Here is a 107,986-nt window from a genome sequence, read left to right on the forward strand (position 1 = left end):
GTAGAACATGTTTGATCAGTCTGTATAAGACCATCTTCAGCGCCCGTTACTCCAGCCATTTGTTCAGCCAAAACAACATGACCAGTAAGATACCTGCTTAGGTTTCGGCATACAAAAACACCACGCTACCAAAAAGCTAGGGTGACCATATTTTGATTTTCAAAAAAGAGGACACTAGAGTTAAACATCTCTAAAAGTCATGCAGCCACGTTAATGAACATGAATGCATAAACATTTACCCACCAAGAACAAAAAATAACCTTAATAGCCAATAGTGTTTAATCATCGTGCTTAATCATTGTATCATTGTATCCTTTTACATAACTTGCTTTTTTCCATGCCAATATAAAATAAATACTAATAAATACATTAATAAAATAAAAAGACAGGAGAAGCCCAACTGATTTTTGTTTATTTACAGTTGCATTTAGACATTTTTTGGGCTTTGACCAATCGGCAGCGGCTGGGAACAGTTTGACCAATGGTTGATGTAGAAGCAGGTACATGTAGACCAATAATGGTGGTGAGAAGGCGGAACTTAAATGGATGTGTTTAAAGCTGTGTAAATCCGCAGTATGTGATGACCATAGAAACAAACGCAGACAAATTACAAATCCTGGCAGGATGCATTTTTCACATTTCAAGAGGTAACATTGGAAGTTACTCCCCAAAATGGAGTTACACATGAAGAGGGCGACGTTGCAGGTATGTAAACGCTGTAAATCTGTATAATGCACTGAACTGTTTGAGTGACAGATTTTACATAATAAATGCAGTAGATACGATTTTATCACCTAGAGACCTGAGTAAAGCCAAGCTTTGGTTGAACCTCATTCAGAGAAATATAAGTAATACTGGTCAGCTGCAGCTAATGATGCCTATCTGTCTAACACAGGTAGTGACTGATACAGTCTCATTACAGTCCAAATTCTACATGTCTGTTTATAATTTCATTATTTAAAAGTGAAATGTTGTAGTGAGCAACAATCACATATCTTTGATGCCTGGACTTTGATGCCTGCTCTGGTCAAACACCCTTGCTGAAAAATCTGGTAGATGGTTTCAGATGGTCTAATGCTTGCAGATGCTTGTAGACCAACTAAACCCTCAAACTCAAACTAAAACATACCATATGCTAGTCAAGAGCTAAGGTGGTCAACCAGCTTGATCTGGCCAGGCTGTTTGTTTCAGCAGTAATAACTAGAACAATCTGTATAGCCTGAAGAGTACATGTGTGCCTTTTAAAATGTGTCGTGTTTGTGGCCAGGAAAAAATGCATCCACTGTTGTTGTGTTCACCAACTTACCCAACTTGATCAATGATGTCTTAAATACTTGATTCAGATGTGTGCTGAATTCCCACAAAAATTAAATATATTCCAGTAAAAACACTGAATTGTGTTGATAACGATATTCATATGAAAATATATCATCTGCACATCTGATTCCAGTAAATTCAATGCCTCACTTTCCTTCACTCCACCAGAGCAGTAAAGAGGAGCGGAGGAGCATGAAACATAAGGTTTCCAGAAGACGAAGAAGGAAGAATAGAAAGCTGTGTCTGAGAGTGAGGGTAGGGAGGAGTGAAGTAGTGTGTGTGTGTGTGTGTGTGTGTGTGTGTGTGTGTGTGGGTGTGCATGTGTGAGAGAGAGTCAGAGGGAGAGAGAGGGGGGAAAAGGAGAGAGACAGGGGAGGGAGAGAGCTTGTCATTGTGAAACAGGGCTGGCTGGAATACACGTGTGTGCTGCAGTTGCTCTGTGCGGAGTTGAATAGGGGCCAGGAGCGAGCTGGGAGCGGACAGGAGGGGGGAGGACTGACCAGTATGGAGCTCCAGTCACCCCGAAAGAGCTGAGCAAACAGCCCAGCACAGCTCAACTCAGCTCGGGTGGGGGGGCAGACAGACAGAGACGGAGAGAAAGAGGGACAAAAGCAGAAAAGAAGAGAAGGGAAGGGAAGATCCCCCCAGAGTGTGTTGTATGTAAGTATTTGTGTGTGTGTGTGTGTGTGTGTGTGTGTGTGTGTGTGTGCATGTGTGTGTGCGCAGTTGCAATGTCAATGTCAATGTGTTTATTCACTATTTAAACTGCAGATTAGGTTAGTAATGTTAAGGCTTGTATTAATAGCCTTCAGTGTTTGCTAGGTATGTAGTTTAAGTGAAAGGGAACTGAGGTGAACTTAGGTGTTTAAGAATGGACGTGTCTGGAGATTGGTGTGGTTGTCAATGGGGGGGTATTTGCAGGAGCCTTGTTTCCCTGGGGGTCTGTTCAGGGGTGTATTGCTTATTCTGTCAGCTCCTAGGCATTTTTCTGCTTGTGCAAAGTGCACAGCGGTGGTTTGCAGCCACACTGGGTGAGTGGCCACACTCTCTAAAAGCAGCATCCCTTCTCTGGGCTTGAGAATGGAACAGTGAGAGAGTTTTGCCACTGGCACCAGCCTGCGAAAAGCAAAGCGCTGGTGGGCGAGCCAGACTGCGCTAGAAGTTTTCTCCTGCGTACTTCTGTCAGGGTGAAGGAGAGAGGGGGGCTTTACTCTCTGGGCTTTTGCATAAAGTCCTTGCTTCCTTCTTCGCTCCTTAGTAGGAAGGCATTTTCCTGTTAGAGAGGGGGGCTGCATTTGCACCTGATTACTGGCAAGTAACAAGTAGCACCAGGACCTAATACCACCTATGTGTTGAGAAAAATACATTGGCATCCACCTGGGGGAGGGGGGGGGATTATCTGAGGCAGATGCACTTCAGGACCTCTGAACTTGATGTGTTTGCTCTTTTGGCACTTAGCTAGGCACTAGTTAAATATTCATCTCATCTTCATCTCATCCATACTTTTTTTCCCCACAGGTGAGGACACTGCAGTAAGGGAGACGGGGCGTCATCAGCCTGAACATGTCCAGGAGTAGCTCCATGGGAGACCTGGTGCCCAGGGACATCACTGAGGTTCTGGCCCTGCAAAGTAAGGTCAACAAGGGCAAGAAGAAGCGTGGCTCTTCCCTGGGACGGGCGTTCAGCTGGTTTAAGGGCAATAAGCAAAAAAGGAGTGTCAGTAATGGTCAGAGTCGATCCGCAAGTCTGGCAGGACGGACTGGAGAGTGTGCCACCATCAGACAGGGTCAAACCAATCATGAGTCCTCCAAAGGTAAATAAACCATTGAACCCTCTCAGTCTCAGCTATATAGTATGTGTTTATGATGTGGTTGGAAGGCAAGTGGTGCTTTTAATAAGCGTATAGCTGATGTACCACTGAAGCCCCTCATTTTGGCCCTTTCTTGGAACTGTTTACTTTTTTCTTTCACTCTCAGATGCCCTCCTGCCTGGGCATTTTGAAAGCGGAATTCTTTGGTTTATTATGTGCCTGGTTATCACTCGGTCATCTCGGCATTATTGAGCAGGATTACACGGCTAGTGTAGGAACATGTCTTCTCTGGAATGGCTAATCTGCTTAGCATTGCGCTTTCTTTTGGCTCTCTTTCTTTAGTTCTTTCTGGCTCGCTCTTGAACTCCAGCATTGAATACACCTGCAGTGCCAACAAGGAGGAGAAGTGGTTGAACAGTGTGCCTGGCCTGTTCTTGAATGAGCAGAAATGTTTCATCTAATTACTGGTAGATATGGGAAGTTATGCAGTGGTGATGGGGGATGGTTCGTCTAGATGTTAAAACGGTGGTTTAGAGGTATACATTTTATACTGGTTTTACAGGTGTCACTCTCGTCAGTCATCTTTACGTACTTATTCTTTGGTACTGGGTTGGCAGTGTCTGAGGGAGTAAACACATGCGAGTCATGTGCTCACATGGTGTAGTCTATTAGTCTTGTACTAAGTATTTACATCACGTCATGCCTCTAGGAAGTATTGTTATGGGAAATGCAAGGCCACCCATTTTTCAGCCTAAGATAACACACTGTGATCAGCCATAGAGTATGTCCTGGGGACTCACTCTTGAAAACCTGCTGGGTAACTTGAGGTTGGTGGTCCAACCAGACGAGCAGACAACTCTTTATAAAGAGAGAGCCGGCATTCTTTTCTTTTTTTTATGTCTGTAACAGCATAATATCTTGCATCTGAAAAGGAACACACGCACATGTACTGTAGCACAGTAGTAGTGGTATTCCAGACATATGCAGGAAGTGCTTGTGAGTTTACCTGGATGGAAGGCCAGCCTAATGCTATAAGATACCTTAGGCAAGATTTTCATTTGGAACCTAGTCGGGGAGGGAGGACCTGATCAACTAATTTCAGCATTTGTTTATTTAAAATTTGGTTATTGAAAATTATAAATCTCTAGTTATTCAAACTAAAAGGTACATTTAACCTGCTGCAATGTCGAGCACATCTCTGATCTGACCTGTAACTGATTCACATAAGCTGTTCGATTGCTAGTTTACACATACTTGTTACAGTTACAACTATAATACTTGATAATATAATACTATAATGATTTGAACTGCAGGTTTACAGAAAACTACCACTGCAGATGATGCAAAACATAATAAGGGAATGAAACCACACTGAGTAATGTGACTAATGCAGAGCATAACTGCTTTATTTTTATTGGTCTGTTTCAGTGGGTGTTTTGCAGCTCATCATTAATGCTCCTTGGGTTGCACATTACAGGGAGGGTTCTGGGGGGGCTATCAGATGTCTTTATACATTAAGTAGGCCTATCACATTTCCTTATGCATACAACAGAGTGAGCAGCAAGAACCAACCAACATATTGTCACTGTCATGCAAAATTGACAGTGACAATATGTTGAAAAATGGTAATTTTACAGTAGAGGGAAGACTTTTCTAACTTTCAATGAAAGTTGATGTAAAAAAAGTTTTGGGGCATTTCTATTGGTCCATTTATTCTGAAAGTTTGACACAACTGCTAAATTAAAATTATGTCCAAAATGAAAAATGAAAGAACATGTGCAGTTTAGCTTGACAGTCTTGATATGGAAATAATTCATACTCTTTTAGTCTGTAGTTGTTACACATTGGTCTGTAGGCCATTTCAGAGGCATTAGGCAGTTGCCTATTTCACCTATAGCTGGCTGCAGCCTTGTCCATATGCTCTGCATGTGATGTAACTTCTGTGATATTTAGGCCTTTTAAAAGGAATTCAGATCCTCATCATTTCAAGCTGAAAACTCTGATCCAAAGGCATGCAGGAGAGAGCAGGCACTGCTGAGCCAGAGCCAGAATGTGGACAGGGCTGTGTGGCAGAAGAGGGAGATTAGAGATACAATGCTGTATTGAGCTGGAGAGATGACAGAGGAGGGATTCTTTATTAAATGCTTTTTTAATTAGAACACCCCCCTCCTGCACATTCTCACAGTCTCTGCAACTGCAGTCCTCCACTGTAGAACTACACAGCGAGCTGGAATTACACACACACATCTATTCGTGCTTTATTATGTACCGTATACTGCACAGTATTATATTCTTTGAACCCTCATGTGGTGATTAAAGGTAAAGGTAAAGGTGATTATGGTGAAAGTGCTCATAAGGTTCGTATGCTTATGTGATGTTGGTATACAAAGAAAGTCACAAAAGTGAAAACTGATTAAAGTAAAAATGAAAAGTGATACTCTGTGACTTGCCTAGTCATTTGACTGAGTTCAAGAGCTTTCTCTGGGAGCGGACTTTCCCCTTCACATCTGATCTTTGCTGTTTCGTCCTGATTCTGGCTGATAGAAGCACATCTCTGGGCTTAGGGGTCGATAGTGCAGCACCAAAGCATTACGTCACCCTTGTTTAGTTGTGCTTCGCCACCTCCCTCCCCCCAGGGGTGCTCTATCCGGTCTGGAGGCTGTTTTAGGGGTGAGATCACTATGTGTGGGATTCCCTGAGTCTCTGTCCAGGTTAAGACATGCTACATGCACACCCACGGACATTAGTCGTCTGTACTGGTTACCGTGGGGATTGGAGTAAGGAATATGATACTAAAACCTAAAGTCTGCTTTTTAGTTTACCCCCAGACAAAATTCTGCATGTGGGCCCACACTTCAGTTTCTCACCTCTATAACTATATACCTTTAAATTATGATATCATGACATATTTAAACACATATTTAAAGACATAGACTAAACCACAATAATCATATATATTACACATAATCACATAAGAAGACACGTGAAAAACTATGGGATGACATCCATTCATGGCTTATTATACAGTTTATGTAGTTATTATAAACTAGTTTTGTTGTTTACAGGCTCTGTATAATAGGTCTAATTCTGTTTTTACAATGCATGCAGGTGTGTAATGTTGTAAATGTACTAACAATACCTAAAAAAGCCACAATTTTAAATGATAATGATAACGTATCATGTTGACTATATGGCTGATTAATAACATATGAACCTCATAGCGGTTTTGGATAAAGCTTTAGCACTCACTGAATAAGTCTTAAAATAAACTAGAAAACTGCATTTCTAGAAGGAAACCCAAAATGGTTGCACAAATTAAATGGTTTCCACTTCCATGCAGTTACTATGCTGTTGTTATGTGGTCAAGTAGAGTAATTTTAGAGTAAAATTCCTTTTGCTAGGTGGTTGCTATGGTGTTGCTAAGTACTTGCTAGATAAGTACTATACTAGTGTTTCAAGGTGAATGCTATGGTATTTCCAGTGGTTATTGTGGTGTTGCAAAGTGGTTGCTTTGGGATTTTAAGTGGTTGTTATGGTGTTCCTGTGTGGTTGCTAGGTGGTTGCTGTGGTGTTGCTAAGTACTTGCTAGATAAGTACTATACTAGTGTTTCAAGGTGAATGCTATGGTATTTCCAGTGGTTATTGTGGTGTTGCAAAGTGGTTGCTAGGGTGTTGTGAGGTGGTTGCTAGACATGTGCTATGGTATCCCAGGTATATGCTGTGGTACCTCTTTGGTCCGGATTGGTCCCGATATTAACAAAATTAGCTGGATCGGGTTTTTAATAATTAGGTCAATCCATGGAACCGATCCTTTCCCTTTACTTTTATGATGTAAGACTGCACTAAATGTGCAAGTCAATAAATGACAAATTTACACTTACATGTCCATTTATATCTATGTGCTATGTGCATGGATATATCTATATATCTATGTGATTTGTTATATTAAGTATTGTTGAAGTCAATCCTGATGCATCAAGCCTCCCACATGGTGAGGTATATGGTTTATTAATTTAGCAATGGTATCAGACTGGTAATGGGTATTGACCGATATGAAAAGTTTATGTATTTGTATTAGTATTGGAACTGAAAAAGCCAGATCGGTGCATCCCTAGTACCTCATGTGGTTGGTTGTGTGTTACTACTGTGGTTATATAATTTCCCCATCACATAAGAAAGGATAGAAGTCTGTATAAATCTTTTGCTATATGGAAATGCCTATACGCCCATTTAAAAGCTGTAAGCAAGCCTGAATCATACAGTCAGACCAAACAATCTGGAGTTGGAACAATGTTGATATCTTGGGAACTGCAGGACACAAGAAAAACTGGACAGAAGATAAAGATAAATCGGATAACAGTATAGTTGTGACCATAATAACTGAATACTAAAGCAGTTTGAAGGGTTAAATTAAATGTTAGATTTTGGTGCTGGACTTTACTGAAACTTTTACAGGACATCTTTAGACATCTTGTATATCTAAGTGCTGCAACAATGTGTGCAAAGCTGATACTCTCGCAAGGAAAACGATGTTAACACTGGCTACCAAAAAAAGCTTTGCTTATCAACAGTGTGGTGGAAATGTCAACTCTAGCCAAATGAAAGGTTTAGCTCACTGCTGCTAATGACTATTGTCACCAGCAAATGCAATGTCCATTTGTTATCAGCTATTAGAACGTCACTATAGAGAACAGATCTGTGACCAACAGCAAGAGCAGGGGTGAAATGAGACCGCTCAGTAATTACATTGGAAAAAAGAGCTGAATGTTTAATGATGTCTTCAGACAGTGATATACACGCTCTCCACACGTCAGAGAATCAATCATGTGACTAAAGAGATAAGACGAGACCTTGATGAAACCGACAGAGAGCTCTTCCTCAGTTACAGAATATCATAGTTAGTTTGCTCAAGATTACAGTACATTAGTAATGGATGCAGTGTTAAGGTTGTGAAAGTGTTGTGAAAGAATTGCTTGAGTATTTCCCTATGCTATTAATATTGATTTTAGACATGCAGGAAACTGTAGTAATAATTATAATAATAACAGGTTTAATTTATATAGTTTAATTTATACAGCATTTAATATACTTTCTTAAACTCAAGGACACCTTTTATTACCAATAAAACAACTCACAACTAATAATAATAATAATAATAATAATAATAATAATAATAATAATAATATAAGAAGAAGAATTCTAATAATAATATTAATAATATAATAATAAGAAGAAGATTTCTAATAATAGCAAATGTAAGTAAATATAATTGATTTACAGATTATACTTCTAATTATGTATTATTGTTGTCATATAATAATAATAATTATGTTTTTTTGTATTATTATTATTATTATTATTATTATTATTATTATTATTATACATTTAATACTTGTATGTTGTTGTTTTTTTAAGTTGAATGTATATGTAATTTATAGTATTATTTTTACTTAATTAAACTAGAGGACACTAGAGGACACATACACACATTCCCTAGACCAAGACGTAAAGTTGTTTATTTGGCCTAGATACCACTACTTAAGAGTCCTTAAGAGTCTGGGGAAAAGATACGACGTAGAGTCTCTCCGGCGGTGAGCCTGAACTGTTTATGTCTGAACTGTCTTCAAGCACGTCATATTTAGCACATTGATTACATACAATTATATACAGACTGGAGAAAGCACTGGGTAGTACTGATCGAATTCAGTAGTACTGTATTGTCCCTACATATCACATTATCAGACAGGGTTTAACTTTGCTTTAAAGTTAATGGATCTGTTCTTCCTGAGAACTTCATCTCCATGCCAAGTGAATGTACTAAAATGCTGACATTGCTTGTTTGGATTGGACTGTTTTGCTTGGTTTTTACCAAAGGGAAGCCTGTATTTGTATCAGTATGAAAGCTGGGACCCTGTTATTTTTGGAGGAGAATTTTGTCATGGATAGAATTCTTGTTGTCTGTCCATACTGCTTAAACTTCAGTAATGCTGTGAGACACCAGTGCAGGGGTGGGTATAGACAATGTAGTTTCAGACCAGCACTGATTGAAAGGCCTGCTGACCTCTTACATCCCCACACTTTTCCTCATCAAGTCTGAGGGAGTGGAAGAGAAAGCAACAGAGGTGTAATAAAGGGGAAAGATGGAGACAATGAGTGATGCTCTGAGTAACTCGCACATTTTCCCTCTTTTTGTTGTTCCTGGGCTTGTGCTGGAGGGCAGGCTTTAGTTAATTGAATGTTTCAGAGATGGAAACTTCTGTATTTTCTGTGTATCCCTACAGTGTGCCCATTCAAATCTGCCTGGCCATCTCATATGTCTCAGCATGTGGGGTTTGTTATGTAATCCTCAGTAATGAATATACCTGGTGACATATGCACTCTTACTGTTTGCTTCACCTAAACCCTGCCCTCTCTCTCTCACACACACACTCACTCTCTTCGCCACCTGCTTGGCAAATCAATTTGACTGATGCTGCTTACACTGGAAGTGGCATGATTCACTCTGCAATTACATAAGAAGCCATTAAGACTTCTTGTTACTATAAACCCTTCATGGAAACTCTCGCACACCTCCTCTAATGTCAGATTTGGATAAAACCTTGCAGCTAATTCTTTTGTAGTTAGATTTTATGTGGCTCAAATGCACCTCTTGAACGTGGGCCTGTGGTCTGGCCTGGGCGGCCTTTCCATTTGATGTAGACTGACTGCAAGCTGTGATGTTAGTCCAGTGATCCAGAGGAGGTAACAGTGTGAATGGACTCAAACTGAGTTCAGAACTCCAGGGTATGATCAGCGTGTTGTGGAACATGTATTACAGCAGGCACTCAAGGTCACAGTCACAGGCAAAGCTCTGTGACCTCACACAGGGTCATGGTGGTTACACCCATAACTGTATGAGAGACACACACACACACACACAGACCAGACTACCATAATAGACTCTGGTGACCAGCAAAAACAAGAGCCATCCCCATAGACCGAGATTAAACTCTCTTCCTATTGTCATAGCAGCTGACCTGTAACCCCAAAACCTTGCTCCATCACACACACTCTTTATCTCTCTCTCTCTCTCTCTCTCTCTTTAATTTTCCTTTCAGTAACGCTCTCTTACTCTGCTGCCTGCTTTAGTCATTTGACACACAGAAGTTGTTAATGAAATGGGCATGGGGCCAGAAAGCTCTGGATACAGCAGTGTTCTTATATCTTGCAGGGAACATTCTATTCAGTTTGGTGGTTATACAGTAAATGGCAACACCTAGGGATAAGGGATTCATTAAAGCATTTAAACCCCATATCTGAGCCTTTATGAACAGCTTGGGCCTCTATTCGAGATGATATTGAATGTTTTATGAAGTGAATAACATTGTATGGACATTTATTTGAGGGTTTGCAACAAAAATAAATTGTACTATAAAGGGATATCACAACACCATATGCCAGTAATCATAGGATTATAGAAGATTTATAAAGTCTATAAAGTAACTATACAAGGTTATTATAAAGTGAAAGGGAAATGATGCTTCGTAACAGTGTTATATTGAAACCACAGTTTAAGTCCCATTATACCAATCATGCACTTCTTTACTGTTCCTGAAACTCAGGTACTGCCTGATGAATACATTGTTCAGTGCTTATGCATGTGTTATGGAGTCCCTGTATAGTATATGTTGCCTATATGAAGCCTTTAAAAAGTGCTTCCCACTATATAGTTATCTTAACACTATATAGTTAACTTTCACAATATGTCATGCTGCTGACGTTTTTAGGGGTGTTAAATGTGCCAAAAAATGCAACATTGAGTATTTTAAGCTGGTGTTTGATGTATAAACAGTAAATATGTGACTTTGGTTAGGGTGAAAAATGCTCAGACCCAATGTTACAAGCCTATTTACAACCCTGTTATTTTGCCCCAGAATGTAACCTTTTACAGAGTGTTTGGGGGCTCACATGCTCTGCTGTTATTGTCTGCTTTATGGCAACAGCAACAGCTAGCAGTAATCACGTACTCTAGCATATTTTTAACATTGTTACAGCACTGAGTCTTACTGGATAGTGCTACTGTCCTCTCGTTGTGTACTCTCAGCATGAGCAACCTGAAGAAATTGTAGCTGGTTAGCTTTTACCCTTATCTCAGCTTGCTTCCCCAGGTTTGGCTTTCTTGAGTTTTATTGGTAAAAATAAGCTGGTACTTTCTCATCTAATGTGTGTTTAGCTCCAATTTAGTGGTCAGCTGGAGGAAATGAGCTGATCTTCAGCTCTATTTTCACCAATGCCTAATGCCAGGCGTGGGGTAGAGGGGTAAAAAGACCCTCAGCTTTATGCTGTGGAGCAGTAGAACTTTGTTTTCTGGGATAATGGTGCTCCAGTGCTGGTGGTGGTCATTCAACATTCTCTTGATCATTCAACAAAGCTCTTGTTGCTAAATTCAATCAGATCCTCACAGTAATGCTCCAAAATCTAGTACAAAGCAACTTCTTAGGACAGTACAGACAGTTACTCTAACAAAAGCAGAAGAAACAATAATTCAGCAGATGTCCCAGTACTTATAATACATATAGTGTATTTGCACCCTCTCAGTTGAACATGTACTACATTCAAATGTACTAAATCTGCACTCAGTCATACACAGTCATTCTTTCTCACTCACTTCCTTTTCTGCACCTGTGCAATTAAATTGCTGAATGCTCAGTGTCCTTCTGTTCCCAAAATGGCTCATGACTCATCATATATTGCTTTGACCTTGAGCTTTTGCTACCTGCCCTGCTCACAGCTCAGACCCAAGTATGTCAGGAATGAGGACAGGGCACAGTGAACACACACATTTATAATGGCAGTGAGCTTCCATGGAATGTAATCATATGGTGAGGCTAAACACTGGTCAACCAGACTATCACAGCAAGCAGCAGATGGAGACTAACTGAGAAACAGCAGAAGCCTGTGAACCTTTGAGAGAAGGCATGGATAGGGCAGGCTGGCACCAGGTGAGTTCTCTGTGTGCTTGCCAGTCTCTGAACCTTCTGGAATGCAGCTGGATGGAATTTGCCTCAGTGCCAGCTCTCTTTCGACCTGCATTCCGACACAGCGGGTTTGTATCACATTTAACACCACAGCGGTTTTCTGGGCAAGGAGAACATTCTGTTTAGCAAAATGTACTTTCTGAGGATTTCTGCCCAGATTTGTATTCCTCAAAAAACAGAAATGCTGGACAAAATGAAGTGCTCAGTGTAATGCAGTGCTATTGATAGCTCTGCCAAGTTGCATCCACCTCAACCACAAGAGGGCGGTATATAGCAAACCCCATCTTCTCCATCTGTCCTGCTTCTGTGTACTATGGTGAAGAGCACTGGGCCAAATTTGTTTAACTTCAGTTTGATGTTGTTGACAGCTCGCTTTCCTCACTGTATGCAAGCTGCATCTTACTCAGTCACAAGAGGGCAGTATAAAGCAAGCTCAAAATCTCTCTATCAGAACACTATAATGTGACACAAAGTGAAGAGCAACATTTTAACGTAATCATGATGTTGTTCACAGTTTGATGTTGCTCACAGCTCATTTTCCTCATTTTTTAAAGGAAGATCCCAGTCAGAACCTTGCTTGGACCTCAAAGGATAAGTCTGTTTAAATATACTGCATTTGGCTTAATAGCAGGCTATGTTCAGGTGTTTAGCAGTCAAGTGGCCTTTACTATACTGAGGGGTTAAAGTGGGCACAGACATCAGAGCATAAAAACATTAAGGCACAGGTTCGCAATCCTGGTCTTGGAGTTTTGACGTTTTCCAGCTCCAGCATTTCAGGATCTCTGGAAGGGTTTAATTAAGAGCGAATGATATGGAACAGGTGTTTTGGAGGGTGTAATAACACTCCGAGACTGTGCCCTATTCCCTGTATAGTGCACTACTTTGGGATTCTGGCATTGTGTAGTGGTGTCTGTGCTGAATTGTCAGTGCACTGTAACGATCCCACATCACACCACAATAAGAAGTGATGATGTACCCTATTAGACATGGAATACCCATAATTCATTGCGTTGTCTGGTTTGAAGATTTGCACAGCTTCTCTAAGGAAGAGAAAATGTCATGTAAAATGTAAGAGGCAGGGGGTCCTCCAGAACCAGGGATGGGAACCATGGGTCTAAGGTAATAGGTGAGAAGCTTTGGTTGGGCACTCTCCTAGTATAGAGTGGCATGCAAAAAATGATTTCGGTACATGAAGCTAAAGATGTCTTGTTTCTTTAATGTTTAAGTAAGATTACTTACCATGGTTAATAATCATAATAATAATGAAACAATAATCCCGAGATCCAACCCCTGAGCCACTACTGCCACTTTGATGATGCTGATTCCTAACGATGAGTGTGAACAAGTCATAGCTGTAGCAAGCTTATTTAGACCTGAGACCTTTGTAAATGTCTCAAAGTTTTTGGGGTGTCGAGACATTTGCATGGGACTCTTTTTCCAACAAAGCAAAGCCAAAATAATACTCTAATAATGTTGAAATGTTGGATCGGATGTTTAATCTTTAACTCAGTGGTGGCTCAGTGGTTAGAGTGGCTATCAATAATAGGGTTGTGAGTTCAATTCCCGGGCTCGGCAAGCTGCCACTGTTAGGCCCTTGAGCAAGGCCCTTTACAATCTCTGCTCCCCGGGCGCTGGAGTTGGCTGCCCACCACTTTAGGTGTGTGTGTACTCACTGCCACTAGTTCACTAGTGAGTGTGTGTGTGTTCACTACCACAGATGGGTTTGTTTACAGTAACAGAAATTGTAACCTGGGAAGCCCAAACCTTTGTATATCACTGTAGCTAGCATTAGCAGTATCTTTGCATGTGAATGCAGAACCATGAGATAAGTTCTAAGTGGCATCCAAATTGCCTCTGTGGCGAAAGATTCCCCCTCAGGCTTTGCTCCTTCCTATGCATTAGCAAAGTGCTTAAGTGATGACCGTATAAACACTACAGACCAATTAGCTAATATAGCCATACACAAGAAATTCTGCCTTTTCTGGAACCCACCCAGGACACATACCCGTGCAAACGAGAGCTGTGAGATGCAGGTATCTGGTCTGCATTTGTCTTTCTTAAGTCAGCAGTAATGACTCAGAAACAGGGAGCTGTGCTAAGTAATATCATGCAGCCCTTGGGGTATTGTATTCTTGTCATGCAAGAAGTTCTTTAGATGATGAGCCAGCTAAAATACCACTGCTCGCCTTTGCAGTGCATTCTCTAGGCAGGACAGAAATCTGAATTTAGCAGAGGACTGCAGTGGGACAGTGGCCAGGCTAAAGAGGAAAAGAGTAGACTGTGTGTCTGAGCATACTGTAATGCCAACCTGTAAGTGAACAACAAGAAGTTGGAAGCATTTCACCAGGGTGCAATTAACCATGAGCTTATAATGGTACCATTAGCCTGGTCCCCCGAAAGCTTCTTGTGGTTCTATCCAGTGTGTACTAATAGAACTCATTTCCTCGTACATCTAAGTGTATACCTTTATTGTAAAGTTATACTAGAGACCATCATACTTAAATTATAGTACTGTTGCATGTGATTTAACAACCATAATTTGTGTATGAGATATGAAGGAACTGTGTATAAGGATAGCTAGTGTTTGAGGTATGTGTTAGTGAAGGGTATTACCTGTACAGATAAAGTGCAAATGCAGATACATGTGATACATCACTGATCACATTACAGATCTTCTAGAGGTCACACTGACCGAAGCTGGAAGTGAACTGAGGTTTGGAGACTGACTGAGGACAAAGGGGACTTGCTTTAGTTACAGCTCCTATCATGTAACCAGTGCTAGATGAGGCAGTTTAGTTTTATATAGCTATCTAATAAATTTAAAAATATCTTTAGGATGTTTTTATTTTTAAAAACATGTTTTAAATAAATATATGCCACCCTGTACACTGTGCAGACATTTCTTGGTCAATAGACCAATAGAAATTTAGAAAAGCATATCTTTCAAATGCTTAAATCAATGTTTCCCAACCCTGGCCGTAGAGGACTCCCTATCCTGCACTTTTTATATTTATTTTGCTCCCAACACACCAGATCCAGCTAATCAGCTAATTAACAAGCCTTTCCTGAGTTAAAGGAGGTGTGTTAGAGCAGGAAACCACAAAAATGTGCCAGACAGGGTATCTTCCAGGAACAGGACTGGGAACCACTAACAGCAATACACTATATGGACAAAAGTATTGGGACACCAATACTTCTTCCGAATTCTTTCTTCCAAACTGAAAGTTTATAAAAAGAGTTTATCCTGGCTTTGTTGGAGTAACTGTCTCTACTGTCCATGGAAAGCTTTCTGGATTTTGTAGCATTTCTGTGAGGATTTGATTGCATTCAGTGACTAACATCAGTTAGTAAGGTCAGAATGTTGGATGATTAACACCACCCACCCCACCTCATTACCAACTCCCCAATTCATCACAGATTTAAAGGGTGGAGCACCATCATTCCAGAGAACACAGTTCCACTGCTCAACAGCTCAATGCTGAGGGGCTTTATTTGGCATAAGGTATGGAGCCGATAGGTTTGTGTTAATCTGCTCCAGAGAGTCCTATTCTTCTGTCAGCAACGGGTGCAACTTAAAGTAGCTGTATTTTTTCATAAGAAGGGGTGTCTACAACATTTGGACATACAGTGTAGCTTCCAACAGTGACAACCTGTGCTACCATTTTTAAATGTTTTGAAATGATTAGTAAGAAATTACATATAAGCTATAAAAAAACATTAAGGTGTCTAGAGTGATGAACAGGGATATAGATGTTGAAAAAGTGAGAAAGCTTTAGAACATCAAAAGTGAAATTTTCAGAATACTGTAAATTATAAAAGTGATAATTAAAAAATACTGCAAATGGATAATTGCAGTAAAATCTTTATTAAAATATTTGAAATATTGAACTAAACAGCCCCAAAAATAAATATTTTAATGATATAAATTATTATTGTTTATTAAAAAAAAACAATTACCATGACAAGTGATTCCAAACTTTTGAACTGCACGATATAGTGCTCCATATAGTTTTGCCTTGTCCCATGATCTTTAACATCATAGTCGCTCTGTTTCTTTTGAACCAGTTCCTGTGATGGGCGCTGCTTGCCTTTCCTCAGCAGGATACCAGTGGTTTGACAGAGACCCCCCCCCCCACCCCCCCCCCTATTAGTTAGCAGTCCTTAGGAAAAAAAACAGACAAAACACAACCCTGAAAATATGCAAATAGCCTTTTTTGGAGCCATAATAGCTTAACTCAATAGTGGATCTGCTGGCATTGTTGGCACAAGCTGAAAGGTAATATCATGTACGCCTGCATTAAGCGATCACTGCTGTGCATGTCTATTTATGTGATGTTTATGCTGGTTTAATTCCTTTCTGGAATGTTCCTGCGTACCATGTAATAGATTCAACGGACAAGGATCAGGAGAGCTGAGCGGAATATTGCATTACCTGACCACACAGGAACAAACAGTTAGAGGCAGAAGAACTGACAGGAAGAAGAATGTGGAGAGAGAGAGTTAGAAATGCTAGAACACTGTAACCAGGATACACGCAAAGACAATAAAGCAAAGGAGATCCAGATGCATCATCCCAGCACAGAGAGAGAGAGAGAGAGAGAGAGAAGGAGAGGGAGAGAGGGGATCAAAACAGAGCCTGGGCGGGGCTGTGGGTGAATAGGAACAGCCATGGAATAAAAACAATGTTGATCATAAGCCGAGTTTCATCAGCGCAAGTAATACAAGGCTTTTGTCTTCATACCACTACATATGAGGGGTCTATTGTGGGTTTAAATGTGTGATAGCAAGCGCTGAGATGCTGAGGAAATGTACTTTGTGGTGTTAGATAAACTAGGCTTTGTTATGCTAGAATTACTGGGTTCGGCTTCAGAGAGGTGGAGGAGATAAGATCTGGCACTGTTAGGATTCAACGCATGGCCAGCTGAAGGTTGTGTCTATAAGAGAGCCGAGGACAGGGATTCATCCTAGAACATGCTTGAACATTCTGATCTGATCTTCCATGTAATGCTGATCAGAGATAAACTGCAGACATAAGGGTAATGTGTGTGTGTGTGTGTGTGTGTGTGTGTGTGTGTGTGTGTTTGTGTGTACCACATGTGCATTTATGTGTGTGAATGATCAGGGGCGGGTAGAGCCACCAGGAGCTTGCAGCAGTCCCTCCTTCTCCACATTCCAAGTGGCTGGAGCGAGCTGTGACTGATCATCACTGAAAGCAGTGCGTTCTGTTGTGAATGAGGGAGGAGAGGGAGGTGTGTGGACACACACACATACACACGCACACACCCTGCACAAACACACAGGGTGGATTACCAGCACGGAGCGAGCAAAGCAGGACGGCTCTGTCCTGCAGTGGTGGCTATAGGACAGCCCTCAGGGAGAAGAGAATAAGGAGCTGTAGAGGAGTAATTGAGAGCAGGAAGGAAAGGTTGTGGAGGCAGCAGGCAGATGTTAGGTGTGCTTGCCTAGTCTAGAGCTGGTGGGATGCTGGAGTAATGCCATGGGGAACTCCATCAGCAAGAAGAAGGCAAAGGCCAGTCTTGGCGCCAACCACAGCCCGAGTAAGGTCAAGGCGTTCTGGAACTTGGGACGGGTGGACAAGTTCAAAGCAGGTAGGTGACAACTTTGTTGGAGAAGTTGAGGAGCTCTTCATTGAAAAAGCTGTGTCGCTGTTTTTGGAAATTTGGAAAGTTGAAGTTTGAGCTCCAGTGGTGCACTGAAAAAAGATTCCTTTCATTTATGTCATTTAAATATGCGCATTATTGAGAGAGATACATGAGAGAGATACACTACTGTGCAAAAGTCCTAGACATCTTAGGAAATCATCTGTAAAGCTGTCGTTTAGGACAGTTCAAACTATACAAATGAATACGAACAATCATTATGTGCAGATATGTGTTTTATCATTTATAAAGCTCTTCTTGAGGATGGCCAGTATTTGCATTTACTGTCCAGCACCTAGTTTATCTAATCAGTCCTTCATTAAAGTAAATCAGATGAGCTACTGGTGGAACTGAACAAATCCATACAGTGCCTGGAAGCACAGAGAAGGCAGGAACAAAGCCTGTGTTCTATTAACCAATGTAACATCACTGTCACGCAAAACCCTTGTATATCCATTTTTGATGTTTGTTCACTGTTTGACATTTTTGAAGCTGGTAAATTAATCTTTACTTGGAGTAAAAATATTTGGACATACTCCAAAATGACTTGGAATATAATCTTTTTACATTGACTTCCATTGAAAGTTAACCCTGTGGGCCCTCAGCCAATTATGCGAGACGTTTTCATAGTTTGACGTAACTCTACTCTCCTAAAAATTACAACATGTTTATAGGAGACAGTCACACATGCCAGAATTGTTTTTTTCAGGAGGTCCTAGGCCACTCAAATATGTCTTCAGTTGAGATGTCAATATTAATGTATGAATTTCACCCTGTTTTGATCAAATGTTTACTTTTTTATTTATTTATTTTTACTTTTTGCTTGTGAGAACTATAAAAATAGTTCACACCTTGTTTGAAATTGAAAATCAAGTGTTCTCGAGCCTGAAATGCAACAATTTTAATGATTATTTGATTGTATTGATTGCAATCAACAATGCTATTTATAATAAGTTGTTTACAATGTTTGGCTGAAGTCCAAATAAAAAACATCTTTATTCATTGTTTATTCTAGTGTTATATGGTGTGATAAATGGCTCAAAGCAGTTTTACTGGCTGTCTTTGCCCAGTACTGTATATTATAGTAACTCAATTACTGACAATTGTAGAAGTCAACTGTAAAAAACACAACTGTATCAATATAATATGCAGCATGTATTTCATTCATGTGGAAATAATGTACACATTTCAGTCAAGTCCACTCAGTGCATTGCATGTTCACTGCACTTTATTGGCTTGGTTTCAATAATCTTTAAAAGAAATGACTTTATCATGTCACTACAGCTTTTGTTCAAAGCAGCTTACAAATGCATTGGTTACAGCCCTTCTGGATAAAGGAGTTAAGGAACCAGATTCCAGGGTTCAGGGCCTCCAGTACCACCAGTACACCAACAAAGCTCACCAGACTGTGCTTTCTGAATCGATTCCACAGTCACGTTTCGAAATGTTTAGTATATGCACAAGCACAAGTAATACACTTATGTGCACTATAGCAATCATCTGCATGGTATGCAGCTTTTCTTGTGCTGAATGATTAGTCATCTCTACAAAGGCAAGGTAGCAGCTACTGTACTGGAAAGGTGTTCTGTGGTGTCAGTCTTTTGTAGTGTGTAGGTTATTTAGGAGCTCTAGTGGGCTAAAATTGTGGATGTGTTGGTATTCCTGTGCATCGAAGAGCTTTATGTGCTAAAATTACTCCCTGTGCTTCCCTTCGAGGTCCAGTTCCCAGGACAGGGCTGTATATGGGTGTGTCTGTGAACTGGAAAATTGCTGTAAAGCTGCCCATCACTCATGCTTTTTGTTCTCTTACTGCAGCCAAAAATTACAGGTTCACACTTGGTAGCACTGACTTCACAGAAACCAGACTGTCGTCTTTATATTAAAGCAGCATTATGTAGCATTGTAGCTTAAAATACCAGCTTCAGAAGCATGCTGATGCTCCACTGACTTGTAATAGGTAGAATCACGTCGCTATCTCATTGCTATTTTGGGTTTGGCACGCGGAGTGCTGCACTGACAAGGACAATGCTTGCAAGAACTGCGTAGCATTGCGTAAACCAAGTCATATTCATGAAAAGACTCTAGGGGGAACCCAAGAGCATGAAATACCCATTCTTGCATAATGCTGCTTTAAAGGCTCTTCTTAAATGTTTTCCTCACATCTTTAACACTTATTTGAGTGGCTATATGAGTGTTGCTTAAACACAGAGCTAGACCTGCATGTAAGCAACAATGGAACATTTCTGTGCAGTTTTAGACAGTGAGTCTACTGTTTCGAATCTCAGCTGAATGCCAGAGGTTTGAGATCCTCTTCTAAACAGAAAATGAAATTAAAACGTACAGCAGATAGTAACTCACGCATCTGACTGATCATGTGATGATGCTTTCCCAGTGCAATATCTTATTATGGGATTCATGCAGTAGCAAAGAATCAGTGTTTGCCGTTTACAAGGATTAATATCAAGGAAAACCTTTTGATGTAGATTGTACCTTTTTTAGAAGTATTTGAGAATGCATCGGGTATTTCCTGTGTTTTCACTGGTCTTTTTCCATCCCATCTTTCATCTTTCATCCAGGAAAGACTTCACCTTTTCACTGTATTTATTAAGAGACTAAGCATGCACTCTCTATTTTTTGTCCTCTGTACATTTCTTTCCCTCATTGGGCTGAACTTGTGTGGACAGTCTGACCTGCTCATGTTGCCAGTTGTTTTAAATGTTTTGAACTTGTAAATGATTTTGTGAACAGTTTGAGGAACAGCTATCTATAGGATCTATAGGCCTCAGAGATCATCTCAGAGACATTTCATCAGTTGTATCAGTTGTAGTTGTATGTATATTATATCTTAATATTGTTACAATGAAGATCAAATGTGCATATGTTTAAATTTGCTAAAAACACATAGGAACAACCTAGGAACCAACACATTTTCATAGGAAAAACAGCCTTATTGTTCACGTCACAAAAAACAACACATGTCTGTATAATAACCTATTCAGCCTATAATAGATCACCATCTCTCATTCATGTTTTAATGAGTGGCTTCAGAAAGGGCCATTCCCATATACCATATTTGCATATCAGCTTTAAAATGTTTTTGTTTGTTAAACCACATAAGTCATACATAGACCTCAAACTAACTAAATAAACACAATATAAAATTCTAGAAAATGTAGGGTTTGGGTGCTTTTATTGTTTGTTCATAGATGTTCATAGATAAGAGACAGAGTGAGTGCTAATTTAGGACCTGTGTGTGCTTGGGGTGAGCAGTATGTGGGAATGCTTTGGGTATTTCCTGTGTTTTCATCCCGACCACTGCTGTAACAGAAGGAAAGACCTCACCTTTTCACTGTATTTATTAGGAGAGTAAGCATGCGCTCTCTATTGGAAGGCTATAGGCTTTGGGTGTTGTGAATAAATGTGCTCCCTGCCTGTCTTGGATTGTCCTCTGTGCATAGCTTTCCCTCATTCATGGAACAGGGTTTATTCAGACAGGCTGAATCTGAATCCAGCGTCCCAGGCTGTCTCCTCACGCGTGACTGAACACATCGCACAACAGAAGGGTCAGGCCTGGTGGTCACAGGGTGTATGTCCGCTTGTATGTGCAGGTGCCTTGCTCTTCGTGCTTTATCCGCTGCATCTGTATTGTACTGATTATTGTTTCAGTTAATTTTCCTGTGCTTATTACAGAACATACAGTGATTTGAAACATACAGCCCATGGTGCCCATGCCTCCTTGCAAAATACTTCTAGTTCTGTGAGATCCTTGGGCTAAATCTATTGTGGTGCCTACTTCTTGAGGTAGTCCATTGTGGATTCTGAGTGTTTACAATAAATATCATTTTTTCATATTCAGCTGTGTTCCAGGCAACATGCCTTGAGTATTTGCTGGTATTTAATTGAACTCATTCTTTGAAAAGTTTCCTCTTTTGCCACTGGCTGCAACACAAGCCCAAAACATTGGTCAGCACTAATGCTTAACAGTTGGAGAAGTGTTCTTTTCATGAAGTTCTGCACCCTTTTTTCTCCAAACATTCATTTGCACATTGTGGCCAAAATGTTTAAAGTTAACTTCATCATTAGTTTACAATTTAGTTTTCTTCTGATTACTCCTACAAAGGTGATGTTTGTGCAGGTGCACCACCACTCCAGAGTCTCCCTGCTTACTGACATTTCCTAATTAAGTTAGGAACTGAGGAAACTCTTTGGTTGCATTCCGCTTTGCTATCTCCTTATAGCCTCATAGTCTGTAGTCCTGCTTTGTGAGCTCAGCGGCTAGTTTGAGGAGCCTGTGGCTCCCTGTTGTTGTGACAAGGTTCAAGGAGTCAGACTATTTACAAAGCTTTGAATTTTGCATCACCTGCCCTTTCCTAATGATAATTGTGAGCAACCATAGCCCTAACACGCTAAATATGGCCTTGGAGCTCAAATCTCTTAAACATTTGCTGTACATTTAGAATCAGGCGGACATGAGAGAATCTTTTCCCAAAGCTGTTTTATTCAGCTTACAAACACTGGCATAACACAATAAAAACAATTCTGGCTGCTTTTGCTTTCCCTAAGGCTTTCTGGTATCCTTTTATGATCAGACAGAGCCTGTGAAAACTCCACCCACATCACAACGTTGGTAGTAACCAATTACTTCCTCTAGAAAACTCCTCTGAAAGAATGTATTACATGTATTTAGAGCTGAATTCACTGCCCAGCCTAACTGACCATACTCTACAGATGTATCCTATACATTAGAATAGCTGAAGTATTCCTTTAAGAAAATTAGCGCTCTCCTAGAGCTTTCTCTGAATAGATGTTGACCTCATTGAATGATTCATCATGGCAAAGATGGGCTGAAGAAGAGCTTTGGGGAGGATCTGAGGTAATTTTGTTAGCAAAACCTGGACATCACAATGGAGCACAGATATCAGTATTGAGGTCATAGCGTAGGGGGGCAGGTCTTACTAAAGTGACGTCAGGAGGTTAGGGCATTTTCAAGGCTGTGACTGCATGCGTCATGATTAACACCAGGACATAACACCCTGACACATCCATATACCCTGGGATGAGGTCTTGAGCGCAGATGAGCGCACACGCCATCACACTCATGAATCTTCCCACACGCCATCACACTCACGAATCTTCCCACACGCAATCACACTCATGAACAGCTGAACATTACAACAATACTTTCTGTATACAGTCTACTAAATACATACATCCTATCCAGATGCTCTCTCACTCTCCTTTCTCTGTACTGCACTTTATTTATCTGATAGTGTCTCAGAATAACCTGTACTACCGTCTCAACCAGCGACTCCTCTGTTCTCCATATTTATATCTATTTAATCCAGTCTGCACTGTTCTTTACTGCTGCACTTAGCACTTTACTTTAAATATACAACTCTGCACATGTTAAGTTTACAGGTGTGTCTGTGCGTGTATGTCACTGTGTGTGTGTGTGTGTGTGTGTGTGTGTGTTTGTGTGAAGGTTGGGTGTGTTTGTTACTTCTGTAATGTCAGTTATCGTGCACTGTGAGCTACTATAACCAAAAACAAATTCCTTGTATGTGTAAGCATACTTGGCCAATAAAGTCAGATTCCGATTCCGAGGTCAGGTTGTCGTCTGTCAGGACGCCCGGGTGAAATATGAGGGTTTGAACCAGATGGATTTTCTTGGCAAGGCTAAGGATGATGTGCCAGTGCTTCTCTTTGAATAAAATGTTCAAATGAGGCATTACTGATGATATTGGTGGTAGTACTGAACTGTGTCATCATGACATATTGCACTGTAGAGGAACATTTCCCATACAGATGAGTTCTGTAGAGTGTTGCAGTGACTCCTCTTTTGATAGTCGACAGGATATGTAATGACCTGTTATTTATTTTTAATGGTGCCTTAGTACATGGAAGTGACATACCATGAACCTCAAGGACTGTTGTTGTTTGCTCTTTCGAAGAATATCTGGCATAACCAAAATAGGGTTGGAAAACAGACCAATTGCAAAAATCTTTTCCTTTAATGGTGTCTGCAGTAGGGGGCTTGGCATGCATTAAGGCAAATGCAGCCGGTGCAAACAGGACTCCGCAGGTAACACTAGCCTTATACTGAGTAGGCCCCCCCTTGTGCCGCCACAACCGTTCTGACCATTCGATGCATGGTCACTACAAGACCTCTAAAGGCGTCCTGTGGTAAATGGCACCAAGACGTTAGCAGTGGATCCAGTCCTGTAAGTTGTGAGGTGGGGCCTTCATGGATTGCATCAATCCATGAACCTTATGAACCTCCATGACCCTGTTGCCATTTTACTGGCTGTCCTTTCTTGGTCCATTTTTGGTAGGTACTGACCACTGCGTACCAGAAAAAGACCTGCCTGATGTTTTGGAGATGTTCTGACCCAGTTGCCCAACCATCACAGTTTGGCCCTTGTCAAAGTGGCTCAGACCTTTATGCCTGTCCGTTTATCCTGCTTTTAACACATTGTCTTCAGGATCTGACTGTTCAGCCTAATTTATCAACCCTTGACAGGTTAACTGCAGATGAAGATAATGAATGTTTTTTACCTCACTGTCACTGTGGTACTAATATTATGGCTCATGGTTTTTGTATAGCTAAATGAGCTACACATCCACATCAGTGGTTCTGCAGGAAATATTAAGTGCTATTGTCTATAAAAGTATGTCCTTATGGCAAGAGTTTATAGGTGTTTTTATTGTTGGCACTTATGGGTACAGTTAGAAGCCTGTTCGAGTTTCAGTTTCCAGGCACTTCAGTATGTGGAGCTCAAACAATGTGAAGAGGCAGCATGTACAGTTTCACCTCGAGGTACTTCCATTCATTTATGTTTAGTAAATAATAGAAATGACATTAATTCCAGCCAAAAATAGTGCCAGCATTGCAGAACAAGATAAATCCTCTTATGTGGTCTCTCACTAAATCCTTCATTAACTCATTGTGTGTGGTCCACTTTCAAGCATTCTTTGAGATTGCAGTGAGGGAGTTTTACTATAGCATGTAGTCATGCTACAGTGCGACACACTCATGGAATGGGTTCGGAAGAGGCACCAAACAGCACTTGCATTAAACCCTTGTAATGCCCTTCAGTGTCTGCACAATATAACGGATTGCAGTCATAAGATTTAGTGTGACTACAGCTGAGGGCATGCTCTGTTTGCCGCTAACTAATTTGTGAGCATGCTGACCTTATTTATAGCATCAAAGCACTGAAGGTCTGATCCTAGGCTGAAAGCACACCCGATGCAAAGAACACCATGCAAAACTATGATTTTCAAGGCAAGAAAAAATAACAAGCAGTGACACAGGCAGCAATGATTTTTCATTTTATGTCCCATATATTGATGGGATTTGAATCTAACTGAAGACACATTTGACTACTATGTGTAAATACATATACAGTCAGGTCCATAAGCATTTGGACAAAGACATAATATTTGTCATTTTATCTCTGTACACCACCACAGTGGATTTGAAAGGATATAATTAACATCTGATTGAATTGTAGACTTTTCTATGGATTCAACAGAAATGATTAACTGTTTTGGAATTATAGCCATTTAACACAGTTCCTTCATTTCCACAGACATGATTAGACATTTGACTTATAAGCTCGATGGACAGGTGTGGCTTGTTCCTTTATTAATTCATAAAAGGTCTGCAGCTGATTACAAACATTGGATTTGCAATTGGTAGCTGCTCGTGGAAATTCTCAATATGTGGTCCAAATAGGTGTGGGTTCAAGTGAAGAAGCCTATAATTAAACTAAAAAAAAAAAAAAAAAAACAATCAGAGAGACAGCAGAAGCTGTAGAAGAGGCAACATCAATAATTTATTATGTTTTATAAAATAAAGGAATGCGCTGTCAAGCTCAACAACACCAAAACTGGAAGGTCATGAAAGACAGTTAGAGTTAATGAAGGTAGAATTTGTTCCTTGGTGGAAATAAAATCCTTGACATACCTTTATATATACCTGATATACCTTTGGCTCAGGTTTGGTAAAAGCTACTGTGGTGCTGGGGGTGGTGCACTGTACAGATGGAATATGACCCAAAACCTAAAGCATCTAAAGCAGCCCAGAAGCTTCTTAAGGCCAAATAAGGTAATAACAAGTTTCATAAAGGCTGAGTCAATCACCTGACCTCAGCCCAACAGAGCATATTTTTTAAATGTAATGACAACAAAACCGATGGCAGGAAAACTCAGACTTCAGGCAGTCATTGGCCACAAAGGATTTCCAAGTATGACAAAATTATTCTTATAATAATAATGATGTTTGTTTGTAAAATTTATTTAGCGCCTGTGAAAATGGAGGAACTATATGTAATTCTTAAATGGCTAATCCAGTATTTCTGAGAAACCCCTTGAATTCAATGAAACACTTCAGCCACATCTTGAGGAGATGGTCCCAAAGCTCCACCTTGGCCCTTGTTTTGTAAATAAATGAACCCTTTTCTTGGTTAGTTAAACTTTTAGCTCCTACTTTTCATTCTGGTTTGGTTTGGGTTGTCTGTTGCTTTTGTTTCTTTGGTTTGTACTTATAATCTTGATATCTACCCCAAGCTCCTCCAGATTTCCCTTTGATATCAATGCTAATTTACAGAAACAGCCTCTGCTCTTCCTCAGAGGCCTTACACTAGATTTTGGAGAGCATTAGTGCTATTGATTAGTTACAGATTAAACTTGCCACTTAAACTTATCCCAGAGATATTGGCTGGAACTCCCACACTCTACAGAAGTCAGTTCCACTGCTCCACAGCCCAGTGCTGCAGGGCTTTATACCCCTCTATCTACCAGGTGGCATTTACCATACTGAATTTAGACTCATGCATGGCTGCTCAAGAGTCTGTTGTTATGTTGCTAATGCTTTGCTTTGGCGATTTGAACTACAGTAGATATGCAAGTAAACACCTGTGCCAGTAATGGGTGCACTGTAAAGTAGCTGAACTCACTCATTAAAATGAGTGTCTGGATACTTTTGTACATATAGGGCCGGTTTCCTAGACATGAATTAAGCCTAGTCTTGGCCTAGTCAAACACACACTACAGAGTATTCTGACTGGTGATTCTCCATTGAAAGTAAAACTTTAGGACTAGACTAACTTCTCTTTTGTAATAAACGAATACTAATTCCTCCATCTGTCTTACTTCAATTTGTCAGAGAACTCTAAAGACCATCAGACTGTCTATAGAGTTATACTTTAACAAGACAAGTCAAGCAGTTCAAACCAAGAAGGCTAATATGTAACAACCTGATCATAATCTGACCATGAGATTTATTCCTTCAAACAACTGGATGCACTGCATTTAAGACCCAACAAAGACGCTTCTCATGAGCAGTACATGAACTGTATGTTAACAAAAATTAAGAACTTATGAAGTTCCCTCAGGCCACCTATGCTCTCACCTCTTCGCTCCCCCCTTTCGCCAGCCCCCTTTCTCTTTATGTGAGTCATTCTCAGCTGGCCTTCTGTGTGTTCTGCTACAGACAGCCAGGTCTTTCATGGCAGCCTGAGGGAGTGGATGGCTCAGGATGAAATGGTGCCCTTGTTTTTGCCACTGGATGTGTTCACACAGTCCTGACAAGCTCCAAAGTTGTGCCATAAACAGCGGTTGTTAGGGCCCATAGAGAAAGCTGTGTGTCCTGACACGTTATCCCTATCTTGTGGGCTTAACAAGGCTGGCCTTGACCTAAACACATTCAATACAAGAATATCTTTCAGGGAACTTTTTTTCCAGATATAACTGCAATATTTTTTTACTTTGTGTTCTTGTGTATTATCATTATCTGCGCCTGGATTGAGACAAAACCCTGAAAGAACTTGTTGGGCTGTAGATTAAGCATTTCTTTAACAGACCACACATTTGTTGAAGAAGTGGTCTTATTCAACAAGTTCCAAGCTGTGCAGTAGGTGCAAAACAGTAGGAGCTGGTATATATTTGAGCAGAATGTACTGTAAAAGAAGCGTTATGGCTTCTTACTTTATATCTTTATTCTTTTTGTAACTGTATTTTTGAAGGGCCTTTTGGGGTTTGGGCTTTCATAATGACCAAAGATGAAGGTTTAACACACTAAACAGTTGCAAATACAGAGTCAACATGCATACTTAAAGGAATCCCAAACTCCTAGAAGTAAATGTTTGTAGAACATGTTTTTGGACTGATATTGTAAAATTCCAGCTCTACTGTCTACCTGAACATAAAATAGCTCAAACCCTCATAAATCATCAGAACGTCCTGCTTACAGCTCTGAGGGTAAGTGCTGAGTTAAAGGAAGAGCTTTCTGATACAAAGCACTCGGTGTCTGGTTGTAATGGAGCCCAGTGCAGCCACTTCCTGCATTAGGCCCAAATTGAGTTAGGACATTAAGAGTGTAGGAGATTGTTCCTGCATTGTTCATACCAGCTTGCACTGGGAGGGCTCACTGATGCGACAGAGTTTCCTTCTTTTACATTCCAGTCCACTGATCAGCACTTCACCACACAGAACAGATTTAATCTGGAAATTTAATCCTAGCTCTGTGGCCGACCTCCTGCAATACATGCATAGAGAACATTCTGATTTAGTGCTGCAGCGCTGTGAAAAAGTATTTGCCCATTCCCAACTCCAATATTTTTGCACATTTATTTTATTAAAAATAACAGGAGGACATTCTTCTTCATAATTTTCTGTAGGAGAGCAGAATTCATGCAGTGGGCTTCATGCTCATCTGCTCCAGAGAGTCCTATTCTATTGGCAGTACTTCTCCACAGGGACTAGACAAGCTGTCTGTGAGCATCTGCATGTATGTGTTAGCAATGGGTGCAGCGTAAAGTAGCTAAATGCATTCATTAGAAGGGGTGTCCACAAACATTTGGACATATAGTGTAGCTTTCGGATGCCTGTGCTCTTAATGAAGTAGGACAGTGTGCTGCGGTTTGCAGTTTGCTCCTCATCGCCAGCTCAAGACTTGCATACCTGCGAATGTCAGTGTGATGAGGTTGTCACATTGACTAACATGTGATCAAATAATGACTCCCCAGCCAAGCAGCATTAATTTGGCCCGATCCAGCATTGGGCTGTATCAACATAACCAAGCTAGCTGGTTCAGAAATAATAAGGCACATATGACAGAATAACAGGATGTACAAGAACGTTAAACAGCTATGACAAGACTGTGTCCAGTCATAAGATATATGTAGGCAGGTTATGTGTGGTATAGAATAACATGACTCTGATGCACTCCTAGATGCTAAAACACATTGATTTCCTCTCTTTCATTTTGATTGGAGGGCTCACATTACAGCAATGCCTCAAAGCCACATAGCACAGTCTAGCTTAGCAATGTTTTTAGCACTGTAACAAGAACATTGCTGTAATTGTTTCCAGGTTTTACTGGATAGTTTTGCTGTCCTCTTAGAGTCCTTTCAGGGTTCTGTGAAGTTAGATGGCTGAAGATAGTAGCCGGTTGGCTGGGTTAGCTTTTGGCCTAGCACTCGCCCAGCACCAGCTTGCTTTACTGGGTTTTGCTTTGCCGGGTTTTGTGGGCCTCTTTTGAGGGCCTCTTATGTAGACATCAGAAAAGACAAAGTAACAGTCACAAGGTCTAGTTTGTGTAGCAATGTGTTTTCTTATAACTGGAGTATCAACAAATACTCAATAAAATTATATAAAATAAGTGGATGCTGCAGTAAAGAGTAAATTCTGTTTCTGAAAGCATTTTGTATTTGTATCAATTTCTGACTTATTTTGTGTATTTTAATTCCTTTGGACTAAAAACACGGTGTGATACAAATGAACATGACTAAAAGCACTTCTGGTACATTAGCCTTGGTTTATCATTCAGTCTAAGAACAGTACAGTAATATGGTTTATTTAGCAGTCTGCTAGCTTCCTTCCTTTCTTGCAGCCTCTATTAACCTGTGCCACTCATTATCAGTAATTATTAACCAGTGCCCGTCATTATGGCGATATATATTAACCACTGTCACTCATTATCAGAAAGAAGCTACATGAACTGTTCTGAAATTAGATCTTTTGATGTTCTTCAGTTGAAACAACCACTTTCCACACATGCGAAAGAGCAGAACTGCCAGAGGTTATTGCGTTACAAATGGAAAAGTGAAGCGGAAACACTTAAAGAGGGAATGATGAAGGCTTTGCTCATTTACCATGGCAAATGGGATTTCACAGGGGGAAAGCCAATGTGATTACGGTGGGTTTAGAAATATTGTATGCACACATGCAAATTCCTGCCATTTGACTTTGCTTCATTACATTAAACCGGGGCAGCGAAAAAGCCTGTTCAGTTTCATTAGGGTCACTGCATCTGTCTACATTTACATTTACATTTACGGCATTTAGCAGACGCTCTTATCCAGAGCGACTTACAAAGTGCTTTGCTATTTACCCAAGAAAACCTCAGCTAGTTAGAATAGACTAATACAAAAGATACCTCCAAGCTTAGACATTACTAAACACAATACAATAAGGCGACCATAGAACTATTCGTCCAAGTGAAGATCAGTCTAGTGAAGTGAAGTCTAGTGAAGTCTAGTGAAGTCTAGTGAAGATCAGTCGTGTTAAACAGTGCTGTATATGTCACATCACGTGCTTGAACAAATGTCATCTCTATGGTAAACTTGTAAAAGCAAGCAGGAGATAAACATATAAACATGTTCATACACCAGATGCATGGAGTTAAAAAAAAAAGATGATTTCTGTTTCTCATTAACTTCTTTGCTTACATTGAATTTTCTTAGCTTCCCCATGTAGACATGAAAACAGTCAAGAAACTGGAAGAATGTTTCATTAGGTGGTGCAAGCTGCTCTAAACAGGTCTGTTCTGAATGAACACTTTTACACAAGCTCATGCTCATCTCTGCTAGAAATGAAATTATAAATTCTCATTTATGAACAATTAAATATGCCATTAAATGCATTTATTATGCATGTCTAAATAATAAGCATGTGACTTTGGATGTGAGCAAAAAATGCCCTGATGCAATTTTACAAGCCTATTAAGAAACCTTCTTACTTTACTCCAGAATTACAAAAAGGGAATGCAGCATGAGCTCTACTCTGGTGCATTAACCTATCATTTTTTTTAATTATACTGTTTAAGGGATTATTTAAAACAATAATATCATAGTTACCATAAAATACCACAGTAGATCAATTTAGATTCACAGTAGTCATAGTTACTATGAACTACCATAGTAAAAGCATGGCAGAATCACTCTATACACAAAGTTATCATAAGATGCCACAGTAGTTCATAATAGAATCATGGTTAACTATACAACAACCATTCTTACTATAAACTACCGTAGTAAACCATTGGGGTTAGCTAGCTGAAGAGATTGTAGCTGGTCGGCTGCTTTTAACCTAGCACCATGCCTAATGTCAGGCATGGGCTAGAAGACTATAAATTGGAACTGTGTTCTCTGGAATTATGGTGCTCCATCTACTACTTTTGGGATGAGGTGGGGATCATCCAACATCCTGACCTCACTAACGCTCTTGTCATTGAATATAATCAAATCCTCACAGCAATTCTCCAAAATCAGTAGCGGCAGTTACTCAACAAAAGCAGAACAAACACTTATTCTTTAAATTCCTTTGATTCTCAACAATGAATGAGCTGGTGTTCCAGTACTTTTGCCCATATAGTGTAATGTTTACTGATTACTGTTGTTTATCATATGATGAACAAAGCTAATCATTTACAGCTTATTTCTACCTAACACTGACAACATAACGAATAGCAAAGTCATAAACTCAGTTTAAAAAACCCTTGAGGATCATTTGTACTTCATGGTCGCTGGGAGGAGAATGTTGTTATAGCAAGTTCGTTTCACAGGCAGGCGTTGTTATTCTACATTGTTAATATGTTCTGAAAATGACTTTACACTAGTAAAACTGCAAGAATTATGGATGTAGTGCTGTTCACTAGTGAGCAAAATAGTGGTGATAAGGAGGCCTGGGACAAAAAAGCAGCAACACATAGAAGAAGCAGCATCAGGCCTTGTGTTGAGAATGTACTTATACCTTAGCTCTGGGAGTAGTTCACACCCATCACTTATACTAAAGCTTCTCATTCAGCCACACAGTCTGAAACACTAACCGGTAGCACGTAACAGTAAAACAATGATGTGTTGATTCAAAAGTTTGTCCCCTTAGATAACAGTTGACCTTGTGATTAAAGGGTCTTTCCACATTTGTCTGAGAAAACAGTGTTATCATGTCTGTGAATGTTCCACATTGGTACTTTGTGTAATTTTTTTGTCTTAAACTAGGCCAGCCAAGCTTTTCTTCCCCTCTGCTAACAGTCAGAGGTTAAATAGGCTTTAACAGGCCTTGGGGAAAGAATGTACCAACAGTTCTCATTTTTTGTCAAGACAAAATAGCTGTCTGTTCTTCATCACTGTTCGGTTTTAATGAAGTTTAATGAGTTATATGTGTCTTTGGGGTGGAATTCAGGAAGAAAACCACTTGCTGGCTGCTTATTTAAAAACAGACCTTGACCAAAATTTACATAACACTGATAGAAGAGCATGCCAGGAAATGCAGCCTGCTAGTGTGCAAGGGTAAAGACACGCACCAAAAGAGAAGAAAAAAAGCCTTTGAGCTTCCTTCTCTGGATTTCCATCCTAGTCTGTCCACAATAGGCTGCTTTGGTGTTTATGAGTGTGTAATTATCCCCGAATTAAAAGCTTTCCTTGAATTATAGAAGCCTTATGCTTTCTGGGACAAACAATCAACCACAGTGGAGCAAATTCCAATATTATTTATATTTTTGTAATCTTTCTCTCTCCCTATTTTCACTTTCATTGAGTCTTAAAATGTTTAGAACTGGACAGCATCCCCACTGAGCAGGGCCAAGCTAAGGGAGCTCCATGCGACAAACTTTATAAAGATTTGTAAGTTTGTTTTTAAAAGCCTGCATGAATTAGCATGAATTATGACAAGGATCTAGTATCACACAATGATGCATGACTGTAGTGTGTAGATATTCCCACAGACTGAACAGAAGAAGTGACTGATCATTCCGCACCAAGAGCCAAGAGCCCTTTGAGCTTCAAATACGGCTCTGCTCGACCCGCCATCCCTCAAAATCCACAGAAGACAAGCGTCCAGGCTTTTTTCTGTCCTGGCACCAAAGTGGTGGAACGAGCTTCCCCTGGGTGTCCGGACGGCAGAGCCGCTCGCTGACTGAAGACCCACCTCTTCCGAGATTACTTGGGCGAATAGCAGAGTGGTCTCCTTGCTGATTTGTGTTTAGTAGAATCTAAACTTATAATTCAAACGTATCTTTGAATTATTAGTCTATTCAAACTAGCTGAGGTTGTTCTTGGGTAAATAGCAAAGCACTTTTGTAAAAGTGCTAAATGCCTTAAATGTAAATGATCTAAAAGATGCATAAAAATTATGTTGGGTGTTTAACCTTTTTATCTACAATCTACAGTATATCATGAAATGTTGACAGTCAGGTGTTTGACATACATACATGAAATAGGGTGAAATTTTTATTAGTATAAAGTGCGTAAGACATTTCACAATCCTGTCCACATAAAAATGGCGCATTTGAAATCTATTGGGCCTATCAAAATCTGGCCTCTTGCGATTTCCAGGGCTCTGAATGGTTTAGTAGACTAAGATACCATGGCCCGATGATCTGAAGTTCGAATCCAGGGTCATGCTGCTTTGCCATTAGCACAATAGAGGGTGTGCACATGACCGGGCAGGTCACTAAATGGCAAACCGTCAGACTGAGTGGCAGCGTTAGCATTCAGTGTGAATGCAGCTAACACAAAAACATGAAACGAGCCCTCCTTTTACGGAAGAGAAGAGAAACGGGATTGCTGCAATTCGAAGAAACACCTGGAATCCAGGCACCGAGATGTGTGGGAGCTCACTGAGTGGGGAAGTCATGCTCTAAAAACAGATGAGAAAAAAAACCCAACCCGCAAACCTGGATGAGCCAGTCCACTAAATGTGCCTGAAAACCGTTGAAAACTCCTAAGACCATTCACTCGACTCCACTGTGTTCTCAGATATGAGGCTTTATCCTCTAAACAGGTGTGATTTGAGGCTCAGTCAGCTGGACGTCTCTGGCTACACATCCGTGTCCATGGACCATTGGTTCTTTGGTCATTTGGATTGCTGTTAAGTCCAACTGTCATTAAATTGAGCAGATAATCGCTTGTTTCATTCAACAACATTCAGTTTGGTGGTTTTCCCTAATAAATGCATTCATGCTGCAAAATATTTTGCTACTGAGTCAGACTAAAGGGAATGCGTTCCAGCGAGAATGTGACATCAATTCATACCCGAACATCTGTCTTTTTTAAACAGGCTGGACCAGAACACAATGTTGTACTATTTAGCCATATGAAGATTTTCATTCATACAATTCGCACAATTAGCCATGCTATCTCTAGCTGGGTAGATGGAACACAATAGGTACACTCCTATTGTGATGCTGGCCAGCACAGGTGTCTGTTAGCTGATGTATCAGAGATCTGATGCTTTCTTCCAAGTGTTTTGGCAGCCCAGTGATGCTGCATTGGCAGTTGTTTGAAAAGAGACGTTGGCTGACTTCACATGTATTGGAGGAGGCATGTGCTTCTCCTCACCCTCCTGTTGGAAGCATTGCAAGTGAAAGGGGAGTCCAAGTGAATGGGTGGGGTAATTGGCTCAGCTAAATATGGGTAGGAAATTGAACCTGCTGTCAAAAAGGGGTTTGATTTCCCTCTCTTACCAGCATATTAGCATATCTCTCAGAGTCTTCTTGTCCGTCCAGATGTTATCTTGACTTTCGTTGTTGTTTATCTTATTATCTTATCCTAATGAGATTTTATTCCACTTGAATGATGTTTACAAAGTCCACAATAAATGGTGCATGTGATAATTATTGGCCAAGCTGGATAAATTGGCTTATCAAACTCTGTCACCATTTTATCATCATTCTGATTGGCCTTGTGGAAAGATTACAGTAGGACATACAGAGAAAAAAAGAAAATCTTCATATGGCTTAATAGTACAACATTGTGGCCTATGGTGACCTGTGTTCTGGTCCAGCCAGCTTGAAAAAGAATACACTGGGAATGCAAATAGCACACTAACTAATCTATGTGTATATTATGCTTCAATGTTCAATTTTTTTTATGTCAAAGACAAAACTTGATGTTCCAAGACTAACAGCAGATTACAGACATATATCCAAATGTTGGCAGTGATGATATACAGAGCCAAGGCCACTTAAAGAGAAGCAAGCCTTCATATGGCCTAATGGTTCAGCATTGTGTCCTGTGCTGACCTGTTGTCTGGTGCAGCCTGCTCGCTGCCTGCAGATGTTAAAGCTAATTAGTGACCCCAGGGACAGAGAGAGAGCGAGAGAGAGAGACAGCACTGCAAGCAAGTGCAGTCACTGTGCCGGGAGAGAGTACATGCTAGTGGTATCAGGCCACTTTCAGTAAGCAAAACGTTGAATATGTCCTCTGCCACACAGAGGTTAAGGGTCACTTTAAGAAATGGCGGGTACAATGAGAGGAAGGAAAAAATGTGAAATGTGGTTGGCTGTGTGGGTTTTGTATTGAGGGGTTTTGTGTCCGTGCAAATTATACTCTAAATATAAATAGAGAGTTTGAGTTTACTCCACGATTCGGTTGGATTTGTGTGTGTGTGTTTCTAGTCTTCTGTTAGTCTTGGAATATTCTCTTTGACATGCAATCAAACATTCAGAAACATTGGCACACTGAAGCATAATGTAATCACCAAATAGCGAGTATAATGCACGTTTTGTTCCTCCCTGCCGCATACTTTCCTCCAAAACAAACATCTTTTCTAGTGCTTAAATTAGCACGATCACCCTGAAGGAGAAACACATGGTCAGTGGCTGAATGTTGATTGCTTGAATATAAATGTTGGTCTCTTTCTCATATAGTCTTAGACAGGAAAGACAAAGAATGAGATGCAGCTTGTGGGTATGCTGATGCTGATGGTATAGCTTATTAATGTGGAGGTAGTAAACACAGCCTCTTTAGCTAATCAAACATAAAACACAAAATTTTCAAGAAATCCCAATGCACATGTACTCTGTGCTTGGGGTGTGCGATATTGACAACAAATATATCTTAATATTTTTCTAATAATATCTCTATATTTTTTGTATTCTGCCGATACAACAATTAGCCAATACTTTTCATCCTTCATAATGTGTTTGTAAAAGTCTTGCATTGTGCTAGCTTGTTCTGCTTATTAATTTACTTAAAACTGAAGCAGATTTTAAATTACATTACATTTAGATTCCATGTTATTTATTGTCATTTTCAAAGGTTTTAAGTTTTAGCATTTTACTTTATGTATGTTTTAACATCCGAAATAAATTCAAGATCTATTTCACCTAAACTGTAAATTATATGATTGCACTGTTTACAGAGGTCAGGGGTCATACTGTCTGACGGCGGCACATTTTGTCAGCCCTCTACATTTCTAGAAGAAACAGTGCAGTCACATAATCTGATAATGTCTGTCTCTGTCAGAATATGTGACTGCACACAAGTAGAAATCTCAGAAACTACCCACTGAGCTCACAGAATTCGACAGTCACAGATTATGGTACAACAGGTCCTTGGCTGTTTTCAATATGTCTTCATATTCAGCACAGATTCACAGATGGTGAAATAAATTCGTTGTCAAGCTGTCTTTAATTGCAACCGATTTTTGACATGGTTTGCAGCTTGTGTTGCGGTGAACTTGTAGGCTATGCTAGTGCACTGAATGCGCAGTAGTCTATCCTATCAGGATAACGGGCTCAGTGAATATGTGAACTCTTGAGGCGTGGTTTTGAGTGGTTTTTCCACAAAGTGAGTGACATACTCAGTAATGTCTGCTCGCACATCGTTAAAACAACACTTACGATATTGTCCTAGGCAATGCGTGTGGCCTGTTTAAATGTTTGGGATCTTACAGAGTCAGAACTCTTGTAGCAGCTAAGAGTCTTTCAGTTCCTGCAGTTGCAATCTTTTCCTCTTATCCCTCTAGTTCTGAGATATTCTTGGGTCGTCTTGCAATGATAGCTTATGTAAGATCTATTCACAATTTGTCTATAATGTTTAAAACAGGGGATGGATAAGCCATTCTCTTTTTAGCTTCAGCCTTTAAATGGTTGTTTTGGCATTTGCTTCCAGGATTTGCTGTTTTTTTTATGGAATTCATTATTGTTTCCTCCTGTGCAATACTGTCAATGCCACTGGCAGCAGTACAACCCTATCCACCCCCATGCTTCACAGTTGGCAAGGTGTTATGTTCATGAAATGCAAGTGATTGTATATATATATATATATATATATATATATATATATATGAGAAACCTGAGTAGGCAGAAAATGTCCTTGAGAATCACCAGTTGCTAAAATGTTTGACTTTGACCCACCTGCTTGGCAACAACAGTGGCAGTTCCCAGTGCTAATCACCGAAACTGCAAAAGGCAAAGTACGCCTTTGCTATATTTGATGTCAATTTACTTCAGAAGTCTGGAGGGGAGGACAAACAACTGATTCAGTGCCTGAAAGAAAGCGTCCCTGAAATTTCATTGTGACATGATGCACCAGGAAACACCTCCAGATCAGTTATTATTAGCTACTATTGATGAGCTTTCAGGCTTTTGAGGGTTTGTGCAGGAGGAGAAGATTATTATTTTTTGATTATGCTTTTTTTAGTTTTTAAAAAGACATTGGGTGACATGTTGTTCAGTGAAACAATAAACCCCTAGCTCTGGTTCATGCTGATAATGGCTGGAGGTGCTTGTGCGCTAGCTCCAGAGTGAACTAAAATAAGTATGATGACGGCGCAGTATTGCTGGAGGGAAATGAAGGAGAGAGGAGTCGGTCAAAGATGCTTCACTCTCTCTTGGAAAGCTGCCGTGACATATTCATTCTGTCTCCTCCTATAGACCTGAGACGTAACTGTTACTTATCTTTACTTATAGTTTCACATTACACAAGAAAACAAATGTTGCAATGAAAATGCTCTAATACAACCGAACACACACAGCTTGCAAATTCTACATAGAAAAGTTCAGGACTGAAAGAAATAAATGAACAGAACCTTTGTCATGAACATTGAAGATAGAGATTGGAATTCATGGGCTGCCAGGCATGTTCCTCCTTCCAAAATTGTTATTTCATAATTGTACTTAATGTAACATTTGGACCATTTCTATTTTGGACAATGTCCATTTGTCATGATATGATTACATATTGCAAAAAGCAGCTGGCGTTGTCAGTGGTATAAACAACACCTGGATTTGACAGCAACTAACTTTTGGGAAGGTGCAGACTGGCAGAACAATGATCAAAGTTTAATAGCAAATGAATAAGCATTCTGCAGTTGTTAGTGTACAGGGAAAGGTAACATGCACAATGTGGAACATTTATGCCTTACTTGGCACATGCACAGTGCTCTCTTGTGGCACTCCTTGCATGACTTGACAACTGAAACTATTCTGTGATCATCCATGGCACATTAGCTCTCTATTGCTGTCTGTCCCATATTGTTTAAAACTTTAATGAGAATGTCCTACAGTACAACTCCAAGACTCTTTAGTCTATTTGAGACTAAATTGCTGCAATTTGATGCATGTGTGACAATTTAGGACCATATGTGGACCATTTCTCTTGGCTTGTCAATAGAAATTATTTATAATTACTTGGAATCAAATCATGTTACTATCATGGGAGCAACCATGGCTTAATGGTTAGAGAAGGGGCAGCCATGGCCTAAAGGTTAGAGAAGGGGCAGCCGTGGCCTAAAGGTAAGAGAAGCAGAGTCGTGGATGGAAGGTTGCTGCTCCAATCCCCAGGCCGAGGTGAGCTTGAGCAAGGCCTCTAACCCTCAATTGTTCCCTAAGTACTGAGGTGGCTGCGTGTTGCTTTGGGTGTGCATTCTCACTGAACTACCCAGCTATGTCCATGTAGGGCCTGTTTGGGTTGCCCAACTAAAAGTTTTGTCCTCTGCTTTGATGTTGGTTCCACATATGGAATTCCACCAGGGTTCGTGATGGGACCAGGAGGGGTTGGGCTTGGGCCCAATCTGGGTTGTACACAGCACATGGGGCCTAGATGTGAGGCGGGCAGTAACAATAGGGCAAATTTAAAAATTCCAATTTGGTCCCAGTATGTACAAACCAGTCTGTCTTCCTGCAACCCACTTAGCCCATGTTCCACCCATGTGAGCCCCACATGAGCATTTTGGCTGGGTAATGAGATAAATTCTGCGGATGAGGTTGTACTGCTGTGCAGTGGTGCTAAAGTGTGCTGAATCTTCAGTTATGCGGTTTTCATGATTATCTGTTGGCTACATTAGCCTTCTAGCTCTGGCACCAGACTTGTCTGGGCTAACAGGAAACATTTGACTTTTCACTAATTATTCCAAAATTCTCTGTTCTTGTATGTCAGGCTTTTACTCAAGCACATCTGTACACAACCACTCACCCACCCACACATACTGAGACAGTCCACTAAAGATGGAAGGTGATACACACCATGAGCAAACATGAGGCACTTATGGTTGGGGATTTTCCAATTAGGGGTCGTGTGTGGGTGGAGACCCACTACATAAGCTCCAAGTCAGAGCTCATCTGGCTGCTTTTCATCACTAACAGATGTTCCTCTATCCCACCAACTCACAGCCAGCAGTGCTGTTCCAACCAGTAGGACCAGTAGGACATCAGCAGACCTTGTGTACTTCATTAGATGTGCTTGCTTTCTGTTGTAGATGTGAGATTTTGAGTGGAACAGAGCAAAGAACTGTACTGCTGAGGAGACAGTGTGCAGACCAGAGACTGAGAATGAGGTTTTAGGGAGCATGATCCAATACTCTGCTACCAACCACACTTGCAAGATAAATCTCCCAGTCGAAACTGATTATGACAACAAACTGATGCCTTACATGTGTTAACATCACAGCCCTCTGGGTTGGGTGTAGCATTTTCATAATCGTTATAAATTATGTCACAGTGTGCTTTTCTGAGTGTATCATGGGTGTTGTCAGTACTAGTTTTTCTCCCCAGTGAACAACTATTCTCTCTGCTCTTGCCTTTAGAAAAACAACTCATAAGTGGAAGTAACAATCAGCTATCATTTTTATAACCATAAAAATTCCAGAAAGATATGATACGATAAGATATGTAGAATGGACTGATCAGTGTTTTTGGGCCGATACTGACTGCCCATCGTCTTTCAGTACAATCGGCCGATGGCTGATACCTATAGTGGGCAGGGCTGGATACCTTATATAATGTTGTGTTCATTGTCTCTTAAGATGAAATGTCAAATGTGGTCTCTCAAAACCAGTTCCCAGGATCAGCTCTCAGATCACTGATCGCATATTTGGGCTATAAATCAGTCTATACTGATATACAGCCGATCATTCCTTCCACGTCTACTGAAATGCATGTACAGTAATTACCATTACTCACTGGCTACCAAGTTTATTAGCGGCTGCCCGTCTATACTGTGGCCAGAGTCTTTAAAAAATGCATGCATCCACGCTAACCCTTCAGTGTATTAACTGCTATATAGTCACTGACTAACCTAAATTGTAAGTAAAATGCTGTTTTAGCACCCTTATGACAATAAAACACAACACTGTTTAACTTATGTGAGTGTGTATGGAGTGTTATGGAGTGTTAAAAGGGGTGTCCAAAAACATTTGGACATATAGTGTACTTTCTTAGAATGAACTGATCTGCCCAACGGGAGCTAATTATAAGGATCAAAGGCCGCCACCCAAATTATGTCATCATCTCATCTTTAGAAAAATACAGGAGGACACTTTCATAAATAAGGACACAGAAAGAAGAAGTTGAAAGCATGCACTGAGGTACCACCTGGTGGACTTTAGAAACATGCCATATTGCAGCGGTTTTATTAATAAAAACTATATCATCAGTGCCATGTTACAGATACAGAGATAGAGATAGATAGATAGCTTTTTAATCCCAGAGGGAAAGCATGTATTACAGCAACACAAAAGTACGGTGTAAAGTAAGGTTTGTTGAACTCTAAATAAAGCTTTAAAGAAGTATAAGGAGGTCTTCTGGGGTCTTCAGTATGCAGTGGTCATTACCTACCAAAAGTGGTCCAACTAAAGGCAATCCGTGACCCGGCAACAGGGTCATGGGCACCAAAGTTTCATTGACACAATCTATAGAGGCCCCACCTCACAACTTACAGGACCTATAGGACCTTCTGGGCAGTGGTGGCTCAGCGGTTAGAGCGCCGGGATATCGATAACAGGGTTGTGGGTTCGATTCCCGGGCTCGGCAAGCTGCCACTGTTGGGCCCTTGAGCAAGGCCCTTTACCCTCTCTGCTCCCCGGGTGCTGGAGTTGGCTGCCCACCGCTCTGGGTGTGTGTGTGTACTCACTGCCCCTAACACGTGTGTGTGTGTGAGTGTGTGTTCACTACCAGATGGGTTAAATGCAGAGGACACATTTCGCTGTACAGTCCACACTGTACAGTGACGAATACGTGCACCTTTATCCTTTTTTCTGCTAACATTTTTGGTGCCTAATGCCACAGGACGCTTTCAGAGGTCTTGTGGAGTCCATGCCTCGAGGGGTCAGATCTGTTGTGCCGGCACAAGGAGGACCTACTCAATGTAAGGTGGTGTCAATGTTATTTAAACTGAATAAATGGCCAAGACTTTCATTACTAAAACAAGTCAGTCATACAGTGATGCATTAATGCAGTATTTGATGTATTATTTCTGAACTCCAGAATACTAGATGTAACATGAAACGATGATGTTTGGGAAACTGCCACTCTTGGGCCCTTGAGGAAGGCCCTTCACCCTCTCTGCCTCATGGGTGACATTGTAATGGCTGCCCATCACTCTGGACATGTGTGCTCACTATATCAGTGGGTGTGTTTGCTTACTAGTGTGTGTATGTTTGTGTTCACTGCATGAAGGCCAATTTTCCTCTGTGTTCAACACCAATAGTAGATGTGGTTGTCTTGACCACCTTAAAGAAAAGAATAGGTCAAAATGACCACTGGTGCACCTCAACAAATCAAAAGTTTATAGTTTGACAGATAAAGTATTTTGAAGTCTGTGTAGACAAGGTCTTATGGACAGATGACATACAGGAAAATATAAAAGTAACAGTTCTGTTGAGCCTTCTGTGAAACATGGTGGTATGGGCATCTTGTCCTAATTAAAAAGGAACTGCTAATGATCCAAACAGTATAACCTCAGGATGAACACATTACAGCATCTTAAGACTCAGATTCAAGTGAATGCCTTAAACTCAGCAGACAGTTCACCTTGCAGGAGTCATTATTAGATCATTTCTAAAGTGTACTAAGAAAGCCACTACTCTCTTACCTAAAGGTCACACAAAACTACAAAATTAGGTTTCTTGCCGTCAGCTTGCTGAGATCAGTGATGACATGTCAGCCAAGTTTAAGCAATACGCCAGGCTAATTAAGCAAAAAAAATGGCCACCATGTGTTGTTTGTTTCCTGCAAACTTGATTTGTATGTCTGGACAAAAGAGCTGGTGTGTGGAGTTGGCTGGGTATAGAAACTTGGGGTCCGTCGGCTGGTCTCATAAGCATGCCCCTCACCCCTCGCCGTGTGCCAGATGGTGTCTTTAGGATTTCCTGATAAATATTAATGGGACTTCCACGAGGGAGCAACAGGAGGTGTGCACTTCCAGTCTGCTTTTTGGAATGCCTCGCCTTTAAATTCCAAAGGGAACTCGCACATACAGTATAAGAAAAGAGGCAGGGAAAGATACAGAACAACATGAAGGCCAAAAGGATTAACCCAGTGGACAAACTAAGAGTTGGCACTACAGCCGGCCAAAATGGCTCCCTTTGTATGTCCCTTTGAAATGGTGCCTCCTTTTCTAAGCCAACTCCACTTGAGTTCTTGCTCCAGTGCCAATAGCAGGGTCTGTCCAGTGAGGCAGGCGGTAGGAGGGAGGATAAAGAGTTTAAGAGTGTGTCACCTGTCAGGCTAGAGCAGGCAGTCTGCATCTGTGTACCCCCTGCAGAGGTTCATCGTTGGCACATTTTACACAAGCTGGCGGCTAAAGGAACATGTAGGACCTGAAAAAAAACGGCAGTGAAATGATTCCTGAAACCTGTGCTACTATGAAGACTAATGGTGCAGCTGGACTGATTTATCACGTGTGAAAGCCAAAGCTGGTGCTAAATCGTGCTTTAAGTCTTAAACACTGATATAAATGACTGTTTCTCAGGGATGTAATTACTGGAGTGGTTTGCTATACTAAACAGCAACCAAATGGCACCACATGCAATCCCCTCTTCTGGGATTGTCATTGTTTTTTTTTTTCTTTTCAGATTGGTGAAGTAATTTAACACTAGCATTGATTTGATCGCAGCTGACTTAGCTAAAGCAAGCTACACTACATGGACAAAAGAATTGGGACACCTGCTCATTTGTTTCTTTTAAAATAAAGGCAATTAAAAAGGAGTTTATTCCGTCCTTTTTTTTTTGTTCTTTTTTTGGGTCATTGCTGTAAGGATTTCATTGCATTTAGCCAAATGAATATTACTAAAGTCAGAATGTTGGATAAAAACCACCCACCTCATCCCCAACTCCCTTACTCATGCCAGAAGAATTGGATGGAGCACCATTATTCCAACACTGAGTTCCACTGCTCCACTGCTTAATGCTGGGGCTATATTTATATGTTCCTATTTTATTGACAATATCTCTCAAAAGGGACTTGACTTTACAAGCTGTGTGTGTGTGTATTTGCCCATCTCTGTCAGCAATGGGAGCAACTTTAAATAGCTGAAGGGGTGTCCTCAAACATTTGGACATGTAGTGTATGACTCTGCTTGAAAAAAGCAAACAGATAACAGCATCACTGTGGTATTAATGTCATGGTAGTTAAATTTACTCAGGTAGTTATAGAAACCCAAGAGCAGACAATCCTTTAAATATCATCACGGGACCAATGGGCATCTACCATCAGAAAGAGACAGCACAAGTTTGATTTTATTGGAGGTGTGCAAGACTAAGGTTTGCCTGATCATGCTGGCATTTGTTTCATTTGGAAATTATTTTCTGGACAGTGAAAAAAAAAAAAGGTTTTTATGAGGTGTCCTAATTTCTACATGACTGTATAGATCAGTAGCTACGCATATGGGGTACAAAGTTGCCTTTAATTAACCTAAAGTTTACCAGTGACTTCAGTAAACAGGTTCACCTCTACGTAGTCCTAATCTAAGAATGGGACGTGTGTATGGGGGAGGGTTAGATTTGTGAAGTAGTAACCTCTCCTAGATTCAGTTGGAGTGATCAGCTCCAAGAGGGGGAAAACCAGTCAAGCACTCAATGGACCAGGGGTCCGGAGACGGTTACATGTGACAAAAGGAGGGAGAGTTGAAGAGGAAGGAGGGAGGGCGAGGGTGGCAGAGTAAAGCAGCTGGGATTGACGCCGCACACAGTAGATCTCATTGTGTTCACTTGGCTTATCCTTTATCAGTCTGCCGCGACGTGGCTACCTCACAACATCCTTTCTGCAGCTCCTTCAGCTTACAGTGATGCCGGGACTGCAACTCTTACTGTGTTAGGCGAACCTTCAGCCTTTTTCAAACTCACTCTGGCTTTTACTGCAATGAGCTCTTCCTGGGATTTTATCTGAAGGCAGGCATGGTGGTTTTTCTGAGTAAAAATGTCCGATCTCTGCTGTCAATCTTCAAGAAGAAGGGTGAGTAGAAAACTGGGGTTTAAGACAAAATTAAAAATTAGAGGTGCCTTATAGATTTTTGGCTTGAATATACAGCTTTAAAGACAAATATTGACTTGAAAAATTGAATATTAAATAGGTCTCATGGGATTATTCCAAAGAGCCCTGCCAGAGACTAACCAGAGAAGAAAGAATGCATTTTTAAGAATGTTAAGGTCTTTTTTTGTTTGTTTCATAGATGGAAAATGGACAAATAATTAAGAATCAAGGTGTTTCAATTAGCTTTTATTTGTGTATTATTTGTAAACTTCAGAGCTACCCCTTACCCCCTTAACACTGTAGCATCATAGTAAACCTACAGTACACCTAATTATCCGTTTTCTATTGAATGAACAGTTTTGTAAGACAGTCTACAAGTTACTAACTCTGTTGGTTACACAGTCTATGAATAAAGTATGTGTAGGCTGTAGACATCTGAATAAGAAATCGAGAAGCAGGTGCTGAGCTGTGGGATGTTAGCTTAAGGGGACAGCATTTCTTGGAAAAGCTGAAAGCCTTTTTTTAACCTTCCCTGTCAAAAAGATTATTCAGAAATTAGCATTTTGACATCAGAATCTGATGGTAATTCATTTTGTGATTTGATGTCTTATTGATGGTGTTGGAGAGAAAAAGAGAGGAAGAGACGTCCTCCATATGTCTGCGATCAGGCTGCACCCTGCTGTTTATAAGACGACTTTGAAAGACTTAGCCGTGGTCGACTCTGACCTTAAGTTTTTAAGTTATGATCAGACAGGGATGAGGAAGAGGAGTGTCTGAGGTAAAACATACAGAAGTAAGGCCCATTTCTTTGCTCCCACCATCCACCTTTTCATTTCATACTGCTTCCTTAATGCTGGTAGATTTATTGTATTAGAAAACCTAAATACTGAATAGTGTCTCTTTTTGTGTAGAATATATGAGAAGTTCCGATCTAATAATCATATAATGGATAGCTTTAGCTTTGGGTCAGTTACATACCACATCATATTGTAAAGTGTACCTGCCCATGTTCCTTACATTAACATCATAACTCTACATCACAATCACAATCCCCAATAGCCAGGTCACTGACACCCCCACTGGGTACCCGCTAATCCAGACACTTAAAAGGTGAAACCATGTAGAGGGTTTGAAGCGCTAATAAAGAGCTGAGGGGGTTTCTGTTAGGGGAAGGTCCCTCTCTAGGCAAAAACCTTTCATCAAGTTGGCATCCTAATGTCCTTCGCAAGACTTTAAGGCTCTCAGGAGGACATTAGGAAGCTGATAGGGGGGCCTGTATGAAGCTTCTTACTGTTTCTCAGACAGTGTCCAAAGGCAACTAAAGGTCACCCTCAAGTGTCGTGTTTCTCCCCCATTGTCCAGCTAACAGTCAGCCTTAGTGCTAATCAGACATAACACCCTTTGACTTCAACAGCTCAGGGGCCACTGGCTGTCTCATTACAGTGAAGTCAGAATGCAGTGACATGTAAACTGCAAATGATTTGCACTAGATATGGCACAACTATTTTAATGTGTCTTTCAAAGTTTCAAAGTTAGGCCTAAAGAAAACATCTGCCTCACTTCCTGAATTTGTCCAAAACAAGGTGTATTACAAGCTGGGGGATTTATCTGGCCAATCCAGCCTATCTGCTACCTGGGGTGTAATGTTTCACGGGCCTTAGCCAATCCAGGATTTACCCTACCACATGCTGAACGGTGTATCTGTCTGCCAGGCTGTTACCTGAAAGAGATGAACATGTGCTGCATCACAACAACTACTGGGGTGGCTGGACCACCCATAAACAGGAGATTCACCTCAGGTCTCCAGGTTAAACACAGACACAGTGACATAGAGTAGCTGATAGCACTGACAGACTGCTGCACTGCCTTAGATATATGTTCTATATAGGCAGAAGTATTGAGACGCTTGCTTTTCCATTGTTTCCCCTAAAATCAAGTGTGTTAAAGAGTTTATCTGGCTTTTGTTTGAGTAACTGTCTCTACTGTCCAGGGAAGGCTTTTTACTAGATTGCAATTAGGATGTGATTGCATTCAGCAACAACAGCATCTTATCCCTAAAAATATTAATAAAAGGATCTAGCCCATGCCTGGCATGAACCATGATGCCAATAGAGCTCCAGAGTGCTCCAGAGAGTCCTATTGGCAGTACTTCTCTCCAGGGACTAGACAAGCTGTGTGTGTGCATGTGCACATCTGTGCCAGCAATGGTTATATATTAACTTCAAATTGATGCATGCATTCGTTTAAAGGGATGTCCACAAACATTTGGACATTTAGTGGATAAAGGATATATACACATAGGGTTCTTGCATTTATGTTTAATCACAGTTTTATGCCAAAGCCAATTTGAAAATCATGGTAAATATTATTAGTATTGCTATATTATTAGTATTAATAATACTAATTAGTATTAAGCAGCCTGTGGCCCGCTGGCGGACCGAAAGTGTTATTACAAAAGTCTGTTACCAAAGAATAGCCCAACCAGTTTGTACAGAAGTCCCTGTAATTACTAAGTAATACGCCTTAATGTGGAATAAGCCTAGCTACGTTAAGGGGTTAATCAGCAATAATGTATGTGTAAGTGTTAGTAGTTACTTTCTGCTTTAACCTCTATATAAAGTATGAAGCCTATTCTCATCTCTAATATAACTATACGATATTCTTATCCAATTCACATCATTATTAACATATATAAGTATATGTGAACATTTAAAATTGCAGCCCTAGGTTAGCCACGTGTTACAGTACGTTGAATAGAGAGAAGGCGAGGTAAAGGGTAATCTGGTATTGGATGGCATTAAAGGTCAAGGCAGCTAGAGAGATTATTTGGTGTGAGTGTCAGGGCCTCTAACATACTGCTGCTGAGATCTTATCCACAATCTGTCAAGTGCCTGTCTGACTGCCAGCATTAGCAGGTTCCAATCTTCGAAACTAAGGAAAAGTAGCATTTTGACCATCACAGAACATCATAGTCTACACAGTATATTTAATTATGTTCAGATAATCTGCTAATTTAGAACAATGTGGATATGATACTGTAGATTTTGCATACGTTTAGATTCGAATTTCAGGGGCCCTCACCATGTATCTCACCTTTATTTGATTTAGAAGGAACTGTTAAACAAGAGATTCTTTTTCGAGGCGCTAAATTAGATTAGAGCTGCCTATAGGGTTTGAGGCCAAAGTCTCACGTGCGCTAATACTGTAATGATCTTATACTGCCTGCTTGGAAAGCAGGTATGCCATGACTTAGTACTTACTGTGATCAAATATGCTGTAGGGTTGTGTGTTTTGCAGAGTGAGCAATTCATACATCTACTTAATCTTGTTTGTTTCTGAATTTATTATATGAATAAATATATAAATAATTAAATCGCCATAAAACAACAGCCACTCTCTCTTTCTCTAGTTGGCCAAAAGCAAGATGAGCAGAAGAAGCTGACAGTGCATTACACAGCCTCTCAACACTACCAGGAGAATGTGTTCATTGAGGGCAGCAGGCCAAAGTACCTGGAAGACCTGCACACTGAAGCCCAAGAAGGACTTAAGATTCTACAACAGGAGGGTGAGCATCATCCATACATGAACTGTTCCCAAACAACCATTTCTGACATTGTACCCATTTTAACGCAGTGCTGTCCATCTTCTTCCATATTCCTAATACAGAGCACAACAATGGAATGGACCTTAAGGACGACCAGACTGTTGTAAGTTCCTCTTGAATGAAGAATATTATGGTATTTTACCTATAAATAAGTGACTTCATATGTCTTCTCCGGATTGCTCCCTGTGCAGTCCACAGATACTCCGCAGGAAAAAGATGCCAGTTGCCAGGAAAGCGATGGACGTTTGGATTTCGACAACACAGCTGACCACTCGTCACACATCACATCAGTGTCCAGTAGACCTGCAGTGTCCTCACGTCCTGTGCTTACACGTCAAGGTACAGCATATTGATACACAGAAGGGCTGTGAATTGGCAAGAGCCTGGCGATGTGATACGTATCATGAGTCAGGGGTTACAATTCAGTGTAGAGTACAAAATAAATCACTGTCTGCCACCAATCTTTACATGTAAATATATATATATATATATATTGTTTTGACAATTAATACAGTATTGCAAAACATAATATTGCAAAACTCAAGTGCACTGATATTTACTTACACCCCAAATGAACTAGTCAAGTTAAGGATAATTTCCCTAGCAGTCTGGTCTGTTTTTTCCCATGAATTTAGAAGCAGACATTTCGGTCTGCTTGGAGTATTTTCTGCTGAAAGCCATTTCATCCATCGCAGGTTCACATCTGATCCAGCACATAAAGAGCTTGAGAGTCAATCAATGAGCCGGATCAAGTGTGAATAGTTAGAACTGTCCAGAGTAGTGGTTTTCCAGTGTAAATATTTATTTATATTATCTATGAATAAAAAATATCCATTTTTATTATTTCATATTCAAGAATCCCACTTATATGTGTATCTTTAAAGCATTATGTAGAATACACCTAACTCTCCCAGCTCCTCAAACTTCTTTTATTCTTAATTTTCCTAGGTTCAACATTTAAGCCCTTGAACACTGTGAAGAGGCTGGACAAGACCAGAAAAAGAACCAGAAGAACAACCATTATGGGCATCCCACAGCAGGTTCAGAGAGAGCTATGTAGGTCATTTATTTGCTTGTATTAATTGGCCATTGTAAGAAACAGTATATTATTTCATTAATCAAACATGATATTTATCACAAAAAAAAATATTCAATACAGGTATGGGGAGAGGAGTTCTACTGCAACAGGTTATCCCAAATGGTGATGATCCGGCTGGAACAGTTATAATCCCAACAATTGATGGTGGGGCACCACTAACAAATCACGAGGGAGCACATGTACACTTGCAAGACATTGAAGCCCTTCAAGCCTCCAGAGAGGAGCAACTTCTCAGGCACCACATACAGGCCGTGTACAGAGATGACTTGCTCCTAAACTGCAAACTTGGGTCCCGGACGTCACCTATGCAGAGGCCCAAGTCCCTTGCTGTACCAGGAATGACCACTTCCTCCTCCTTCTTGCAGGAACAAGGTCCTGTGATGTCCATCTCTCCACAGGCCACATATTTATCCACAATCATCCCTAATGCAGTTCTGCCCGCTGCAATAGATGTTATAGAAATTGACAGAAGTCGCAGCAGGCGCAGTGTACGTACAGTTAGCAAGAGCAGCTTAGCGTCAGCAAGTCCAGGTTCCTCACGTTCAGGAGGTGGTACCCATGATGCACCACCTTCTTATAGCTCTAAACGGAGCTATTCACAATCATCTGAGACTATTGTGTCAAACTCCTCAACAGTTTCCTTAAAAGGAAATGCTGTACCCTCACATGCAGCAGACAGAATGAAGGAAGAGTTAAACCATGAGGAACAAATAAGTGTTAAAAGCTCATCCAGCTGGTTAAGTTCAAGCACCAAAGCAGCAAGCCTTAAATTGGAGCAGGGGGAACCCACTGATGCTGGAGAAAGTATCCGAAACAGTCAGTTCTCTCGTAGTCTTTCTATAATGAAGGCTAAACTACCACCAGCACCGCCAAGGAGGACCTACTCTTTGCACCAGGAAAAGCTTAAGCAAAGGTCAAGAGAACTGGATGACAAAAAGAATGAGTTGCAATCCAATGGTGAGCCAATGAATGGAGGTGAAACTTCTAAAAAACAACCTGCATTATCAAACCATGAAAACATCTCTACTAATTCTACAGTCACAGCATTTTTGGATGACTCTCACTTATCTCTGACCTTCAGTCCACACAGTCCTGATCAAGATTCCACTGATGCTCAAACAGGATCAGGTAACTCATCCCCACAGAATAAATTTGAAAGGACAATGTCACCTTCAAGCGGATACTCAAGTCAAAGCGGCACGCCAACACATTCCTCTAAAGATCTCTATCCCACCTCTCCTGCAAAGCACAAGAAAAAGCCTCCCAAACCAGAGAGGACAGGTCCACGGACATCTCCTGTGGTGTCAGTCTCATCATCGACAAACTCTCTTTCATCAGCTGCAACAGATCCAGCTCCTCTGTCTTCTCAAACTCATACCACTCAGTCACAGCCACCAAAGGTTTGTCCAACTGTCACAGCAGTGACAAACAAGGCGACTCCTGCACCCACAGGGTCAGCCCTCAGGGAGTTGTTTAACATTCCACCTCCACCCAAGGTAAAGGCTCCGTGTCCCCCACCCCCTGAAACCTGGGCACACAATAAACATACAGTTAACCTTTTATGTGGCCCAAGTCCATGTCCCAACAGGATATATGGGCTTCAGAAACAACACAAAGACTCTATACTAATAAAAAATCAGGACACAACAAATCACACTGGCCAAACCTCTTTAGAAAAACATATATCAGTAGAAATGAAAAACACTGAGCCCCATACAGAGGATAAAGAGGTCACCATTGAGGTAAAGAATGAAAAGTCCATGATTGTGCTTCTGGATGAGACTCCAGCTAAAGGGCATACAGAAAGTTCAGTAATGCATGAAAAAGAAGAAGAAAGTTGTCCTGAGAGGGAAACTGTAAGTTGTGTGATCAAGAAACAAGAGGAGAAGATGTCTGAAGACCTAAAGACCGAGCAGGAAAGTGCGGTAACTTCAGAAAAAGTGCTGTCTGGTAATGTTAATCAAAAAGTGCAGCAGAATTATGAGCTTAACACTTGTGATCTGCAGGACAGTGACACTTCAACCCCAAAGTTGGAGAAAACAGACACAGACGACCAGGACTTTAATGCAAAACACTGGACTGACAAGGAGATTCCAGCTCATAGACCCAAAGAGAATCTTGTAAAGGCCTCTAGAGTCATTGGCAAATCTCCACCTCCCTCTCCACCTCCTGCACACCATCCTCCGCCACCTCCCTCTAAAAAGTCTCCAGCCTCCTCAGTGTCCACACCTTTGACCCAAGAAGAACTTCAACCTGATAACGACAAAGAATACCCAGTGCTGGAGTGTTCTTGGCCTCCACCACCGCCACCTATGGATGAGTCAGCTGACTTGGTATTTGAGGGACAGGATGAGGTAGACTTTCCCCCACCTCCACCACTGTTGATGCAGGAATTACTCTCAGACATGTCTGAGAATTGCAATTTGGAATTATCTAGACAGGGAGACACTATGGCTACAGAGGACTCATCTCATGTGCCAGACGTACGCAATCCAGTAGAGCATGATCTGAGCAAAACAATGCCGGAGAAAACCCGTAAGGAACAACCAACCGTTGTTAATGCACTCATAAATGGTCCGGAGGTGTCAGAAGACAAATCATTTGATCAGTCACCTGTCAAACCACTGTCCTCTGAGGATGGTTCTCAGGCTTCTCAATCACAGGCTGTACCTCTCGAGCCTGAGGATCTCTCTCCTTCACCTCACAATGATCAACCAAATCCATCACTTATATCGGTTAATCATTTATCACAGCAAGCAATGTCTGAAACTCCAGCACTCACTACTGATGTGCCTGTTGCACCACCTCTTCCAACAGAGGAGCAGTCTACTCTTAATTTTAGAAGACAACCGAGTCTAACAAGCAAAGACAACCGGAGAGACAAAGAACTTCTGCCCAGGCATAAAAGTGCACCCATTCCAAAAGAAGATGCAAACATCCCCCTTGTGACACCTTCCTTACTTCAGATGGTGCGCCTACGCTCAGTAAATGTTGAAGACCAAGTTAACACACCCTCACAGGATGAAAAACCTAATACAGAGGAGACCCCGGGTCAGGATCAGGTTGTAGTTAGTCAGGTAACTCCACAAAAACCCATCCGTAAGTCCTGCTTAAAATCCACACAACCATCAGTGAAGTCATCCCCAGCTGCCGCCCTAGGTCCTTCCATGCGCCTTCAAGAGGCTATACGCATGAAGACAGCTGCAATGTCTTCCAGTGGAGTCCCAGCAAGGCTCAATCTCCGCTCGACAACCTCCATCACCAACAGCAATGACACTGTGCCTGTGCCATCCCCTAAAACATCAGATAGTTGTGACCTGCTAAAATCCCCTGCCTCTACAGCCAGTTTCATTTTCTCCAAGAGTACAAAGAAAGTCGTCATTGAGACGCCTACATCTCCAGAACTTCAGGCTACCCTTAAACAAAGCCTTGCAGCTGAGCTCATGCAGATTTCTGATCAGGCCAAGTCACTGGAAGCAAAAAAGCATGTCAAGGTGCCACCACCTGTTGCTAAGAAACCGGCTCATGCCACGAATCCATTTGAAAAGCTTGGGACTGGCACAGCACTTACAAGCGAAAACTCCTCAAGTAAGCCAAACGATGAAGTAGAGAATGGACAGATTGAGACAGTGCAACCTGCTGGCCAGCGAGCACAATCACCAGGGACCAAGATGCCAGCAAGTAAGAAGTTCAAAATTTTCTTTAACCCTCCTTATTGTGCTCCAGCCAAATTTGGCTGACCTTTTGTACACCCATAGTGTTCCCGGTCAAAATGACTGATAATAAAATAATGGGTGGTACTATGATAAGTGTATAACATTTGGGTTCAGGCACATGATCATACCTTAGATGGGCACTGATTCTCTCCCGTGCCCTGAGTACACATGTGAACAGCATGTTAGTGCCGTGGATGCAGGGGAGGTTCTTCAGCAGGAGACTATTCTTAGAAGAATATCTAGTTCTGCAGTTTTCAAGATTGTTTGCATGTGCATACGGTACAATTACACTAGTAACATTTAACCAACCACATGGAATACCACAGCAACTATGTAGGAACACCTTAGCAACCCCTCCTTAGCAACCATCACTGCCTGGAAGTGAGAATTGCTTATGTTGCACAATCATAATTCTGCTTTTTCTTTAGGAAACGCACCTTTTTTTGTTTGTCTTACCGTTGTTCTTTAATGTGTTTGATTCATTTTGCAATATGGTTACGTTTTCAAGTGCAAGTTTGGGCCTGTTACTTATTTACTAATAAAATCATAAAGTCAATTTGAACTGACAACACAAAATGGTATTTTGTGCAACGATTTCCAATATTTGTTACAGTTTGTTACATTTGTTACAATCTTTTTACTCAAAAACGAGTATGAGCTCAGGTCAGTGAGGCCTACAGGACAAATAGCAAATAGGAGTTTAACATTTGTAAATGTTCACAAGAGCTTAAGTTGATTAAAGATTTATCACAACATTAGGTGATAAAAATTTGTATTTTTATGGATTTTTAATCAACTATAATGTCCGGTCATGTTTGACCAGGAACACAAACTAGTAAGCAATAAATAATCACAACAGGAGGATCAATCAGACTGCATATATCAAAAACATGCCACAGAGACATGTCCTTTATCTTGTCTCTTGTGTCTTTTCCAGGTACAACAGAGACTGCAAGGATTCTTGAGGTGTCTTAAGGCTGGAGGGGAACTCTTCAATCACACTTTCATTTTCACGTAGAAACTTAGTGAATGCACAGTCTAGCCACCACAGACAGTGTAGCTGTTGTATCTTAAAAGCCTTAGCCTGAACATGGCCTTTATATTTATGCAAAAAAAAGGAGTTGGTCCCAATTCCTGTACTATGATAGCTTTAATGTAGCTTTGGGGTATTTTTCTATACAGTATAGTTTTTGTCTGTTTTGGCAAAACATTAAAATGTCAACCCAAGTTATTAAGGGTGGCTGTTAAAAATGGATTTTGTAAATTCTCAAGTTTATTCTATGACTGCAAATCTTAAACTGTGCTCTAGTGGTCATAAGGGGTAGTAAGTACTGCTGATCAGAGATGAATTAAGCTGCTTTGATATTCTCCTATCGAACCTTGACTCTTCTCACCCGTCTCTCCCAAAACACATCCATGCATTTTCAGTGCTCACAAGTACAGCGTTTATCCTCCAGCTATTAGTGGAGGTGGTTAATTATACTAACACATTTTGAGTGTATGTACATACATATATTTACACATCAATCAGTTTAAGTTTCAGCCTCACTGAGCTTGCTCAATGCATCTGCATAATTAGAATGCATATGCTGCAGAAATCACAGGATGTATTTGCTGTGTTCAAGAGATGGGAAATGTATATTCAGAGCATTAATTCAACATGGCGGGGGAAAAAGGCACTTTGCAAGCTACGTATGCTGCACCACCCACTTCTGATGAAATCAGCAAGGCAGTGAAATTTATAACAAGATATAGAAAATAACTGCTTCTTATAGCATTGCCACTTTGAAAAGAAATATGTATTAAGATTTTGGCTATTTATGGATTTAGAAAGTATTCATTTGTATTTTATAATCTACAAAAAAACCTTTTAGCACAGTTAAGCCTGTTTTACAAGCTGTCTTTATTTTTGAAGCTACTTCATCATAAAATGAAACTTCCTAAATAAAAGTAATTCCTACCCACATCTCTTCCAGTCACAGAAAATGTTCAAATATGTTCAAATGTATGCAATGTATTTTCTCTATTCAGTAAAAACATCATTTCATATTATATCAAACATGTTGGTGTGATTGTCTGTCCCTTTTCACACTGTCTGAAAATACTCATCAGCTGATCTGCCTATGATTCCCTGGGGGGTTGGCAGGTGCACCATTGTCTACTAAGCACACGACAGCAATAGCTTTTACAGTTGATCTTGGACCAGCTCTTCACATTTCGCTTTGCTGGGCAGAAGTTCTCATCAAGCTCTCAAAATGCAGATAATGGAATGAGTACATATTTACCATGACCCAGTTTACACCAGTGGTCATTTCATGTTAGTATCTGGATTGTATCCCAATAGGATTTTAGTCACATGCATTTACACTAGGTAGTCGAACGTCTCTCCTGTTTGATTGGAAATTGGCTTGTGAAACGTGGCTCAAATGCATCTCAGACCAGCTCCTGAAGTGGTTTGGATGATCTGATTCGTATTTCTGGTTTAAATGAATCTTAGATGTGTTTTACACTTTCAGTTGTAGGTGATTTGGCCTCCAGCCATAATCCTGATACTCAAAACTCATGAAGTGACCATGTGAAACCAGGGTTTATATGTTAACGTGCATTCATTACATTTGAAGTTGCACCCATTGCCGACACACACACCTAATCCATAAGGAAGAGTAATGCCAGTATGAGTTGGGCAGTAAAGAATGAGGGGGGGTGGTAAAGATCCAACATCTTGACCTCATTACTGCTCTTGTGACTGTATGCTATCCTCACAGCAATGCTGCAAGAAGCAAACTGCCTTTCCTGAACAGTAGAGACAGTTACTTCAACCTTCCAACAAAATAACGAAAAGCAGGACGTTTTTATTTCATGTATTTATTGTGTATGATCTTATTATTCATTCTGTATGTTAAGATCAGTATGTAATGTTACTGTCTCACAGAATTACAGGTAACCGTTGAGGTCACTATAAGAAGACCTGAGTCATTTTCCACCAACGCACTTTACGCTAAAGATATTTTGGGCAATATTACATGCAATGTGCAGCACATGAAGATGGATACATGAACGCACTTGATCAAGAGCTGTTATACTGTTTCAGCCAAGACGTGATGTAAGGAATGAATGACGCTCTCAGTCCTCAGCTTGCTGCTGTTACAATGAATAAAAATCTGTTGCTGTGCATTTGTCACTGGGATGTTGAGTTGCCATGGTAGCTATAGATTTAAAGACTAGACACTGGAAGGAAGAAGGAAAGAAGATCTAGCTGATGTTGCCTCCTTTCAGTGTTTTACAGGTGATTTTTCCTAGTTTGGTCATCAGATCTTTCTCTTTCCACTGAGCTACACACTCTTCTGAGATCTTCAGGTCCACCTGAGGAGGTGCACACAAACACATCAATGTCTGAAACCATGCCTCCCATGTTTAATGCAAAATTCACAATGTGCATTCACATACCTGTAATTTCTCAAAGACTTTCTTCTTTGGCTTCAGTTCATCATCTGGCTTTCCCGATTCAAATCCCTCTACATAAACGCGGTCACCTGGTGCCGATCCCTCAGGGGGATCTAAAGGCTCTACTTTCCTGGGCTCACCCTCACTGGAACAAATGAAATATACAGAAATAAACAAACACCATATTCCGAGATAATACATCTACAGATTAATTGGTTTTCTCTAATGCCTGCATATCAGAGACAGATACTCACACTGAGGCACAGAGCAGCATAGCCTGAGACTCTATCCCGCGCATCTTCTGGGGCTTCAGATTGCATAGCAATAGCACAAGCCGGTCCTGAAGCTGCTCTTGGGAGACGTAAGCCACCAATCCACTCACGACAGTGCGAGGCTGCTCTTCTCCAATGTCAATCTTCTCTAAATACAGGGAGTCTGCATCTGGGTGCTGTAGAGTTTCACAATTAGACAAGCAATAACACTGTCTTGTGTCATAACTCAAACACAGTAAAGTAGACCAACTGACATACCTTATCTACGCTGATGATTTTGCCCACTCTGATATCCAGTCTGGAGGGGACAACGTCATCTTCCTCTGCTGCATTTTTGGGGTTCGCTTTTGCTGCATACTCTGAGAAACAAGTACAGTAACTAACTTGAAAAAGCAGTTAAAGCATGCACACACATTTGCATACATTATTATACATTATTATTACACACACATATATATATATCATCCATAATAAAGGTTTGACAACATGTAAATAACATTTTTGCATGACAGCAACAATACATTATATAAATATATATAGTCTTTATCTTTATCAATAGATACTTCGAAAACCAGCCCACCTGCCACACTTGTGGGCACTTCCTCTTGCCCTGACTACAACACTGTCTTGCTTGACCAGCTCCATCACACAACAATACGGCCTTAGGGCCTAACGAGTTGAGGCTATACAGCTTTTCAACTGGTACTGATAGAGCAAATGGTTTATAATTTTTTTTGACCATGTCAGTAAAACATATGGCTCTTGCTGGGTTAGAAGACAATAGATCTAAGCTTTAGAAGCATAGACCCTAAAGGGGTCCTGCGGTATTTGGCACCAAGATTTTGGCAGAAGACCCTTGAAAGTAATTTAATACCTGCCTGATGTTTTGGAGATGTTCTGGCCCAGCTGACTAGCAATTACAATTTGGCACTTGTCAAAGTGGCTCAGATCCTTATGCTTTTACCATTTTCCCTGCTTTTAACACATCCTCACCTTCAAGAACAGACTGCTCAGTTGCTGCCTCATATATCTACCCCTTGACAGATGCCACTGTAGATGAAGCTAATCAATGATTTTCACCTCACCCAGTGCTACTGTATAATGTATATATATAATGTATAGATCTCATTTCTCTTCATTTTTATCATGTTGCACAATAGCAGTATTTAATATTTACTTTAACTGCACCCAAGAATAATAAGTAACGGTTAATGTACAAGCAGGTTTCCTTATGCTAAAAAGGCTTTGTTTAAAATGAATACTGAATAGAATAAACTAAACTGAGATATAACCCAAAACTGAGAGAGATGTTTTGACCATATCATGCAATACTTGAGCATCCCGTGTGCTATTACACTCACTGTTTTTGGAGGGCTCTGGATAGGCGGAATTGGTCAGTTTCTTCAACTGTGGCGTCTCAAACTTTTTCCTGATAGGGTCCAAAAGCTTGTTCAGAGCCACCTCTACAGAGGCCTTTAAGTCACCTGGGTGGACTTTCTACGAAACAAGTATAGAAAGGACTACACATTCACCAAGTCACATGTAGCTTTCAGAAAGCGTTCTGACTATGAATATTGTTCACAACACTGTCCAGTTTCCTCAATGATGGCAAGCTTTCACCACTTACCTCCTCAGCAAAGTCCTTCTCGACGTCCTCATAAGATGTGTAAACTTGGTCGCCTCCCCACTTAGGATCTCTTTTGATCACAAATTCTGGTGTGGAGAAGGGAGAAGTCAAGCCATTGGAAAAATAGTTACTATAGAAAATGTAGTCTAGCTGTAGTGAGACAATGCTACCAGCAGGAGGCGGGAGGTTAAACTCACCAGAATTAAGGCAAAACAGGACATGCTTTACAAAGGAGAGAACGCCATTGTTTTGAATATTTCCAGGCTCACAAAAGGCTTTCTTCAGCTTCTTCTTCACATCCTCTTTTTTATCAAGGAGGTCTATTTTGGACTCCTGGGTTCAAACAGAAATTGTTAGCAGGAAATATGTGAACACCAAAGGTGAGAGCATAAACAATCTGCAGCCATTAGGACCTCACCTCTTCAGAAGAGCTCATCTTGGTTCCAGTCAAACCAGGCACCATCGGGTTCATCATGTGGATCCGTTTTGTGTAACCTAGAGAGGGCAGGTACTGCCGACAGAAAAAGTACACAAAAGCAATCACCTCATGCCATTTAACCTTAAACAGACTATGTCCTATGTTTGTCATTACAAACTTTTATTACCAAAGAACAGCCCCACTAGTTTGTACAGAAGTCCCTATAGTTACTGAAGAAGACACATTACTGTGTAATAAGCCTTTCTGTGTTAAGATGATTTAACATTTTACATAAAGCAACCTCAAAAAAGCAGCAGAATACAAGCACATTATTCATACCTTCTCTGCCAGAGTGAAGATCTTCCTCTGGTCCACCCCACCAAACTGAGCATCCACCTTCAAGTATTCCTCATCCAGTGCCTAAATACCAACACAGAACTGTGACTTACTTCAGTGTGCCAGTTTCAGACCCAAATAAAGCCTAATCCTGGATTAGAAAGAATTTCTAATTTCAATTTAGTTCTAGATTATCCATGTCTGGGAAATCAACCCAATAACACCAGGCCAGAAATATCAAATGACTTTCTGTTCCAGTTGAGTGCAGCTAAGCACCTGCAGTCCCGGGTAGAGCAGGCCACTCAGGAGAGGATGCTCCACCTGCTTCACCACCTCAGCTCCAGCCTTCTTTGCATCATGCTCAGTGACCATGGATGAGAGACGGTACACATCCAGTGTGTACTCCCTGCAGAGTGAAGAGTGAAAACAGAACCAGAACAAAGAGATTCAGAATCAGAAATACTTTCTTGATCCCAGGAGGGAAATGATGCAGATTCACCTCAGATCTGTTAAATGTTAAAAAGGCATGTGTTATATTAGTTTGGTTGAGCTTTTTCTTATTCTTGTTTAATTGGTTTCTAACAAACAGTTGAAAGTTTGTTAGTTCTCCTAATAAACCTAATTTGAAATGGGGGGTGAATAATTTTGAATGCAACTCTAATTCCTCAACAAAAACACATTGTGAAGAAAAGTCATTTCTCAGGCCCATGGTACAACACAGCACACAGTACACAGCACTGGACAACAAAAACATTAATAGCAGGGACAGCCTGGTGTTTAGAAATCGCATGCACTACATCTTATCATGACAATTACTACCAGTCTCTCGCTCACCTGCTAAGCTGGTAGTCAGTGCCTTTGACAAACTTGAGCTTATCCAGGGGGACTCCAATGCTCTCCAGCATGGCCTTGATGACTTGTTCATAGTACTGCACCCGGAGCTCCAGCAGCTCCCACGGTGCCTTCATGTTGTCCAAGTAGGCATGAAGGTCCGCAAAGAGGATGGTTACCTACAGATCACACAAGGACAAAAGAGTAAAAAGCTATATCCACCTTATTAATGCAAAACAGACATCATTAGCATTCTCACCTATATAGTTCTCATGTAAATAACTGATATTGTGTACCTAATGGTGCATAGCTCACATGAAGTACCCACCTCACAGCCAGCCTTCAGGAAGTCAGCAATCTTTGACATGGGAACAAAGTAGGCCACATGTGGCTTCCCTGTGGTCGCTGTTCCCCAGTATACCTTTAATTCTCTTTCCTTAAGAATCAGCTTAAGCTTCTCCTCCCCAAGAACCTCCTAAAGATACACAACAGATGCGGTCAGTCGAAGCTTTGTTCACATTGGTGAACTTGTATAAATTGGTGCACTTCTCAGTAACACACACACACAATCATTACACAGACTAGATCTAAGGTGCTGCTTAGGATTAATTGTATTTGCTGATGGTCTCACCTGAAGGTTTCGGGTGATGAGGTTGAACTTCTCATCAGGACTCAGCTGTTCTCCCATGGTGCCCTGACTGTACTTCCAGACAATATGCACAAGAAGGCACTAAAACAGCAGATCATCAAAATTTTGGTTACTCACAGACGAACAGTAAAGCTGCAGAACTTATTCAAACGTGTTCAACCATGGTTCTTGTAAAAAGTTTTACTTTGTCAAGTAACACATCAGAATCAGGTGTGATTGAACACGTAAACATAAAAAATATACAGATCAGTTTATTTTTCTGTGCCAAAATCCTTTTTGACATCCAGCCCATGTCGGTAAGCACCCAGATGCTGAGTAAGAACCTCTTATCTGCTGGAAGACACATCCTGGACGTAGTTTCATCTAGATCCTGCTTTTAACTTCAACTTCAACGTTTCTTCTGAGGGCATCAAGGGTATTGATGGGGAGCTTGCCTTTCCTGTCTTGTGGTAACAGTAGTTAACACATGTGGTCTCCTGAGTGTCTCATTCAATAGTCAATGCTTTGCTATAGAGATTATAAAAGCTGTGAACGCCTGAGTCAGCTGTCACACACTGCACGTTAGCAGCAGTTACTAAAGACCGATGGTCTTTTAAAGTCAAGCAGTCTCGACATGCAGTCATTCAGACAGACGAACAGCAACCCCTTTAAAGCTTACATTAATATATAAACGAGACCTAAGTCAGTGACAGTGGGTTTAAACCGCACTAACTGCACCTACACCCTGACTTTAATTTAGAAGATGTTAAAATTAAGCAGCAGAAAGCTGGCTAAGGTTTGGGCAGCACTGAAATAACATATGCTAATATAGCTGTCAAAGAAGCTAAGCTACCCTCAGAGCTCGACTAGTCACTATTTGGTAAAGCACAGCTTCTTTGTTTAAGGGTGATTTTCTCAGATAGCTCATAGCAGCTTATAAAACATATACAGTGTGTATCATTTAAAGCCTTTATAACGGGAAAACATCATTTACAGCATCACAGAAAGCTGAGGAAAAACCCATACCGGAGCGCCGGGTCTCTGCCGATTCAGAAAGCGTGTGGCTTGGTGCCGGTTACGTCATCTCCTTCAAAATAAAAGTCAAGAAATGTAACAATTAGTAATTAATTGAACAAATAACCACATATAGCATAAAGTATTGAATAAAAAATAACGACTATAAAAATACATGTCTAATAATAATTGCATTCATATATATTGAAGATTTGCTGTGTGTAAGGGACGTTGCATCAGGACGTTGCATCAGCGCTATGTAATCTACTGTCGAGTCGCATCCTCAGGATTATTAATCGATGAGGAGCTCTCTGTGCAGAACCGTTTCCAGACACTAGATGGCGCACCGACGCAAGGCCTGCCATTGTGGAGGGACGTGTGATAAATTAATATTTTTCTCTTGAGATTATTGGTTTATTATTTCCACAGAATGTATCACTTGTTTAGCCTAATCTGGTGGATATATATTTTTTTTATTTCATATTTAAATTTTTTACATATATTTAAACATATTTACATATTTACATTTACAACGTATTTAATCAGAGGTATAGATCATAGCTCATTTAAAAACCTCCAGTTCAGTTTATATGTAGTCTGTATTTGGTCAGTGATTATTATTATTATTATTATTATTATTAATGCACTGGAATGCAAAGGTGTCAAAAGTTCATTCATTACTTAGGTAGAAGTGGAGATACTAGGGTTTAAAAGGACTTATATAGAAGTTGAAATATCAACTTAAGCTTTTTACTCAAGTAAAAGTATGAAAGTACTGGTTTCAAAACTACTAAGTAAAGTAAGGAAAACAAATGTTAAAAGCTTAGGCCACGCCACACTATTGTGCACTACTCCACATTTTTCTAAAAGCCATAATGACTATAATGTCCTATCATCAAAAGGTTAATGTTGAAAAATGTTGGGATGCACTAGGCTGCCTGTTTCAGCTGCATATCTGCCCATTGAAAATGAATGCATTTTAGTAATATTAAATATATTAAAAGAGATACAATTAGATAACATTTGTTAAATTGTGTGAAAATGTAAGTAGTAGAAGGAAAAAATGTAAGTAGTAGAAGTGGGTCACTGCAGTTTGTTGAGGATGTGCCTGCTTATGAAAAACAGGAGCAGGATGAATTCTGGAGTATATAGAACTGTTCTGTAAAACTGATAGGACGCTTCACAGTACAGATGGATCATGACCGTAAACATAGCAAAGGCAACCCAAGAGCTTCTCAAAAAGAATAGAGCATGGTTTTCACTTACTGTAGACAAAACAGAAGGTGGAAAGACCCACAAACAAGCTCCACCTGAAGGCAGACAATATCCATGGGGCGCAGATATCAAGGATTTTCATCCAGTCACTAAAATAATACTTATATTCCATACTTACATCCAGGGAAAGCATTGGCAGAATAAAAGACTTTATTTTCTGAACCTAAGGCTATGCAAGAGTGTAATGAACCTTTGTGGGATCTGACTGATGGGAGTATGTACCACACTGAGTGATGTGCGAGATACTGTCTAACTTTATAAGAATAAGCATTGTTTGGCAGACACGTTTAACAGACTCAATATCACAACAGAAAACCAATGTATTAATTAGTATTTATTAATCATTTCAGTCACCAGTTTTTTCATTCTTCCATGTTGTTTAAATAAACACACATTGCAAAAACACAAAATATATTTACACAACAATATACATACAATATATATACACATATATACACACATATACACAAACTCCACATATACAACATGCACTCTGCTACTCTGGTTGATAATCCTTTTGGATCTAGGTGTAGCAGCAACACAGCAAGTACCTTATGACTGATGTAGATTCAGTAGGAACAGACAAAATCATAAAGTACAGTAATGAGATTCTGATGTGTATCATATGTAAACACATGAAAACATGTATGACATATGACAATATATGCATATTGACAAGCCATCCTAGGTCCCTTTAGGGCATGAAATGAAAAAAAGAAAAGAAAAAAAAAGATAAATGGTATTAAGTCAATATTTACAAAGTAGTGTTTAAGAGAACTGATGAAAACTTTACAGATAGGTGAAGTGTTAATCACAGCAATAGTTACTGTAACACTGTAGAGCTTCCCTTATACCATATAAACACTAGGGAGCCAATCAATTTGTGTGTACAGATAGAACAATACTTGGAAGCTGACAAATAGAAGTCATATGACACCAAAACACTTCATCATTCTGTTAGGGTCAATACATATATACATAGATTTTTCTTTCATGGTTCTTTCCCTTAAATAGGCCAAAGATGTGGCACTTGTCAGATGGCATTAAAGATCACACTAACACGATATTCAAAGACAAGCAATTAAATAGTTAAATAACTATTCACCTCCTATAGGAGGTAGTTTACTGCACAGGTCCAACACTGTCAAAGTCAGTATCTCATTTCTTGGGAACTTAAATGGTATTAAAAAAATAATAAAATAAAATAAATTTCAAACTGCACAAGTACTTTTTGTTTGATATCAAGTTTGTATTTTGCCTCCAGTAGGCCTGTGTGCTGCTAGAGCTAGTCTTTACTTTAACATACAGCATAAAACATCTGAATGGAGATATTATATCCGAATGGAGAAAAAAGTTGTTTGGAGTTCCACCCAGACTGAGGCAGTGTACTGGGTATGGCTAGAAGAAAAGGCTTTGTTTTCCAAAGGCCACGTATTGGAACAAAGGCTGCTAGCCTTTCTATGTAAACTCTAACATGTAGTGTGTAGTGTTTTGAAATTCAGAAATGTACACTGCTGGTATATGGCACCAGTACAAAAGTAAAGTACAAAATATTCCATCGGATGTATAAATCAGACACATCTTTTCCATACGTTTCAAGAAACTCGTACCCTTGATGTAATGGATGAAATATGACTGAAAGTAACATCACATGAAGACTCATGGAATTCCAGCCCTCAAGTTTCTCCTCGTTCTCAGACAGGTGAAGAATCTGTTAGTGCAGTGTGAGAGTCTTGTGCTTTTCAAGTTAAATTAAAGTCTGGATCAGGATCTCTGACAGCCCCGCTCCAGTGAGTAGCACCAACCAGTAGGCAACATGACACATGAACAAAAACAGCCATAAGCTCTTAGCACATTTCAAGTTTCTCACATCAAAAGGACAAACAACCGCAACCTCTTCTGGGCAGTGGATGTGGTTCCATAGCTGTAAAGCACTGAAAGGCACAATGAACTGAATCTCTGGATGCTCCATTTGTGGATGTCATAAGGGGGTGGAGGGAGATGAATACGACAGGTGGCAATACATCTCTGAGGACAGTTGATGTGGCGTGCCTTTGCTTGCCCTTTTCAGAATGCCCTCTTTTAGAGTCCTGTGGTTTTACACCACGCTCCCGTCCGTCTCTGTTGAGTCTGCTTCTGAGTCCAGAGACTCATTCTCTCTAAAGATGAATAGAAAGAGACAAATAAGCTCAGAGAAAAATGAACAGAATTGGGAAAAAGTGACTTTAAACAGTAAGACACTGATGTACACAAACGGACAGACTGTGAACCATACAGTACAGTTTCTACTTTAGAGTTATTTAGGAGCGTTAAAGCAGCATTATGAAGACAAATCATGCTTTGAGCCCACTTTCTTGCACATGAGATACAGAAGTAAAAGAAGCATGTGGACTGTCATGGTAAACCAGAGTTACACAGTGCAATTAGCAGATGTGCCAAGCCCAAGCAAATGGGAATGTGTCAGTGGAGTATCACAATGATTGTGTAGCTGTTATTTTAGGGGTACAATGCCACATAATGCTGCTTTAATCTTAGACAACAATTTTATTAAATGTTTGATGCTTTAGGAAATTATTCAATGCATCATAAAAAAATCAGATTTTATCAGAATACAATCTAATTAAATATCAATATCCTTTTAATACACAATTGTGGAGTAGAGACTTTTGAATTTTGGCCAAAACATAAGTATCTATTCTTTTAAGAGTTATTCCTAATTAAATCCAATGATCCAAAATCAATGCATTGCCATCTTGAATCAGATCAGTAGATTCCAATGCATTTTCACACCCCTAATGTTTCTAAAGCTGTCACGAGGGTGTCACATGCATGCAAGAGCGGAAACTCTAAACCGTGTGGTCTGTGGTCTGTGATAGGAATCTGAAAGAAAGTGTCACACACTGCAAACGCAAGTCCAAGAAGGGTCTTACCGTTGCTCATTAAGCAGTTTGCGGTTGCCCTGACGTTTCTCCTCATCGATGGGGTAGGTGATAAATATGATAAGCCCTATAATGATGAGAAAAACAGGTGCAGCGGAGACAAGAACCTTCAACGTAATATTCACGTTTTCAGGTTGCGTGCAGCCTCTCGTGATGTAGCCGGCAAAACTGTTTGAAAAGCAAACGAAGAGAGACAACAGAAAGATTAGCTGGTTATACTTATCCTGTTTAATCCAACCTTGTGATCAGTCATAAAGCAACTATGACTTTCATGTGAAAAGGGGGTCCTCTCACTGATTGGGGATAATCGGATTACATATAAGGGTTTGAAGGACACAGATTATCAGAATGGACGTGTAACAAAAGGCAGTCCCATCAGCTCAGTCAGCCAGCAAAATCTCACTTCAAAGGTTTAAACCACCTCACAGGCAGACAGGATTACATACAGTAGAGACAAACCAAAGGAAGGATAAAGGACATGGGAGTTTTGGGATGACTTACTCAAGGCTGAGGGTTGAGATTCCCAGGGACACTCCAGAGGCGAACTTTGTGAAGAAAACATAGAAGGAGTAGAAAATGGCTTCATGTCCTTGAGATTCAGGATTTTGTACTTTGAAATCATCAACCACATCTGGAAGCATGGACCTGCAGAAGTACATTGATTTGTCAGGCTAAGATGTCACATACATTAAAACATATTTTACTTAATTAGATATGGAATATATATTGTTGATTCATTTTTTCTATTTTTCACTTTTTTAAGAATTTGACTCTGGCACTTATTCTTTACACTGTGTCAAAATGTCCAGAATGTCCAATAGAAATTCTTAGTTTAACATTTTAGCGTTGTACCGAATATTAACATGTACTTGATATGACGAAATATGAGAAAAACATTGTTTTTCTTTCATGTGTGCAGCCTAGTTGGCTTATTGACGCACACTTCAGGCAGCGCCAACAGTTATCTCATTACCCATCACTCACCAGGGCAGGAGGAAGGCTGCTGCAATGCTGACTCCAGCAGCAAAGGAGATGATGTACGTCACAATGAGATTACTTTTCACCAGGACCACTGTGATCAGGAACGGAATCACTGACTGCAAAGGGCAAACAAACAAACAAACAACAGGAAATTAACTGACAGCAGTCATTCCAACAAACCACTAGATGGTGCAAGGAGTCATTTGCAAATATTAGCTTTGGAATCAGGACAGATTTTAGTAATTCAAACACTACGGTCAGTCGGTACTTACTGTAGTGCCCACATATACAGCCGTTTTCTTGCCAAATCGGGTGAGGAACCACTGCCAGAAGGGAATGGTAAGGGAGGCAGAGAGCTGGGGACAGAAGAGAAGGGGGATTAGATTTAATCATGAATTTACATCTAGAACTGTGTGTCTGGCTTCTTAAACCCATAGGCAGGACTACTGGCAGGAAGATTTTCATAAAGCACACAGAAGTTAGCAGGTCAGGTGTCTGCTCACAAAATGTGCTTCGTTTGCGGTTCAGGTTGGCATCAGATGTATGCTGCCTGCTCAGATGAATCAGCAGAGAAAGCCACAAGTACCTCATTTGCAACCTAGAAAACAGCTGCAGTGATCTCTCTGTACAATCTAAAGTGCTGTTATATGCTGTTACTTGTTTAAGCGACATACTGTCCCAGTAACTTTGTATGAATAATTACCTGTTCCCTCCACTGAATCCAAATAACAAGATTACATTTCAAGGCATTCCCTAGCATCCAAATCTAGAACATCTGAGGCGCGAGTCTTTTTGCAGTTTTGTGTTTATATTGAGAACAGATAGCCATGTTTAGAGAGGCTTTTGTTTTTTTAACAATGGTCCACTTATTTCTGCTTCAACTAACTAATTTATCACTCAGGGTTTCAGACTTGAATTCTACATTATGCTGACCTTAACATACATGTGAAAGTAAAGGGCTGATTATGTGCAGATCACTTGTGTAAGGTGACAATCTCCAGTTTGCACATCAGGTTTGGCTGGTTATGTTGTTACATAATGTACAAGTGTTGTGCTCTTGAGGTACACGATTCCATATTAAAAACTCCCCTCATCTCTGCATACAATTTTGGCTAGCTATTAACCTGCTGCTTCTCTTCTGACACAATAGCATCATATCATTCTAATTTCAGAAACAGCAGATCATTTTTAGGGTGTTGGAACACATCCAATGGCTGCATATCTTTGTCTATACAATGTTCACAAGATACAAGATGGACAAAGTATCGGAACATCAAGTTTATCATGCTTTTGTTGGATTAAATGTATGGAAGGCTTTCTACTAGATTTTGGAGCATTGCTTTAAGGATTTAATCACTGACAAGAGCATTAGTGAACTCACCTTATCCCCAACTCTACAACTCCCAAAAGTATTGGATGGAGCGCCACCATTCCGGAGAACACAGTTCCACTGCTCCACAGCATAATGCTGGGAGGCTTTTTACCCTGCTTGCTCACACCTGGTGCCAACCTGGTGCTTTATGTTTATCTCCTTCAGAGAGTCCTATTCTATTGGCAGTACTTCTCCACAGGGACTAGACAAGCTGTGCGTCTGTGCGTTTGCACATCTGTATCAGCAATGGAAATGCCTTAGAGTAGCTGAATGCATTCATTCGAAGGGATGTCCACAAACATTTGTACATATAATGTATAAGTATATTTGAATTTAATCTCATTATAGCTATTATGACAGTAGCTTATAATACTTACCATTATGACCAGTAAAATGTTCTGAAAGTCATCTCTGAACCCCAGGGTGTAGCAACAGAACAGCGCAAAGTTGCCTTCCAGGAGCTGTATGGAGATAAACGTAAAGCCGTATTAGAAAATCTTCACAAATAAAACAACATGCCAAAGACAGCTAAGGCTAGCCACGGTGGTCAGAGGTTTTTAGCCAAGACAGGAAGTACAGGAGAGTGGTTCAACCGAAACCCACAAAAACAAAACAGTACTGTTGAGAAGAGAAGCATGGGGCAGTACTTACCATGAAAGCCAGAGATGTAAAAAGGAACCCCATGACCAATTTGGCATATGGACCATGGCCCATAACCATACGAATGCCTTGGAAGAAGGACATTGGCTCAGTTCTGACCCTGCTGGTGTCTGCAATCAAAAACAAGATACATTACATTTAGAGAGCAAAATAATTAACAAATAAATAAATCAATTAATCAAACTTAGTCATAAGGCTACTGTGAAAGCTTTATCAATCATCTTTATTTGATATAGTCTCATTTTAGACCCAACACTAAAAGTGTGTGTGTCCGCGCTTCATCATGCTCCCTTTAACAATGTCTGAACTGTTCAGTTGACACTGGTGAGAAAAAGCAGTCTAACTGTACACAGACCCTGTGCTGTGCTTCCCTCTCCCCTGGGCATATCTCACTCTACAAAGACTGGCCTGTTAAGCACTCTTGCTCTGAAACATGGTAAAAGAACTGGGACACTCCAGCACAATTTTTGTGGACCCCTTCTCAGCTGCATCTCACTGGTGTGAAAGTACCCTTCTCCGTTTACTCAGTGCCTTTTTAGGGGGCCACCAATGAGTGATTGCCAGCTACTGCCTTAGTGTAATCTGAGAACAGTGGAAAAGCTCGGACTCCATGAAACAGGATCAGTGATCAGAAATACTGTAATAGGCGGATCCCTACTTTAGACCTGCAGGTGCAGCTAAATCTGTACGGAAGTCATGTTTGATAGTGTCAAAAGTAAATCTGGGAGGTCAGGCAGGGCCAGTGAGGGACAGTGAGAACAATGAAATAATGTTGTGGAAATATGAAGGGAGTCTTTAGCTCACCTTTGCGTTCTTTTACACCGAAGAAAAGGACGATGGCACAGAGGACGTAGATGGCACAAATAACACCTGATGCAATCATATATGCCTGTTTCTGAAAAAGGGAGAGAGGAAATGATGAATAACATATTACACATTTCAAAGTGAAGGCAGTGGCAACAATCCTTTGTAATACGGACATCTCTCAAACATCCACAAGAACTTTGTTGCAGCTTTAAGCTGCGTGACTTACTGTATGTTCCACTGAAATGTGTGGCTGGCTGATGTTGACTTCAGGTCCATAATCCTGGCTAGTGGCGTTGAGATCATCTCCAACTGGAATGCAAGGAGCACTGGCTAACCCCACGATCTGACCTTGGATTCCAGTGCCAATAACTGTTCCCAAAACTTCTACGGTCATACCTAAAAGGGAAGGCTTGATGGTAAGACAATACATAGGGAGGAGAGTGCTTATGTATCACCAGAGGACAAGAGGCCTTGAATAGGACTTACGGTAGGCAGTGGCCGAATCCCTCTCCTTTTGTTCGGAACTGATGAACATGGTGAGGGCAGAGTATGGCACGTGGAAGCACTGTATTTGGGAAACAAGCAAAATAAACAAAAGGCAAACTCTCAAAATAATACCTACAGACATACAATGCTGGATGATACTCACTGTTTGCAGAGACTGAAAGAGACAGTAGAAGACGAGGTACCAGATAATTTTGCCCTGGTCTATGGAAGGCACATACCAGATGAGGAAATAACAAACTACTGCCAGTGGAGTGGACAAAGCAATCCTGCAATGAAACAAAAAACGAAATTAAATTGTGTCATGACCGCTAGAATTACATGGTAGAGAAATGTAGAAAACATAGCTTTTACCCAGCAATAAATCAATCAATAAAATTAACTCTGCCTAGGCAACAAAAGTGAGGAAGAAACATTTTTTACTGATTTCTGTTGAAAAACAATGTTTTATTTCTATTAACCTGTTTTTCATAACTGCTGTTCACAACTTAATAAAGCAAAATAAAGGAGGTTTTTGGGTGACAGTGAAGATATAAATAAATGACCTAGCTTATTTAACTTCCACCCCGTAAGTTCAGAAAGGTTAGTGCTCAGCCCATTTGTGAAAATGTTCTTGAGCAATGGATTTCTGAATAAAGAGATGCCATTCTTTCTCCTCCCAGCAACATCACACCATAACAGAGCACACTCCTCCTCTCACAGTGACTCAGGCTATGAGGTCATACTGAATTAAGAAGGAAGATCAGGAATGTCCTAGCTAGTAGTATTGGAAAGGTCATACGTCACATCCTGCAATTGTCACACTTTCCGGTGGCCCGATGCGGATGACTTCACAACATATGCACAGGATGTTGAGGTAGAAGGAAAAGGGGGATGGACGCACTATTTCCCCCTTAAGAACTGTCATCACTTGAGATGTACAAGATAACGTGACAAGTGAACTGGTTTGCTGAACAGGTCTGTGAAGCTAAATCACTGCTTAAATCAAGCTGAAGTTTAACCAGTATTCTCACAGTCAATCAAGCTGACAGTTATACCCACTGGTCCTTTCATTCCTGTCATTTTTTTTTTCTTGAACACAGGTTTCACACAGATTCATTGCATTATCTGAGGTTTGTTTTCAACCAAAACCTTCAGAAAAATGCAACTTATATACTGAGATAACACTGTGATGAAGAAAAATATACACAATATACACTGCATATCTATTTCCTAAAACACTATTGCAAAAGGTCATTCAGTTCTTAAAAGAGGCCCCCTGTTTCTAAATACAACTTCAGTTGAGAAACCACGTTTCTCCTTTATACACTAAACCACCCTATACACAAAAGCTCAAACTCAAACAGTCTTCAAGGAAACAGGTTTAAGAAAAGATACCGCACAAGGCACAAACGCACATGACCTATATTACACAGCTATAGTGTTTCCACATACACACACCCCTACCATCTCACTTTTAAAAAAAATAATATTATTATTATTATTATTATTATTATTATTATACTTACTTTTTTTTTATTTTTTTTATTATTATTTCATAACAGAAATAATGACATAGCACAGTATGTCAAGGCTTTTTCTGTCCTGTTTTTAATGAAAACCTTAATTAGCCCCCAGGATTGAGCTGAACTTCACTAAGCTTAACCAAGAATGTGTATAAATCAAGTGTACACAGTCACAGTAAGAGTGCATAATTCGACTTGAACTAAAGTGACCCTAGAATTCCTCAGGCTACACACTGGAATTCAGGAAGAGCACAGCTGTGCCTTCTGATTGGAGCAGAAGCAGTGGTGTGTTGTAGGCTGGACCACTCATGGCTTTTCAATTTGCATATCCGTCACAGCATTCAAACCCCAAAACACACCACAGTAAACGTCCGCCTCCCTGGCCTCAAGGCAGAAAACCCTGCGTCTTTCAATTCGCATCATTTCTTGCTTTTCATTCACTCTAAATGCAGCCCATTATTCGAGGAGGTTGACACCCACAGACACGAGCAGGAAAAAGGAAAAGAAAATCTGATGTGTGCTTTTAATCTTATCTTTCACCTAATAAATGGTAGCGGAAGAGCTCAGGGAAATCAGCCTTAAGTAATTAGAACGGCTGTCCTTTCCTCAGAGGCGACACATGTGCCCCACTGGATGGCTCAAGGGACCTCTAATGAAACCCTAAGAAGGGATGTGCTTTACTGTACGCTGGTTATATTGAGTTGGTGAGCATATGAAAAATTATTCTCTCGTCCTAGCCTGCCTTCATTACCATAGGCTGCACAGCGCTCATTCAGAGACTTATAGAGTCACATTCTGCTCCCTTCCCCCACTGCGTTTCCCAGCACATCCATTAACTCCCAAGGTTCCTCCGCTTTCTGGTCTGGCTTCATGTTCAGTAGCTTCCTGCTTGTTTACAAAACCTTTATGTGATTGGCCGCATGTCCAGTGAAGGTAAGAGCACCTTCAGAAAACACAGCAATGGAAATAACTCTGGAAAATCTTGTAGCGCTTCTGGCAGAGACTGCTCTGATGTTTCTTCAGGAGCTGGGTGAGCATGAGAAAAGGGAAAGGGGGGGGGGGATGGGTACTCCCAGGGTCAGTGACCTCGCCTCAAAATTGGTAGCAGAGAGCAATGCAGAATCAGCAATCCCCCCTGTCCTTATTCCACCTCCAAACTAGGCCATTCCTAAACCCCCATGTTCTTTTGTGAAAGAATTCCAATAGATCTGCAGTCCAGACATCCAGGTTGCATCAGGGGCTTCAACACTACACATTTATTTAAATGCCCAGGATTAAGGAGTAGTCAGCCAGGAACAATTAACCACTCAGGAAACAAAGAAGACAAGTAGTCTTTTGCATAATTATGCCAGTCTTTAGATATTTAAGATAACGTCAGGGCAAAAGCTGCTGCAAATGTAAATGACGCTATTCAAAAGGGCCCACCTCAAACAATAGCCTATAATTGCTAAACAAATCAATCTAAAAACCAAAATAGTTAGGGTTGAAGATGACAGTAATGCTTGGCCTTGGCCCTTTACAGCATTTACACTAAAATCTACAGTTGCCTCAACAGTGTCCAAAAGCAAAGGTCATCAAGCACACTTGGCATCTGAACACATATCACCCATGCCCACATTTCCAAACCACTAGAGCAAATGGACAAAGCAAATGTCTAGTTTGATAGAATCATTTGGGAAATATTGCACATCCAGCTGGCTACAACCAGTGTTCTCACTGTCCCCATCCACTAAAGTAGCGTCATGGAGAGAATTATTCTTGTGTGGGCTAAACTTGGTAAACCAATCACTTTCAAAATAGAAGCCCTGGCATGGGTGCACAGTTACCCAGGGCAACTTGCGAATCCTTACACAAGGGAATTTGGATTCAGATGCCAATTTAAATAAGAAAGCAGTCAACAGTCAACAAGTCTTGAGGAAAAAAAAACACGAATACAATACATGATGAACTGCACATGTAGTGCCACTAAAGCCACACCAAAGGGAAAGCCAAACATCATTAAACAAAGAGCAGAAAGTTACATACCAGGGCATCATTTTTCCAAATCTGGTCCACGGGCTCCGGCTGACCAGGAATCCCACAGTGGGGTCTGTGATAGCATCCCATGCTCGACCCACAAACAGAATGATGGAGGCATAAAATGGATCCACCTTAAGAGCAGAGAGGAGAATGATCAACATTTGAAAACATGTTCAAATATGGGATACCACAATACAGGGTTGTCAGTCTGGATTTTCCAACGTATGGGGCATCAAAAACCATTAGACACAACATTAGAAAAGTTAAACGGTTATCTAAATTTATATACATGTTTTGCAAAAGCCAAACAGATATTTTGGCTCAAATGGAGATAAAGAAAAATGATAGAAAATAAAAGCAGCTATAGGCTGTGCTCCTGAGCAACGTTTTGTTGTCCCTATGGAGGTATGCCCTTGGCCACTGTCCTATTACATTCAGTCCCTCTGTTCATTCTTTCTTGTGCTAGGGTGTGACACAAGAATAACCTGCTCTCCATTCATCATGTAGTGGCAAACTGTTTCACAAAGATCATTTTCACATGGCTCTCCAGGGCTGGTAGCACACAAAGTATATTCACCTCTCTGAAAAGTCAGAAGGGACTCACAGCTCCAGGATGACCTTGAGTCATGAGATCATAGAGCACGTGTTCAGAGACGCAACAGGCAGCTCTGTTGGCATTCTACTTACTCCCCCACTAGGAAGCCCTCTGGCTATACAGAGGGTAAAAGGACTGGACAGAATACAATTGCTCCATCTGACAGCTACTGTACCATAATTAGTGGGTACTCAGACGTGAATAGAGAAATCACAACTCAAACTGCAGGGGGTCTTGGATACCATGCCTGCTTATCCTTGGTAACATGATAAAACATCACAAGCCATTAAAACGGCCCCCTGACCCGCTGGTATTTGCACTCTTTAATCTGGGCAATAAGTCTGGTAATTCTGCAGTAGCTCTCGACAACTTCATGGCATAGAAGAACTTTTTCCACCTATTCATTTTCCAGCACAATGCCTCTTTTGTGGCTGCAAAGTGCCTGTCGCTTTGTCCTGTGTCTGGGTATACAGCAGCTAGGGCAAACTCTCTGGCCTTCATAATCCAAACTCATATGGCATTAGGGTTCTAAGGTACAAATACCTTGCAATAAAAGCTATGGAAATGCACTTGAACATTCTTTAGAAAAAGACGGAGAGTTAGTACACTGCAAGTGCAGCTTTGGGTAACTTGCCCTGGCTCATGCAACAGATAATACAACAGAGCTGTTAGCATTATGTTAGCAAATATGGCCAGGCCTGAAGAACCTGAACCTTGATGAGCTGTATGCTGGGCTGCTTCTGGCTTTAAGGTGGTCTAAGTTACGTGCAATGTTTATTCTAAGCATTTACTTATCCTGCTGGTGCTTCGTTGTGATATTTGTCTTGGATGGAGCAATCACTAAGTTTAGTTAGTACACAGAGCAATAGACTTTGTAAACTGAACTCACCTGAGCAACATCCAGAAGATAGATCTGGAGGAAGAAGCCAATGGCGCAGCCCGTGATCTGATAAGGTGCTCCGCCTATGGCATAACACAGCTTACTGCATATAGACAGGCGACCACTCCTCTCACGCTGATAAAAAAAAAGGAACATAAAACTTTGTCAATACCTGGAGGTGAAACTGTGAGGAAGGGAAAACAAGTAGTAGATCAAAATAATAACTAATATGCTTTTAAGATATAAAGTAATGGGGCCTCTCAGAAACAGAGTAACACCAAAGAATCTTAATAATCTACCTGCTACAATGGAATAGGCTGCTACATCAAGATCTTGTCAGTCAATGTCTAACGTTAAGGCTTGGGGCTTGGGGAGCAAGATGAATGCTGTCTTTAACTGCAGCAATGGTATGTGGTTTTGTTCAGTTTGCTCCTAATCCACCAAGTGGCCTTATTATTACTCACACACACCCCTAGTAATATTTTGGGTCACAATATTAGCCACACCTGGCATTGCATCATGCTTTTGTAATAAAAGCCAAGAGAAACAACTCCTGGTAGGTCAGCTAAGAAGGTAACTGTGCAAGCTTAAGGGTGTCACAATACCCAGTCTGTGCTGACTGGACACTATGAGGGTATACACAGCAGCCAATTTAGTGACCTCAGGTCAATCCTCTCTGCCACACACACACACACACACACACACACACACACACACACACACACACACACCCACCCACACCCCCACTGAAACAGGCCAATCAAGTAACAATCTCAAGTGCAACCCAATTATAACAGGGGCTTTTGTGTTGTACTGGCCTAAAATATTAGCCTAGGACATACCAGCACTGATATTAGAGAGAAAAACACAATTCTGGTATCAATATTGTACATTAATATGGACAACACTAAACACAACAGTAAACTCAAACCTAACGTGTGTACAGATGAATGTGTGGCATCTATAGGACGAATAGTATGCAGTATATAGTTCCTAACAACCTAGTTTTCAGTTTAAATGCCCACATATTTCCTAAAATGAGGTGATTCGGAAAACCAGGAAAACCTGAAAACAGATGAGCTGCTGGAAGGCACTGCTGTAGAGTCTGTAGACTGACAACAAACAGTGGTGCTCCATCATGGGCAGTGCACCTAATTGACTAATTTCCTTCAGAGATAAGACGTGGAAGCTACTTCAACACACAATGATGCCATACTGCCAAGCTTGTGTTTTCCATGGAATCATGGTTTTATACTTACATCCATCCATCCATCCATCCATCCATCCATTCATTCATTCATTCATTCATTGTACAACGACAGCACTTCATATAGAAACACACCCGAAAGCACACGCCAGCCTCACCAATAACTATAATCCATTAACTGATTATATTTAGTGGGCTTCTTCTTCTTCTATGTGTATTTATTTGGCATGTACTATTAATATAACTGTGAGCACAGCCTGTTATTAGTAGTCACACTTTCATTTGACCAGTAAAGCAGAAATACTGTCACTCAGAAGGCCGGCTCCTTAAATACACAAGCTCATTCTTCATCATTTCACCCAAACAGAGTAAGACCATCCACCTGCTTAATATGGCCATGTGGTACAGGTCCAGAAGAAATCTCAGATCTAAGGCCATGCAACAAGTACTCATCATCATTCTCTTCAAAATGTGCAACTCAAATGAATAAATTAGGCTAAAATCAATCATCCATTTCCTCAGATCTTAGATTTGGTTTAGAAAATTGAGCACAAACCGCATATCTCCGTATATAGCTAGTTTAGAGACATGACCCACTGAAGGCGCTCATTTCAAGTAGCCAAATGACACGTAGCCTACCGGCAGCAGCCTGCTCTCGTGTAGCTGCAAATTTACCCTGGCTCTGGATACCCGATTTGGCTATGAGGTATTCATATAATATTAGACAGAAAGCCGGTTTATAAAAGACAGGTCTAACATAGTTTAGGGGGAAATGCGAAAAAGGAAAGAGATCGACAGATGAAGAAAAACGGTGGGTTGTAAAATTCAAATCTCTGGTGAAGCACCATCTTTAAAAAAGGGACACATCAATGAATGAAGGGACTAAAAACAGCACAGTTAGCCACAAAAACTAAACGTTACTACGAAAACTTAACGATTAACGATCATTTGAGATCTTTACACACATTTAAGGCAAATGCAGACGGTTAGCTAGCTATCTAAAGCCGAGGAGAAAAAATGAACACCGGTTATGTCCACGCCCATCGCCTCCCGTCAAAAATAAATTAAATTAAATAAATCAATATTCTACACTGAAAACCTAAACATAACACATCAGTACACATTTTTTTCATCAGTTTCATTCAGCATTAGAAGAACTTATTAATTGATAGCTAGATAATTATTTAGACAGCCAGTTACTAACGTCTCCATACCTTAGCGACTGATTTAACTTCATCCGAAGGGCTTTTGTGCAAAAGACTCGCGTTGGAAGACTGTTCACCTCCTTCTCCTCTTGCCATGTTGTTGAAATTCTCCTATTTAAAACGACCAGTCGGTGAATTTTGAGGAAACCCTAACGAAGCACTCGGGTCTGCTCTCTGAGTCTCTGGTCCTGCTCTGGTGAGTCGGCTGTAGTAACTGAGCCCCGAGGCTCCGCCCCCCGCCGCGTCTCTTCATTCAGCAGAGCCTCACGCGTAGAGTGAGCTGATACGGCAGACATGCGCAGTGATGCTGCGAGGGGGCCGGTCAGACCGGGGTCTGCTGCTCTGTTGGAACTGAGGGGGTTTTCCCCCACAAAGCCAGATTTCTCACTTTAGCCACAACACTTAAGCCCAGTCTAGTGTAGCTGGTCTAATAAGAGAAGAGCTGAGGGACATTCCTACTGCTATGTGAAATACCCTCAAATTTGTACGTTTTCTGGATGGTGGGAAACAAGATTTTTTTAATTGTGGGAATTTTTTCAAAACTTTTTTTACAGTCGCACCCTCGGCCATATCACACATTTCTTCACATCTCTTTCTTTTGTAAATTGAGACGTAGTAAACACAGCCTCTGTAGGTTGTCAAACCATACTATATTTTATTAAATCCTAATGCACTCTCTTTCATTGTATAAAAATAAAAACATAAAAATTGTCAACAAAAAGTGTTGCAAAGGCTCAGATGTTTTTTTTTGTTTTTTTTTTGTTTTTTGTTTTTTACATGGTCTCAGACCTTGATTAGCAAATTAGGCCTGAGGCATGTCACCATGTCACCACAGTTGAATCACATGTCCAAGCTTTGTACGTTCTCTGACTCTACAGACTCACAACACTAACACTCACAGTTATGAGCTCTTCAAAACAAAGATCTGAAAATGAAAGCTATCGATGACCACAAGGCAGGGGAAAGCTTTAATAAGAAGAGTTTTCAGCTTCGGTTTCTACAGTACTGACTGTTTTTAGGGAACAGCAGTTCACCAGAACTGTATAGATCAGAACGAGACCTGAAAAACCAAGAAAGCTCTCAAAGAGAACTGCTCATATGCTGGTGAGAAAGTCAAATACACCCCCCCCCATATATATATATATATATATATATATATATATATATATATATATATATGACTGCCAGGAACTTGCAAAAGGGGTAAGCTAAGTCAGTAAGCTAAGCTAGTGGTGGTGCACCGCATCACTGTACAAGGTCGCTCACAATCTTCATAGAAGTGCCATAATAAGCAAACCTTACCTAATAAGCGACCTTGTCACAAAACTCAACATTTAAAATATGTTAAAGAGACACAATCCCACTGTAACAATCCCACAATGCACCACAATAATAATAATGTACACTAGCGGACATGGAATATCCATAATTCATCATAGAGTGTGTCCCAATTATGTAGTAATTACTAATACTAACTAGTTTTGAGTATGAAGTATGTAGGACAGATCAAAGTGTCAAAGTTGAGTATTCTCAAATATCCATGATGTATACTCATACTTGAGCGTGGTTATGATGGACAAGGCAGTGACATATGATGGCCTAGCAAAGCTTAATAACTTCTAATTAGTCAAACGGGTTAGTACAGTAATATTATGTGTACTAACCTGCCAAACCTGTACTACTGAGACTAGTATGTAGTCTATACCCTATAGCATTAGTCTGTAGCACGCGATTGGGACACAGCCTGACGTTCAGTTTGCTTTTGCGATGCAATCTGCTGTCGCACCGGGGTGAGCTCACACACTTTACGAGGGGTCTGAAATCATTCACTAATTTGTGGACTTCTGTTCCCTGGTGCTCTAATATATACTGGTCTGGATTTTTGCATGTAGGAGAAAGTGAACAGGGCTATCGTGAAACACCCCACACAGAAATGACTTCCTTAACTTTATGTAGGGAACTATAAAAGTCAGTTTGGATATCTGTAGAACTGACGCAGTCTGAGCCATGTTAACTTGAGCATGGTGCGAATTCTTTTTAGCTCCTCCTTTCTTTGCAGTTTGTTGTGAGGGAATTCTACCGTTCTTTTATAGTGACTAGTTTTCAAAAGTAAAATATTAGCTTATCGTGGTATTCCCTCCTCAGCTGACACTACACTGTTTGAGTTCACCGTAGCCTACTTGTAAAATAGCAGGAGCAGTAGATTCAGCAACCGACTTTGCCATTATTGCCTTGCATTTTTTTGACTGCAAATACAGGAATCCTAAGTAAATCCCTGTTTCCCTTAAGCCACAGCTATAATCATGTGTGCTCCCCTTTTTAGATACATACATATCCCTCAGAGAGCTTTGAATGGACTCCTGTGCGTTTGCCAAGGCCTTGGCGTCCGTGTGGAGGGCGCAGTGTTTACTCACATTCAGAGTTAAGAAGAATTTAAGAAGAAGTTTTTTAGTAGAAGAAAAAAACAGCCTCACATTTCAATGTTTACAGAGTCAAGTTCTTGCAGACCATACCGATCAATGTATGTCAACAGTTGATAAGATAAGCTTGCTGTGCAATAGTGTCTGTAAATGCTGATAACGGTAATGTTCGGTCATATTGCCTGATAGTCTGCTTCAGTGCCATGGGCCGTTTGTTTGGACGTTATTTTGGCTAATTAATGGGATATGTTAAATTAAGTACGTTTTTTTAACAAAAAGACATCAATGCTGCTTTAAGTGACTCAAAAGTCCAGACGTTAGTCCATGTGACAGTATATTGTAATTGCCATTAAGGCAGGATCTTCAAATGACATGACAGTTAAACTTTAGTGAAGTTACAGAAGAAACAGATGGAAGTAATGCTGTTTATGCAATGGGAACTCTGTAATGCCATTAAATGCACTGTTGTGGGAGCCAGCACAGGGCAGAAAGCTGCAATTTATTTCATAATTGCAGTGGCCAGTGGTCAGTGCCCTGTAGTAACTTAGGAGATAGCTGCAGTTTGGCAGGTCAAAAAGGCAGTGCACTGTGGAAATGTCTGTTCGTACCAGGTGATTGTACTATTATGACCTACACTACCCCTTCTAATAAATGTATTCAGCTACTTTAAGTTGTGGCCATTGCTGACACAGATGTGCAAATGCACACACACAACTTGTCTAGTCCCTGTCAAATACTGCCAATAGAATAGGACTCTGAAGCAGATAAACATGAACCTATTGGCACCATGCCTAATGTCAGGCTAGAGGGGTCTAAGCCCCCCAGCATTGAGCTGTGAAGCAGTGGAACTGTGTTCTCTGGAATGATGGTGCTCCATCTGACACTTTATGGATGAGTTAGGGACAAGGTGGGGTGGTGATCATTTAACGTCCTGAGCTCACAGCAATGTTCCACAGTCTAGTAGTAAGCCGTCTCTAGAGAGTAGAGAGTTTTGTTCTAATAGCCCTGATTTTGATGATTTTTGTACATGTGTCTGTGTGTATTGTGAGGTTCGTTTAACCTTTATCTTTCTGTCTGAATTAAAAGAACAAGTTACATGTTTGCTCTCCTCATATTTGATCACTGCTCACTCGGTCAACGCCCACCTAAAGCAGGAGTAGGCTATGAATAATTGGCCCAGAACTATTATTACATGTTTGGAACTTGTGAGCCATCCTAATTCTCTTGTATTTAAATGTCATCCTTAGCCTTAATGCTGAGTACACAAAACGAGCTCTGACCTTACAAAGAACTTTTACATTCAGCGTCCTTTCTTAGAGGGGCCCATATCCTACAAACTTCAGCCTCAGTATTTTGATGTTAAAGAGATTTAGATGTTTATTTAATCTATAGTAGTGTAGCCCCACCAATTTATGCTAACACTATGAGAAGTGTTTCAGCCTGAACTGGGTTTTAAATAAAGCCACAATACAAAACAGCCAGAAACCATTTACAAGATGTGTCTTAAAGGGACAGTAACAAAAATAGCTTGCTTAATTCTATCGGATAAAGAGAGGTTAGAATATGACCATGTAAAAAAAGAGACAGGTATTTAGGAAGATTAAATGTAATGCAAGCAAATGTAGGATATAGGCCATTTAATATATAGGCCCTATTGATACAGAAGGGTTTTTTTCTGGCATGCAGTGGTCAAAACCTACCAAAAGTGGTCCAAGAAAAAACAACCAGTAAACCGACAACAGGGACAAGGCTTATTACCCCATTTCACAACTTAGAGGAGTTCAAGTATCTGCTGCTAGCATATTAGGGTCAGTTACCACAGGGCGCCTTCAGAGGTCTTGTGGGGTCCATGCTGATCTGTTGTGGCGGCACAAGGGGGACTCAATATTAGCCATATTTGGTCATAATGTTATGGCTGATTGGTGTATATATCCACCAATTACAAATCAAACAAACTTCAAACTGCCACAATACTTATCACAACTCACATGAGTGTGTTGCCCAACATACAGCAGGGGCAATACATAGCACTGGGGGAGTGTTTCCGCATCAAAAGAGCAAAGACACCAGTGGTGTAATGGAAACTCACGGGGAAGGCTTTGTATTTATGTGACCATGTGTTTGTGTGTGTGTGTGTACAGTATGTGCACCATGTCCAGCAGGGGCCACATGAAAAGCAATTAGTCTCTTTCAGAGTGTGGGTGGGGGCTTTAAAGACCCAGTTAGAATTGCCAGAACAGCGACACTGCCGGAGCTCAGTGAGCATACATTCTTTCTTAGCAAAAAGGGGGCCATGTACAGCTGTTCTAACTGTACACATATTTAAAAATATAGACATTTGATCTTCACTTGAACAATACTTTAAAATATAATTAATACAAATGCAATTTTTTTGTAAGGTAAAGTTAGGACACCTCACATTCATTACTACTGAAAATGTCTTCTGTTAGAATCAGCTGCAGATGATTAGGACATGGTCCGAGAGGATTTGGGAGGAGTCTGTCTAATTTAAACCTCAGACATTTAGTTTGATTTGCTCTTGATTACTGAAGTAAGTGGTGTCTCCATGTTGAGACCCAACAAGCTCTCTGAGGGCTTCAGTAAGAAGTTTGTAGATGAATATGAGCCTTTAAAAAGATCTATGATTAGAAATGTTGGAGAAAAGTGGAGAACATTTAAAACGACTCCTAACATCCTCGTCCTAGCAAGTTCAGTCCATCAAGCCACAAGATCTGTAAAGAAGTCTCCAAGTATCCTAAAATGTCATTACTGAACTTACCATTTGTGTTCCTCAGCAAAAATTAAGATTCATCTGTCCAAGCTTTATTTTTCCAGTCGTCATCTGTTCAGTTTCAGCAAGCCTGTGTTCACTGCAGCCTCAGCTTTCTGTTCTTGGCTGACAGTTGTACAGAGTAGTTATCAAATCAAATCAAATTTTATTTGTCACATACATAGTAATACACAGTATAACTTGCAGTGAAATGCTTTTTTGACAGTCTGCCCACATCAAAGCTAATCAATAAGATCTAAATTTAAACTAAACCTTAACTTAATGAAATAAAGTGCAAAAGTGCAAAAAAAAATAAATAAATAAAATAAAAGTTACATTTAAGTTAAATTTAAGTTAAAAAATAAAATATAAAAATCTGAAAAAATAGAAATGTAAGAAGCAAAATATACAGATGGAATAGTGCGTGTCTATATATATAAATATACATATATATATATATATATATATGCATATGTACATATTTATCTGTATGTGAGTGTAGCTGAGTTAGCTGAGTTACTGTAGCCTTTTTGTCAGCTTCAACCTTGTCCCCTCCAGTGATCTCTCTCATCAACAAGGCGTTTATATTCGTAGAATTGCTGCTTACTGGATGTTGTTTCCTTTAGTGCTCCGTTCTGAGTAAACTTTACGAATAGCAGTCATGCTGAAAAAATCAGGAGACCTAGTTATACTCAGAAATGCTCAAACTAGCTTGTCTGGCACCAATAACCATGCCACCGTCAAAATAACTGAGATCATATTTTCCCCCATTCTGATGGTTGATGTAAATATTACCTGCTGGTCCGTATCTGCATAATTGTATGCACTGCACTGCTGACACACAGTTGGCATGAATGAGAAGATGTAACTTAAAAGATGTGTAGAACCTTTTGTTGTATGGTTTCAATAATATAGTTTCTATATGACAGATTTCAGATCATTCCAACCAGAAGCTCATTGTGGCCAAGCTATGTTGCTGTGAGAGGGTTTTAGGGTTAAAACAAACAAAACACAAGACACCAAAACATTGCAGCAGCTTCTTGGAACTGTGAGAATACATAAGTAACATAAAACACATGACAATTATGGCAATAACAACTAAATCTTAGGGGTATTTCACTATGCAGGAATTAGTCAACTCTCAAACATTTAAAATGTTCTCTTTAGAGGATAGGTACATGCAAGTCTGTGTGTATGTATGTGTGATAATTACATTAATATTCACATCAAAACCATGTTGACAAATAGGGACGTACACGGAAACCTGGAAGTCTGACAGAACAAACACAAACACACACACACACACACACACATCTCAGCTGATGGGCTCAAAGTGCACCAGCTTTGTCTATGTGGCTTCAGGTCGAACACACAGCAGCTCTGCCACGCTAGTTCTGCCCATCCCACAAAACTGTCACAGTGACCGTGTGAGTCACCTGTTTGTAGTAGTGGTGTGATGTGTCTCACACTATGCACTTAATAGGTTCTATAATATTCAGTGGATATTGACACTCATCTCTACCAGAGGTTACACTGTATTAAGTAGTGTCTGTCTGCATGATCACGTGGCACACAGAATCCAAATGAATGCATTTGGCAACAGATCCCAGTTTTCCAGGATCACTTTTTTCCTTGTTGTGTTTTGTTTTCATACGGTATTTACTGTACACACTGCTGTCGGTGTGAAGCAGCTCAGGCATTTCTGTTTGTTAAGTTTTGCCCAACATTCTGGGTTAATGACAGTAAACTAGAAGATTAGCAAAGGCTGTTTCATATGTTGATCAAAATCACCCCCTGCAGTCTCAGAATGATTCAAGCCCTTCATGACAAGCGTCTTTAGCACTGGAGAATGCTGTTGCTGTTATGACCTGCTGCATGATGCATAGCCAGACACCAGCTTTTGGCAGCGTTCCTATAGAATCTTAGCCCATCCCTCATGGCCAATGACTTATTATTCTTATTATTCTAGTATGGGTTTGACAACTACTCCAGTTCTTGTGCATTATTTATATTATTAGAAAGCCGGTGTTGGTTGATAACTGTAAGACTCCTATGAGAAAAGTGTTTCTATGAATGTTATTTGTGTTCAGTGTAATATTAGTGTTTTACTGACAAAATAAACACTTACTGTAACATTTACTATATATATGTATATATATATATATATATATATATATATATATATATGGAGAGGGAGAGAGAGAGAGAGAGAGAGAGAGGGAGATACCTAGGCAAGCGTTTATCGGCTGCAGCAAATAGCACACACGTGGCACATATTACATTCTCTTGACAATTAAGCCCTGCACATGCATATAGTATAATACGCACTGCTGTGGCCTGTACCTCAGGAGATTTCTTTCTTTCAGTATGCAAAGTGTGACCCATTTAAGCCATTACACTGCACCCTTCAAAAGTATCAGTATCTTTGGGAGATGTACGTGATGTAAGCTGTTTATCAGCTTAATTTTACACTACAAATATCACATTATAATAAATACATTTACATGATAAAATGTCCTTCTTAGAGTTTCAGTGTATGATCAAGCTGATAAACAACAACAATTTTCCAAGTGAATAATAATAAAAAATTAAAGTAATAAATATAATAAAATATAAATATAAAAAACTAAGGATCACATCCTGTTTAAAGGCCACCAGTTTGATACAAAAGGTAAAGGTGCATGTATTTGTAAAGGTAAAAGGTAAAGGTAAAGAAAAAAAGGCTACTTCACCATATTTGTGCCTCTTTTTAAAACTCAAAGGAAGTTGGTAGGTAGTCAAAGGTAGAAATGAAAGAGTGAACAGTTTTGTGAGCTTCCAGAAAGGTCCAATAAAGTAATACATGAAGGCCTCAGCAGGGAGCCATGAAAGAATGTTAAACATTCACAAGATTATGATTATGTGAAAGTGTAAATAACGTCCGAATATTCACATGATTCAACTGAAGTCTGAACTGGCTGCCGGATTTGTACAGACTGAATAATATACATGATAATAAATGTACATATTTCAATTTGATCTCTTTTTGTTTTCCATTCTATAGAGTGTTTATTCTTACACGAACAGTTACAACTGGGATCAATGAAGTATTTCTGATTCTGATTCTGCCCTTATGCCCTATTGCACAAAAGATCCTACATGTTGTACTGTACATGACAAAGTTTCCTTTAAATGTTCTTTTGTAAGACACCATGCTAGTATGCATTGCACGTACTGGCATGCCTTGCTCCACCCGTTTGATCTTTGGCTTTCTGGATCTGGTTGTGCCATGTCATCAACACCATCTGTGCCAACCTGAGTAACTGCCCTTGCATGCGCACTTCTGAGATGATATCTGCTGATGTGGCTGCAGAGGAGCTTTTGATAAAAGGGAGAAAGGGAGACCTTTTTGAGCTTCAGATAAGGCTCGGCTTTCACAGTGTCACGAACAGGAAGTTGTGGCAGTATGAAATCTTTAATGGAATCTTTACTTCATATTAATCAGTTAATGAACTGGTTTGAGCTAGATGGGTGTAGGAAACGGGGCACTCCAGATCCAGATGCAGAAACCTGCACATTTGTGTACGCCACTACTTAAAGCAGCAGTATGCGAGAATTTGCATTTCTTGCTCCTGGACTCCCCCTACAGTCGGGTAGAGTAATTTGCGCTTTGAGCCACCACTAAACGAAACACTTCTGCGTTTCTAGACAAGCTGCGAGAAACAGAAACAGCACTGAATGAGAAAGAAGCAGGACTGAGGCAGTAGGGTAATCTTTCAGGATTATGACAGGAATATTCCAAACATGATTTGGGTTACACTACATTACACTGTAGTTCTCACAAGCATTTCTCCAGCCCACTTCACCAAAGTTGCATATTGCAGAAAGCAGTATTCCAAGCTTGGAGTGGCGCCAATCTACACTATTCTCCCTTTTACAGTCAGTGGAGCATCAACATGATTCTGAAGCTGTAACTTTTAGTGGATGTTTGTAGACTAGCATCAGCCTAAATCGAATATTTTGCACTTGGTACCTTATGTCACTAAGGTTAGCAGTTAGCTAACGTTAGCAAGGTAAAGTTAGATGTAACAACCCATAACCAGTTGCAATTATAATATCTATAATCCTTTGCTGCATATTACAAGTCAAGTCAAGTGGGTTTTATTGTCATTTCAACTATATACAGAGTACACAGTGAAACGAAACAATGTTCCTCCAGGACCATGGTGCAACATAGACACAGTGCATACAGAACACAAGTGCAACACAGTACAAGTGCAGACAGACAACACAACACAGTACAGACAGAAGGGAGAAAGGGAGAATTTTTTCAGCTTCAGATAAGGCTAGGCTTTCACAGTGTCACAAACAGGAAGTTGTGGCAGTATGAAATCTTTACTTCATATTAATCAGTTAATGAACTGGTTTGAGCTAGATGGGTGTAGGGAACGGGTTACTCCAAACCAGATGCAGAAACCTGCACATTTGTGTACGCCACTACTTAATAACCTAATGCAAATACTGTTAGGTGGAGCAGTTTTAGGCAGGAATTTTGAGAGGGGTTTTGCTCAAAAAATGGCAACCCACAGCTAGGCCTCGCTCTCTCTCTCTCTCTCTCTCTCTATATATATATATATATATATATATATATATATATATATAAGCCATAGCTATCAACTTTCGTCTCAAGCGAGCTTAATGTCGCTTAAGTAAGCATTAGCTTTCATTAGAAATAAGCTCATGTCCATGTTAGCCTGCAAAAGGAATGAGCTAATGTTAGCTACTTTCATATACCAGGCCTATGTGCAAGTTCATGTGATAGCATTTATGAGGTTATAGTGCCTGACGTGATGCAACTGTGCTGTGCATTGTTTAGAAGCCCATGTGGAGGTGCTTTATGGTTCGGCTATACCATTCAGTGTTAATCATTTCCTGAAATTCAAAAGACTGACTCGGCGCCCTCACACAATGTCAATAAGGCCTAGTTTTGATGCTAGTGCCACGTTACAGGGGGCATAGGGTAACACTTTGCATCATGTGGTTTATGTTATGTTATGTTATTTATTTATTTATTTATTACAGTTCCTATCTCTGTGTCCCATGGAAACATGCCTGTCAAAAAAGTACCAAAGGTTTGGAGGATATAACGATATTTAGAGATTTAACTTAACTAATGCAAAGACGGGCTACGTATATTTATCCATCCACATTTTATTTATCCATCCACAACAACTAAAAAACCATAACTAAAATAATCAGAGCCCTTAGTCATAGAGGGCAAAGTTGCTCTGACAGCTTTAGCCCGCCCATGTGCGTGTCAATGATTTTAGACATTTCCATCTGTATTGAAATATGTACCCCAACACATTTTTGTGTTGTGTCTAAGTTTTTTTTTTTTTATGCTCTGCTGTTTTTGTACCTGTGTGGCCTGGAAGGTCTTTGGCAGGTCTAGTCTTGTTGTGATGTGTTAATCTGTTGGCAGGAGTCATTGTTGTAGAGAGGTACACAATGCTGTCCAGGTTGATTGGTATTCTGTGATTGTGTTTTTGATAGTGGCAGATAGCTTTTCCATTGATAGATGGTCAGTTAGTAGGTTTTTCCAGTGTGTGTGTGTGTGTGTGGGGGGGGGGGGGGGGGGGATGATTGCCATTGATTTACAGTTCATTAGAATGTGTTTTTTAGAAATGTTTAGCACTATAACAAGAACTTCACTATTTTCTTAGCTTTTATGGTTAGCTTTTATCCCATTGAATATACGATTCCCCAAAGCCTCATTTATGAAATGTTGTAAATAAAAACTTTCAGCTGACTCTGCGTCCAATGGAAATACTGCAGGATGTGTAGTGTGTCAGTTTAAGTAGTCTGTACATGTTAATGACTGTTAACAGCTAATACCTTTTATGAAACTGGTTCAATCAGGTATATGTGATGTAATGACAGCCTCTGTTCTAAAAGGCTAAAGTTTTGCTCATGGTTTTTGTGTGTGGGAGTGCTGATGAGTAATAATGGACAGATACCTGACAGATTTTACCTGTAGAATTTTATTAGGTTTGGGGTTTGAGTCTTTTGAAGAGTGAGGTGATTATATATATAGGATTATAGTATAATCATGTATACATCTATTTTCTAAGCACATTGTTTATTTCCTTTGGTGTCTGCCTAGTCTTTCCTGCTAAGTCTTTGATTGCTGGGACTGTTGATTTTCAGGGATATTTGAGATTTATTGCTGCCCTCAAAATGTTCCTAAAAATGAATGAGCTGTTAAAGAAAGTTTTTTTAATGTTTACTTCTTTGTCATCTGTATTTTTTTTTTATTCAATTGAAGTTTACACTGTGAGGTTAGGGGTATCATGTTGCGCTATGGTATTTTCTAATATTCTCTCAAAATCTAATTTCTTTATTCCTGTTTCCCAAAGCAATATTTTCCAGAGAATCATTTATTTCTAAGAAGATTCTATTTTACTCTATTTTGACATAATTGTCAAATTCTGGATTTTAGCAGGGATTTGTTAAAGTACTATCTAAAGCTAGGTTCCTGTAAAAGAGTAAAACAGGTTGCTGGTGACAGTGAAGTCATGTTGTACATATGTGGCATAGCTGGTATGACTGCGTTACTAATCTAAAAGGTCAGTGTTAGAATATGAGCAATGAGCTGTTGAGCAAAATGAGATTTTTTTTTAAATCTGGTGTTTCAGTGTGTACATCCATTGTTATCAACAACCTGTTTAGTCAGTACTGTTTCAATGTTTTGGTGGAAAGACAGTTCTGGTTTGGGAATGAGTTATTCTGTCTAGGTATGGATCAATAACTTGAAGTCACGACCAGTTATAACTGGAAAAAACAGAGAGTTTCGTAAGATGTGTGAAAAAAAGGAATTTGGATGGGCCGTCAGTGTTCAGGGCATAGATATTAGCGAGGGTAAAAGTAGTAATGGTAGTATTGATATTAAAATTGATTATTAGAAATCGCCCTAGACACACCTCTTTGTTTGTTAAAAAAAAAACTTGTATTGTAATGAGCAAATGTTGGCTTTTAATTGTTGGGAACTGTTTTTTGAGTGTGACGAACCTTTTGTTGATGTTAAGATTCCATACCAACTTTTTACCACCTTACCATCACACATTTGCTCTCACATCTCTATTAGAAACATGATTCTTTAGTTCATGGGGACCAGACGTTGTGGCATCGTTTAAAGAACCATTTGTAGCATCTTTATGTTTAAGACCGTGGTGTGAAACTTTGCCACCAATATTCTGCTTTGCACCCAATGATTCCAGGTTGGCTTTGGACCCACCGCAGCCCTTACTGGGACTAGGACTTAATTTTCCATAATTAAGTTGCCTTTTGTTCTACAGTAATTCTGATGCTAGGAAGTAGTTTGATGAATGAGTGAGTGAATGAGTAAGTGTTTGTGTGTGTGTGTGTGGGTACGTGTATGAGCAACAGACACCAACAGAGTTTGCACAAGAGTTGTTCTGAAGTGACTAAGTGTATGTGAGCGCGCGAGAATGTGAGACAGAGAGAAATAAAATGATTAAAATAATAAAATGTCACATAAATACTTACCTGCAACACCAAACAAACCAAAGTCATTTACTAACACCCTAACACATGAGTACACACTGGCCACTGGCCAATTCATGGCATAGGTTTCCATGGTCGAGCAGCTGCGTGCAAGATCTTAGATCATCAAGCACAATGCCAAGTGTAAGATGGAGTGGTGGACAGCACACTGCCTCTGGACTGAATGGACTTTGTGGAAACAGTTTGGGGAAGGCCCTTTTCTGTTTCAGCATGAATGTGCCCATAAATGAGCAAGGAAGCAAGGTCCATAAAGGAACTTGAAGAGGAACTTGACTGGCACACACAGAGCGCTGACCTAAACCCCATGATCTTTGAGATGAACTAGAACGAAGATTGTAAGCCAAGACCTCTCATCTCACATTAGTGTCTGACCTGGATGAATGGGCTAAACTTCACGTAGACACACTCTGAAATCTTGTAGAAAGCCTTTCCATAGGAGCTGAAGCTGTTAGAGCTACAAAGGGGGACCAACTCCATATAAATGCCAGTGGATTTAGAATGGGATGTCATAATTGCTCCTGTAGGTGTAATGTGTTGGTGTCCCAAAACTTTTGTCCATATTGTTTATATATTATTGCAGCACTTTACAAAATTAAATATGTTACCCTTTTTGGCACCTGAATTTTTCACAGTGTAAGCAATGTAGGGAAAGGTGATGCAATGGAGTCGCATTGGACAGTCCTGCAGTGTGTCATACTAAAGAGCCACATGATTACTACTATTACTTAACTACTCATCTGATTGTCGCTGTAGTATGACACATGTCGTGCCGTGTGGGTATCTGGGCTCGATGCTGACGGACAGCTTCCTGTCTATTTTAACTCCCCAGTGCTCAGACATGCCATAGAGATTCCCAGCAGTTCACTGCCTTCGTCACGAACTTTCCGCCCTGACCCTTGCAAGTGGGGAAAGAAAGCCTGATGCCATACACAGGCATGCGTGTGCCTGTGTTGTTATTTTCATCAGCAAACATGGCCTGCACCTCATACCTTCACACATACAAACAGTTATAAGACTTGGGTCAAATATGACTAGGGTGGGTCTGTCTAATCGGCTCGACATTAGACATCATCATAAAGGTTAAAAGTTCACACCCATCCACCCACACATGTATGTACACTCCCACACACACACACACACACATGGTATACTGTGCAAATGCCTTAGTCCACTGTGAAATTAGAATGAAAAAGCTCCTTATCTGGGCAGTAAGTGTTTATTTATTCAGTAAAACACTGATATTATAATAAATATTAATAACATTCATACATAAGTAGTGATTTTAGATCACTGTGTTCATTACAGCATACTCAAATCTCTCCTCATGGGAGTCTAGTGTTATTTATATTTGATCTCATCCAACACCTGGTTTGGTAAATCAGTGCTTAATGATGTTAATCCAGGGGAAATCTGCAACAAAGCTCTGTTCTTCAACCTAGCTCACAAGATCTCATCTACTTTCATCAAAATGAGACATTATGTGTTACTGTATGTCTGCTTATTCGTATCTGCTGGAATGTGATCTAGTGGTCCTATATGCAAAACCTCTCTTATTGCTGAGATAAATGCTTTCAAATCATGTGCTTAGGTGCCTACAACGTCTGCACAGTGAACTGAATGTATATAACAGGGTTGTAATGGGAGTCCTTTGTAGTTGCTATATGTACACCTCCAACAAGACAACTGATAGCGTAATTGATCGTAATGTTTTTATGTACTCGGTCATAAATAGCAGCGATCATAAACCTCTTTCTGATAATGGCTGATAATAGATATGAATGTTTTTAGACTGCAGTGACATCAGTGTTGATTCGTGTACAGCAATATAAACTCAAGGTAGGACTTTGTATCTGTCGCTGTCGTGTCCTCATCATGACTTTTCACCTCTATTTAAAATAAGAGCAGATTGTACAGAGGGCCGCAGGTAAGGAACACACAGCAGGCTTGCTCCAACTGTGAAAGTCTTTTACTCCTACTACTCTCGACCTCTCTGTAGCTAAGACGTCTGGGTCATATTATGACCAAGCACTGTTCACAGTTTTGGACTCAGTAACCCTGAGTCTGTTACTTAATTTTAACCTTAAAATTTCATATTTCCGGAATATATTTACTGCCATCTAGAGGTTATTTGGATTAAGGAGACCCACATTTACATTTACATTTATGGCATTTAGCAGACGCTCTTATCCAGAGCGACTTACAAGGTTACTTGTATTACAGAGGAGGGCCAATGTAGTGTTAGGAGTCTTGCCCAGGGACTCTTATTGGTGTAGCGCAGCATAGTCACCCAGAACGGGAATCGAACCCTGGTCTCCCACATGGTGTTGTTGTAACGCAATGGTAGGTGGTGGTGTTATCTGTTGCGCCACACCAAGCACCAACCACACATGAAACCACAGCTAAGGCTGGGCTTTTTAAAGCTATCTTTGGCAGTCCTGTCCTCTTTATTCTCACTCTCTAATTCTGTTGAAGTGAACTGAGCGTCTCCACAAGCAATTACACGCAACACAACTAATCTTAGGCAATAAGGTGGACAATATCAAATAGTACCATATTTTCACTGCAGAGGAGCTCTGTGGCACATGCCAGTCATGCACTGAGGGCAGTTATGGTTGTATCAGTTGTTGGAAATGTGGTTAAATATTATACAATATGACTGATATAGCAGAAAAGATGAATATGGATAAATGTGCAGTAAAAAACAAATGTATTGCATAATGCTGTCACTAATTAACCCAGTGCTGTGCAGAGTGTGTATGCAGCACACTTTTTAAAAGCATTTCCCCCAGCAATGGAGGGTTTTTTGTTGTAAAACACCAGTTAATGTTACAGCACATGCAAGTAAACATAAGTACAGTAAAAACTAACAAAAATGTTAGAAGATGAGATCCTGAGATCTAGGCTGAAGACCAAAGCTTGTTTCTTTTAATGAACACAGTGATTATTATCATTATTATTATTATTATTATTATTATTATTATTATTCACATCCTGACTTGAGTATATATTTATGTGTGTATATATATATATATATATATATATATATATATATACCCAAGTTTATATATAATCATTTCTTTTATGCCTGTCCAAGTGTTTTGGTTAACTCTGCTACCTCTAATATAAAACTGCACAAAATCTGGTTGCAAAACAGTTTTAAATGTTTTTTTAAATGACACCTTGTGATGTCACTTCCTGAAAGCCTGCACATGGAGGCACAAAATAAGGCATAAAATAATGTAAAATAAGCCAGTTACTCTCAGCTCTGTTAATGGTTTAAATGATAACTGATGAGTCCAATCTTTCCATACTTGAAATGTACCTGCAATTATAGAATGGGCCATTTATTCTAATAGTGGTGTTTTACTGTGTAAATGACCAAAAAAGGTCAGAATAAAACCGGTATCTCCAAAATGGCAATTTTGTTTTTGTTTTGTTTTTTTGGTCTGTTTCCACTGATCCATTCATTACGATAAGTATGAATGTAAAGGATTGCTGGAATTGTCTAACTATGTAAAGAATATAATAATAATAATAATAATAATAATAATAATAATAATAATAATAATAAATAAATAATAATAATAATACAATTATTTTATCTCCAAAATAGCCCATCAATGTCAGATGAAGCCGACGTGGCAGCTGTTTTTGAACAGAAATAAATGTTCAGAAAATAAGCTGAAGCCGAACTGTCATTTAACATAACCTACAAACACAGAAATGTGGATTTCTATAGGTTTGAGCCTCTGAGATTTAGCTGCCCTGGATTCAGTTAGAACATTGAATATATCGTGGAGAGGATTGAACACAGTGAGTTTGAGCAATTTGCTGTGTAATTATCATAGTGCTGCAGCGCCACCTACTGACCAAAGTTCAGTAAAATCAACATGTCTGCATGGCTGACTCACTACAGTCACACTCATACCTGAGTATCATGTTTTAATAAAAAATAGAGAAGGGACCAACACGCCAACCCCAAAGGTAAAGTGAATAAAATTATATATATATATATACACACACACACACACAGACTAACATTAAAACCACCTGCCTAATGTCGTGTAGGTCTTCGTCGAGCCACCAACAGTTCTTATGCAGCTTATTTTCCATATATGGACTGTATTGACTGGGTAGTAAATTATATGATATGTAATATATAAATAATTGTATTTAAAATAAGAAATGTGTTTTTCTTTCTCTTATACGTTCTCTTTGAATGGGAGTGTTGTTGTAATGTAATTTGCTGTATGGCCAGCAGATGGAGGCACCGAGCCACAGCGTTTTTCCTGATTTCAGTTGAGGAAAAGAGGCAGTAAATAAAAAAGGCAGACTGGCATGAGAAAGGCAAGTTCAGATGGCTCTCATGAAGTGATGTCTCGCCATGTCCTGTGGTACTGTCTCCATCACCATGGTCACCAGCCCAGCGTGGTACAGACAAACTGGCAGCACTGGTTTGGCACAGTTCAGGCGTCATCTTCTTTAGCATGACTTCACATTTATGGGCACTTGGAGACAGCAGATGATATTAAAGACTGACTCTGACTCTTTCCCTGCCTCCTTAAACACACACACACACACACACACACACCCACACAGTCTCCCACGCCACCCACTGCAGAATCTTCATGTTTCTTGGTGCAGGAGGAGAAGCTGCTCTGTTGACTGTGAAAGAGCGCAGATGGATCTTACACAAGCTTATTTCACACAAAAGTTTCCAACAAATGAACAGTTGCATTTTTTAGAAAGTGAGGTATGGTTGTGCAGCTTAAGTGGTTCCCACTTCCAGGCAGTTGCTAGGCTGTTGCTACATGGTTGCTATGGTGTTGCTAAGTGGTTGCTTGCTTGGTATGGGCTAGGTGGTTTCTATGGTATACCAGCTTGTTGCTATTGTGTTTGCTAAGTGGTTGCTATGTATCACAGTTGGTTGCTGTGGTGGTCCTAGGTGGTTGCTGTGGTATCCCAAGTTGTTGCTATGTTTTTCCAGGTGGTTGCCATGGTGTTGCAAACTACACTTTAGGTGGGCGCTGCAGTGTGGCAAGGTGTTTGCAGTGGTGTTTTTAAAAATTGATAAAATGTTGTTAAGGTGTTGCTAGGGTGTTGCTTTGGTATCCCAAGTGGTACCTGTGGCGTCTCAGGTGATTGCTCAGATGTTGCCAAGTGGTTGCTGTGATTTTCCATGTGGTTGGTTGGGTGTTCCCAGTTTATTTGTATCATTTGTGACATTTGATGGGTGCCAAAACTTGCCCCTGATTCATTACTATGGGTAAAAATCTGTTGCTATGGGAAACATTTGGCTGAATTTGAGATAGCTTTTTGTAGTAAGTGAAAATAGCATGAGTATGAAGGATTTTGTAAAAAGCCATTCCCCTAAAACATATGAAAACACACAGCCTGACTAGTCACGACGGAGAGCGCTGGAGCAGGGAAAGGGTAAAACAAACACAAAGGATGAATACCATCAAACCGCACTTGCTGTACACCTACGATTACTATTGTGCACCTCCAGCTTAGCTAACGTTAGCATTACACTAATGTGTAACATAGCTACACAAGTAGCATTGCTAAGATGGCTAAAAGATTCGGACCGATGCCTGAAGAAAGCATGGACTGCACAACGTCTCTCAAAAGTTAAGCCATCACAGGTCTATTATGATATGTAGCTCCGCCCATCTCCATATGTTTTAATAACAAAACACACATCTAATGTTTTCCCCTAAGCTGTCTTTCCATCTCCTGTGTCTAATTCCAACAGCTGGTTTTCTCTGTGCTAATACTGTCCCATTTTTTATTTCCCCCAGAAAAGAGTTTTTAAACCCTTATTCTGATTCATCATAAGAAGGCAGGGTTACAGTAAGGAATGGAGTGATTGACAGCCTTGGCTGGAAGCAACCGTCTGCAGGACCTGCAAGGCGCCCTTTCTGTTCATTACATGGAGTAGCTGAGTTGTAGTGGAACTTACATGAGCTGCACTTCTACTGTTGAAATTAGACACACTACTGTTGAAACGTCCACAACCTGGACGTTCTGAGACACATATGTCTGGGAGTGAGTGGGCGATTCTGACTCCGCCTCAGGTCTCTATTGCGCAGACTCTGGTTGCAAATTTGACAACATAGCAGACAGATTTGGCTTAATTTCTAGAGAACGGAAGGAAATGCAACCACAGCATCCATGCTTTCTACTGTCATTGATTCCGACAATAGCAAATGCCCCATAAACAAGACAAGATAACAGATAATTACCTGCCCAAACTAGCAGCCTTCCTTCTGTTTGCTGTCTTTCTTTAGCATAGCAAGCTGTTGTAACTACCAGGATAACTTTCTCTGCCATTCTCTGCCATTCTTGTGAGTGTGTGTCCATGTATATGATGGACTTGTGCATGCAGAGCGGGCAGGATGTCATGTAAGTAAGACAAGACAACCATATTTATCATTTGTGTCAGACACAAATGGAATTTGGCTTCCGCCCTCAACCCATGCGTGCAGTGAACAGATACACACCAGTGAAACACACACACACCAGAGCGGTGGGCAGCCAGTGCTGCAGCGCCCGTGTGAGGGTGAGGGTGAAGGCGAGCCCAGGTATCGAACCGCTGAGCCACCACTGCCCACAAGTATAAGTATAAGTATATACACAGGCAGATATGTTATCCATTCATTTTATTTGGTCTGACTGAATTGACTGGGCAGGGTTTCTGCAGTCCTGTAGCTCCACAGATGACAGTGTTTTGTTCTATTCATTTTTAGAGCATTTGATGTAGCGACTGCTATCAAGATATAAAGAATATAAGACATATAACAAAACAGTTTCTAAAATCAGTCGCCTACTCCAGCTTTATTGCAGTCTAGCTATTCGCACAAACTCTGCACAGTAAAGCATGTGCCTATATTACACCAGTAGAATCTCACGTTTTTGTATATGACATTTTTCACTGAGCAGATTTATGAACCTGGTGGATAAATTTATGCAAATCTATGACTGGGTTTGGGCTGTTAGACAAATACCAACTAAACCATTTTATGTTAATGTGTTTACTTTTTGTGTAATGTGTAAACATATTTGTTAATGTGTTTACTTTTTACCTTTACATACTCAAATATGTTGATTATATTTATAATCTTGAGGTCTATGGATAGCTAACACCTATGTATACTGTACATGTACAGTTTTCTTATAACTATTACCAGGTCAGAGTAGATATAGACCAAGCAGAGAATGATGTTACATGTACACAAACTGCAGATGGTAGTTTAAATAGTAAGATCATGCAAGTATATAAGTATATATACACTATATGTCTAAATGTTAAACCCATTGCTGACACTGATGTGCAAATGCACACTCACGCAGCTTGTCTAGTCCCTGTAGAGAGGCATCACCAATAGAATAGGATAAGAGGAGCAGATAAGATAGGATAATCCTTTATTAGTCCTACAGTGGGGAAATTCTCAGTGTCACAGCAGAAAAGGGATAGCAAGGCACTCAGATGCAAAAACTTAGATAAATTACCAATATATACACAAAATAAATAATACAAGTAAAAAGCAAAAACAGTATTATTCACAGATTATTTACTGGTAATTGCAAATGACGCTTAATTGCACAAGAACCTAATGAAAGCATGCCTAATGCCAGGTGTGGGCTAGAGGGGCAAAAAGCCCCCCAGCATTGAAATGTGGAGCAGAGGAACTATGTTCCACTCTAGAATGATGATGCTCTATCCAATGCTTTTGGGATGGGTTGGGGAGTGGTGGAGTGGGGTGGGGTCGGATGCTCAAATCCTCACAGCAGTGCTCTAAATTAGCTCCAAAAGGCTCCCCTGGACAGAAGAGACAGTTACTCCAACAAAAGCAGGATCTTATTTTTTAATACCCTTCGAAAGAAACAATGAAAAATGAGTAGATGTCCCCATACTTCTGTCCATATGATGTACTTAAGTAGAAATACAATTATCCACATCACCACCCCACACATTTTATACACTTATACTCGTATCTCTGAAATGGTAACATGGTGTGAGAAGGTAAAAAATCTTATGGAGCATTAATACATAAATTCACATTTCATTCCAAATCATTTTCATCTTTTCTTTTGGTCTATTCCTCATGATGTATTTACGCAATATAAAATACAGCTAAAGCTATTAAATGTTTGAACAAAATGGAAATAAGGTTTTGATATGACAGAGAAATCACCATCTAATCTTTACCTAATGGCAGCTTTCACAGAAATCATATTTAGGATCATAACTGATTGTAAGATAATTGTCTAATTCTGCAATGTATGGACACTAATCCTGAAATCACGCTCTGCTGCAGTGCGTTAAACTGGGCGGCAGAGTAGACTCGACCCCCTGTACAGTGAGAGTGCTAGACTGACCGGGGCCAGCTCCTCTGGGGCACACTCAGGCGCAGCGGCCCTTTGAACTGAGCTGATGGACAGATGAGCCAGGCCAGCTGTCCACATCTTTAGTGGTATCAGCTTACAGCAGCCTGATATCCTCCCTCTGGGGACCCCAGCAAATGGACCACAGCGGCTGTGTCCGCAGAGCACGCGTTACGGGACATACTCATATCGATCCCACAGATACACTGCAATGAATACGTTTGTATAGACACTACTATACAAACACACTGGAATTTAGGCCGTAGAGTATGTTTTGTGTACCTGTTCCAAAAGCCTGAGCATGCACATGCATGGTCACTTAGTCCAAAACAAATGCACATCCACACACACTAAAAGCCAACAGCTGATTCTGTTCTCTCCTCTGAAAGCCTCTTTTGTGAGGGGCCAGGTCCAGTTGCTCGATGTTGTAAGACAGGCTTTTTGTGGCCCTTGAGCGCTCCAGCTGCCGAAAGCGTAAATATGCCAACCATGCTGGCTAGTGCGGACTTCACATGTGTTTCTGTGACATTACACCAGGCTTTTTGGCTGCTGGCCTGTTTCCATTAGCTTCACACTACACTGCTGTCAGTCTACAGGCTCTGTCACCTCCAGGTTCCACACAAAAGTCAATTCATGAGGCTGCTCATGGGCTACTCAGCTGTATCCATGTAGCCACAGCACTCTCAGATGCAGGCGTGAAGCTACACAAGTTGTACACAAGGCCGACTAGGTAGCGATGCTAGGTGAGGCTGGCGGTCTATATGGTAGTGATGCTGGTCGAGGCCAGCGATTAATGCGGTAGTGATGCTAGGCGAGGCCGCTGGTTGCTGCACTAGTGATGTTGGGCATGTTGAGTTGACATTGGAGACAAAACGTTATAAGGAGACAAACATTATGGGTGTGATGATGGGGCTCAGCGGTTAGAGGACCAGGCTATTGATGACAGGGCTGTGAGTTCAATAATCGGGCTCGGCAAGCTGCCACTTTTGGGCTGTTGAGCAATGCCCTAACCCTCCCTGCTCCCCAGAGTAGGAGGTGCCGCAGTGATGGCTGCCCACCACTCTGGACACGTGTGCTCATTGTCCATTGTGTGTGTTTGCTCAGTAGTGTGTATGTGTGTGTTCATTGCACAGATGGGTTGAAGGCAGAGACCAAATTCCATCTGGGTCCAACACAAATGGTCAATATGAGTGTCTTTGTCTTTGTTAGCAGGAAACGGTAAAGCCAGTCCTGTTAGCGATGTGGGTTAGGGAGGCGAGACTGATAGTACAAACCCAAATCTGTCAACTGTTCATGTATCAAATCCATTGATTAGATACTACTAGAAAGATTAGAATTTTTGATCAAACTTGTTGCAAGGGACAATTCAGTTATCGCTGGATATTGGTAGGGTTCCTAACGTCTCTACTCAGTTCTACACCTTTGGCCAAAGCCATCTAGTTCAAAAGAGCATACCTAGCCCTGTTTTTTGTGTTATGCTACCAACACAGGTGTTTAGCCGCTAGCAGAACTGCCCAATAACATTGCACTGAAGATGCACTTGAAAAGATGTGGTGGCTTCCTTTAAGTGGCTTAGCGGAATTATGTGTTAGCCTTCACTCTCCCAGGCTAGAAGCATTGTGTGTGATAGGGGGAGATGGGGCTGAAATCAGAAGAAAATGAAGTATAAATCAGCCCCAAAACTGTTGCACTAAACCATGTAATTGCTGACCATTGTCTGCACGTGGCAAGCCAGAGCAAACCGGATAAACTTGCTAGAAAATTCCATGACCCATCAAGAAGGCCACAGTGAAGAAGCTGAATAGCCACCAGAAAGAGATATGTACGTCCTGAAGTTTAAGCATCCTCCCCTCACTCAAAACAAATCTCAAAGATTACAGGGATTAAGGATGAAGGTGGCAACCACAGAAGGGGACGTTCAAGTGGCCCTCATGGGGTGAAGCCTCACCATCTCCTCTACACAAATAAAACCCTTCAGGCCTCTTCTTCAGTCTGGAAGCTCCTCTAACCAAATCGAATTTCAAATGTACTTCAACAGCTCAAGTGTTTAAGTATGCAGAGCTGTCTCACTGTGGGAGGTGTCATAGTGTGATTACGACAGCACTTTACAGCTTTATAAATGGACAGAAGGTGTCCCTTCCCCGCCTCCCCCCCACCCCCTTTTCCTGTTTACAGTGAGTAATGCTTTGGTCATCCAGAAGGCAACGGACAAGCAGTTTGTTCGTTTGACGGGCAAATTGTGCCCGTGCATATAGTGTGTGGGTGGACCACAGGGAAAATGCAGGTTGATCAATCACATGGGTTGAAAGGACGTGGCTCAGGATGAGTGGCATCCCTAGAGATCCCTAGAGGTCTCCTGCAGCACTTCATCATGGCTGTCAGCAAAGGGGGCTTGTGGCATACACTCGCCCAGCTGTTGGGACACTCAAAGCTAGTTCAGGCAAAAATTAAATGTACATAATATCTTCCATTTATGACATTTGGCAGATGATGTTATTAAGAGCAAATTACATAAAGTTACACAGGTAGGTGAATGTAGTGTTAGGAGTCTTGCCTAGGGAGCACTGGAGCTGTGAGGCTAATTTAGGTAGCAAGAAATGAAAGTAGCCCATTAGCAGCCAATCCCAAACCTCATACCTCAAACAAACTCACCTCAAACTGCATCCCAATACTTTTTAATCTATAACAATGTACAGACGTGTGTAGAATATATATAGCAAAGTAGTTATCCTTCTGTATAAGAGTTTTCACAGACAACTGATAAACAGCATCAGTGCAGTGGCAATCGGTCCATAGCTCTTCCATCACTCTGCAGCGTGGAGAGGAAAAGGGGCATGAGCAATGCTGAACTCAAAAAGAAACTTAAACTTTTCAATTCAAGACATTAAATTAATTTCTTTACCCAAAAAACAGCTGAGCTATGCATCATATTTATTACATAACATGTATAAGAATTCCAGAAAAAAAAGAATACACAATATTATATTATACAATATTATATTATTTCCATAATACTCAATACAATTACACTGCGTACCTGCATAGGAGTTTTCACAGAGAACGGATAAACAGCATTAGTGCAGCTGAAATCGTTCTGTGGCTCTACATGTCAATTAAAACCCGTATTCTTATTACTCTATATGTTTTTTATTCAACATACATGAAAGAAGTGCACATGGACGCATGAAGAGTAGGGTACTGAATTTCGGCACTAAATTCTAAGCAAACGCATCTATATTGCTTATATAATATATATATATATATATATATATATATATATATATATATAATATTATAACTGAAATGCATTTAGGCCTTACACATGTGAACTTTAACTTTATAAAAAAATGAAATTAGTGGAGCACGCGAAAGGAGGCTTCCACGTTCAGGTAAAAACACATTGCTACAAAGATGCTACACCACTGTTAAACCTCATACACAGACACTCTTTTAAAATAAATATATATATATATATATATATATATATATATATATATATATATATATGGAAAAAAATTAAAAGACTACTGAAATAATATTAATCCTGGTACACTTGAATTATGCTAATTGGTGTCTAGACACCTACATTACACATTAGCTACATTATCCCTGTAGCTCCAGTGTAAAACTAAAGAACTTAGGACTACAAATATACCTTGGCTGATTGACACATCTTAGATTAAGGGACATTTGTGTAAATTTTTTATTTTTGTTGTCAAATCCTCGCTTTTAAAAATAAGGTTGGTACAGCTGTCCTGTTTTGTTCATCATCACGCTGGCTCAGCATTCTTAGCTGCTTGTCTTCCTCTGTCCCTGTCTCAGTCACGTCATTGAAGGAACTGTCAAGAGTAGGAGAAATACACACAACCCAATCAGATACTCATCATACTTACTAGTCTTCCTTCCTCACATGTTGGATGTAAATCACCTATGTGACACAAAACACAGCTACACTGTTCTCCATCCTTCAGCCTTGTGCCTTCAGAAAAGATGCTGAGATTACTGACTATGCTGCAGCATGTCCACCTCCTGATACAACCCTGTACTGACTTTGCTGTGTTATCTTCTTGCCCCAGGAATCTTTGAACCTGACACAGAAGAAGAAATACAGCATTCTCTTCATACTCTGGAAACCAAAAACCTTCTAAGCAGCTGAATTAGCCAGTATTGACTAGAAAGCTCCGAACATTAAGCTTCAGTGAATGTCATCAGAGGCCACTGATTAATAGTGGTTTGAGTACCAGTCAGAACAAAAGCATGATCCATCAAGGACTGGGAAGCATCCATACTCATTATTGGTCATTGACTGGAATTAAGCGAATATGCAGAGGAGCCTTGTGGCTGAACGATCACTGCATTCTCATTCTCTGGCTGAAGTCAGCAGTAATTTACCAATAATCATTAGCGTTCAATATGAGCCCATAAAGGGCTCTTTTTTTTTTAGGTTGGATTTGTTTAAGGCTGTGAGGTCATTGCTATTGCTTTCCTGTCCTTTACCCACAAGCATACAGACAGGTAATTCATTAAATTGGACTTTTAAGCAGATTCGTCTACTCCTAGAAGCCAAGAAGTGCATGTGTGCATACCTTATAGACCACTACTACAGACTGGTGGAGTGCAATACCCACTATCATGCCACTACAATACACAATCAACAGTGCTGTGCTATGCTGTGCTGTGTTAAGAATTGTCCACCACCCTACACCCGTAAAAATAACCGTGTTCAAATCAGTTCTCTGAGCAATGCCATAGAAGACCCACTTATGGTTCCACAAAGGACCATTTTTGTAAATGAGATGTTTAAGTGTGAAGTATCTTTATTTCAAGTAAAGATCTTAGACCTTTGTGGTGGACCAGTGGTGGTCTTTATGCATTGATGGATAGGGTGCTGGTGGCTGATTAATTGTGCAGTAACAGATGGGTCACGGTCAATAATCTTAGACACACAAAGCAGTATTCAGAAACAGGGTAAAAAAAAAACTTTTTTTGTTCCCAAATTTCTGTCATTTTATTTGAACTCTGATCCAAATGTTCCTAAACTGAATAAAATTACATTATAAAAACAGTTAATTCCAATCCTGTTATGTCGGCTATATAGCCCAAATGTAGGGAACTTGTCCAACATATCCAATTGAATTTAACTGTTGGTAAATCAGTAAATTGCTCCAAAATATAGAAATCAGATCAGCACACAATTGTTTACCAGAGCTTATTCTGATGGCACGAATAGAGTGCAGTGTTGACCCCTGGCTTGTATGGTCTCCCACGAGTATTTGCCAAGTGCTTACAGATATAATCGTTGAAGCTAATGAGTCTACATTACTAATGTTTTCAGGCATAAATCATTAAAGGTTTTATTTAATACTGGGAACAAAAAAGAGAACAACACATGTCTGTTATAGCTGCTTTAATGACATGCTGCCTTTTTAGCTATTTAACTATTGGTTGAGGTTACTATAGCTAAACTGACTAGGCTGACATTTGTAGATTATGCTAAAGCTGCAGCCTCCTGGCTCACAAGGTCACTGTAAATGAAAGGTGAGTGTGACTTTGTCACGAAAAAGTTCTTTTACAGATGTAATTTAATTTAAAAAATTCAGTATAAAATTCAGTAAAGATGTGAACAGTCATTCAGTGTGGTTTGGTGTGAATGCTTCATTCTAGAGAAACATAGGCCCTGTTTATACCTGGTCACCTGGTCTAGCATTTGGATTGATTAGCCACATGCATTTACACTTGGTAGACAACTGCATTACTGAAATCAGATTGCTGTGTGTGTGTAATATGCAAATCTCGTTGTTCTGTGGCAGTTATTACTGGTGTTTCCTAGGAGGGATTTTGGTTGTTGAATGCGTCTTGGAGAGATGGTTGCATTTACACTGCTATGACATGTGGATCAAATGCATCTCAGACCAGCTCCTGAAGTGGTCTGAGCGATTGGATTTGTATATATTATTTGTATATATTTAAATGTATCTTAGGTGCGTTTACACTTTTTAGGTGGCTTGGCCTAATCCAGATATAAACCCGATACTCAAGACGCATGAAGTGACAAGGTGTAAACAAGGCCATTATGAATCAGAATTGTTCACAAGCATGGTGATTGATGTTTGAAAAATTGAATGGTTATAAAGTTACATCTCAGAAAGTGATTTCACTGTTTCAATGTCAGTTTGAAATGTTTTGAAATATATATACTCATGGCAGAGTATATATATATATATATGAAATCGTACATGCAGTGTGGTGTGTTAGAAAGCGAAAGAATGTCTAATAGATTATTAGAATAGTACCTAAAATGATTATTGGGGATATTGTGACCTTACACCTACTAGGAACCTTAGAGTTAGTAAGTTCCTCTTAACAATGTACCATTTCACATCAAACCACTCATTACTGACTTTATGTAAATCGGGTATATTGAGTTATGTAGATTCTTTGAAAAATTAAAGGAACTCCCCTTACAAAGATGCTGCCTTTAATTTCTGCATGTAGAAAGTAGCAGAAGGTCTTTGAAATCACACTCCTTCCTGCTCCTCAATCATGAAAGTGATTGATCAGCGCTCCACAAGACAAACCCCATCCATCTCTCCACATCAATGCTAGCCTTATGGCCTGCCCCAGTATTCCTGGAAAGCAGGAGCAAATGCTAGATACAGTGTGACCTCTTGGGAACTTTTTTTTTTGCCCAGAAGCATGTCCAGAAAGACCTCTGGCCCCAGCAGACCTCTCTACTCAACCCCTCCAGACATCTTCATGCTTCCATCCATGACAAAGGAGTCAATGTCCTCTCCCCAGCCAAGAGTAATGACACTCCTCTTTTTCTTCAGTCTGTTCTAGATAACATCTGTAGATTCAGGGGTAGAGGCAATGATGGGGGGGAGTCAAAGAAGCTGTTTCGGTGTGTGTTGGGGGGCTAACCTGAATGAATGATGTGGGGGTGGAGTGGACCAATCAATGAGGAAGATTCTCTGAATGATCTGAATTCCTGCAGTGTGTCCATACCCCCCGTAAACCCATGCTGGCTCAGTAGTGGTCCATCTCTCTGGGGTGACTGACTGCTAATGTGCTAATGTGCCCTGCTTGACTTCTCCCTAATGCTGGCAGTGCCCTCTGCTCCTCAACATATGCTGCAGAGACAAAAGCAGGGGGTCTGTGTGGGGTAGGGAGTGTGAGGAGGATGAGCTGGAGCCATCTTCGGCTTCAGTTAACCTGGAGAGATCTTTGGCCTGAAAGACAGTATTGTCAGTGTTAACCATTGTTGCGGCTCAAGTGTGAATAACAAAACACAATGACCTGAGCTCTGGGCAGCAGTGGGCAGAGGAGGATTGGCCTCTGTGGGTGGACAACATGTAGAAGGGTCCGTCCTTCTCTGCAGAACCCATGAATACCTTAAAAAGTGCAACAGCTTGTGGGGAGGTTTCGAAAACAGTGACACTGTCACATAAAACAATGAATGCTAAAGACAAAAGCAGCCACAATGCAAAGAAGCTTGACTGTGGCTCTAAAAGCATAGACACACAACAGGCCAGGCTCTATTCATGAGGTTTATTCATCGTCCCCTGAGAACCGGCTGCTGGAAAAAAAACAACTCTCATGAATGTTAAGGTGATGTTAATAATGAAACCAGTGCTATGACTTGGGAGTGAGGGAATGCCTGGCTCATTTCCATGCTGTTATGCTAATTGGAGTGTTATGTGCTTTTAGGGTACTTGGTTAAAACTGGCTGAGTTAAATATTTGATCATTGGAAGGTGTTTCTGTCAAACAAAGCAAACCAATTGAATCTCTGGAACTGATTTATGTATTTTCTTTGGAACTGATTTCCATTTGTCACACACTGTATCTGTTTAGGTCATGTATTATTAATGGACCAATAGATAAACTCCAAAATGACTTACATTAACCCACAATGAACGTTAAGAAGGTTTTGGCCTTCTCCTCTGAAGTTACCAATTTGGAGATACATCTGGACATGGCCAATGATGAAATACTCAGTGTTCATTTATTGGGAATGATCCTTCACAAACCCGTACAGCTCTGCAGCTTTTTTATATTGTACACTCTCAAAACTCTCTGAACTTTGTTCTTTAGTGAAACCAGTAGTGTTCTTTACTACATGACATTTCTTCAGTTCGTAAAGTAAAGTTGAGGTTTAGAAGACCAAGAAAACATTTCCAAAATGACTTCTCATAGGATTGCTAGAAAGACCAGACAAAACCTTCACTTGACTGCAAAACACCTTCAGAAAGATCAAGCAGACTCTGAAGTGGTACATGGGGCACTTTTCTACTGTGCAGCAACACTTATGAATATGACCTTTATGAGCCCTCAGAAGAAAACCTTTCCTATGGAGCATCTAAACAAGCCTGTTGCATTTTAGAAACCAGTCCTGTGGACCTGATGAAATTAAATTGTACTTTTTGGCAACAAAATATACATTTAAAAACCAAATTGTTGGTGGATGGATCATGCTTTGGGCTTGTGTTGCAGCCTGTAGCACAATAAACTGTTCACTGGTAGAGGAAAGGATGGATTCAATTAAATACCAGACATTTCTGGAAGCAAACATCAAACCATCTGAAAATAAAAACCTGAAGATTAAAAGAGGATGGCTTCCACAACAGGATAAACACACCTCAAAATCCACATTTAACTAAAGCTGTGACATGCAGAGTGCCAAACCTTTTGCAAATATATAGTAATCTTGCTTAAGACGTGTCATCTTTGAGTTTAAGCCATTAGGAAATTAGAGCATCTTTAACTTGTGTAACTATTAACAGTAACAGAACTTTTGAATGGGAGTTCCTAAACTTTTTATTATATCTCAGACGTGTGTGTGTGTGTGTTTGTGTCTGTGTGTGTTTTGCCAATAAAAACATCAATATAAAGTTAAATAAACCTGAGTACAGTACAGTAAAATATACATACGAAGAGACCCTTGTTTGTCAGTGATGTTGTTGATGTGTAGGTTAGGGGAACACAGAAGAACACTGACTTCTCTGAGCCTCCAGCCACTGTATGGATTTGAGAGACTGCCACAACCTCTGCTGCTTTAAACATTCAGCTTGAGCCACTTCCGAGCATTTGACTGCCTGACTGGAACTGTACACATGTCCTTTGGTACAAGTAACAGCAAATAGCGACAATTACGGTCAAATATTGATTACGGCTCATCCTTTGATCTGCCTGAACTACAAGTGCGCTCACAGTCCCAGACAAATAGGAGGCAGCTGGGCCGTTGGTTCTGTATGTGTGTGTAGAAAGAGGAAGCAATAGACTTTTAGTACCAATTGAAGGCACTACAGCTGTTTTCTTAAGCTCAGCTGGGCTTGTACTGTGCAT

At 40.3% G+C, this 107,986-nt stretch overlaps 3 protein-coding genes across 3 annotated transcripts; 1 reads left to right on the top strand and 2 right to left on the bottom strand.

The window, feature by feature from the left end:
- Positions 1-1,625: 1,625 nt before the first annotated feature.
- On the top strand, positions 1,626-55,041 carry nhsl3 (NHS like 3). The gene is made up of 8 exons (XM_072676029.1): positions 1,626-1,977; positions 2,836-3,130; positions 47,973-48,128; positions 48,230-48,270; positions 48,359-48,506; positions 49,116-49,223; positions 49,327-52,947; positions 53,920-55,041. Exons 2-8 carry the CDS (start codon positions 2,881-2,883, stop codon positions 53,955-53,957), a joined length of 4,362 nt encoding a protein of 1,453 aa, XP_072532130.1. The 5' UTR covers positions 1,626-1,977; positions 2,836-2,880; the 3' UTR covers positions 53,958-55,041.
- Positions 55,042-55,831: 790 nt separating this feature from the next.
- Positions 55,832-61,668, bottom strand: yars1 (tyrosyl-tRNA synthetase 1). Its single transcript, XM_072674816.1, has 14 exons — positions 61,565-61,668; positions 60,542-60,640; positions 60,239-60,385; positions 59,914-60,089; positions 59,356-59,485; positions 59,083-59,163; positions 58,744-58,836; positions 58,523-58,658; positions 58,326-58,411; positions 58,060-58,195; positions 56,957-57,057; positions 56,681-56,874; positions 56,430-56,571; positions 55,832-56,345 (listed from the first exon to the last, which is right to left on the bottom strand). The coding sequence occupies exons 2-14, from the start codon at positions 60,596-60,598 to the stop codon at positions 56,235-56,237; spliced, it is 1,590 nt and encodes a 529-aa protein (XP_072530917.1). The 5' UTR covers positions 60,599-60,640; positions 61,565-61,668; the 3' UTR covers positions 55,832-56,234.
- Positions 61,669-63,148: 1,480 nt separating this feature from the next.
- On the bottom strand, positions 63,149-77,728 carry mfsd2ab (MFSD2 lysolipid transporter A, lysophospholipid b). The gene is made up of 14 exons (XM_072676031.1): positions 77,511-77,728; positions 75,099-75,224; positions 73,621-73,745; positions 70,236-70,359; positions 70,073-70,151; positions 69,813-69,982; positions 69,584-69,674; positions 68,771-68,889; positions 68,497-68,580; positions 67,020-67,103; positions 66,751-66,863; positions 66,268-66,411; positions 65,758-65,934; positions 63,149-64,986 (listed from the first exon to the last, which is right to left on the bottom strand). The coding sequence occupies exons 1-14, from the start codon at positions 77,595-77,597 to the stop codon at positions 64,926-64,928; spliced, it is 1,584 nt and encodes a 527-aa protein (XP_072532132.1). The 5' UTR covers positions 77,598-77,728; the 3' UTR covers positions 63,149-64,925.
- Between the last annotated feature and the right edge of the window lie 30,258 nt (positions 77,729-107,986).

This window comes from Salminus brasiliensis, chromosome 3 (assembly GCF_030463535.1).
Source record: "Salminus brasiliensis chromosome 3, fSalBra1.hap2, whole genome shotgun sequence".
In the NCBI taxonomy this organism is placed as follows: Eukaryota; Metazoa; Chordata; class Actinopteri; order Characiformes; family Bryconidae; genus Salminus; species Salminus brasiliensis.

Coding starts and splice junctions, on each gene's coding strand:
- nhsl3 (XM_072676029.1), top strand. CDS start 2,881: ATGTCCAGGAGTAGCTCCATGGGAGACCTGGTGCCCAGGGACATCACT. Junction 48,507..49,115: donor TCCTGTGCTTACACGTCAAG/GTACAGCATATT, acceptor TAATTTTCCTAG/GTTCAACATTTAAGCCCTTG. Junction 52,948..53,919: donor AGGGACCAAGATGCCAGCAA/GTAAGAAGTTCA, acceptor TGTCTTTTCCAG/GTACAACAGAGACTGCAAGG.
- yars1 (XM_072674816.1), bottom strand. CDS start 60,598: ATGGGAGAACAGCTGAGTCCTGATGAGAAGTTCAACCTCATCACCCGA. Junction 59,486..59,913: donor ACTGACTACCAGCTTAGCAG/GTGAGCGAGAGA, acceptor TTCACTCTGCAG/GGAGTACACACTGGATGTGT. Junction 58,837..59,082: donor TCTTCACTCTGGCAGAGAAG/GTATGAATAATG, acceptor TTCTGTCGGCAG/TACCTGCCCTCTCTAGGTTA.
- mfsd2ab (XM_072676031.1), bottom strand. CDS start 77,597: ATGGCAAGAGGAGAAGGAGGTGAACAGTCTTCCAACGCGAGTCTTTTG. Junction 69,675..69,812: donor ACATTTCAGTGGAACATACA/GTAAGTCACGCA, acceptor TCCCTTTTTCAG/AAACAGGCATATATGATTGC. Junction 67,104..68,496: donor ACATTTTACTGGTCATAATG/GTAAGTATTATA, acceptor TTCTGTCCCCAG/CTCTCTGCCTCCCTTACCAT.